This window comes from Diadema antillarum, unplaced genomic scaffold (genome assembly GCF_040938485.1).
Source record: "Diadema antillarum isolate AM-2024a unplaced genomic scaffold, OU_Dant_1.0 seq00000163_RagTag, whole genome shotgun sequence".
Lineage (NCBI taxonomy): Eukaryota > Metazoa > Echinodermata > Echinoidea > Diadematoida > Diadematidae > Diadema > Diadema antillarum.
This window is the reverse complement of record NW_027271234.1, coordinates 1,180,927-1,300,405: the sequence shown is the minus strand read 5'-3', so window position 1 is coordinate 1,300,405 and position 119,479 is coordinate 1,180,927. Positions and strand designations below refer to the sequence as shown.

The 119,479-nt window shown below is 39.5% G+C and overlaps 4 protein-coding genes across 4 annotated transcripts; 2 read left to right on the top strand and 2 right to left on the bottom strand.

Moving 5' to 3' along the window:
* Positions 1 to 3,225: 3,225 nt before the first annotated feature.
* Positions 3,226 to 27,760, bottom strand: LOC139728076 (uncharacterized). The gene is made up of 16 exons (XM_071639039.1): positions 27,740 to 27,760; positions 25,846 to 25,966; positions 23,161 to 23,354; positions 20,358 to 20,512; positions 16,991 to 17,049; positions 15,086 to 15,175; positions 14,283 to 14,345; positions 13,275 to 13,393; positions 11,470 to 11,575; positions 10,891 to 10,956; positions 9,521 to 9,619; positions 8,191 to 8,327; positions 7,089 to 7,215; positions 5,854 to 5,976; positions 4,399 to 4,947; positions 3,226 to 4,353 (listed from the first exon to the last, which is right to left on the bottom strand). The coding sequence occupies exons 2-16, from the start codon at positions 25,888 to 25,890 to the stop codon at positions 3,226 to 3,228; spliced, it is 3,060 nt and encodes a 1,019-aa protein (XP_071495140.1). The 5' UTR covers positions 25,891 to 25,966; positions 27,740 to 27,760.
* A 387-nt stretch (positions 27,761 to 28,147) lies between these two features.
* LOC139728094 (uncharacterized) lies at positions 28,148 to 75,162 on the top strand. The gene is made up of 14 exons (XM_071639058.1): positions 28,148 to 28,214; positions 33,091 to 33,167; positions 35,128 to 36,497; positions 42,178 to 42,319; positions 55,220 to 55,317; positions 62,279 to 62,347; positions 62,988 to 63,116; positions 66,780 to 66,959; positions 68,197 to 68,237; positions 69,250 to 69,467; positions 71,890 to 71,951; positions 73,035 to 73,172; positions 73,833 to 74,108; positions 75,006 to 75,162. The coding sequence occupies exons 2-14, from the start codon at positions 33,161 to 33,163 to the stop codon at positions 75,114 to 75,116; spliced, it is 2,841 nt and encodes a 946-aa protein (XP_071495159.1). The 5' UTR covers positions 28,148 to 28,214; positions 33,091 to 33,160; the 3' UTR covers positions 75,117 to 75,162.
* A 9,814-nt stretch (positions 75,163 to 84,976) lies between these two features.
* LOC139728087 (phosphoglycerate kinase-like) lies at positions 84,977 to 101,662 on the bottom strand. Its single transcript, XM_071639050.1, has 12 exons — positions 101,426 to 101,662; positions 98,428 to 98,478; positions 93,636 to 93,788; positions 91,577 to 91,721; positions 91,033 to 91,136; positions 90,537 to 90,656; positions 89,573 to 89,687; positions 88,698 to 88,877; positions 87,839 to 87,915; positions 87,584 to 87,684; positions 86,588 to 86,686; positions 84,977 to 85,158 (listed from the first exon to the last, which is right to left on the bottom strand). Exons 1-12 carry the CDS (start codon positions 101,485 to 101,487, stop codon positions 85,118 to 85,120), a joined length of 1,248 nt encoding a protein of 415 aa, XP_071495151.1. The 5' UTR covers positions 101,488 to 101,662; the 3' UTR covers positions 84,977 to 85,117.
* Positions 101,663 to 105,610: 3,948 nt separating this feature from the next.
* Positions 105,611 to 110,362, top strand: LOC139728075 (uncharacterized protein SYNPCC7002_A1628-like). The gene is made up of 5 exons (XM_071639038.1): positions 105,611 to 105,619; positions 107,794 to 108,163; positions 108,589 to 108,782; positions 109,201 to 109,468; positions 110,211 to 110,362. The coding sequence occupies exons 1-5, from the start codon at positions 105,611 to 105,613 to the stop codon at positions 110,360 to 110,362; spliced, it is 993 nt and encodes a 330-aa protein (XP_071495139.1).
* The last annotated feature ends 9,117 nt before the right edge of the window (positions 110,363 to 119,479 follow it).

Genomic DNA, 119,479 nt, shown 5'->3' with positions numbered 1-119,479 from the left:
CTCCCATCTTGTAATGAGCGTAACACACCTCCATTCCCTATGTATCATTTAGAATGCTGAAATGGATTTTGAATGATACTCAACGATATAGAGATACTACATCCAATATGTACGTCTTCCGGGGAGAGACGAAAAACAAGCGAAGAAAGGAAATGACAAAAAATTCCTTGATGCAAGAACTCACAGTATTCCTAAATTCTTACCATCTTCATAATGCATTTTGTAATCGAAGGAGTCAGCGCACAAAGCAATGCGTGCCAAAATGTTGGAATTGTGGTTGCTTGAGCGATTATTCCCAACTTAATCTTTTTTTTTGCTTGCTTTTTTGTTGTTGTTGAAAAGCCTGCAGCGCTGCTCCAAATGACGTGGCTGACAACATTCATACATTCAAGGCAGGTTCCAAAGGGCAATCAAACAGATTTTTGTGTATTAATGCTTTTCAGGGCAACTGCCGCAGAGTTAGGGAGGCTTTGAAACTCTGCAATGAGCAACATACCTGTGATGAGGAAAAACAACATACTGACTGATCAAGAATTGGGTAAGCCAAAGGGTGTCTAGGTGAATGCGAGGCATTCCAGTACTGGTAAAAATGGCCAGGGGAAAGCCACTTAACAGCTTTATTTATGCATGGGACTAAAAGCAAAGATGACAAATATGGCTCAGTTCTCTGTATTACATTAGACTGACTTTCAATTTTGAATTTCATTATGTAAGATATGGTCAATTCTTTCCCTCATTCCACCTCCCCCCCCCCCCCCCAAAAAAAAAGAGAGAAGAAACTGTTAAAAGAGGGCATACAACTACAGTCACTCTTAATAGTCATACATGTAATCTGTTGCCGCAAATTCTATGAAACAGCACCAATCCGGTACTGTGTTTAAGTCGTCCATCACCATGGAATACCATTTCAGGAAGGTAAACACCATCTTTTCCCCTTGATCTATTCATTTCAGTTTTGGTGTATATGAGAGAGAGAGATGGAAAGAAGAAAAACTAGGACAGCATTACTTTGAGTCATACCATTCACATTCGAAGCAGCATATAGCACTTTGCGACATCAGGATATGTGACATGTCACTGAGGTATGTTGGTTTTTGCTGTCACATTTTTTTCGCTTGACAGCAAACAGTACACGCAGAAATGTCCAAATTCAAGGGAAAACAATGTACAAGAGGCTCTGAGTGCCAATCCAGATCACTTGTCTACAAAGAAGCAACTTATTAATTACCACTACAGAATTAACAAAGCATTGACTGAATGGCTGCTGCATACAAAATACAGCATGAACTATCTAGTAAATGTCATACAGTTATCTCCAACCTGTAGATACTGTTCTTCCGCTACTAAAACACTGTATTTATTCGTCAACTTTTGATTCCAAGCCTTTAACTCGGGTTGTCTAATGGAACCAGTCAAACTGTTGTTGCCCCCCGGTGTGGCAAGAATTATGATGTTAACATCTTTAGTACAACACCACCTTCAAGGTTGAGTTTTACATAGTGGTAGCTTCTACATTCAATTCCTTCTTAGGACTGACCATACGACAAAGCAATGGAAAGCTGGCCTGACTTGGGATTTATTCAGCGACCCCTGTAACATATTGTGTACAGCTTTAACACGGACCTTTGTGTACGTATACAAACAGCAGAGTAATCAGTTGACTGGAATAAAACGTTACCGACAAGGGTATGCTTCGATGCATGTATTTGCTGGCAGGCAATTACATTCTAGCAGGGCTGCGCTAGTCGTGGTTTTTAATGTACTCTGGTGGGCAGCGAATGAAGATAAATGCAGTCAGGCCAACTTTCTCCCTTCATACTACCGGGTCTTTAAAGGTGCATGGTCCCGGTGTTTTAGTCAAATGTGTACGCGGGCGCACGGCGCAAGTTTCCTATAGAGACCTATGCTATCAACTCCTCTTTAGCGCTTACGCTTTGGCCCACTTCCCCCGAGTCCGAAAAAGTCCGATTCACTGTAGTCAGTGGTCTGATCACAGTTCGGCTCATGATTCGGCTGAGGGGGATGACAGCTTTAGCAAACCTCTTTTGTGATGTCATAATAACAGGCACGTATGCACGCACCCTGGCATTACTACAGACTGCGCGATGCGCAGAGAAGACAACGAAAGCAGCGTTACTTAGCAACACCTACGCACTTTACTCTTAATGACAGCTCAACTTCGGTAATCTTCGTATCAATGCTGACAGTGATCGGCAGTATCATCAACAGCGCCCTCTACCCTACCGGGACAATGCACCTTTAACCCATTGAGGATGGGCTGATTTTGCTACAACACGCATTTCCCATAGACATCTGCCCGACTATACTCCGGACTCGCCCTCAACGGGTTAATAAACATGCAACAGGTGTTCAACCAGTCCTGAGGCTACACAGCCAATACATAAACTGTTCTCAAATAGATTTACAGTCTGACCCCTCCCTCTATACATCCAGTACCTGAATACTTTGTACATTCACAGATCCCTGCAGGACAGTGAAAGGGAAGCAAATTCTACACAAAATGCACATACGGACATGGGATCTTAAACCTAAGTGCGCTTTGTTCGACAACTGACACATCCGCTGGTGTGATCTCCTCACGGACGAGAGAAGATGCCTGGCAATTAATTGCACCTGTATACAGATAATCTAATCCTCTTTTAATCCCTATTGTGTTACCATGGCCTCCCTGTTGGACTGAGACACATTGTCATGCCTGGCTAACAACTGAGTACCACAAACAACAATATAGGGCTAAGACAGGGATCAACGGGCACAGTCACAGAGAGATGGAGAACATTACCAAAATTTTTCTCTGCCATGGATTGCATTTCTTGTTTTAGCACACTCAACTTGGTTCTCATGACGTTCCTTTTCTGCTGAAATCGGCATGTTCAGCCAGAATTGTGATTCAAAAGCAATATCAAAATAAACACAAGTTACCCAGAATGAATACTGTGGGGTCTCTGCCATTAATCCTCATAATTTGACTTTCTTCATTTCGAATATGTGCAATTCAAATTTGTTCTGACACATGGTATCAATAAACCTGACCACTGCTTATCAACATGCTTGCTATCAGAAACACCCTGTTTAAATAGTTCTGATAATGATTATGACAGAAACTAGCAGCTGCAAGTGCAAGAATTCTTGTGTTTGGTCTTGTCTACAGAAGCCTGAGCTGTTGAGGTGATCCCTGGACAAGGGCCCATCTGCTGCCTCCTGTTAAAGGTTGATGGTGGAGTTCAGGAACCGCACGGCTGCATCTCGTATCCTCGACCCCAAATTGCGCTTCTTGCCCAAACGCTCCTCCTTGGCATTGTTGGTCCTGGCCTTGAAGCTGGCCGGCGTCACATTTTCCTCTCCACCCCCTTTGAATGGGGACTCGCGGCCAGGCACGCACATGCTGACTTCCCCATCAATGTTTTCAAACTGGCGCTCGCTGCAGCTGCTTTCGCTGTCCAGCTCATCTTCGATGAGCTTCCGCCGGCTTCTTGTCTCTGGCTTATGCACGGGCTCTTCCAGCTCATCGATGAATTCGAATGGGTCCACTTTGGGTGCCTCTGGGTCCTCCTTTTTCGGAGGGCCATTGGACAAGGCGCCGGAAATGACTGGCTTCTTCTTGGGGATGCGGTAGCTTTTCAAGCTGCCACGAGGCGACGCGCTCATGGACAAGACCCGCTCGCGAATTTTTGTCTCCTGCTGATCCATTTGCAGCTTTCGCGGAGTGATCTTGGTGGGGCTGTGAATCTTAATCGAGATCTTACTTGGAGAGTCTCGGGTGGGAGTCCTTACAATACTGTACACTGGTTGGTCACTCAGTTCATCGCTGTCGCTCCTATTCCTATACTTTGACTTTCTGTGATGCGAGTCACGCTTTCGCTTCTTGGGCGAGTACTTCCCATTCTTTTGCATTTCAGCCTCCCGTATGGCCTTCAGTGAAATCTTGCGCTTGAGCGAGGGTCTATCCGGCGGCCGCGACTCTTGGTCTTCGCTAAGGACGGGCTTTGTTTCAAGAACCTCCATGATGGGAGATGCAACGGGAATCTCCACAGGTGTGTCAACACGAGTCACTGTGGTCGATTCAGCAGCAGCAGTCGCTGCTTCATGTTTAAGAGCGCTTCTCGTTGATGGTGTCCTTGGTAATTCACCCTCACTCACATCCTCGGGCTGCAATGCCTCCTGTGGAGGCGTGCGGGTGGCTTTCGCTTTAAGCGCATCCTCGTGCTCCGAGTCATCTGCCACCTCAGACTCGTCAGCGTCAGCACTCACTGGTGAGATGCACCTGTCACGACTCACAGAGGATTCACGACTCCGAGGGGGGCTGACGTGGCGGATGTTCTCCTCCTCTTCCTCCTCCACTTCCTCCTCCTCCTCCTCCATCTGCTCTAGCTTTACGCTAGACTTGTTAGTTTCACTCTGGTTGTCTTTTGACAGTTGCACAATTTCATCCGCCTCCTCCGACTCTTCCATTTTTTCTACCTCCTCAACCTTCACCTCGGTATCAGCCTGTTTTGACGGTTTCTCCTTCACTGGCTCTTCCTCGCTCCCTCGCTCAGTTTCCTTATCACTTTCCTTTGCACTCTCCCTTCGTTCCACCTCTTCCTCCTCCTCCTCGGCCTTCTGCCTCTCATGGGAGTTCGATATTGCAGTCGCCTCCTCAGTGGGCGTTTCAATCGTCCTCTTTTCATCAACTGCCACACTCTCCTTGTCACTCTTGGTGTTCTCACATTCCTTTGGGCTGGCATCGCTGGACCCCCCCTCACACGCGGGCAGGAAGGGGGCAAACTTCCCGATGCGTATCGCCCAGGCCAAGTCCTTTTCGGAGAACTTCTCCTTGCCGGCGGAGTACATGTCACACTGTCTGCGGAATACACTCTGGCTGAGAATGCCGAGCTGCCGGCTTAGCTTTTCCCTCCTCTGCACCATGTAACACAGATTCCGTACCTGCGGACCAAGAATATCCATGAGAGAGGAGTAAACACTAAGAATGTACAAATTTTACACACAAATGGCATATCTGTCACAGATTTCCATGACAAATCACAGTGTTGATTGTTATTCCAGCATTCCTGACAAAAGAAGAAGATAAAAACACCATAATTACTATATTTCACTCAGTTTTTATTTTTGTAAATTTAGTGAGTCAGGTGAATTTGCAAATTTTATAACACATGAAAATCATTAATTCTGATACCAACATGAATGCAAAGTGCATGTGTACATTTCTCTATCCATTGCTGTACTCCATGATCAAGAATTTATCCACTCACAAAATTTTGGGAAGTCTTGATTCGTGAAATCACTAAATATATGGTGTATATAGTAAACTCGACAGTTATCTGCAAGAAATATACTTGTCATTCCTTACTGAAATATCTTGCTACTGAAAATTGCTATCGATCTTTTTGCAACTCCGATAACTCTGAACATGAGAATGCAGCCATACTACACTTTGGTTAATAATCAAACACTCATCCATCCGGCAGAACCATCAATGTTGGTCTCCGCAGAGCATTGCAGAATCGTAGCGAACAATCAGTAATTCTACTTGGGAGGACTGAGCACCCAGAAACAAAATACAGTCAACCTTGCTTAAGTCGACCTCCCATTAAAGTCAAATAATCACTTAAGTGAAGATCTTTTCAAGTCCTCTTCTCTTTATATTCTATTGATTTAAATCCCCATAAGTTAAATTTTTTTCGAAGTCGATGCTATTGTTTCCATCCAAATAGATTTGACTTAGGCAAGGTTGACTGTATAAACAAGCAACACTCGAGTCTTCAAACATGAATAAGACCAAAGTATCTCGCTCATCTGACGATCCCATTTCCGACGAGTACTTGTACTCACCCTCTCCAGGTCCTGCCTGAGGTGTACAAACATCTTCATCCTGGCAGTGAGGTTGTACTCCTCGTTGGAACCCAGACTCCCTACTTCCTTGGTAGGGGTCACCAGAGGTCGATTGTGACCAGACTGCGGTGACAAGGTACATGTATGGGACCAAAGAGATGGGAGCAGGTTAATAACCAAGAATTCACACGGGCTACATGTGCCACCAATAAATAAGGCAAATTTCAAATTGCATCAAAACTACTGTAAAAGTGTTTTTTTTCGCGGTGGTTTTATTTTCGCGCTTTTTGCGCTTTGAGGTTGAACCGCGAATTTAACATCACACGAAGATGTTCTGAACTCGTCGCTTGTTACAACGCTATCATTACCGACCGCGAATTTAAACACATGCGAAAAAGTCGGCACCGATGGAAACCGCAAAAGTTTCTGTACGCGAAAGAAACCACTTTTACAGTATTGCGGAACGGCTCTTTGCTCTCTGATAGTTAGTGTTCCATCAAACCTGTGACACAAATGAGGTTGTTTTCAAGCATCATTAAATTTGCTCTCGTATTGTAAGACAAACGATCTGTACTGTAAAAGTGGATATTTTTGCGCGTCTAATTTTCTGCACTTGGCCGGGCACGGAAGAGTTTCGCGGGTTTCTAATTCCGCGGAATCAAGACATCAACAACAGGAACATATGGCAGCAAAAATATTCATGCGCTTTTTATTTTCGCGCGAGTTTCTCGTAGTGCGAAATGCGTGAAAATTTCCACAACACAAATTTTCACTTTTACAGTGAATGCACCTTTACTGGTATAGGATCACAGTGCATAAACTTGCTATGTACAATACTTTTGCCAGAATTTCCAGGATACAGTACAGAGGACATGTCAAGGGAGCATTCCCCAATCACTTGGGTATTCTATAATAATGATAATAATAATAATAAATACAGCATTTGTAATACGCCATCGATCTAGTAGCCTAATCTGAGGCGCAGAGGGACATGATAATACAGAGAATAACATACATTATATAGTTGAACAGAATAATTACAAACTAAATTCTCAAAGGTCACCTTTCTTGCTTGGCCTTTGCTATTGTAGCTCGTGTGTTCTATGTATTAGTATTAAATGGGGCCATGATGCTGCAACATGGAATTGTATACGTCGGACTACAAGTCAATACTTGACACTCGCAGTTAGCAAGCTGGTGAGTTGACTGACTGAAAACATCAGATCACACATTACCTTCCTCTTGAGTTTCCAGTATTCATAGACCATGTCGACAGTGTCGATGTCGTCCTTCATGTTGAGTGCAGCTGCAACCTCCTTCATCTTGGCGTACCGGTAGAACTCCTCTGTGACCACCTGAATCCTGTTTGCAATGAATGGGAGGGATGCCATAAGTCAACAAGACCTTGGGGAATTTGGCGGCAGAAATCATCATTTTGACATCACTAAAGTGGCACCTCTCAATATCACTGCACAACTTATATTAGAGAGAGATTAGATCAAATGGTCCAATTCATTTAATCTGCATAAAATAAGAAAGTCATTTAGGAGATATTGCCAATTTAAGAAACAGAAACTTTCTATCTTCTAAAATATGTTGCCAATTTGAGAATCAGATACAAATTAATCATGTAGGGGAATGCAAAAATTTTGCAAACAAAACAGCAGCATTTGAACAAAACAGGACTCGAATGAAAGAGAATTTTGAACTCTACTTTAGGAAACACTCACAATGAGCACTAAAATCAGACCAAAATGATACAGCACCTAACCATAAAGATGTAGTTCCGGGAACTTGATGGGTTTAGACAAAGACAAGCTGGCAACTTTATAACATTTTCCTACACCGGTCCATGGAGACACCCAAACTGATGTTGCAGTCTGGCAGCAGCACTGTTGTTTAGAAACAACTATATATTCACTTGGTTTGCACATGAAATTTCATGAAGTTGCACATTTTCACGAAATCCCCATCTGTGTTATGATTCTGCTAAAAATGAAGAAAATATATTCCTCCACAATGTGCCACATCGCAGCCTTTTCATCCACACATATTCAAGAGGAATGGTTCCCTAGATCCTTTTATGAATACCATAGGCACTGATCAGTATATTGTAAATGTAACATCACAGTCATAAGGTTATAATATCTTTTTGATTCTAACAATCAGAAAGTACACCTATCAATTTACTGTCTTACGATTTGAGCATTGTTCAATTTTGTTCAAGTATGCCCTGACTCTTTTCCAGGAGTATGGATACAATCTCATCCCCACCCCCTCCCCTTCCCCTCTCACCCCCCCCCCCCCCCAAAAAAAAAAAGAAGAAGAAAAAGTTACCTTAACGCTCTTTCATTGGCCTTCTCCTCTTGCGTCATCTCCTTCTTGGGTGTACCATGGGCCTTCTCTGGAGTGCCAAGCTTGGGATCGAACCCGTCCATTTCTCGCTTTGCCTTCGTGTGCTTCAGGCAGTAGGACTGCAGGGGGGAAAAAGTGAAAAATGATTTTCACACTTTCTGTATACTATGTTTATATTGTACACTATTCAGGCTTTTAAACTTGGATAACATAATGCAATGGAATGACATCTTGGCATGCTCAGGCAGCTATTAGTATAGAAATGATGCATGGGTCTGAGTGCATGAGTAGCAATTGTGTGCATAAGGTAACTATGGAAAGCTTCACGCATAAGGCGAAGCCGAGTGAGTTTAGGCTAAATTCCGTTGTTACCGCACGCACACAATTCCTTCTGATGCACAAAAAGACACGTTCATCATTTGTTTTATAGAACAGTGACAAATTTTGCACAAAATCCATTGTTTTTTATCGCATTTCGGACAATTTGCAAGTCTTTCTTTTTGGCTTGCCTTAGATGAAATCATGCATCAATAATTACTGATACATGAAAAGTTTATACTGATGCATGGTACTGATGCACGGCTAACCATTTCTTGCCAAATGTGCGAATGTTTGCCAAGTGCATGAACCCAGTCTACATGAATACGGCAGCTATCTCTTGCTAAGTGCGTGCACTCTTCGTTACAAGTATGTGTAATAACATATTGGCAGTGATACATGGCAATGAAATTGCAGCATTCTCTCTACTTGTTCTACAAAATTCAGTATCAAACTGTGGATTGTGGGAATGCCCTCCCTAAGCATGGGTACGGTAAAACCATTAACATCTGTGAATTGGAGCCGATGGCTTTTTTTCGCTGCATGAAACTTTCACAAATTGCTGATCACGAAAAAATTACACGCATACTTCATGTACAATACAGGGATCTGTTGAACACACACTACTGGTCGATACTAAACACACAACAAAACTCAATGCGCACTTGGTGCACAAGTACGCATACTAATAGTTGACTCTAAAAATGCTCAGCCTGGCCCAAGTTATACTGTACACAAGTGCACTGTGTTGAAAAAAATTTGCGTGTGCATTTATCTTCGCAAATCTTGGCTCCTCACAAAATTTGTGAAAGTTTCATGCTCACAAAAGCTCTGAAGCAAGGGACAAACTTGAAAAATGGTAGGATATAACTCTGCTCATGGTGAAATTTGATGCTCCTACAGGTGACTGGCAAATGATTGCCTGTGCTCTTTTCAAAGACTATGGATACAATCTCAAAAGCCTTTGTGCCAACAATCAAAGAGCAAAACTCACCCTAAACCTGACATCAGCCTCATCGTCCAGGAATGTCTTCATCTCAAGTCCATTCTCAAAGCCACAGGTCACATGGTACGCAATCTTACAGGTTTTCACCTTCAAACAAACACACAAGTATCGTTTTCATGGTTGTGTACATGGCTGTTGGGCATATCATATTTGATATAAAGGTATCAGAGTTGCTCATTTTTCACAAAAGACAAACAACTACTTACAAATGAGACCAATCAATGCTTTTTCATGGATAGCGTGTAACATGCTATCGTGCTATCGGTAACAGCTCCATGGACCAATGTGACGACTGCATCCACCGCTGTACACTAATCACCTGCACTGCAATATATTGGCAATGCACACAATTTTACAACAATTTTACTATCCTTTCAAGATTCATAAGATGAATATAAAACAAATATATAATGAACTGTTTCAAACAACTAGTGAAATTTTATATTCCTCAGTGACAGAATTATACCCCGTTTAGAGTCCTACCAAACACGGCACAACCTCTAGAGGTTGTGCCGTGTTCATGCCAGACGATGGGGACTCTAAACGGTCTCGGCACGAAGCATCTAGCACGAGTCTGGAGTGAGTCTGGCGTGAGTCTGGGGTGAATGTCGTGCTAGACAGCCTAGCACAAGTCTAGCACAACCTCTAGAGGTTGTGCTGTGTTCGCTCCAGACGAGGGGATTCTAAACGGTCTCGGCACAAACACGGCGTGAACATAGTCTGGTTTTAGACCCTTTGCCAACTATACTCCTTTTACAAAATGCGCCCTCCGCGGATTTCGTCGCCGCCCTTAATGCAGTTGCCGCTTTTGCCAAAGGCTAAGGCCCATCAGCTAAACCTGCTACTGCTTTTGTTGTTACAAGGCGTTAATAATTCTGAAAAGGAAATTAGTGCGAGAAGACGGTCTGAAAACCAGACTAGCGTGAACACAGCACACACTTCCAGTGACCAGCACTGTTTGTGGTGGAAAAAATGCCCTTCCACTGGTTTCCATAGAAATGTATACTGGACCTCACTCTAGACAACAGGGGGACTCTAAACGGGGGTCTCTCTTACCACCCATCGAGTTTGTATAAAAAAGGGCTAGTTTTCATCTAGCATGTCCTCCAGAGGTCCTCCTAGACAGGGGGACTCTAAACGGGGTATTAGTGATGTCTTCTTTAGGACTGTGCCCTTCAGAAAATAGTACTATTCCTGCCACATTGGCATCTATAATTTCAACTGGAGCTTCTCAGTGCATGCTATATACATTGTTTAATACATATTATCTCTGTGTATCAGGATTGTTATAACATTTTCTTTAACTACTGTTTCATCTTGAACCCTCATCTGGACTGAAAATGTAGCTTTATACTTACCGAACACTGTATGCATGCTCCTGTTCTAACTCTGCATATGTTGCATATAAGAGCCCATCGACTTGCCTGAGACAGAAAGGTATAAAATAGTGTCATTTTTTCCATTAGCAGAACAATGTATCGAAACTGTGCATGGATGAAACAAATAGTTACCAGTTCTGAAGATGAGCAGTGCTAACATTGTAACATACATATCTGTAACAAATTCTGCATTGAGTACCTGGATTTCCGTTGGATTTGTTTGAATGTTTTCAACAATGAACATGTTCAAGATCAGCAGATACTGAATTGAATTAGTTTAAGAACGGCTGACATTCAAAAAGCCACATGTATGAAATGAATGTGATTTTTCTATTGTGAAGAAAGGTAAATCTTGCACTTAATGTTGAACATTAAGTGATGCTGGTCAAACAAAAAGAAAAATCACATTTCTGAATATGTGTCATTGTTACTCAGCGTGTGCTGTTTACATGGAATATATGACCATTTTCATGATTTGAGAAAAGTATTTCACTCATCAAGTTCAGAACTTACAGAATCACCACTTCTTATAACAGTTAATGCGAAAGGCAGACTTACAGGTATTTGTGATATCTTCGTAATAGGTTCCATCCGCTCTACACATCCTATGCTGACTTCCGGGACCCACAGGGCACAGCTGACATGGGCCCACTTCGTGCCACTCCTGTTATAATCAATGGAACAAAAGGCTGACAATTGTCAACTTGTACACCCAATGAAGCAAGCAAGCAAACACAAAAACAAACACAACAAAACTGGCAAACAACTATGGAATGCATCTTCTTAACCCTAACTAGGCCGGAGGGGGGGAGGGGGCCCTCGACGTTCCGTGCGATGTATCGCAATCGCAAAAAGCTATCGCCGCGACGTTTCATGACTTTTTTCTTTCGAGTCTCCTGCATCTTTTGATACCAAATTTGCGACGCCTGGGTGCGTGGTTCCGAAGTTACGCATAAATATGTATATGCATGTCAGACCAAAAATTGCTCAAAAACGTGAATGCGTGTACACGCAATATCAATGCAAACTGTGCTTACAGGCAAATTTCATAAAAGCATGATTATTTTGGTGTTTTATTGATTAAAATCAAATGAATAACATATTTTCTTGTTTGGAGCGATGTCGCGGACAAACTTCATCGAAAAAACAATGAAAAACATAAAGTCGAAAAAACAAAGAAATACATAAGAAATTAAAAAAAACAATAAAATACTTAAGAATTTTTTCTGATGTCACAATTTTGTTTAAATTACATTTGCTAAGGACAATAAAAAGAATATTTACACAAAAAATGTGCCTGTTTTGAGCTATATTTTGTGATTTATACCAAATAGTCTGATTTCATGCATCATTATGCATAAATTAGCATAATATAGCATAAATGTTAATTTTTTGAAAAATTAACTTCAAGGTATTTTAGATTACATCATAGGCAATGTGTGTGCCAATTTTCGTCGCGATCGCGCAGTCAACGGCCGAGATCTGGGGGGGGGGGGCCTCCCAGTCCATGAAAAATTGTGAAGACGTCAAAGGGCAATAGCCAATCAAGATTGTCTGTAAGTCCCAAATGTAGAGGATATCTCCAAAAATGCGCCTACAAAAATACAACGTAACATATACTCAACACATCCTGACAGGTTTGACAAAGGAAATGACAAATCACAGGTCTATCAAATCTTGTGGCAATTCATTGTACCAATTGAGTAATGGCTAATTCACTACACAGGACACAACATTATGTCAGTGAAATGCCACATCTCTGGCTAGTGAAGGGGCTTGACCATGGACTGTGTACACATTTGATTTCAGGAAGTTCCAACCTAAAGAAACTGAGACACTCTTTGCCTAATGCATTTACAACACCACACTGGTGAATCATGTAAAGTTGATGTTATTGTTGTATATTCATGGGATGCAGTTCTCAAAAGCCATCTAATCTGTAACGCTGGTTTGAATCACAATCACAGAGTTCATTTGGTTCTTACATTCATGGACTGCCAAGCATCAGTCTTGTGTTATCTATTTATTAATTCATTTTTTTTTTTTTGGGGGGGGGGGGGGAGAGGGTAGAACAAATTTTACTACTTTGCATTGAATGAATTTAATATATTTTAATTGAATGAATTTAATATATTTTAATTCAACGAACTTAATATATAGTTCAGAGAGATCCTTACAATTTGCATTCTTTATGCCAATTGTACTACAGCAATTTGTGCATTAAAGATGTCTGAAAGTCTTTATCTTACAATTGGGACTAGCACAGCAAGATTTAACTGGGCGTTCCATTGGTGATACAAGCAAAATCATATCCCCCCCCCCCCCCCCCCACAAAAGTCCAGGAGTGGGACTAGCAGCCTTACCGTGTGCTCTTCATGGCGCCCCCCTTGATGCCGCAGAGAATACATGGAGGCTGAATGCCGAGCGCACAGGTTCGACACATCCAGCTGCCTTCCGGCACCTTCACAATGCCATAGCATGCCTGCATAGAGAGGGTCACATCAATACTCATTACATTGACTCTTTCAATGAGATACAGGAGATAGTTTCATTTCAATAACCCTTCCCTACAATATTCTCAAATTCCCATAGACTTTTGTACAGGACCCATCAGGATGATGAGAGCAATAGGTTAATACACTCTCCCAACAACAAGTTTTCTATACATCAACAACAGTCTACAAAAGAATGTACACTAAATGGCTTATAATGATACCAGCAAGTTTGAATGAGAGCACTACCCATATATGTGTGCTTACATATACAAAACACACGCAAACAGAAATGTGTGTACATTGTATTTGTGGTTTTGTAGTGTAATGTATCCACATGATCAGATTTTGACTATGGGCTATATAAGAATTAATACAAGGGAAATTTGATCTGATGTCAGATATCAGCAATATGAGACTTCTTTACATGCAAGAACAATGGCGAATCCAGAGGGGGGCAGAACCGGCGCACGCCCCCCCCCCCCTTTATTTTTCGTTCAAAACAAAAGAAATAAAAAGAAAAAAATGAAATGAAACCCGGAAGTGGCACCAGAAATATTAGTTACGCCCCCCCCCCCCTTTACAGAATTTCTGGATCCGCCCCTGAAGAAGGTCCTGTGATTTACACACTTGCTCCATCTTAAACAACAAGTACCTCAAATATAAAATCCCTGATATACACATACTTTTATGTTGTAGAAAAGAAGAAAATTTCCACAAGTCTATATTTTTTCCATTGAGCAAACAACAAAAAGTTATTCATACTATAGTATATTATGTCTCAAAAAGGCATCTTTCAGATGTAAGAGCTTGTCTAAAAATACATATCTTAAGAAACAAACTCCCATCAAACCATTCCAAAAATCAAGCTGTAAATACCTGATGCACGCAGATATCACACTTGTCGCAGAACACCATTTCATTGCCTTCTTCACTATCCGGCTGGAATGCAAAGATGGTAACAAAAACGGGCAATTAATTGCAAGTTGCATCAATTATGTGGAGGTCATATGTAGAACCAAACATAGTTATATGTTAAAGGCTACAGTCATCATTTGTGGAACTGTAGTGTCTTCACATGAGCAAGCCCAATGTGCCGACAAGTGTATTAAATATCTAAGCACGCACAACATTCACATTCCTTAAAGGTACTTCTAGGCTACGGAAGATTTTTGTTTATCAGTTTTGCTTTAAAAAAATAAAAAAATGCCGATGTAATATCTATAGCATGACTATGATTTGTGTGAAGAATAAACCAAGAAATAATGAATGTTACAAGTATTTCGTCTGTTGAGAATGAGAAGGGCTTTAAGTCTTCTCGAACACTGGGCTTTGTGGTCACTTAACGCCCTTATCATTCTCAACCGACAATTTACTGAATAAATCAAGTATACGGCATCTGCCTAGCAAATATTGCACCTACGATGTCCTTTGGTGGAGTCGGTAAGAATTTTGAAGATAAAAATTTGTTATGCTTTCTTTACAAGTGGTTCGCATGTCATAGAGCACGAGTCATTTATCTGTCATATAGCTGAACAAATTCTTTGTCTGGTGATACCCTTGAAGTACGATCTAAATGAAGTTGTACTATAAACCTCACTGAAGACTTATAAGCTATATAATGACCACTTACAAACTCTACAGACATTGGAAAACTTATAAACCATATAGCGACCACTCACAGCTCTGCAGACATCGCAGATGACGTCTTCGTCGTATTCGATGCCCAGCCCTTCTTCTGTCAACATGGCATGCTCCACATTGTTGTTGCACTGCATTAGACGGGCAGAGACAAACATGATTAGCACAGGGAAGCCACAAAAAGTCTTGTCATATCACTGAATATGGGTTGGTTAGCAATTTCCACCCAGGAAACTTTGCAGCGAGAGTAAAACATAATGTGACATGTACTTTTCAATAAAATAGTAAGGGTAAATGTCTATTAGATTCACATAACAATTGTCCGAAAGAAAACAAAGCAAGAAGAAATCTAAATAGTGACATTGCATCAATTAAAGGGGAAGTTCCCCCAAATATACATGGGGATTGAGTGAAAGCAGCAATATTAGTGGAACACATGAGTAATAAGTTTGAGGATATCAGTTCAAAAGTTAAGATTTTTCTTTAATGAAGTTTTTGTGCCACTACCACTGGATGAGAAGGCTACAACAGCTTGTGACATCACTGCATAACAACCATACAAAGAAGATATAAAGAGAATTTCACAAAGTTTGATTCGTTTTAGCTATGTTCAGACGAGGGCAGTTTTGGTCGGAGTAACTTCGGAGGAAAGGCCTCCGAGGCCCCCCCTCGACGTTTCACGCGATGTATCACAATCGCAAAAAGCTATCGCCGCGACGTTTCATGACTTTTTCTTTCGAGTCTCCCGCATCTTTTGACACCAAATTTGCGATGCCCGGGTGCGTGGTTCCGAAGTTACGCATAAATATGTGCATGCATGTCAGACCAAAAATTGCTCAAAAACATGAATTCGTGTACAATTATTTTGGTGTTTTATTGATTAAAATCAATGAATAGCATATTTTCTTGTCGGAGCAATGTCGCGGACAAATTTCATCCAAAAAACAATGAAAAACATAAAGTCGAAAAAACAAAGAAATACATAAGAAATTCAGAAAACAATAAAATACTTCAGAATTTTTTCTGATATCACAATTTTTTTTTTACATTTGCTAAGGACACTAAAAAGAATATTTACACAAAAAACGTGCCTGTTTTGAGCTTTATTTTGTGATTTATACCAAATAGTCTGATTTCATGCATCATTATGCAAAAATTAGCATAATTTAGCATAAATGATGATTTTTTGAAAAATTAACTTCAAGGTATTTTAGATTACATCATAGGCAATGTGTGTGCCAATTTTCGATTGCGTGGTCGACGGCCGAGATCTGGAGGGGGTGCCTGGGAGGCCCCCGGCTCTATCAACTACCTAAATAGCCCGGCCTAGTTAGGGTTAAGGGTAATATTATTTCTCCTGCATAATGAGGTAAGTCATTTACTCTTGGTCATTGTGGTAGTAAAATGAAAATTAGAGGAATTCCCTTCATATTTTCTTTTGTTAAGCAGTGACGTCACCAACTGTTGTAATCTTCTCATCCAGCAACAGTGGCACCAAAACTTTAAAAATTCGTAACTTTTAAACGGATTATCCGATTTACTCAAACCTTCACTGATGTGTTCTACTAATATTGCTGCATTCACTCAATCCACATGCATATTTGAAGAAACTTCCCCTAAGAGCTATCTTCTGATCTAATACTGCTGTATAGCTATCAGATTTTCTAACAATAACGACAAAAGAGCTGATAGCCAATTAACATTTTAATTTTATATGAAATATAAAATAATTACATAAATCTACACAAATGAATTTCTATCAACCGTCATCTTGAAAACATGCACTTTTATTTTAATTTTTTCCCACCACTAATTTTTTTCTATCCTATAATTTCTATGTATTCAGAAAAAACTTCATTAAAAGTGGGCTGACAATCCAAACTCTTCCCTTCCAAGATTAACTGAATGGTCACCAGGACTATATCAGTTGTTTTTACTTTGATTACCTGAATATCACACTCCTCGATGATCCTTTCCATTGTGAATTCATCGATAGTTCCATCACCTACACATCGAAAGACAATGGTTACACAATACACACAAGATCCACAAAATGAAGTACAGAGTATAGAAAGCTGCACCACACACAGGAGTACATTAATATACATGTACATTGTATATCGAAATGACCTAAAATCTAATTTGCCACAAGAATAGTTAACTGCTACAGTTACTGTATAAGACAAACTTGCAGAGTAATCTAAGTTCAGTGCAAGAATTTGGTTATGTGAAATCAGCTACAAGTACCTATAAGTAGCAAGTTCATATCGAAGAGCACTGCAAGTAGCTAAGAGCAAGGACTCACTTGCATATTTCTTCCAGCTCTGATATTTACCAGTATACCTGTTGCTAATGTCATGATTTTTATTTTTTTTTTTAATTTTGAATGACATTTTCAAAGGGCAATGGCAATCTATCTGAGATAAATGTTTGACATAAAGAAAAGAAAAAAAAAGTGGAAGAAGTTGGAGAAGAATCCCATCAAATTAAAATTTCCCGATATGCTTTCACTGCAACTTACTCATAAAGAAAAAAAAAACTGGAGTTCCTGAAATTTGACAAGTTCATGTGTAAACCTTGAACTAATGAAGATATTGACGAACTGAACACAGGAAGTTTAAAGGGATTGTATAGTTTTGGTTGAGACCTAATTTCATGTTTCTAACATTTTTTGGTGAGATAATGAGAAACCTCTTATCAAATATGAAAGAGCATAGAATTCTATGAGGAATTAAACGTTTATTTGATGAAAATTGGTTTTGAAATGGCTGAGATACCCCAAAAAGAGCGATTCTACTAAAGTGTGGGACCCACGCTTTATTACGATTGCTTTGTTTTACTTTGTTTTTGGGTGTTTCAGTCATTCCAAACCCGATTTTCATCAAATAAACTTTGAATTCGTCTTAAAATGGTATGCTCTGTACTATATCATAAGTGTTTTCTTGGTATCTCGCAAAAAGTTAAAAGCCCAATTCTCATCTCCACCAATACTGTACCATCCCTTTAACTTTGCTTACAAGTCCAAAATAACTTTGGTTGAGTAATTCACAGAACAGAAAGTAAACTACTCAAAGTACGGCTGTAAACAATGAACATGATTCAAATGAAGTCCACACAATGTATGGCATCTTTACATGATCTAACAACTGAAACCAGTACTGAAGTGTTGATAGGCACAAGTGCTGATGAGTCACCACTAACTTCTTAATCAAATTTTGTCTGGTACTAAACATCACATATACAACACAAACAGGGAGTTCTTGTTCAGTTTAAAATATTTGACCGGAATTGAATGGATAAGATAGCATCATTCATAAAGTCAAACACTCATCAGTCACGCCTCGTGGCGTGACAGAAAAAGCACTGTAGCTTTTGCACACAGCCACACAAAGTGTGCAAGGTTACAAACAAGACAGTTAATGAACTGCCAACCTTTGGGCATTATAAAAACAAAACAAAACAAAACAAAACAAAAACACACTCATGCACAGTGAAAAACATGTTTTGGAGACAGAAACTGTACTCTTGTTTCAAAATGGGAAGACTGTACACGCTATTAAATCATTGTAAGTTTAGTTGCAGGAAAAAAAAAATCCATTTCATAAACAAATTCCTAATTCTTGAAGAGAAACAAAATATCATTAAACTAGATATATCGCTACGGCGACTGATATGCCTCCGCCATAATGCATGGTTCTCCTAATAGGTCTATAGTACAATGTCTTAACAATGTGTGATGACAGTTTCACACAATTGGCAAAATATTAAAATGACAGGTTTGACACAAATGTGCTGAATGTTCACTTTCCTAGAACTAGGTTCAATTGGATGAATGATTAAAATGTCAGAGTGCAGGTATTTGGGGAACTGATGATTTTTACTTGACTTTTGACCCTTTTATAAGTTTATGCATTGAGTAATTTTCAAGGTATTGAGAAAAAGTATAATTTCAGTATCAAATGGGAAAATAGCATTATCTAAACCTGGCCTTTGACCTTTGACCTCACAGTTGTCCTAAAGATAATCACTGTTAGGTTGAACATGCATAAATATGTAAGTTTCAGGATGATACCTTGAGTTACTTTTGAGATATGGAGGAAAAAGTGCAATTCAGCACTTTCACTTGACCTTTGACCTTTTGACCTTTGACCTTTTGGCAAGAAACTTCCCACAGAATATATATTGGGTAATACATGTATACATCAAGCAAAAAAAAAAAAAAAAACAACCTTCAGGCATTGCATAAATATAAGGAAAGTAGTGATATTTTGAGGAGTTGACCTTGACCTTTGACCCCTTGACCTTTGAACCATGACCCCCAACTTCCCTAGATAATCACTGCCCATTGGAACAAGCATATATACTAAGTTCCATGAAGATACCTTGAACCATTTGCGAGATATGGAGAAAAACATGAATTTTCAACCTTTTTTTTTCACAAAATAACCTGTGACCTTTGACCTTTGACCCCGTGACCCTAAAATCCAAACAAAGTATTATCCCCCCAGGATATACCCTCATACCAAGTTTGATGTAAAACCACCACACGGTTCTTGAGATATCAACAAAAACAAAACGGGACGGACGGACGACCCGAAAACATAATGCCTCCGGCCACTTCATTGGCGGAGGCATAAAAAAATACTTGTCATCAGCTCTGCACTTACACAAACATTTTATGCAGGTAGTTCCATATAGCATACTTAAACAGAAACAAGATACATGAAACAGCTCATTAATAGAGTCTTACATTTGTAGCAGGCGGCTCAATATGACAGACATATCAAAGCCAGGGACATAATTCTCACTACTGCATATAAATGTAAAAACACAACCGGCGGCGGCGCTATTTAATTTCTGTAATAATGTCTGGACAACGCTGTGCAGCTGCACAGCATGAGCTCTGCGTGGTCGTACAAGAGAAGCATCAGGCACTATCTCTATCTCACATAGTTTTGTAGATTTTCTCAGCAGTTGTTTCATACTGGGAAAAGAAATATCAACTGTAAGCTCTAAAAATGTATCTCTATTGTGAAGCGACAATGTTTTAGTCACAATAAGAACAGAAAAATTTGATGCAATTACTGCATACACATTCTGCGCATGCCCACTGTGCCATAATGCCGCATTGACAGAAGTGCTAAAGTAAACACTGAAAATGTGACCCCGTGTAAATCCGCACTGGGCATGGGTGCTTTAGAGCACCTCATTCCTTTGCGCATAGTGTACAAACAGTGTCCAGACCTGACCGGTAGCAAAGAAACATTTACATTTATACACAATAGGGAGAATTGATAGGGCAACCTCACTGACCAATTTCCTCACGCATTTCATTGGCAAGCTGCAGCCAGTGGACATCCACTTCATCGAGGTCATACTGGCACGTAGCGTCCTTCTTCTGTGGGCTGTCCGTAGACTCCTCCTTCTCCTCTTCGTGGTTGTCATAGCCCTTGATCAGCTTCTTGGGTCTGAGACACAGAATGCAGCATAAATCAATGAGAATGTCAGTCTAGTCCCAATACTCTCATGTCTTGATCAAGCTGGAGCACTGATCTCTCTAAGAAATATCTGGATATCTTATGGGCCAGTCGCTTTGAAGCCATCTTACCATGCACATAGCCATACACTTACAAGGGGACTGCATTCTACAAGCTCTGCTTTTTAGCAGTCCCCTCCATTTCCAGCAATATTGTTTATGCATTTACCACAGTGACGTAACTGTTATTTGTATCTCTGTTGATAATTTACCTGTATCTCTTTTACAATGTTATTCTGTTCATCGCATTGTGATACTGATTTCATGACGTCTGTGTTTATGAGCGTTTCTTTGTATGAGCGTTTCTTTGTATTTCTTATTATTTGTTTGTTGGAAGTGAAATAAATCAACTTGAACTTAAACTTGAACTTGAACACTTATGTACAGAGCTCACAACATCACATGTTCTTCGTGACAACTTCTGCTGGAAAATGTGTGAATGTGGGCATAAGAGTGTGTATGGTCGCATGGTGGCACAGAGGTTTCAGTTTGATCTGCAGCACGAATGGGCCAATGCGATATGATGACATACATGGTATCCCGGGGTACAAAAATAACAATCAGCCATCTTGTTGAATTATTTATCTTTTTAAAAAGGTTGTACCCTGGGTTGCAAAAAGTGGAAATTATTTTTGTGCTGGAGCTAGCGCGCGCTAGCCACTGCACTGCACTGCACTACATTGCACTGCACTGAAGCACACACTATTGCTAGCACAGCGCGCCATGGATGCACAGTACAGTGCACTCCTGTTATAACGAACACGATATAACGAAATTTCGTTATAACGAAGTAAATCTTCTGGTCCCAAAATTTTCACCATTAAAGTCGATGGTACAAAATTTGCTTATAACGAACACGGTTACAGCGAAATTTCCGTTATAACGAAGTCTTTTCCGAGCGCCACAGACAAAGAAAAACAAAAGAAATGTGCTTCGTTACAACGAAGTGCGAATTGCTTTCGAAAATACCTGGCGGAACAACCATTTATAGCGTCTCTGCATGGGTGAACGCTTCACACCACTGTGTGTTCGCTTTTTGTGTCACGCACAGTTTCTGAGGGGAACTTGCGTTTATTATTGTGATACAGTTATCCCATTTCACATAGCTTTCCAGTGTATGATGAGTATTCAGTGAATGGAATATGATATATACGTGGTTTCCTAGTTTTCGTTATATATTGTATTTGTTCGGTTATAACGAAATTTCGTTATAACAGAAGAAAACTGCCAGTCCTGAGCATTTCGTTATAACAGGAGTGCACTGTATCACATGCAGTGGCATGGGAATAACTATGTACACGCACACACAGTGCATGCATTTCTCTGTGGCTGTCCTGGAGTGGACGTGAGGTGGCGCTATACAACGTGGTACCCCGGGGTAACACTTGATGCATCATATCCAGATATTTTACTTTAGAGATCTGTGAGCTGGAGTCATTACCCCCACATAAAAAAGTTCCTAAAATATTGGAGACTCTGATATCAACAGCTCCCCTTCTAAAGTATTGTCTCATGTACATGTAAGCATGTACACAGACTCCAACCTTAAGCACCTTCTGATCTGGAGATTCTCCCGCCTGAAACCCCTAGCAAACGGGAGACTCCAACTTGATGTGCGTGAAGCGCATATCACGAGCGCAAAGTTCCTTGTGGCCGGGGTTTAGGGCCTGCTTGGGCCCTGGAAGCTCTAATAATTAGGGTTCTTGATGCTCTCTCGTGCTATCTAAGGCTTATTTTTCAACATACGAAGACAAAAAGTAAGAAATCATTTCAAACGGGAGACACAGAGCCAGGACGGGAGAAATTAAATCTCAAGCAGGAGAATGGGAGATTTTGCAAAAGTGGGCTTTCGGCGGGAAATCTCCCGTCGAAAGCGGGAGAGTTGGAGTCTCTTCATGTAGAAGTACATTGCCTGGGCAACTGCTCATCATATTACACTCTGGTTCAGATTTTGCTACATGTTCGGAAAATATCTCTTGTGCCTGATGCTCACATCAACTCTCAGGACTTCTATGAATGACTGTGTTTTGTAACACTTTTGGTTGCATGCAAATAAAGACAACATGCACTACAGAAAGTGTCCATGCGAGAGCAAAATCAGTGCTCATACTTGGACTGATGCATATTCAACAAAGTTATCTTTTCCAAAAATAAGACAACCACCTTTCATTCTAATTCTTTACAGATCCCTTCATGAACGAGACACATGAACTTCACATGCCTACACACCTGTAGTTGTATCATACTTTTTTCTTTATATTTTCAGACAAAAGTCCTTTACAATTATCACAATGTACCAACTGTATAATCTTTCCACAAATCCTTTTCCTTTTTAGTTAAGAGAAAGAATATTCATAGCATATCTGCACACACATGATCTGAACAATTTTTTTTTCTTAGTCTAGAAGGTAACATGACAAGGGAAAAAACTGAAACATATACAGGAAAAGTGTGAAAGCCCCCCTAAATCAGATTGTGAGATAACATTTTTGAATAATGTCAATCCTGTGCAGTGATGTGAGAAGAAAAGGGGGAAAACCCCCTTAATAACGTGTAAAAGTTATGAAAGGTCAAACTTACAGTTTGAAGCCGGTGTCCTCTGGCTTGCGGATCTCAACCAGCTGGGCGTGGGGAATGCAGTCTGGGCTGACCGGCACCTGGACACCCTTCTCCCACTCGGGCTTCCAGTTGTCGGTCATGATCATGTACTCATCCGGCTGGAGCTGGTACGAGTCCGGCAACTTCATGGCGCTAATCAGATCCTTGCGGAAAACCTGCCAGGAATCATTCAGGATTATCATTTAAGTGTCAGACAGGCTGGATAGGAGCACACATGGAAGGTACTGCAAGGCACAAATAAACCTTGTTTTCTCTATGAATTCCAAGTAAGATTTTTTAGTATCAAAATGCATTGCACAATTCTGTCAAAAACTATTACACTACACTTCTCATTTTTCAGAAAGCACATATGTATACATGTATGCATGTTTGTTATTACAGAGTTTGAGTGCTATAGTTTAACACATTGTTGCTACTTTTGTGGATGCAACATATACACTGTACAGTACGACCTTGATTATCTGGCCATTTAAAAGAAAAATGTTTTTATGTCTTTTCAGCGCTAAATATCACTCAAAACAAACACATGTTCAACCATTATCATGTGAATTCACAACGGGACGTATTCCAATCATCGCTGGGGACTGCAACTTTTAAGTCAGTTCGTGAGACGATGTCAAAGACTGATGCTGCACTTGTCACTGGCACTGAGTGCACAGCAGTGGTTACAAGACAATGTAGCAGCAGTATTCAACGAGTCACAATTCTGATCTCACTGTCGGGTCAATATCGATCAAACAAACAATACATGAAGGGATATTTTACTGCATTTCGTTCCCCCCCCCCCCCCCCCCCCCGATCAATTTCTGAAATACGAAACATAATGATGCCATGCAGATAATCATAAATAGCAAATTGGTAACATGTGTATACCCCTACAACATAAGTTGTAGCATGATATATGCTAGAAAGTGCTGTATTTGAGCATATCTCTCTTTTTATCCTGCCAAATCGATTATCCAGATGCCTGCCGGTTTCGACGTGGCCAGATAATTGAGGTCTACTGTACATGTACATGAAACTGATATTTTTCATTGAACTGAACAGTATCAGACAAGGACAACTTGTCCTTTGAGGACAGCAAATCACTGTCTTGCATGACTAACACGTGAATAAAGGAAACGTGGAGCTGAAATGTTAACCTTACATACTTTACAGTGGGGTTTTCTTTATGCATGTGGATTTTATGAGTCAACTGGTATTTGTAAGACACATATTATTGATGTAAATTGTGTCATTCCAAATGGGGGAAATTCACTAACCTCACTTGTAAACTGGTAATACTCACTTCTCACCCAATTGCTCCAGTTCTCAATCGCAAATCTAATCTATGCAACATTCTTATAAAAACTAATTCAGAGTGATTGACATACATTCATGGCATCTACAGTAATTCTAATGGAAAGCTTGACGGAAAGGAAAGGGAAATGGCATTTGCGATGCACATGCACATGTCTCTTCTTTCCTTGAAGAAAGAAGAAGTTTACTAATCATGGTGCTGCAAACATGTAGGCATATCTGCCTACATGTACTGAGTACATGTACTACATTGTACTGAGCACTGTTTAGTTAAATGAATGATTACATGTGTACTTGCCTGTTAAATGTATTTAACCACTGCTAAAATACTTATCTGGGTAAGTGTACAAAAAATATAGTTCTTTGTTGTTTTCGTTTGCTTTTTTATTTTTGGTAATGCCCTGATTTGATTTACGAATTGGGGTCTGTAAGCATGATCAGTTTAAAGCGAACTCTAAATGCACGTTGAAAACACAGAAGACAATGTGAAGAGTACAAGGGAAACTTTCTGTTACTTTGGGAATGATTCTCCTTTGTCTTATATTTATACATGACTGACGAACACTGCTTGGATGTCTTTCACTTGCTAATACTGCTCTTGTGCACAGCCACAACAAAACCCACCTACAATGTATCACACAGACACATCCGCAGAACAAAAGCAGAATCAGAGTACAAGAGCACTTTTCTCTTCACACATTTTGCTATGAACTTCAGTTCTGTCTCAACACAACTGACATCAGTGTTCATGTACTACAAGACATATTTTAATGAAAGCATGTGGTGAGGAAGCGTAAGGACGCTGAATCAGTTGAATATTATCATTTCTGTGCTCTCTTTATACAATGACATTAGTGTAGAAAGATTATTTATTGAAAGGAAAAGGAAACCAAAACCCAAAGAGAAATGTGGACCACAATATAAAGAAAATATAAAGGGAATTCCACAAAAAAATTAATTTTTCATGAAAATTACACATTCAATCAACTTGATACTGATATGTGTATGTATATGTTAAGGGTAGTTAGTATTCCCTCTGCTTTCTGAAAGTGATTAGTCAAGTGCTCTTTCATTATGCTAGAAAAGTGAAATCATATTTAATTTTCTTTATATTTTCTTCACATTGTTGTCCACACATGATGCCATATTAAAACCCAAATAGTCTCCTCATCCAGCGGTTCCAAAACCAAAACTTTAAAAATTCATAACTTTTGCATCGATTGTCCGATTTTCCTCAATACTTTCACTGATGTGTTCTACTGATGTTGCTGCTTTCACTCAATCCACATTTCTTCTTGGGTTTTGGTTTCCTTTATCTGGTAACAGGACCTATTCACAAGTGCTCACCTCCGCAGGCTGATTAGAGCTCCCATGACTGCTTGAGCCGAACATGATGAGGCTGTTACAACTCTTCCTCAGCTCTCTTGGTTGCAAATCCTCCTACTAGCACACACAGACATACAGATTCCTATAAAGACAGAAGAAATCAGATGAAATACAATAAATGTAAATGCTTTCTGTATAATGTTGCAATTCAAAATAAATTCTGTTAATACAGAGGTTGGCAGAAATAAACAGTGTGAATGGAGTATTTTTTTTTTCCATTACACTAAAAAAAAAAAAAAATCAGAGCTGATGCTGTATGAAATAACACTCACAATAACATGTTTAAATTGGAATGAGGATTTCTCCCTTTTGCAACATGTAGTAGTACAGCATGCTGGGAATTCATAAGACTTGGCATAAACTTTATTTTCTTTGTCTTATTTTGTTTTGTTTTTTAAAAGATGTCGAGCTTGGAGTCTTTTGGTAATATGTACCAGTACACATCCAGACTTTTCGCTGCATGCTACACTGTAAGCACATCAACACACAACACGAAAACACTAACCAGGCATATCACGACTACTGAAGAGCTCCGTGCATATTCTCTGAATAAGCGCCGCATGCTTGTGCTCACTGGCTTGTACTGTATGATAATCAATCGGAAATCCCAAAATCAATTGTAATTTTGAGATTGATTTTAAATCCATCTTATAAACAAAGATGAGAATGGAGTGAAAAAAGATTGTAGGAAAATGAAGCAGTCTAAAAGGTATGATAAATGAGGTTATTTTCATCGCTTCGTGAAGTGGTGGTATGTGATGATGTACTCGTACATCATGGCGTCATGGCCCATGGGCGAGATCCCGTACATATACGGTGCGCACAATATTCAGCTTCTCCGTGCGTGCGTTTGCACAACATAGTGAGTATTCAGCAACTCAGAATATGGCTACACTCATGTGAGTGTAAAGATACATGTGTGTGATTGTATCCATTGCCTTTCATTTAACAAGATTCATTCAACACATTAGCCTCTGAGTAGGGTCCACCATATATAATCCCTCTGGGCCTGGGCTGTACTAAAAAAAATAAAAAAATCAGGAAAAAAAAAAATGTCTGCACTGACTCAGTGACTGTGAGTGTGACATGTGAGACTCACAGACAGTGACAATTGCCATTAAAAGTCGGCCTATCTAAAATGTGCCTCCACAAGTTACCAACATCATTGCCTCAATCATTGAGATGCCAGACCTGGTTATTCAGTTTAGGCCTAAACGTTAGTCCACTGAAGTGTGACATTCATTAGCATGAATGATTAGCAATGCACTCACACAAGTCTCCACTGCAAATTGTTGGCAGACGTTTGACTGATTGTCAGATACGGAGCCGAGGACGAGCAGGCAGCCACAGCCACACGGGCACGGCCCACACAACCCCACATCACACATAGAAGAAATGATATATAATCTGAGAACAAACTACCAAACATAAAATCAGGATGTGGGAAGTCTTACACAGTCAGTAAAACAAAAAAGATAACATCCCGATGCATACGATGCAGAACTAACGTTAGAGGCTTAGAGTTTCTACACACAAGTTCAATCAACTTCGAATGTGCACGTCTTTGCATCGACACACACACACACACACACACACACAACACACAAACACAAGTTTGCCCACTGTCTGTGTCAATGTCGTGACCTCTGATATTTTTACGTTCGCTTGTTCGCGAATAGCGAAGCTTCGACTTTCGTTCGCCATTTACAAGAAAACACATAAACTATACAGCACCTTGATATTCAAATATGAAGCTTTTAATCCTAAGTCGACATTTAACTTTATCAAATTGTGTTTAACACCTCAAAATGAACCCAAACAATGAATTCAACTCGCGTAATGATAACATACTCACAGCGTTTGAGCCATACTGTTGGTAATTTGCAATGAAACATATTGGCGCCAGCACGTAGCATGCGTATTGACCTTTTGGACATAGAGCTTGTTCAAATCACTATATTTAAAAAAAAACAATATAACATCATTACTTTTATTAATCGACCAATAAAAATATGCATTTATAGTATGAATAATTTAAATTCAGCTGTGTGAACTTTTTTTATTTTTAGAAATGACAAAACTTTAAAAAGTGCACCAACTTGTAGATGGAAAAAGGGGCAGCAGAAACCGGAAGTACATGCTTATTATCAGTTACGCATAATGTTGTGACTGTGTGTGTAGCTAGCTAGCTAGCTGGCCAGGTTGTAGGCGCTAGGCTTCTATAGTAATTCTAACGTCGGCTCGGCTGTGTGATCGAGCCAGAGTTCCTTAGTTGAACATTGCGAAAAGACTACTAGTATAACTTCCTGCCAGGCAACACATTTGTATCAGTAAGTAACCCGAAATTATTACATAGTATTCATTCAAGTTATTCTCGTATGAATTGAGCAAATTGAGAATCTTACATTCGACGAAGCAACATCTAGCTAGAAAGTTAGCGTCTTGTCGTCTCCCGTGGCCGTGTCAACCGATGGTCAAGACCAAGTCACCAAACTTCACGACTCAGTTCTCGTTGCGCGTCGCCGCTTCCTCCTCCCGCATCCCGAGGCCCCGCGCTGAGGAGCTGCGCTGCAGTGCGGGGTTATTAACCGGTTCTCACTTGACGACGCCTTGAATTGATCTTCGTCTCGACTCTGCCGGAAATACCAACCTGTCTACATACATACCAATAAATAAAGTCCATGTCTACGTTACAGCTCCAAATGTAGATCTTCTCCTCCCGAGTGCATCCATGATTTCATCTTGTAACGTTTACATGGCTAATTTATCAAATAATTACAAGAACGAAGTAACAACAGTTGAGGTCTAGCCAGGACGACCCCCGTCTAGGACTCTAACATTAACAAGTTAGTTATTCGATCTAACATTAGAAATATCATAGTGATAGAGTAGGTGTAGTTTCTATACAGCTAATTTACACGAGGGTCACAATGTCAGTCTAGACTCTTACACGTTACAGTAACGCGCGGTTAGATCTAGATGACTATTAAACGTTAGACTTGTATGTGTAGTTGAGCGAAGTGTTGAGCCGCGAGTCTAAAGTAAGTATACTAAAATGTAGAATCTAACAGTTACACAAACAAGTTAAACCTTGTCTACACGGGTTAGTTTACAAGTGGTAGAGTAAATGTCCCAGTTCGCGGCCACTACGTACAGCAGCATATTTGGTATTAACTGCGAACAGCACCCCAAACGCGTAGCGTAATGGGGCTGCGGACTGTAGCATTCAGGATCATGACAGGGGTAGTATCGCACATAAATATCAACTTGAAATCGAAAAATTTCTTCAATTTGAAGACTTACAGGTGAAGTTGAAGTGTTGACAACAGGTAACGTGCAACGTTTGGTTCTACCAATAGTCCCTTTCTGTTCAAATTGATGACTTAATAATGTGACTCGGTCGAGAGGAACCTGGGAGAGCTACACTGAATTGACGGCCAGCGCATGCGCACACAAACATCTTATCCGGTCAGTGGATTTGAAATTTGTGTGCATTTGATGTGTGCGCATGCGCTGGCCGTCAATTCAGTATTAGGGGGTATGCCTAATAATGTATGGTGTTTCCACCTTCCCCTCAGCTTGTTGTACCGAGTCTTGCAGTAGCGATTGATTGAGGTTTGGGTTGTTGGTCATGTTGTGTGTGTTTATGTGTGTGTGTGTGTGTGTATGTGTGTGGGTGTGTGTGTGTTTGAATGAAACAAGATTGTGAAAAATGTGATTGCAAGGCAAGGGTGAAAGAATAAAAAGAGAAAGGATGGGAAAGTGGGAAGGAAATGAATGGAAAGACTTTAACAAAAAAGCAAACCTGGAAAAAAAGATCAAAAGATTTACAAAATAGGAAATAGACTTTAAAAGATAATAGAGGGAAAGAAAGAAGAGAAACTCACATTATAAAGGGAAGAAAAGGAGAGATTGGTATTCTTGAAAAGAAACAGGAAAGCAAAAAAAAAAAAATTATTATAAAGGAAACCAAAACCGAAAGAGAAATGTGGATTGAGTGAAAACAGCAACATTAGTAGAACACATCAGTGAAAGTTTGAGGAAAATCGAACAATCGATGCAAAAATTATGAATTTTTAAAAGTATTGGTGTTGGAACCACAAGATTAGGAGACTATTAGAGGTTATGACGCCATGTGCGGACAACAATTTAAAGGAAAAATATAAAGGGAATTCCACAAAAATTCATTTTTCATGAAAATTACACATTCCGTCAACTTGATGCTAACATATGTTAAGGGTAGCAATTATTCCCCCTGCTTTCTGAAAGCAGTTAGTTAAGTGCTCTTTCATTGTGCTAGAAAAGTGATCTTTTTGTGGAATTCCCTTTGTATTTTCTTTATATTGTTGTCCACGCATGGCATCATAATGTCTAGTAGTCTCGTCATCCAGCGGTTCCAACACCAAAACTTTAACGATTGATTGTCCGATTTTCCTCGAACTGTCACTGATGTGTTCTACTTTAGCTGCTTTCACTCATCCAGCGGTTCCAACACCAAAACTTTAAAAATTGATTGTCCGATTTTCCTCGAACTTTCACTGATGTATTCTACTTTAGCTGCTTTCACTCAATCCACATTTCTCTTTGGGTTTTGGTTTCCTTTAAAGGGGATGGCTAGTAACTGATCAGTAGGAATCAGTGGGAATGCTGGGGGATGATTGTTCCAATTCTTGTGGGATTCATTTAAGAGTACATGTGTACATTATATATCTGTTGTGTGAAAATTATTTCCTTCAGAACGGTCTCATATTCAAGTACTGTGCAGTTTAATGCCCCATCACTGTACAGGCATGTTAACCTGGAAACATTAAACTGCACATTACTTGAATATGAGACCATTCTGAAGCAATTAATTTTCACACAACAATAGATATGTAATCCGTACTCTTAGTAAAATGAATCCCACAAGGATTGGAACAATCATCCCCCAGCATTCCCACTGATTCCCACTGATCAGTTACTAGCCATCCCCTTTAAAGGAATGATTAACAAAAGAAGAAAAGATAGAATACCCATAATGGAATGAGAGATGAATTCAAATTGGATGAAGGGAAAGATGAATAGGAAGATAAGAAAGAGGATTATACAGGTTGAAAAGGAAATCAGAAGGAAACATAAAAGATATTGGAGAGGACAAAAAGAAAAGGTAGATGGAGGGAAAGAAAACCAGCTTGCAAGAAACAATAGGGAAAAAAAAAAGATTGAAATGGAAATTGAGAGAAGTTGGACAAAAGGAAACCCACAAAGAAATGATTAATTGGAAGGAAAGGGAATGGTAGGAATACCCGAAAATGAAAGAAGGAAAGATGGAAAAGAAACAGAAAGATATTAAGGGGATGCACACACGTACATGCTCAACCGCTTTGTATACTACCGCTACTGCAAGACCTGGCTGAGGATAAGAGAGAGAGAGAAAAAAAAAGAGAATTTAACTTTTCAAAGACACCTTAGAAAAAGCTGGTGTGATTGCTACTTTCAGGTCAAACAATCCACCCTTTGGGTTTGCATTTGCTGAACATATTCATACTTTATGGATTGGTTGTGTTCAGAGCAGCATTTCAAGTGATCAAGTTTTTCCGACACTTGTAATTTTGTCATAACAAAAGGTTTGTTTGTTTTTTGTTCTTTGGTGGGTACATGATAAACATGTACATGTATCTATGTATCCCTACAACAATCAACAATAACACAGTTCCATCGCCACCACATGCAAGACTTGTGTAGATCACTCCCTTTACTTTTTTTTACTCTCGAGCTGATGTAATCATTGTGGTGAAAGACTGGACTTGCAAGCGGATGTTTCACAGACTATAATGGTCACTGATAATGTTATATCTTCTACATAATCATTGATCCATCATGCTTTACAGCCACAATCTGCGATCAGCATACTTTTGAGTCAGAATTATGTATTTTTCTTCCTTATTTGGCTTTGAAATTTGATAAAATCATTAGATGCGGTCCATCTTAACATTTTTGATAACCACTAGAAATTCTTGTTGACAGTCACAGCACGAAATGGAAAGTGTGTATGATGGGCATTTCTACATGATTACCCAGCCAGTTTGTTACTCAGAGTGAACAATTCCATCGTGGGTGTTTGGCCTTGTCCTTGGCTTATGATAGCACGAGTGGGTATCCAATGACTTGATGCTATGCTACTAGACCTAGACTTTACCATGCTATTGCCGTATCAATTAACATTATGAAAGTCTGCAATGATCTTCTTTGAATTGTAGTACAGTAATTTCTGTTTGAATTATGGGAAAAAACTTCCTCATGTTCCCCCCTAATTTTTGCCATGTACCACTCTACACCGCTTGACCCTTGTTGGCTTACGGATGAATGCACATTTTATAGCAAGTTTTGCTGAACGGGAATTATGTTTGAATGAAGCAGTTATACAAGTGTGCTTCTCTACCTTCTCCCATGAGCATGAGGCCTTTGTCTTGACAAGAGATCAGACATTCCATATACCAGTACATGTGTCCCATAATTTGGTCAGACGAAGAATTGTCTAAAGTGGACCATCCAAAATTCAACTCCTGACGTTTGGCTACTCATTGATTTTAAAAGTACCGGTATCCTTTTTGCATGCGGTTGAATTTTGGTACGGGAACCTTAGATGATAAAGAGAGATCTATACAGATCTACAATGTTATACAAACAAATTATGAACAATGTGAGTGCACACCTTAAGATTATTCTTCTTTTGATGAAGCACGGGCCACCGTTGTATCAGCTTGTACTAGTACTGAACTCTTGTATCAAGCTGTAGGCACATTACCCCCTAATATGCCATGTCCATGTTTACTTACCAAGTGCACAATCAGTTTGATAACATGACTTTGCGTGAGGATAATGTTTGTGGATTGTATCAAACTCAAGACTGACTTCAGCACCCTAGTATTGTTTACATATTTGCTTAATAAGAATATTCTTGTCGAAATCTACCATGTTCTCAGTTATCTTCAATATCTGCAAAAATGATTCCTTTCAGGGCCATCATAATCTCTTTGATATTATGCATCATCTATTTTAAAGTTTGCATTTATTTAGCATTTTGTTGTATAAAATTTTGAAGTACATACAAACATTTTACCAACACCATGACTTCACAACTAACATGTACCAAAAGGGACAGTTCTTCGCATCAATTCATGAATTTGTTTTGTTCTTGTCTTATTTTTTTTCTTTGCATGTCAGGGATAACTCTGTGTGTGAGATTGGTCTTACTTCGTCTGTCAGAGCTTGTTTGCTTCTTTAGCGGGGCAGAATGGCAGGTGAGATCCTCTTGATTGATTATTTACACTGTTCTGCACTCCAAGCCAGTTTCGGTTCTCATTAGCCAACTGGTATTCCTACTTAAATTTGCACTTTTTAACCCATAGCGTAACAGAGATTAAAACATTCGTATTCATGTTTGCCTGCAGATGCTTACACGGCTGAGGAATCATTTAAAGGACAAGTTCACCTTCATAAACATAAGGATTGAGAGAATGTAGCAATATTAGTAGAACACATCATAGAAAGTTTGAGGAAAATCAGACAATCCGTTCAAAAGTTATGAATTTTTGAAGTTTTTGGGCAGTACCCGCTGGATGAGAAGACTACTGCAGTGTATGAATAACTTAGATTTCACATGCGTACAACAATATAATGAAAATATAAAGAGAATTTCACAAAATTCCATCTTTTGAAAAAAGTACACATTCCCCTGACTCGTTACCGACAAATGTTATGGATAATATTATTCCCCCTGCCTTTAGAAAGAGGCAAGTCAAGTGCTCTATTATTATGCGAAAAAAGTGAAAATATGTTGAATTTTCTTTTACATTTTCTTTATACTGTTGTACGCATATGACTCACAAGCTGTAGTAGTCTCCTCATCCAGCGGTTCCAACACAAAAATTTAAAAAATTCATAACTTTTGCATCGATTGTCCAATTTTCCTCAAACTTTCACTGATGTGTTCTACTAATGTTGTTGCATTTTCTCAATCCTTATGTTTATGAAGGTGAACTTGTCCTTTAAAGGAAACCGAAACCCCAAGAGAAATGTGGATTGAGTGAAAGCAGCATTATTATTAGAACACATCAGTGAAAGTTTGAGGAAATCAGACAATCGATGCAAAAGCTATGAATTTTTAAAGTTTTTGTGTTGGAACCACTGGATGAGGAGACTACTTGAGTTTATGACATCATGTGTGAACAACAATTATAAAGAAAATATAAAGAAAATTCAACATGCTTTCACTTTTCTAGCCTAATGAAAGAGCACTTGACTATTAAACCACTTTCAGAAAGCATATATTTTCTTTATATTGTTGTCCACACATGACATCATGAACACTAGTAGTCTCCTCATCAAGTGGTTCCAACACCAAAACTTTAAAAACTCATAACTTTTGCATCGATTGTCCGATTTTCCTCAAACTTTCACTGATATGTTCTACTAGTGTTGCTACTTTCACTCAATCCACATTTCTCTTTGGGTTTTGGTTTCCTTTAAGGGCACATCACATATTCAAGGGTGAATGATAAAACTTGCAATGGGAATTGGCATTTCGTGGAATCATGAAATCTACCAACTCTTCACATTATGTTTTTAATTGAAAAGAACTCAGTTTTCAAGTGACAAAAAAAAAAAAAATGAGTCATTTGTGAAACACTGAGTGAAGTGCAATATTCAGAGCTTACTTTATGTACAGGGAAAGCAAAGTGGATTCTAAGCACTGAAGTAATTATGTATGTCTTCATATGTTGAGACATTTTATTTATTCCAGGTTTACACATTTGTGAATTTATAAGAGGTGAAAAAAAATGCATTTCAGATGTGATGTGTAAGAAGCATAAGAGTTTAAAATATAATTCAGCTTATTTAGATTCAGATTGCGTATTAAAATTAGAAGCGTGCTGGCATTTCCAAGAATTTTTTGGAGTTAATCAATTTTTAATTCTTATGAGTTTATTAGGAAAGTGTAATTGCTGTACTCTCTGCTTTATTGTGGATTGTCGGTTCAAAGAGCAGGTTTCCTCTGTTGTACCCAGAGTACCCAATAAAAATGTGAATATTTCTGTTACTTTCATAGAAAGAGTTCATAATCAAATTCAATTTCTACCCAATCAACAGGAGTACTATGATTTACCATTATGAAATATGTATTAATAACAGTTGTATATTGATTATATTGCATCCCACTGTTAAATATCTACAACATTGCATGTTATCACCATCATACAGGTGCACCACCACCACTGCCTTCATCAAGGCCCAAAGGGGCATATGTGCCCCCACCCATCCCTTCTAATCGGCCCAAGGTGGCCTATGTCCACCCACTTCCACCCAGCACCCCTGAACCTGCACAGGAGGACTTGCACATGAAGACCAAGCAGCAGCCGGCCACAATTGATGGGTACAACGGTGGCCCCGGCAGTCTCGGTAGGCAGCTCCAGGCTGCTCTCCAAGATAGAATGATGAACAATCTGAACCAAATGTCCGACAAACCACAGCCCATGTCCAAGCCTGGCACTTTGGATGGTAGGACTAGTGGGGAAGCTTTCAGACAGCCTCCATCTAGTAAACCACAGCTTGCTAGCAAACCGGCTATACACCCTGCACCAGTGTCAGCACCACAGTCACAATCTCACAGTGGTAGTGGGCAAGGTAGACCACCCGTCCACATTTCATTTGGGGATTTATTTGGAGGGAGCACTAAACCCCAACAGCAGCCGCAATCTCAAACACACCCATTCTCGACATCAAGCAAACCAGCAGGCACCTCATCATCATCATCTGCTTTCAGCCAGTTAGCGGGTTTGTTTGGTTCATCCTCCTCACAATCCACAGGAACAAGCGTGACCTGGACTGCTACTCCAGAGCAGAAGGCGGCTGCTACCAATTACTCTTGGAATGTAGCAAAGGATGTCTCCAAGAATGTTAGTGCGAAGGATGTCTTTCAGGCTGGGAGCCTTCTTGTGTCAACTCATAACAACAGCGGCACTGTTTCAGCAACTAAAGATCAGCAAGCTGCTATTGGGCGTATTTCTGCCCAGGTTGGTAGCAGTGCTGCTAAAAACGTTACTGCCGAGGAAGTTGGGCATGCAAGAAACTTTGCCACTACTAATGCTGTCAATAATTTGTCATCTAACAAGGACCAAGGAAAGCAACCGTCTTCATTTGAACTTCTAGCCCAGGTGATGGGCAGCAAAGGAGGAGGGGTACATTCCAACCCCACGGCGAGGGCTAGACCCAAGCCATCTCAATCGCCAAATGGTTCAGCGAACATCATTTCTGGTATTCCCCCTCCTCCATCTCCCACCCTCCGCCAGAAGCAGGCCCCTCAAACACAGCTGGTGCCCCCAAGGGCTGCTCCGAGAGCCCCAATCGGAAAGAGTGCACCATACAAGGCCGGTGGATCCTCCCTCATAGACTTCTCAGATTTGTCGGAGCCAAGCAAGTCTGGTCCACCAGGGCTGCCCAAGACCAAGGCCCAAGGTCCAGCCGGGGCACGAACAAAGCCCACTATCATCAGGCCTAGTGCGGGAAAGGATAGCAGGTCATCGTCTCCTGCAGTGGATCAGCAGCAGAAAAAGAGCAAGCCTCCTCCTAGGGTAAGTACATTTCATTTTGTTCCTGTCCCCCTTGCACTTTAAAAACTGGGTAGTGTGGGGATTCATGGGTCACCCAATTCAGTCGCTGTCCATGGGGTACATTAAAAAAAAAAATGAATGGCACCGGTTAGCGAATATGTGCATCAAAACATACGCTCACTGGTAATGGTGGACTCCTGTTGAGATTCTTCGGCTGCGTGTGTACCTACATAGAGATCAGTGATACAGCTGTGCACAAGTCATTGCAGGAATTCTTGAATATATTTGACCTGAGCCAGCCTTCCCGCTCCATGAATACCCACATTGCTATTTTGTCTTATAACTGTGCTGTTGGGGTACTAAAGTCTCTAAGTCTATCAGAAATTTGATTACAGCAACAAAATCAGGGAAATTTGGTGACATTAGCCAAATGCAATGTCAATCAAAGCTGCACCTCTAACGTCATTTAGTGGTCGAACTGTTCACTAAACCAACAGACTCGGGTAACGTAATTGAAAAACACCACCAATGATGAGCTAAATTGGAGTATCAGGGGTCGCACTTAACTTTTTTTTTAACTAGCCAGGCGGACTACTTAGAATCAATTTTGACACTGAAGCAATATTTCGGCTAGTCAGACGGACTAGTAACTTCAGAATTTTATGATTTTTAGCTAGTCCGATGTGATTTTGGGTGGCCAATGGCCAGCGGACCATCGCTAATTTCGAACCCTGAGTATGGAAACTTGATTGGAGAAACAGGATACAAATTAGACTTAAAAAAAATAACAACTACTTGATTGGCATAGAACATGATAAGAGACTATACATACAAACAAGATCTTTGTAGGTGTAGGAGGAGATATAATGAATATAAAAAATGTGATATTCACAGGGAGAAGAGAGCTTTCACCTTCATTATAGACTTTATATTTGACTGATGTGGGAGTTAAATATTGACTTAGATCCTGTGCTAAGCTTTTATGAATGTCTCTAACTATCCTGTTTGGCTAATTTTTGAGTTGACTGCAGCACTGAATTAAGCACTGTATTTACAATCTGTTCCATCTGTGGCAAGGGTTTCAATATTCTGTCCATCTTGTAGAGTCGGCAAATAAAGACATCTCAATGACCGCTATGAGAATAGTAAACAATGTACATCTATACTCAAATGTTTTATCAGTAAATGTCACTTTAGGCACGGTCAGACTGGCAAAAGATCGCGAAGTTTAAGATTGCGATCTTTAAGATCTCGAAGTTTTGCCTGTGTGACCGCAAACTTCCTGCGAAACTTCTCGATTTGTTTGCAGGCGGCGTTTTCGAAGCGCAAGGCCATTGTCATTTGTACAGATGTGCATTGTTAGGTCACAATCACTAGCCATCGGACGGCGCACTCTTTCTTGCGCACGTACCAATGGCCCAAACTTCGCGATCTTAAACTTCTCGATCTTTTGCCAGTCTGACCGCGCCTTTTGTTGTGATATTTATGTATTCGTCCTTCTTGATTGCGACTTTGGCATCAGACACTTGGCAAAGCAAACAAATCACTTTCTTAAATCAATGTAAAATTTATACATATTGCCAGCCTGAGATAAATCCAGTGGGGCAGTAAATCATGACAAAGCCGACATACTTTGTTTATCAAAGGTGATAACATTTTGTTTATCAAAGGTGATAACATACATTTGTATTTTAGTTATGATATGATACATGGAGAACACCAGTCACAAGTCGAATCAACTTTGTAGCAGAGCAAGTTGTAGAGCTTGAAATGTAAGAAGATATTCTACCGAAAGGCAGTTAAAGAACATTTATCAAACTAACAGTGTATGATGTACTGTAGAGAATAAGAAAAGCAGTGACAATTTATGGACATTATTGTGAACAGATTTTAGGCTGACTTTCCCTGAGGTCAGTGATATTATAGAGTTTGGAGTGTGTAAGAGCATTGATAGACCTTTACTGGATATAAATAATGGAAAATGGAACACAGACTGGTGGGGTCAGCAACAAAACATGGCTTTACTTAGCAATTGTTTTTCGCTTTGGGCCCAAATGTGTTCAGGTTTTCTTTTTTTTTTTTTGTCTTTATTTGAATTGTTACATTCATCATCTGATTATCAGTCCAGAGTCAAGCATTTTGACAAACTGATCTTTCCTGGTGTATTGACTCTTAAGATTCCTTTTGTTCAGAAAGTTTATTAGAGGTGCTATTTTAAAGAAAGCTAATTCCATTTTTTAATAGTAATTTTCCAAGTGTGGAAAGATTGCCCATTATACAGACTTGTTTGTTTTATTTTTTATTCTTGTATAAGGCTTTATCTAATAGTCTCTTTGATTTTGTTTTTTGTTTTATTTTTGTTTTGATGTTCTCCCTGGCAGTGAGAAGTCAGTTATGGGCAACATAAATTTAGAAGGCGATTTGATAATTGAACAGTATTTCTGAGCGGGCAACGACAACAGAAAGAAATTGTACATTTAGGCATTGCTCCATGTGAAGTATGATTAGTATTACTTTTTTCACATCACATGTCTGTTATGGAGTATTTTGAGATTTAAACATTACTGGAAGCAATTTCAAGCATTTTTCATGCCTTAAGGCCGTGTCACACCTTTCCGGGCAAGCTTCGCGGGCTTGTGGCGAGGAGGTAGTTTCCAGCACGTAGAAGATTTTCCGTGGACGAACAAGAATGTTTGCAATTTTCGCACTTGTTTCTTACCTATTAGACATGTGCTACTTAGCTTCTACTTGCGTGCATTCTGTGTGACCTGCGTGAGAGCTTTGAAATCGATCCGTTTTCTGTTAGAGCGACTTATGGGTACTGAGAAGTACCTGTGTTTGAGTTGCCTGCGAGGTGCTGCCGGTAAGGGTCTCCTACTGGTGTTCTGCGTGTACATCTGTGAGCGAACCCCCACGTCTCACGCGGAACAAGTTTTGAGCATGCTCAAGGCCTTGTCATAACGTATCTGGGGAAGTTTTGCGGCTTGACTTGTGGGGAAACAAATTTGCTACCCGGAGCTCTCAGCAGTTGGTCCGCACCTGACAGTACCTAGCACGTATCTCGCCTGTAGTTGACCGGAGGTGCTTACGCAAGTCCGATTTAACCGCAGCCAAGTTTTGAGCATGACCAAAACTTTTTCTGGGTGAGTCACGGGGATGCCCGGAGAGGTCCACGCAGAATGCCCGTAGGAGGCCCTTAGCGGCAGCACTTCGCAGGCAACTCCCTCGCAGGTGCACTACTTCGCAGTCCCCTTATGCAGCCAAGATAATGACATTCCGTGGGACTTCTGCCATTCATTCGGAGGAATTCCTTCACTGAGTTGTCAGCCCCCATGCGACTGGTATGAAGGTCACACAGTATACCCGCAAGTAGAATTTAAGTAGAACGCGTCCAGCAAGTAAGACACATGCACTGACTCGCCCAAATCCTTGTGCGCCCTCAGAAATTTCCGGTCTGCTGGAAAATCCCTACACGCAACAAGCCTGCCTAGCTTGCCCAGAAAGGTGTGACAGGGCCTAAACATGGTTGTGGGTAAAAAGATTTGCGTGCACACCTCCGGGTGACTACGGGTGAGATACGTGCTAGGTACTGTCATGTGCAGCTCATTCCGGGGACCTCCGGGTTGTAGAAATTGTTCTTCATAAGTCGCACGCAAGGCTTGCCCGGAAAGGTGTGACACAGCCTTTAAAGAGGAAATCCACTATAAAAATGATAAACTCTAAAAGAAAGAGAAAAAATCCCTACAAAATGTTCCAAAAATTACCAAAATGGCATAAGAAATAAGGAAGACATGGCATATTGATATTTGAGATTCTTTCGAAGAATATTTCTTGACTAGTCCTTATGAATATTCAGATGAGCAAATTGATGTTGTCATACCCTCACAATTTTTCATGTATAAAGTTCATATGAAGTTTGGAAAAAATGTTATTTTTAGCTATTAAATACATAAGTAAAAGCATATATTAAACAGAATATATCAAAGTTAATATTTTTTTTGATGGTTTTAAGGCAGGTTTTATCATACAGCTGAAATATGTGATTTTGTCATTTCCGTACATATGAAATGAATAAGAAGTTGTGAGAGCATGACATCATCAACCTTCTGAATTTGAATAAGGACTATTTAAAATTTCAGAATAATATGTATGTCATAACTTCCTAATATTTCTTGTCCAATTTTGATTATTTTTGCACTGTACTGCAGGGATTTTTTTTTTCTCTTTCTTATGAAATTGATATAATTCTGGAGTGGATTTCTTCTTTAAAGTACAGGATGTATATTGTCATACCCTGGATTACATACAACTGTACATGTGTACATCCCAAGACTGTGATTTTCATACACTTGTTTTGAATTGTCAGATATAAATATTCAGATATGCAGTGGTTTGTCATTTCTGGTAAATTGTTATTGTTTTTCGGGGGGGGGGGGAACAGGGTGAATTGTTGTTGCTTCAAGTGTCAAGTTCCTTCTTGGTATAAAAGGTAGTGATACATGTATGATGATCATTGCTACATTGGATCACAATTTTCATCATTATAATTGTCACTTGTAATTGTTGCAATAGTTCTTACAAGTCAAATTGTTTCTTGTAAATTTGAAATACATGTTGTAGCTTTAAATTCATAAAATCCCCTCCCCCTTGAAGTGGAAGTGTTTTCCTCTTTCTTACTCTGCAAAAATTTCTTGGCATATTTCCAGACTAATGCTGTATAAGGGGTTCTCAGCAACATTTTCATCGGCATCAAAAATCTTTGCCTGATTTCCGATAATTGAATCATCCTGATGACCCCTCTGCTAGAGGGGCCCATCATCTCTCTGTTGCCTGACAGAGGTGAAGCATTTATTGTTCCTATTTCTTTCTTCTTCTTCTTCTTCTTCTTCTTTTTTGTTGTTGAGATATTGCAATGTAGGGCATCAGGCTGATAGTGGGTGGGGGTGGGGGTGGGGGGGGGGATGGGAGATTATGTGAAGAATCTTTGACAGTCCCATACCATAGTATGTCATGTCATGATTCAAGCTGTTTAATATCTTTATCAAGTTCAGAAGTCCATGTATCTGATTTAATTTCATTGCACTGTGTGTAAGGGTGCTCATACCTTGTGGATATGATTACATCATGATCAAGATTAACTGAATAGAAAGAGTATCCATGGCTAGAAAGTGATTGAAGATAATGAAAAGTAAAGCATCAAATTTTCAAGAGCTGCATGTTGGTACATTGTATTTCCACAAAGTTGGGATCCAGGATACTCCATTTGTACAAAATGTATGTGTGCATATTTCAACCTACATGTACACAATTTTTTTGTCTAGGTCTTTTGTTCGTAATACTGAACATATTTGTGTTACATATACACATGTACTATACATTTAACACATATTTTCAACTCTTCATTGGATATCATCAAAGCGTAATCCACACTTACGTTGTGTATCTACAGGGTGTGCCTGTGTAGATGTATAGTATAGTGTATACTTCAGTGTTTCAATTTCAGTATTAAAAGTTAAAGATGTGTGTGTATGCGTACAGTGTACTTGTGTGTGTGTGCGTGTGTACGCACAGAGATGACATTGAAAGTGCTATTACGCGTAATAGATAACAAGAAAGCTTTAATATGCAATGCTATGTACATTTGACATCATGCCATATAAAAGTGGTTTTTAAAACCATTCACATTTTTTTTTTACCCCAGCCCTCTGGACCCCCTACTAAAAAAATAGCACCAGCCAGGCCTAGTGCTGTTCATGGGACTCGGACAGCTGGAAGCACCCCACCCAGGCCAAGCGGACTCAAGCCAAAGAGGAAAGCGCCCCCTCGACCAGGCAGTCAAAAAGGTAATGCCATTGACTTTTAAAGAATTTTTTAGATTGATTGATTTTTTTTAATTTTTTTTTTTATGGTGGCATTTAAGACCAGCCCATCTGATGTTGTAGTTTACAGTATTACACTTTGACATGTATAAGGCATGAACACTTTCTTTTTGACCTGCTTAATTCCATGCAAATTTCTGCTTCCCCCTTTTTTAAATTTAATTGCTCTTATTTTGAATGATTTGTATCTTTTTTTGATAGGGGATGTTCTTTGTTAAGAACAGAGATGAAGAGGTTGCTTTGATTTATTAACTAGTAAAATGAATGCAATACAATAGCATTCTGTTCTTATTACAAATGTAATAATTGATACAATGTTACTATGGTTAAGCCTTAGTTTGAGTTTTACAGCATGTAGACATTCATGAAGGGTTTTTTTTTTTCATTTCATTTCATTTCATTTCAATTTATTTTCATATTTCTCACATATATCACAATAAAGTATATAAATACGAAAATTATACAAAACATAATTCAGATGAGACTTCATCAGAATGTACAGAAGTTTGATTTGGTATAAACACGAGGTCTGTATGCATGCGAATTACACTGTGGTCATAATGCGAAAAAAAAATATGATGGGGCCTGCGTAAAAGCATTAGCTTGTACAGCCGCAGGTCCCGTGAGTAATCAGATTAGGGGAAGTTTAAAGTACGGATGTTTTTTAAGACCAACTATATCTGGGGAAACCGATTAAAACAAACAAAACAAAAAATCCAATTAAATATATATCACTAAATAAAAATACAGAAAAACAGAAAGCTGAAAGGTCACATGTTGCAGCAGTGAACAACAACTGCAGAGATTCAAGGGGTGTGTTGCAGAGTATAGAAAATGGCGTAACTGTATGTCATAAATACATAAGTAGAAGGTGGGATAATGAGATTTGTCGTGAATGTAAACAATACCGAAAGCTCAGGAGTAACATTCCAGCATGGGTCCTAAAACCAAGCATTCCGTGTGACCATAGTAACCGACAGCTGTCACGCGCGAGAGTTTCGATAACCGAGTGGAACAATAGGTGCATGAACAGCGCAATAGGCAGACTGTTCAAAAATAGTGTTCATGGTTAGGATCCCGCCGGACTAAGGTGGGATAGACAAGGGGTAACAGTAAAGAGCAACAAGAACTATACACTATGCATGCCGTACAATGTAGCTGCTAAGAAGATATTGCTTCAGTTTTCGTTTGAATGAGGTTACAGTGGTACAACTTACAAGTTCCACAGGGAGTTCGTTCCAATATTTGGGCCCAGCGAACATAATGGTTTTTTTCGCGAAAATTGTTCGGGTACGTGGAAGGTGATATGCGTAACGTTGACGAGTTGGATAATCATGAACTGTATAATTTCTTGTAAACATTTGGGAAAATACGTCTGGTAATTGGCCAGTTGAAAATTGAAACATAAACAGGCCGACGTTGTAATAAAATAACTCGGGAATTTTCAAAATTTTATTACTTACAAAAAGTTCGTTCGTGTGGGATAAATATCCAGTGTGGTTAACAATTCTAACAGCTCGTTTTTGTACAAGAAATAACGAATCGATAAGGTTTTTAGAAGCATTTCCCCACGCCAGAATCCCATAGTTGAGATAGGGAGATATCAAAGTTGAATATATGCTCTGTAGAATATTACTTGGAAAATAATAGCTAAGTTTGTTAAGAACCCCGGTATTTCTAGCAATAATTCTGCTTACATAATTAACATGGGTTCTCCAAGATAAATCACTATCGATATGAAGACCCAAAAATTTTGTATTGTTGACCTGTGACAGATCAATGTTGTTTATCTTGACAGAGAGAGGTAACACAGGTAGCGAATTACTGAATAACATATACTGAGTTTTATCAATGTTTAAGGATAATTTGTTCGCAAAAATCCAAGATTGGACAGAAACAAGTTCTTTATTTATTATGTTTATAAGCGCATCAGGATTTTGATGAGAGAAGAACAAATTTGTATCATCTGCAAAGCAAACGAAGGAGAGAATCTTAGAGGAGTTCTGGATATCATTAATATATAAAATAAAAAGAAGTGGGCCTAACAAGGAACCCTGTGGAACACCACAAGAAATCAGTTTTGGTTGGGAATCGTGACCGTGAATACTTACAAATTGTTTTCTATTCGTTAAATAATCAGTGAACCATTCTAGCGCCCTTCCCCGAATTCCGTAATGATTTAACTTATAAAGTAAAATGTCATGGTCTATTGTATCAAATGCCTTGGAGAAGTCAAGGAAAACACCGACAGTGTGAGAAACATCATCTATAGCATGAGCTATCTTATCAATAAACTTGAGTAATGCGTGAGTTGTACTATGTTTTTTCCGAAATCCAAATTGAGATTCAGTAAATATTTTTGCCTGAAGAAAAAAATTAAGGGTGCGTTTATACACAAGTCTTTCGAGTATCTTTGAAAAAGAAGTTAAAAGAGAAATGGGGCGATAATTATTGACACGGTCTTTTCGCCCTTTTTTAAAAATGGGAACAACTCTGGCTACTTTCATTTTTTGAGGAACTTTACCAGTAGACAAAGATTGATTGAAAATATAAGTAAGAGGCGAGATTATTTCATGAATCACATTTTTTACCAAGAAGTTTGTGATTCCATCATATCCCGAACTTTTTTTATTATTTAACTTATCAACAATCTTTATTATTTCATCTTCGACAATTGGGACAAAAAATAAAGATTCCATATTCCTACTACCCAGGAAAGAGTGAAATTCTCGCTGTGCTTCAGGAATTCTATCAGCCAGATTTGGCCCAATGTTTACAAAAAAATCATTAAAAACTTCAGCTATATCTATGGGGTCATCAATACGAACATCATCCTCTTGAATATAACTAGGCACGTTATTATCAGTATTACGTTTCAACGCTCGGTTTATCACCCTCCACGTACCCTTCACATCAAATTTACATTTGTCGAATTGATTCATAAAATACATCCGTTTGGCTGACCGTAATGCAGAAGTGAGGATATTACGATACTGAGTATATCTGGACTTGTTTGTAACTGTGGGTATTTTGCGATATTTATGATAAAGTTTATTTTTCTTATTGATTGATTTTAAAAGTGATTTTGTAACCCATGGCTGCCGGGGTACTTTTTTATGATTTGAGTTAGAGAATTTACGACAAGGGATAGCAATATTAAGCTGAGTTATCAAAATATCTATAAAAATATCAAAAGATAGATTTACGTCATTTTGATTATATACAATCGACCAATCAACGAGTTTCAACCTTTCTCTAAAACTATTCAGGTTCGAGTCTGACATAACACGAAAACCGGATTTTTTTTGCACACTGTTAGCAAGAGGGTGGATACTACCAATAAGTGCATACACAGGAAAATGATCAGAGATATCCGTAACAACAATACCAGATGAAATATCAGAAAATGACTTGTTAACAAATATATTATCTATTAAAGTAGAAGAGAGGTCGGTGATTCTTGTAGGTCTTCTTATGAGAGGAATAAAAGACTTAGACAACAGTTGATTAAGAAACTCTTGGCAATTATGATTATCATAATTTAAAAGATTTAAATTAAAATCACCCATAAGAAAACATAATTTATTCTTGAAATAGTTATTCGACAAAATACCGTGGATTAATTCACCGAATTCAGTAAAATTAGAGTTTGGTGGCCTATAAATTTCTCCAACAATTACATTTCCTTTATTTGGTACTTTTATCTCAATGAAAATACTTTCAAAAAATTCTGTCATAAAACTGAACTCTTCTAATAACCGATGGTTTAAATTTTCTGTTACATAAAAACCAACTCCACCTCCTTTCTTGCACGGTCTATTATTTGTAATCAGTTTGAATCTATCAATATGAAACAATGAAGAAGGAGACACCTCCTGTAACCATGTTTCACTGAGGCCGATGACACCAAATGTGAATCGTAATTCATCAATGAATAAGCGAAGTTGATCAAAATGTTGGTTTAAACTCCTAATATTAAAATGAGAAAAAAAGATTTGATTTGGGTCCGAATTGGATAATGTAATGACATCTTTTTCTAAGCAGTAACTTGTAGAAAACATGTGAGGTGGAATATCATTAGGATCAAAATCAAGTTTTAATTCATCGGTTTCTGTGGTTGAAAAAAATTTTAAGTCAGAATTATCACCGTTCTCATTATTTGTAATGGTTACAGAACTTTCACCTTCCAATGACCGAACATCTACAAAAGCATTACTCATATTCATTGTGATAAAACTCAAAGCAATTCATCCTATTTTCGTTGGGAAATGTAACAGAATGTACAGCAATGTTGGGCAAGCCATATTGCCGTTGACCTGGACACAAAATGGTAGAAGACACGTAAACATGTTTGTCTTTGAGACATACATGCACCTGGACAGTTGATGCCGACATTGGAAAAACATGTTTATGCAAGAAGGAGGAAAAATACACCAGCGTGAATGCATGGAATTCGGAAATGCGAATAACAAGTGAACAATTAAGAAGTACTGGGGCACTGCAAATGCGAATGGAATGTGACACCAGGTGGGATAATGTATGAAACAATTTTCCATAGGTAAATATGAGAACATAGGGATGCATAGGTTCAACCTGTGCGGGTGACACTTCGGTACGTTCAATTAAAAATTGTAAACATGTGACCTTCCTTAAGGGCAAATGTGCACATTTGGCGTTGCCAATGAATACAAGGATGAAACATTTAAACATCAATGCAGAGACAAACGAAAAAATAAGCATGTACATCACTAGCTCTACCTTAGAGCACTTCACTAATGATAGTAGAGTGACAAAAAATATCAAACTACACATTTCTTTCGAAGATATCGACAGCCAACCCACCCTCCTCTCTTAATCCATTATATAAAATAAATTTTTAAAATCTAATTATCCAGGTTTATGGTAAGATTCATTATGTAGTACATAGCGGTATCAAAAGAAATATCACAACCCCCTCCAAAAGAGGGACTCATGTGAATACATGATAACAGTACTTTAATAAAGGAAACCAAAACCCAAAGAGAAATGTGGATTGAGTGAAAGCAGCAGCATAATAGTAGAACATGATCAGTGAAAGTTTGAGGAAAATCGGACAATCGATGCAAAAGTTATGAATTTTTACAGTTTTGGTGTTGGAACTGCTGGATGAGGAGACTACTAGAGGTTATGGTGTCATGTGTGGACAACAATACATGTATAAGGAAAATAGAAAGGGAATTCCACAAAAATTCATTCTTCATGAAAATCATACATTCCATCAACTTGATACTGACATATGTTAAGGGTAGCAATTATTCCCCCTGCTTTCTGAAAGCGGGTAGTCCAGTGCTCTTTCATAATGCTAGAAAAGTGAATGCCAACAGACGTCCAGTAGCAAACGCGCATTGATATGCGCATGTCAAAGGTACACCTATTTTACGCTGATTTTAGACCAATTTTGTGCCATAGTCTAAAGTTTAAACCGCCTTTGTGAATTCAGGCCTACAAACCTACCATGGTTTCTTGCAGGTGGCATACTTTATTGTGTGTGCATATCACATGCATGTTGAATGCTGTGTGGAAAATTTAATGCTTGAGAATTCTTGTGGCATCAGCCAACCTCATTTGTTAGTGTTTACAACCTATGAAGGTTACAGGTGGGATCTTTTTTAATCGCTTCCAGTTTTGTGCCTTTTTGAACTTTTTTGTTTTATTCCATTGAAATCTATTAAAATGAATGTTCTCAGCTTGTGGGATATCGAGCCAACCCCATGCACTGCCTGAATCAAACAATGTGCGTTATAGTTTTGTTGCTACATTTACATGTAGCACACCATTACAGTGGGGCTGAGAGAGTCAGACTCGGCCGCAACCCGATTTCTCTGTAACATGAATGCACAAAATTATTGTGGGGGTCAAGCCCAGCACTTGAGGGCCTGGCCAGCCTCGACTCGGCGCAGGCCTTTGGTGTAAACAGGGTCTTGGCCTTTTCTTTACCTAGGCCCCGTTTACAGTGCGGGGCTGGGCCGAGCCGCGCTGAAGCCCAGCCTCAATTGCGAGGCTGGGCCCCGCAATTTTGTCCGTTTACACTGCCGGGCTCAGCCGCGCTTTTGATTCAAACCTTTCAATATTTTGTCGTAGTGACGCTCTGCTTGTAAAACAAACGCAATTTGATATTGTCTGGTTTTCAGACCCTTTTCCCAAATGAATTCCGTGGTGACGAAGTCGTCGTTCGGGCAAAGGCCTTTGCCGAAGGAAAAAATCCTTCGCAGGACAAAGCCACCTTAAACTGTACTAGTTTTCGACGTTGAGGGGGTTAATATCCTGAAAAGCGAAATAGTACAGGCAGAGGGTTTGGAAGCCAGACTAATATTGGCCGCGCATTTGGCCCAGTTTGCGTTTACACTGAGAAAAGGCCGAGACCACCTCCAGAGCGTGACCAAATGCGAGGCCAATTTTGGCCTCGCATTTGGCCTTTTGCGCGTTTACACTGAAATTAAGGTGGGCGTGGCCGCGGCCAAGCCTCGCACTGTAAACGGGGTCCTAGTGTCTGTCACATCCCTTTGCATAGGACATGATCATGACTTAATGCCATTTCTGCTATGTGGTGGGGGCATGTCATGTCAGTTTTGTAAGTGATTGTGTTTCATGAGTGGAAAAATATGCAAAGAAAATGGGAAAATTGGGATGCAAACCGGAGACCTCCGGATTGCTAGCCCGGTGCTCTGCAGACTGAGCTATGTATCAAAGCCCTAAAGTACATTAATGTTCGTTCCCAGAAACCCTTAGTTCTCAATGCTAGTGTGGTCCAAAGCTATAGCAGTGTGTGTGTTTCACACACACACACACACACACACACACACACACACACATACACACACACACACACACTTAAACGTGACATAAACCTGAAGGATAATTCAACTTGGGGATAAATGCTAGGGATCACCAAAGTGATGTACAGCTTTTTGTGTATGTAACAAATGCTAACAGAAAGAAACTAACCAGAAATGAATATGATTTATCAGTGGAAAAATGAGCAAAGAAAATGGGATTCCATCTCGATTGTGTTTTTGTTGAAATAGATCCTTCCTACCCTCCTACTGCCCCCCCCCTCCATATGTCTCAGACACATAACTTGCACACATTAAACTCTCCATGCGCCAGACAGATACTGTCAAACCTTTCTCTAGCAGCCACTGAAAGAAAACAACAACAACAACAACAGAGACTGCTGTAGACAGGTGGCTGCTGTAGACAGGGTCTTTAACATGATTTTTCTCTGGGAGGGGGGATTTTATTAGTGGCTGTGTACAGTACATGTAGGTCATGTACAGTATAACAGCAGGTTCGACTATATTTTGTAAATGGGCATTACTTTCTTTTGTCTGCTCACATCTAGAAAGGAAAAAAGTTGAAAGTTCCAGAAATGACTAAAATTCATTTCAGAAAGGGAGGCTAGAGGCATAGTTTAGTTTGAAGAATCTGAGCTGCATGGTCGTACGTATGCTACCAGCCTACCAGCATCTCTGATAATATGAAGCTTTGGCAAAAAAAAAAATGCTCTTAATGACTCTTTTATTAGTGCTTGATAGGGAAAGTGATGTACACTTGGTACATGTGTGGGTTACGGGAATTGCTCTGTCTTTCTTCCCCTGGATAGTGGTATTTGAATAAACTACTTAGGAATGGGTTTACTAGAATGGTGATATTTGTTTGGTCATTTTACAAGTGACAGAGTAATAGTAAAAAATGATACTGCTTATCATCCTTGAGTACCTTTTTTTATCTGTTTGATCATGGTTATAATATATGCAGTCCAGTCAGCAACATTCTATCATTTTTTAAATTGAGCCACTACAATGTTAAATATGGGTTTTTATCTTTAAGCGACCTACATTGAACATGATTTCTCGAAAGGTCTGCTCCGCTAATACCGTGTACTTCACTTGCCATGCTATTAAGGTTCCATTAAATGGTGCATCTGTTTTTCAACTTAACCGAAGGTCAAAACTTTGACCCCATGGTACTTCGAGAGAAAGGATGCAATTCCTGCATGGATCTCTACACAGTGATTTCCCATGGTGAACATAGATTGTATAATGTACACTGTATACCACAAAGATACTGGTATACCACAGGGACATGTTCATCCTGCATTAATTCATAATACCTGCCAGATCCTTTGAGAAACAAGGTGTGTAGATTCAAGGCCATTTGTGCAAATCCGTTTGTCATGCGCACAAATCCATTGAATTGACCAGATATGTAAAACTAAAATAGATCTGGAGTTGTGTGACTGACTCACAGCATTTTATGTGCGTTGCTGCGCAAAGCACAAGGAGAGGTATTTTGTGGTTTCATGTTCGACTGACTGTGACTCTGCCAATTGTGTTTTGCGGAAGGTCGCCGCAGGAAAATGCAGAGATCAAGTGAAAATTGAAATGATAGCTGGAGAGGACGCCCACACGTGCAGGTAGAAGCGTGGAATAGATTAACCAGCTGAAAGCTTGGCGAACAACAGGAAGTCACAGGAACAAGGCTGGTGTCAGTCTTGCAAAGAGCTTTGCGCAGTCAGACACTGTGGCTCTAGCTGGAAGCACTGTGGAGTTTGTTTTGGTCTTGTATCAAAGTTTGTCACTCCCATTCTGGCCAGGGAATTAATACATGAACACATACACACCTGCAGGCAGGCATACAACTTCAGGTTTGCACCGGTGGATTGAATGGTAGTATGTGCGATGGTAGGACCACCCTTGCGAGTGCAACATGCCCACAATGCCTACGCCTGGGGAGACCAAGGAAAAGAGAAGAGCGCCTCCTGCCCCAGGTAGGGAAAAGAGGCGTGCCCCTTCGCCCCCTGGATATTCTGGAGGATATCAGAGGAGTTCCCCGTCCTTGCCAGATGAAGATACGTGTGCAAGCAGACAGTTTACACCACTTTGTCTTCGTGGTGAAGAGTATGGACGTGCAGCCTCGCCATCATGGGAAGTGACCAGCGGACAGTATGTCCAGTCTACAGAGGGCAAGGAGAAAAGAAAAGCGCCACCACCTCCGGGTATCGGGAGTGCCTTGTTACCCCCAGGAGATGATAGGAGGTCTCCATCAATTCCAGATGAGGAGACCAGGAGTGTTTCGTCTTCTATTGGTGAAAGCAGACTGGAGAGTTCACCCTCCTTCAGAGCAAAAAGTGTGTCACGCACACAATCAAGCAGAGGGAAGAGAGCTGCACCTTTACCACCAGAAGGAGAGGGCAACGCCTCACCACTGCGTTCTCGCAGAGACAAGAGGGGTGCCACTCTGCCACGGTGCAAAGAGAAGAGGTGTGCCCCTCCACCACCTGTTGAAAGTCAGAGGAGTGTACCAGCAATCAAAGATGACAGAAATGTAGGATCTCTTCTTCGCAGGGAGTATAGCCGGACACCGTCCCCTTCACTTGAACAAAATGGCGATCCATTCGTGCGCTCTAGCTATAAAAAAAGGGCAGCTCCCTCCCCACCAATATGCAGACCAGAGTTGTCTGGTGAGGACAAGGACGACGCATCGTCATCTCCACGCACAACTCCCCTGTATGTGTCGCTGCCATCAAATGAGGATGAGAGGGGCTCGCCAATACCCAAAGATGATGTTGATGCAGAAGTGGTGTTACCAGTTGCCATGGAAACAGACATGTGCTTATATACAGATGAAACAGAAGTTGAAACATCAGTTGCTTTGGAGGGATGTAACAGTGAGCCGACACCTCCATTAGAGGAAGATATGTGTAACAGAGCAACTACCCCTCCAGCAGAACCAGAGATGACATTAATCGATGCGGAGGAAAGTGGTAATCCATTCTCTAGCAGTGAAGAAATTGCATCTCCCACTCCACCAGCATCCGGAGCAACCACCCCACCAGCAGAACCAGGGATGACATTAATTGATGCGGAGGAAAGTGGTAATCCATTCTCTAGCAGTGAAGAAAGGGCATCTCCCTCTCCACCAGCATCCAGAGCAACCACCCCACCAGCAGATCCAGGGATGACATTAATTGATACGGAGGAAAGTGGTAATCCATTCTCTAGCAGTGAAGAAAGAGCATCTCCCTCTCCACCAGCATCCAGAACAACCACCCCACCAGCAGAACCAGGGATGACATTAATTGATGCGGAGGAAAGTGGTGATTCATTCTCTCGCAGTGAAGAAAGAGCATCCCCCACTCCACCGGCATCCAGTCCAGACCTGTCTGGTGAGGACAAGCACACATCCCCATCTCCATGCACAACTCCCCTAAATGTGGCGCTGCCACCAAATGAGGATGAGAGGGGCGCGGCAATACCCGAAGATGATGTTGACGCTGATGTGGTGTTACCAGTTGCCCTAGAAACAAACATGTGTGTATTAACAGATGAAACGAAAGTTGAAGAAACATCAGTTGCTTTGGAGGAAAATAAGAGTGTGCCAACACCATCAGTGGAGGACGATTTGTGTAACAGAGCATCCACGCCTCCGGCAGAATGGCAGATGTCACCAATTACTCCTGAGGAAAGCGATACGAGTTTGCAGATGCATGTAGTTCCCACAGAAGAAAGGCATCATCCCAGAGATCCCCCACTGGCAGCTAAGGTGTACGTACCGTGTCGCCCTGCACCATCACCGCCGAGTCCACCAAGCACATCGTCGTCGTCATCAGACAAAAAGAAGACGACAAGATGTCTGCCCTCGTTGGGAATAAAAAACAGCGCATTTCGCCTGTCAAAGAGGAAGAAACGAGGTAGGATACATTGTATAATGTTTATAAGTTACCCTGCAGGAAATGCAGGGACACATGTATTATGGTAACAGTTCAAGCATCCGTCATGTTCACGAGAAAGTATGTTTTAATAGATCCAAACAGATCTTTACATGAACAATTTTAACATAAAGCACACTGTATGAGGTAAACGTTATACTGTATTTTTCAAAGACTGATATTTTGCTTCAAATTTTTCTAATATGTATGCACCCAGCCTAGGCAGGTTTAGCTCTTGAGTGTACGATGCAATCTGTTCATTTAACCCATACTGAAACCTATTCTTGAAAAGTTCTGCATGGATTGTAGATTAATTATTATACGCAGTAGGCCAACAACATAAAAACAGTAGCTGCTGAAGGGTTGGCGCTAGTTTTGCATGTTGTCGGGTACTGAGAGTGAGAGTGGGCCAGCTGTACACATGGGATTACAATGTAGATGCAAAACTGTTTGAAAGCATTGATCTCCATGTTGATGTAACGTGGCTTCACTCCCATTCTGAGTACAAATGTAGGCATTCAGTGTAAGACCACTCCATGTGACATTTCACGGACAATGAACTACTTGTATCGAAAGTCATTGTTCAAAGATGTACCTGTGGGACATTACACTGTGTACAATGATATCTCACGGGGATCTGTAAGCAGCATTGATTGATTGATATACTGTACTTACACTTGTGCAAAATGGATGTACCTGAAAGGCAGATTTAATGCTAGCCAAGAGATGATTTGTTTTCCCCTTTCTTTCCAGTGTCTTTACTTTGCTTTCTAAAGGATGCAAGGCCATAGTGTTTATCTCTAATTGAAAAGAGTGGAAAAAATATTGATACTATATAGAATGTTTGCAAGTGCTGGTACTTCTATAAACTGTAAAGTATTAATGTTTTATGACACATTGGCATTAATGTATGATTCGTGCATACTAAAATCTGACTTTGTCAAAGAATTGAGTATTTCCCATGCCTCTGAAGATTGCACCACGTACAGTATATTGTGATGTGCATTTACACGTACAACTGTATGTACACGTAAGCACAACTGTAGATAATTTTAAACAAAATTGTTTCAAATGTTTGTCAATTTCTGTAGATGGTGATTACTCCTAATATAGAAAAGACTATTCCTCGTGTTAATTTATGAATAATCCTTTCATTTCTTCTTTTGATTCTGAGAAGAAAAACCAAACTAAAATTTTCAAAATGTACATTTTACACTAAGAACTTAAACAACTTGCTGCCTATAAACTGTTCATGTTACCCAAACAAATCTTGTTCTTTTTTCAGTTGCACACAAAGCCCTTATATTGTTCTCCTTTCTCTGTGTTTCTTTAGACCTCGGATTGCTGCAATTTGGTTTTTTGAATGACAGGATGTAATTTCTGTGCAGTGCTGTGATGTTTCATGTAGTATTCTCTTTTTTTTTTCTGAGGCCATCCTACCATGTAGGTAGATTGGCCTGTGAAATTTCCACTGTGGGAAGACCACAATGTTTCATACCAAGTCAGGTTTATGTCGATCTGTGGCAAATGGAGTATTAAGCAGGATGCGCTGTAGTCAAAAGAATTTACAACAAAAATTTCCTTGATTAAACTACTTTTATGTAGCTTACTGTAGATGTATTCATTACTGTATCTTTATTTTTTGTGCTTTTGTTGGCCAAGTGTGTTTTTTTTTTTAATGCAAGGTGCAACATACAGTATGAGTGCACTGTTTCTCAGCATCATTACTGAATGATGATCAAAGGTAGAGTTATTGGGGTTTATGCTTTGTCTTTGCACATCATCCATTCCCATATCAACAACACTCATCAGCAATCATGTTGAAGGCTGTAACACCATAGTCCCATGTGTTCAATAAAGTGTTTAGTTAGGGAAACTGATATGCCCCAAGTGAGTACCATTTCATGTGAAATCATTGGGATTTTAAAGGCTCTGATCACGGAAGAATATTGTACATTCATGTCCACCACACATTTAAAGTGGTCATAAAGTGACTGAGCCTTTTACATTGTTGCTGTCCATCCCCAAGACTTGCTTGAGTGGTAAGAGTCCACACTTAACTGGAAGAAAGCATTTTTGTATGATTGTTTTTGCACTGTTATCATGATCCATAGGGAAGAAGCAAGCACCAGGAGCCCCCGCATCATCTTCCAACAAGAGCTCTCTTCCGCCAAGGCCTGGACCTGGTCATCCTTTATACAACAAGTACATGGTAAGCCCAATGCAAAAAGAAGCTGAATATTGCCACTTCCTTTTTTTTGTGGCATTTGTGTGGCATTTGTGTCCATCTTCAACAAGTTTTCCTTCTCAGAACAGAGTGTGTTAACATCCACCACTTCGCATTTGCTCTTCACTCTTTAGGTTTTACTTGAAACAAGCAATCACTTTTAAAGGATCAGTTTCCTGCCATGATATCATCATTATTTCTATACCTGAATAGTTTGAAAACTTTAGAATGTTTGAGTTATGCTGAAAAAAATTGCAAGATTTAAATGTCTCTAAGTTGACCATCCCTTCCCACCACAGTTATGGCTGTTGATTTGACTTTGGTTCTAGCTATGTATTAAAAGTAGGAAGTGTTTTCTGCAAATTACTGGTTCCCGATTACAAGGATTTGCAATTATCTATAGGTGCAAGTTCATTTTTTTTTTGTTACAGGATGTTGGCAGGCTCAGTGTTCAGGAAGAGGATGATTATATGTCTAGAGGACAGTGTACAGCAGAAAAGATATTAAGTGATGGTCATGAACGAAAATTAATTCTCGCAGTTAAAATGTATAAACATTGTACATGTATCATGTATACCGTAGTGCGTACATGTGTTGAATGAAGATTTGCAATTATCTATAGGTGCAAGTTCATTTTTTTTTTTGTTACAGGATGTTGGCAGGCTCAGTGTTCAGGAAGAGGATGATTATATGTCTAGAGGACAGTGTACAGCAGAAAAGATATTAAGTGATGGTCATGAACGAAAATTAATTCTCGCAGTTAAAATGTATAAACATTGTACATGTATCATGTATACCGTAGTGCGTACATGTGTTGAATGAAGAACCCGTACCTCTACCTGTACTTGCATTATTGGAATGCTGAAAAGTAGCAAGTTGCTTGATTTCTTATCAATCTTCCAGCAGCCTAAAAAGCAGACAAGAGAACCGTTCCCATGCCACATGGTGTAAACAAACTTTGTGGAATTTGGAAAATTGTGGAGAGGTGTGGAGAAGGGCATTAATTTTCTGCTGTGTACATTTTGTACTTTGAATTACTGTATACACCATGATATTTTGCGAGTCTAAATTTTCACGAATCGGGAATTCCTGATGATTTCGCGAGTGGTTATTAAAATTCACGAATGTAGTCTAGTCATGTACTGAGCGGAGAAATATACACGTGTACATCACATTCACATCGGGATCAAAGTAAATATTTTCGCGTGTCTTTAATTTCGCAAATAGCACTTGACTCGCGAAATTCGCGAAAATAAAAACCTCGCTAAATATTTGGCGTATATAGTAATATATCTCATTTGCCTGCTTGAAGCCTTAGATGATTGAATGTAACAATACATCAACAAATTATATGATAGCACCTTTTCATCACCAGTTACAAAGCACTGTGAAGTAACACAGAATGTGCCAATTTTTTTAATGAATTTTCATTAGCGCTGCTGAATGTTGTACAAGTGTTTTACAAGTATACCTCTTCACAGTGATAAGAGGTATACTGTAATACATTGTACATGTCAAAGCGGTTGAAGTGGACCTAATCATCCCTGTAGTAGGTTGTATGTTGAGGCAACAGGCGGCATGACACGACATATGTTTGTCTTCCTAACAACCTTTTCTGTTTATCACTGAGTTGAGTAAACTGTAGGCTGAGTATGAGGGTGGTGTGGTGTTGCGCACCACTACAGATGAACAGAAGTAGGGTACTATGAATGATTAAAAGATTTTCTTTTTTTCCTTTCCATCTAATGCAGAATGCCAAGTAGGTAACCTTGAACATGTTTTGATGCCACAGAAATTGCTTGACACTAAAAATGTTCCTACGTCACTTGAATCAAGCAAGGGGAAGAATGAACAACAACAAAAATCATTAATACTGAAACGTAAAATTCGCTTGCCAAACAAACAAACAAACAAACAAACAAAAGAAATGAGGAGCAATGTGTTTGAAAATCTCAATAAGGATGTTCTGTCAGGAGCCTTTGCAGCATAATTCATGATACTTCTATAATACATGTACTCTAATTTTTGTCATGAAAGCCAATTTGCTTTACTGAATGTTTCTCCAGGTGAATACAGTCTGTTCTGATGTGAGTGAGGGATTTTAAGGGGGACAAGCCTGATCTTGTTTTACATACAAATATTTACATCTAGGTAGTAATATCTGGATTCTTGTATTAGGTCACAGTATTTGGTTTATTGGGCTGTACGTATACATGTAGCGCATCTTCAGTAACTTACCTTTCTAATCATAGGAATTACACGCATGGTTGCCTGGTACTTATTTGTGTCGCAAGTCAGTGGGGTGAATTTCGTGGCCTGCCATTGACAAACACAATGTAGGTTGTACACATAGCTTGCATACATGTACATACTGATGTAATTCCTGACCTTGATGTCTAAAACGCCTGTCAATAACATTGTACATGACAGTATGATTAGTTACAATCATCATCAAAACTGCCCATTAATTTTGTTTATTCGTGGTCGCTATGATACAGGTAGTGCCTGCAGCTGTATTGGTAGTTTCAGTTTCTGTTTTTACTGTGGGTTTGGTACTTGACCAGTCTGAACAGAGAGTTTAAATCTTGTCCGTGCAGCATTGGGGGAGCTTGTGACTTTATGTGTGTTTGTAGTAACTGCAATGTTATTATGACACACCTTGCAAAGCTAGTGCATATTTTGTTTTTCTTAAGATCTTAAGAATTTAAGATTCTTAAGTGTCAACAGATTTTCAACACTCATTCTTGATCATCATTTATGATCTAAATTTTAACAATTTTACTATTATATTTCAACCATTTTCACTATCTTGTTTTTTATGTGTACATTAATTGGTATGCATGCACATATAGTTTAGTGCCTGGAGACTTTTACACCAAATATTAAAATACACAGCAATAAAATCATCATTCTAGACTTTCCAGCTCACAAATTAAATCTTGTGTTTTAGTGCAGACAGCAGTGTACATTTATAGTCTCATGTGTCATGGGTAACTATATGTATACCCCTTGCTGCCCCAAATAATCAACCAAATTGGCAGAAGTCCTGACATGCACATGTGTTACTCAATTCGCCATGTGCGTACATGTAGTCTGCTTGGGGAGGTGCCAGTCACTCCTGTAGCCTAGGTGAGATTACTGTCTAGATACATCTAGATTTGTAGCGGGCAAGACACGACCAATCCCTGTGTAAGATTTGCAGGACTGCACAAACTTTGAAATAAAATCTACAAACACTCGTATCAGAATCAGATCTCCCCAGTCAAAATCCAGGCACTCCTTCCAATGTTTTGTTGCACAGGCTTAGTTTATCATTGGCCCTTTGACCACCCCAGTGTTTGTACTGATGTGCAAAGTACACCGAATAAATGTCAAATTCCTGTTTATTAAACATTGCAGCTCCTCGTAGTCTGTTGCCTACCCTCCTCCTCTGTAGCACCCGCTGCTGAGGTGACTTACTCAGAGGAAATGGTGTCAAGAATAGTACCGGGCAGACTCGATTCTAATCTTGAAGTTTTGAAACCACACGCCACAGATTACTCACCCTCGGGAATATTGCTTGTGCGATAGTCTCGCCGTCCAGACACTCCTGCGTTCACGGAGGCCATTAAATTGTACAATAGTTCCTCTAAACGTGCCAATCAAACTTTTATGAGGTTTGCCTATTTGGCAACTTCGCAATATTGTTGACAATATTCATTTATGTAATGGCAGTTGTTTAAATACTGCAGTGTGAAAATGAACAAGCAATACAATTTTACATTAACTTAAGGTGTGCAGGGAAGTTCAGCTACACTGTACAAACGTGCAGATTTCCAGTAGGTGCCATGCATGATATTTCTAGTACCGGTACATGTGGTGGCTGTGCAGTAGATAGGGAAATGAACACAGGAAATTTGGTTTGCACAAGAAGGGAAAGAAAAAAAGATTACAAAATATAACATGATTACACATGTATAATGAGGAGCAGTCAATGAGACAAAACATTTACCATATCCTGGAGCTTAAATCAGTAAGCCTAGTACACAAGTAGGTTATGGGCTTGTTAGGGATTCTTGTTGTCATCAGAACTTTCTTTTTTTACAATCATCATTCACAAAGAAATACTTTATCTTTTGAAAAATGTCACTTTGTTTTGTGTTTGTTTTGTTTGTTTGCTTTTTTTATGAGAACAGCCCTTTGACTTTTCTGTTTTGGATTCTTTTTTTTTGTGATTTGCATTTGAACACTTCCAATTTCTGTACTGATGTTTGTATCATTGATATTTGATTTGAGCATTGTTCACCGATTTCTGATTTCTTATCGCAAATTTATGAATTTTGAAACAATGGACATTTTCTTTCTTTATAGCTTTATCGGTGAAAAGGAATACAATATATACAAAGCATCAGTATACATTATACATGTAGCTCAATCAACCTAGAGTACAACATTATGAATTAGTAGCCATATATGTATCTTCAGTCATGTTTACTACTGGCATTTTTTTTTTTCAACAACCTGCCATAGCATGTCTGTATGTGCTGGGTTTGAACAGTGTATTAGGCAGAACCTCACCACACTAGAAATGTTTCAGATTGCCACAAAATATGGCAAATATTGAATCAAATCTAGAAATAACCTCTTGACACTGATTAAAATTGACATTAAATGTGATGTGCTGGAAATTAATGGTGGTATTGTGTGTGTCATTTTCCCACACCAGGCTGCCACAAGTATTTTTGTTATTAGTGTCCATGACCTTGTTCAGCCACACCGGAGGTAAAATGTAAATCACGGTACATTTTGTTCATTCAGCATTTCACAGCATGAACATGTACCGGTAGGCAGTTCAGCAGTTGTGTTTACATCCTGTTTTAAGACCACCGTTGGCTCGCCTTCTCCCAATTAGTTATCGCACATCTCAGCCCGACGATCTCACGACGCATACAACACCTGTTTATCACATTCGATCCTGAAGACATTTTCCTTCCAGTTGTGAGTCATTCTCAAAGGACAATTCCACCGTTTTGAGCTGAAATCAAAAGTGAAATTGAAAATACAAACAAAATGACTTTGAAAAACAAAATCGGACATAAGATGAGAAATATGGGGGATTTTGAAGTCTCACATAACAAAAGAGGGATATTAATCTATTCGCAAGCTTTCCAACCATTCTGAGTTTGGAGGAAAGAATCTGAATTTTGACCCATTCCCAGCTCTTGTTTCAACAGGAGTTTCTTATTTTTCTTGATAATTTTACCCTGAGTCACGCTGTTATTGGAACTGCTCTTTCTTCCCTACTTTTGAGCCAAATCATTTTTTTTTTTCAGTCAGAAAGGTTGGGAGGTCTGTCAACGCAGGCAAAATGTAATAGATGAAGCAATGATTTCACTGCCTCACAAGTTTCCACTTGAAGTTTCGCACAAAAACTTCTTGAGACGAAATGATGTTCTCTCTCCCAATGGTTGCAATGTAGTGTTCAACTTGGTGTAATATCCTAGCACATTTCTAGAAAGAGAAAATAACCTGGCATCCCTGAAATGTACCTTTTTATCATGGAAATACCCATATCCGCTTGCAACCAGCATCACTATTTTGTGAAAACACATGAAACTTTGAAATTCCATAACACATGTGTATTTCATGGCCGATCTTAGTGAAACTTGTGTCATTCATGTTCTGTTTGTTTGGTATTACATTATTTTTGAAAGTTAGTTAAAAGTTTGAGTGGCAATCTAAATCATACCAGTTTGTGAAGTCACAGTCTACAATGATATAAGTTTTAGGTACATGGCCCGACTGTATTGTTAGAAGTACAATGTACAGTAGATAATCTTTTGTACGTTTTAGAGACATCAGTCTTCATTTGTATGTTCGTGTAAATGTACTTTTATACTTGCAATAAGTATAGTACAAGCTGTACATTTATGTTCACTTTCACAATGCATCCATATTTACGTACTAGTGATTTCATTTTCATGGTGACTTGCAAAAGGTTGATGACCCACCCTTGAAACCAGGATAAACCCACATGATGCAATCTTGTAAAACCCCTAAGTATTAGAATGGAAAGTTAGTTTTTTAGGGTTCACGTGCAAATGCTTCATACATGTAGTGGGTCCAGTAACCACTTCTGACCAGAGATGACAAAACTGATTACTCATGTGAATGACAATGTCATGTTTTCAGACAATTTTGAAAAATGACTTAATCTTTCCCAGTGTTTCATGTCGTGTATGATGATAGATAATGTGGTCATTGTTTGTTGTTTTTTTTTTGTATACCAAAGTAAAGCAAAAAGAAAAAAATGGTCTAGCTTTACCATTCAAACTGAATTATGTGATTTGAATATTAGAAATTGCTGACATTGCAGTGCTCTATTCCCAGCTTTATCCACAAATAGCCCAGGAAAATTCACAGAAAGATGAATCAGATTTGATTGTATGTCGGTACAAATGTAGTGTCACAGTGTGTTTATGATATGAGCCTTAGCAGTTAAACAGCAATGTTGTTCATATCATCAATAATATGTGTGTCTCGAAATTCAATTTGTCAATCATAAGGAAGAATAGCAGGTTGACTAGTAGCCTGAGTGTCTGTAGTGATTTGTCTTATTTTATGACCTGTCAAATTTCAAATCACTCATGGACATATCTAGGACATGGCAGATTAATGTCATTACGTTTTCCCATCACAGGTTGACATGTGGTCTCGATTAGAAACAGTCTGTCATTTTTCCACAGCATGCCAACAAGTGCATATACATTTTCTTGTATGCTGCTGCTTGAATTTCTGTACAAAGCTGCCTGAATTTTACTAGTATTCCACTACTAGCCAGAACCTTGTGCAGTAGGGAGGTTGGCATGTGCCACTGTAGGGAACTGTACCCCAAGTTGCATTATTTCTTTGTGTTCGAGAGACGTGAGCATAACACTGCAGTATTCTCTGTGCTCTTGATTTGCAGGGATCGGAGCCCCATGGCATTGCGCTGTTTGATTACCAGGGACAAGAAGCCGATGAGCTCAGTTTCAAGGTAGAGAGCAGACTACATCATGTATCACTTTATTTCCTCCTCCCCCCCCCCCCCCCCCCCCCCCCCCCCCCCCGTCTGCTGTACATGATAATTTAAGAGTGAATCATCCATGTGCTACGTCAGCTGTTGCTTTTGTGACACGTTTAGTGTGTCATGCTAGCATAAGTCTGCACTGATTGTAGTGTGCTTTGTCAGGAAATATGTTCTCCACTATGTTCTTATTTTAAAGCAGAAGAGCATTTAAGGACAAGGAAAAATCATGGCAAATATGTTTTAAGTGTTGAATGACAGTTATATATTTTTTTTTCACAGTTTTGTATTAGTACGTGGTTGTCAGTCCTTATAGCTTCCTGCATGCAGAGGAGAAGAATGTGAAGAAATACACCCAGACCTAAATGTCATGATATAGAGATTTAATACTGTCTTTGACAATGTAATACAGAGAAACATATTGACATACATGTCTTGTAATGAATAGATGTTGTATAGATGACTGAATTGAGGTCTTTTGTAATCGCTGCCTACACTGTGTGGTTGTGACCCTATATGACCTTCAGTACAGTTCTTTGTGTGTTTCACCACTCCTTCAGTGAAATGACCTTACACGCAGTCTGCCCTGTCTAATTTCTTTTTTTTCCAGACGGATGATGTGATCATTCTAGTGAAGCGGATCGACTCCGATTGGTTGGTTGGCAAGTGCAACGGCAGGGAAGGAATGTTCCCCAATCAGTTCATCAGAATCGTCAAAGATCTCAATGAAGCTTCTGAGGTGAGTTGCGTGAATCCAAAATCCAGTAAGATTGGAGGGAGATGACATTCACATGGGCAAAGGGGTTAGGGAAAAGAGGGTGTGTCAGTCATTGTAGGTAGGTGGGGAAGGGGAAGTGTTATGTTGGCAAAGGGATGGGGAGAAGGGGGTGTGTCATTTGGGCAAAGGGGTGGGGACTGTGGGGTGTTTTATTGAGAAAAGGGGTGGGGAGAAGGGGGTGTGTCAGGTGGACAGATAGGTGGGGAGAAGGGGGTGTGTTGTGTGGGCAGATGAGTGGGGAGAAGCGGGTGAGTTATGTGGGCAGGGGAGTGGAGAGCAGGGGGCGTGTCATAGGGGTGGGGGAAAGAGGGTGTGTCGGTTGTATGGGTGGGAGAAGGGGGCATATCTTGTGGGCAAAGAGGTGTGGCGAAAATGGGGCACGTCAAGCCCAAGTAGAATGATGATAAACTCCACTTGTAACCAAAGGAGTAGTAGTGAAGGGACTTTCAAGAGACCTTAATTCACCAACAAAAAAAGTTCTACCAGTTTTATTACTCTCTCACAATCTATTCAAAATATTGTGACATCACATTGCATGAGTGCAGCAAGTAAGATATAAATATGGATATCGTGTTATGATAAACAGTTTGGCTTTTGTACTTAAAGAAACTCATAAAAAAGAGTGATTAGATATTGCAAGTTAGATTATGGTTACAGTGGAGTCCCGTTATAATGAAGTCTTTGGGATCGGCAGTTTCCTTTCATTATATTGACATTTTGTTATAATAACTGAACAAATAAAAAACAAAAAACATAGAGTGGATGATGTTGCAGCCCAAATGTTTCCTTTGTTGTAACTGGAATTTCGTTATAACCGTGTTCATTATAACAGGAGTGCACTGTATATGTACATAAAGTATATCATTTGTGTTGTCATTGTCATCATTTTCAGTATTTAACAATCAAATGCCATTATTTACACACACAAAAAAAAAATGTTGTAACATTGCTGGGCAGTATAATACTTCCCCTTATGCAGTCAGGATTCTATTATGTAGGGCTGCGCCTTGATGGATGAAAGCAGATGTAATGACCTGGGCTGTCAAACCATATCCCTCCAAAACCAGAACTAATGGCATGCCAGTGCAACTCTATACAAAATACTTTGCCCAAAAAAAGGAAGGTAGGAAGGACAAGAGGAAGGAAAGAAAGCAAAAATAAAGGACGGCGTCTTCGCTTTTTAGAGAGTTATTCTTCAAGGTTCAAAGCTCACGGTTCATGGCAGGAAGTCTGTATTGTAGCATCAACAACAATAACTCAGTGAAAGACATTTTGCAAGCATGTTGAATTGCAGAAAATCCCACCTTCTGCTCCCCCTCTCCCCCCCCCCCCCCCGAAATATATTGAACCTCCATTTTGTACACTAAAAACAAACCTTACTTGATCTTTAGGTCATAAAGAAATTGATGCTCACACCTGTTAGTGATGCTGTAGATACATGTATGGTCAGTTTGTAGTGAAGTGGCAGTTGGTGTGTTCAGGAGACGGGATGCATTTAGTGTGTACAATGGGACTAAGAAGTGCTCTTTGAGCTAATCCCTACCGAACTGTCAATGCGTTACCCTACAAGGAAATAGGTGCTCAGAGTTTGCCAGATACTTGGCATGCTATTGATGGGAAGTGATTGTAGGATATTGCGAGGAAAGAGTGTATCCTTGTAATTAAAAAAAATGGACTGTTGTCACGTAAAGTGTACATCTACCCTGGAAATCAAATCGGTGTACAGCTAGAATACACAAAAACAGCCATATTCACCTGTGATAGCCCCTGAAAGTAACATATTTTTAAAATCAGTTGTATCTCACAGAGCATATAAATGAATCTTACTCAGCTTGAACACTATGCTTGTAGTCTCACACTTGCATGTCAGATGACACATATCTGCTACATGTATGTCCTCATGTGGTTTACAGCCTGATTTCATAGACCGTGGGAGACCTCAACAGTATTAGGAAACAGTGTGGCTGCTGGTGTAATCTTCGATCCTTACGTATGGAAGCATTTTTTTTTTTGAAACTCGTCACAAGGATTTCCTGCTAATTGATGCTGTATTTGGGCAGAGCTACTGTATGCTTGAGTATAGTTCTACTAAGCAAAGTGGTTTTCTAAAGATTGACCACTACATGTTTATGTTATCTTGAATTTTGTTGTGTAAGTGCTGTTAACAATAGACATTCATGAGGGTGCAATTCGATGTATGTGAAATCACATCAGTTGGATTTATTTTGTAGATCTCCACACAGGGGTCTTCTAAACTCTGAAATACACTATCCAGTGATGGTATGATAATAGGTACGCAATGAGTATGTGGTGTTTGCCTTGATGGCACTATCTTGCTGTTATACAACACCTAAAAAGATATGTCGATTGGTCCTCACATGACGTGTAGTTAATAAGTTCCATTGCATGCCGCTTTGGTTGCCATTTCTGAGCTTAATTCAAGAATCTGTGTGGATCACATAGAATATGTTGAAGTCCAAGGTGTTGTATAAAACAAATAGTGTATGGTCTTTACTCGTGTAATAAAACAAGACTTGGCACTCGATGAAAGATGAGGTGCACTATTCAATAAGGGGAAGCCTCATTGACTAAAGCACCTTTATCTTTCACCTTGTGCAAAATCTTGTACCATCGCACTCATGACCATTCACTATTTGTATACTACTCCCAGACAGTGGTAATGTGTGTGGTTTCTGCATCGAAAGTTTCTAGTATGCACCGTATCGTGGCTGTGACTTAATTTTAGATGAAGTCTAAAACTGTCTCTTCCTGCTCTCCTGTGGTTAGCAGCCACAAAACCAAAGATAAGGGGAGACAAATGTGTGGTTCGGATAGGATATGGTGCTAGAGAGACATCTCACTCTAATAATGTGTCGGCTAAGGCAGGAGGGTGCTCAGTGCTTTTATAATGAGAATCTTTTCTAAATGCTGTGCCACACTGTAGTGTAATGCTTGTATTATCAATCGAGTATTGTAGGGCTACAATGTATGTTTCAGGGTTTTTTGTGGTTTTTGTTTGTTTGTTTTTGTATTGCCTAGAATACACTTTATTTCATTCCTGTATGGTCTTCCTGACAACTTTTAAAGTGCTGGCAAGATAAATGAGATGTTGATTTTCAGCACTAACTGTAAATTTCAAACTACATAGCCATGCTGATTGGTATAAACAGATGTAGAATCACAGATGAATTACCGGTAGCTGTTTTAGCAAGGAAATTGTAAGGCAAATTGACAGATTGCAGCCAACTCTGTGTGTATGTCAAATCTATTTGGCCCTAGTCAATATTTGACTCGCATGATGTAATTGAAACCCATGTCATTGTTTGGATCTTAGACTCTACTTCAACTCATTCAGAAATTTGACATTATGTGATTTCCAGTCATGCAAAGTTTACTCTACTTGAAACGTGTAGCCCTACAGTTGTATTCATATTTTGCATCTGAGGTTATTGAGAGAGAGAAACAAGGTAAAAAGTTTTATTGCCAGCTTAATCTTCACTCGTGTTTCTAAATGTTTCAAAGAGTGTCTTCTTCTGCTCCCCTTCAGCTTACCACAGAGGAGATGGTTCCATCTTTAGTCCCATGTATAAGTTTTTATGTGCTTCTTTTTTGTTTCCGCCACAGAGCGAGTATGACGGTCCCCTTGCAGTAGCCCTGTACAGCTTCCAGGCATCGGCTCCAGACGAAGTGTCTTTTGAAGGAGGCGACAACATCAAGCTTTTAGGAACGGTGGGCACGGTCTGGTTACGGGGTGAAGTGAAAGGAAAGACAGGAATCTTCCCATCCAACCACGTCGAAGTCATAGTAAGTGGAAGCATGGTTTCGTACTACATCAGCACTTTTACCACTGCAGTTGTAGTGACAATATTTAACTCTTAAAGTGGACTTTAACATGATAATCGTTAAGAAAATGTTTTGAAGGAGTCAGCCCATAGGGGTTTCTTCCTGTCCATCATAATTACATAGCTAGACCTGCTGTTTGACTTGCCTTCAGAGAAATTCTGTGTGGCATTTACTGGTTATACACATTCTCAAATAGACCCAGTCATGCTCTTTGCAAGGCTATGCCATTAGACACTGTATGATTTTGTCACACACATACAGATTAACTTTTGACTTGCAGCATCTTTATTTGACACATACACAATGTGTACTTGTAAAGGAAAAGTGATGATGTGATTTTTAGCACTTTACGCAAATTACAGTCGGTCCATGGTTGTTACACGTGAATTAGGCAGTGCCCAACCTCATGCATTACTGACATGACTTGAGCATTGTCACATGGTGTGCCTGCATAAGATTCCATTCCAAATTACGAGCATGCAAGAAGCAGGCTACGTGTATTTAAAGGGACTGTTTTTGAATGTTTCTAGTTTGAAAAAAACAAAAACAAAAACAAAAACAAAAACAAAAACACACACACACACACACAACAAAACCTCTCACGCTCTATTGTCTTTAACATGCTAACAGACTCTGAGATATTGTATAAAATGAATCTGAAAAAAAAGAAGAAAAGTGTGATAGTCTGACAGGATTAATGATTACTGTGATTATAAGGATTAATAATGATAATAATAATGATAAAGTACATTTATAATGCGCCATACCTATCATTACTGATACTCTCGGCGCTTGAGATCCTGTAAGATTCAACACATGCTGTGTTAATCTTGCTCATTATTTGAATACACCCATTCAGCAAATGATTCCTGATAGCCATGGTTTCATAGATCTCCTGAGGGTAGCTGCGTAGTCTTCCCAAACTTTCTGTTTGCCAGAGTATTTATTGTGATTGTTTGTTTTTCATACATTTGAGCAACACCATACAGCTCAGGTAGCAAAATTAGGTAATGTCTGTATGTCGGACAGTATCTTTAACATCATGGAGTATATGCCTTTTGGCACACATCGATCTGCATGTTCTTCTAACTAAGTTTGTACAGTATAGCAAACTCATGTGAATTTAATGAGCCAGATTCGTTGCATGTTGATACATTCGATCATGAAATTTAATTGCGTTAATCAATGTTTATTGCAGATACCGCTGCCGACGAGTTCTCCGTCGAGAGAAGGTGGCAGGTGAGTACGTGGATTTCTTGCCTGGAGAAACATTCAGAGCATGCATGCATGTTTGGCTTGCTTGTCCATGGACAAAAATCTTTGCCTTTGCCTTAGATCGTAAATACTTGCTGGGTCACCTGTTTATAAATTCCTTTGGCAGGTTTTCCTTGAAAGTAATTCCTTTTCCTGTGATCGTAAATCCTTGCTGGTTTAACACTTTTTTGTGTGTGTTTGTCATGGAAGAAAATATGCAAGGTTCATAGAGTAGAGTTATATAGACGCACATGAACACAGATATTTATAATGTGTATGAGGGATAGCAAATGCAGACAGTATGTTATACACTGATTCATGTATATTTACGGAATGTGCAATGTTTCCCAGATTCATAAACATACACAGGAAGTAGTAAAACTCCAGACAACATGTATGAAAGAACAAAAGTAAAAGCTTGGCAGTTTATAATCAGTGTCACACATGGTACTGATCAGCTTGCCTCTCGTGGGAGACCAGAATATAGTGAAGAGAGAATGCACCAGAGCAACTCTTTGTGTCAAGAGTGAAAGATCCTTCACATTTCTTTCATTTTCACTATAACAATGACATGCACTGAGAGATTCAGTCGAGGATGTGTTCATGGAAGTGAGAAATTTGATTTATAGGAACTATTGCAATATGTCGTGCCCATTGTGTCCCGCGTTACTAATGAGGAAATGTGCTTTTGTGTGACACTTCCCATGAAACTCTTTGCTTTGAGAGAGGTCTCATGGCCAGACTGGTATTAAAGTGTATCTTCGAGCATTTTAGTTGTGGTTTTGTTTTCATTTGAAAGGGACGTGCATGTTTAATAGCCATTATGGTATGACTACACAGTGGTACTTGTGCCATTGTGAGCAAATGAGAGAAGTGTTAAAGTTACATGTAAGTCACGTCAGTGAGACTTTAACTATAATGTAAATCCTTTTTGTCGGCAGTGAAAGCAACAACAAATAAATACAGAGTTTTGTTCTTGTCATATGTTTCATTACAGTGGACCACGATGCATAGCCAAGTACGAGTATTCCAGCAGTAATGCCGATGATCTGCAGTTCAGCGAGGGCGCCGTGATCAAGCTCACGCAGCGCGTCGCCAATGAGTGGTACAGGGGCGAGCTGGACGGGAAGTCTGGCATCTTCCCGGCGGCGTTTGTGGATGTGGTGGAAGACTTGCCCCCTGGCGCTGGCTCTAGCCCCCCTTCACCCACCACAGGTGTGTACCATCATCAGTTGGTCGACACTCCTGGAACCCATTTCACTAGATGCCTTCACTGATGAGTGTTAAACCCACCTTGCATATGACAAAGGGGGGAGGGGGCATGTATGCTACTCAGTTTTGTAATCTGAAAGAAGAGAAAGTAAGAGTACATCCAGACGCGTTGATGTGGGATAAGCATGTGCTGCTAGAACCCCCACCTAGCTGGATGATTTCACTTTCTAAACAGTTGTCAAGAGAAGCTTGTTCTACTTTGCTTGTTATACCCCCGCCAAACGAAGTTTGAAGGGGGTATCTAGGAATCAGCGGACGGTCGGGCGGGCGGTCGGTCGGTCGGTCGGGCGGTCGGTCGGTCGGGCGGTCGGTCGGTCGGGCGGTCGGTCGGGCGGTCGGTCCGTTGCAAATCTTGCGTCGCGAACTACTTCCTCAGTTTTCAACCGATTCCCATAAAACTTGGCACAGATGTGTGCCTTGGGTTGTAGATGTGCAAGACATATTTTTGACAGTACCCAAAAGTACGTTGCCATGGTAACGGCATATTATGGGCAAAAATGGGTACAAATCTTGCGTCGCGAACTCCTCCCACAGTTTTTGATCAATTTTTATGAAATTAGGTACAGATGTTCGTCTGAATATGTTAATGTGCAAGACACATATTTCCGCAGTGGCAAAATGTGCGTTGCCATGGTAACGGCATGTTATTGGTAAAATATAGGGCAAAATGCTTCATGGCAAAACTGCTTCATCAGTGTTCTTCCAATTCTCATGGAATTCATATTGAATGTTTGTCTTCGGATATAGGTCAGCATGACACATTTCTTGACAGTGACAAAAAGTATGTTGCCATGGTAACAGCTCACATATTATGAGCCAAAATGATGGAAAATTTTGTGTTGCAAACTACTTCCTCAGTTTTTGCCCAATTTCCATGAAACTTGGTACAGATGTGTGCCTTTGGTTGTAGATGTGCAAGACGCATTTTTTGACAGTACCCGAAAGTACGTTGCCATGGTAACGGCATATTAATGGCAGAAGATCAAGGAAAGATCTTGCGGATTTAACTACTTCCTCAGTTTTTTGACCAAAGCTTATGAAATGTGGCACACACCTTGATCTTGGTGGGAAGATGTGGAAGACATATTTTTCGGACGTGTCGGAAGCTGCGTTGCCATGGTAATGGCATATAAATGGCAGAAGATCAAGGAAAGATCTTGCGGATTGAACTACTTCCTCTGTATTCGACTGAAGCTCATGAAATGTGGCACACACATTGGTCTTGATGGGAAGATGTGCAAGACATATTTTTTGGACGTGTCGGAAGCTGCGTTGCCATGGTAACGGCATATTAATGGTGGAAGATCAAGGAAAGATCTTGTGGATTGAACTACTTCCTCAGTTTTTGACAAAAGCTTATGAAATGTGGCACACACAATAGTCTTGGTGGGAAGATGTGCAAGACATATTTTTCGGACGTGTCGGAAGCTGCGTTGCCATGGTAACGGCATTAACTGTAAGTGGCAGAAGATCAAGGAAAGATCATTCCTTGGGTAAGACTGTCGTCACGGGGCGGGGGTATTAATCACCTTAAGTGATATTTCTAGTTTGTTTTGTTTTTGCTTTTTTTTTTTGGGGGGGGGGGGTGGGTTGAGTTTTTCAAAAGTAGGGAACTCATCATCCAATGTTGGAATTGTTATTCTCCAATCACTGAATAGATGGTATCCTCATTTTTACCATTAGAGACAGATATTATTTTTTCAGGGTCTTTTCTCCAAGACTCACCTTTTGAATGCAAAGTGAAATAGTCATTTTTTTTTTGCATTGTTTTGTTTCTCAGCAAGAAATAGCAACTGAGCACAATTAATGGAAATTGCCTTGTACTTTCCTAATACTGACCATTTCCGATATGTTAAATCTATGGAATATGCAATCTCTAAGACATGTAATATACCCGGTACATTTTTTTTTTCACCACAGCCTCCATTCAATGACATTGATCAGAGTAAAACCATTCTATCTTGCGTGTGGTCGCAATATGCTTGACACTTTGTTGGGCAGATATTACACGTTCCGACACTGCCTGTCTAACAAGGGCTTTTGTGCATTGCCAACTGCTGTATAAGCTTGTAAACACATATTTAAACTTGCTTTCCATGTGTAGCACCATCATATGTTGGAGTGAATCAGCAATACCATCTCAAAGAGATTTGAAATGATATTAGGATATTGAACAAGATCTGCAACCAGGTATTTCTTGTCCATCTTGTGTGAAACAAAATACGTCTGTTTCTACTTCTGGTTTCTGTTCTGTACATTGAAGGTTGTTGAATGTTGATGTTTGAACCACTGATTCTTGATTACCTTTCCAATTGCCTGAGAGTATTAGAGTGTAAAATCCTCTTTGTGTTTTCTCATTGTGCAGGAAATGAAGTTCGTGCACTGTTTGACTTTGATGGAGCAGATTCTACGGAACTGAGTTTGAAGGTAAATGATGTTCATTGTTGATAATAATATCAGTATAAAAATGACTTTTTGATGCAGTTGTCAGGAACAAGTGAACATCAAAGTTTTATCTGACTCAATATTATTATCATCTATCCTATTTACTTCAGGGGGAAAAAAAAGATGAGAAAGTCATTTCCTCATTGCAGTCTTGAAAACCTCATTTCTAATTGTTGCATTGTAGCTCAACCTGTTGAGGACGTGCTGATTTTGCTACAACACACATTTCCCATAGACGCTTGCCCGAATATACTTGGGACTCGTCCTCAATGGGTTAACTGCAATGAGGACCTTGCGATATTTTTTATTTTCCAATTCGGCTTTGAACCTCAATGCCACTCTGTATCCATACCACTCCTTGCCAAGTTGCTCTGCAAGAAGGTCTAGCTGCTCAGATACAGTAGCTTTCAAATTATCCCAATCATTTCTGCTCATGTTTATTCTCACCACTAGTATTTATGAAATATGTTGAAATCATCATCTTCATGACCATCATCGTCATAGACACAAATTCCTTGGTTGTTATCATAATTTTCATATCATTGTCATCAGCCTGAATATCTTCATTGGGATGTCACTGCCCTCTTTTGATGTTTTGTCAGATTTGAATACTGTATTTGCGTGTTTGTTTACCACACCCATGTAAAAACTTCACCCCCCCCCCCCAAGTCTAGCGAGTGTATTTTAAAATGAGAAGTATATGTTTGTACTTGTGACATTTGCAATTACATCAGAATGTATTGATTTTATGATTTGCCGTTTTGAGGATCTGAAATGTAGAGATACAGGTGTACCATCTACCTTGGTCCAGAATGTAACCTGTTGCACATCTGCTGTTAGGATGATCTCTTGCCAATATGTACTGTTTTTATCATAGAAAGATATTGCTGTTAGCATGTAAAAACTGCACCCCCCCCCCCCCCCCCCCCCCCGCCCCCCGCCGCCAAAAATTGTGGGTGTTCCCCGTGCGGAAGAAAAGGTGCTGTCAGTGCACTGGTACGTAGCATACCCACAAGGTTACACAGTTTACAGATGCTCTTCAACAATGTATTTCTCCCACTCCAGGAAGGGGACAAGGTGCGGGTGACGGCCCAGGTTGGTAGCGAATGGTTGGAGGGAGAGGTGAACGGCAAGAAGGGCAGGTTCCCGGCCAGCTTTGTGGACAGGGTTCCCACCGGTCTTCCACAGGCTGCCGACCCACGGGTAAGCTGAGCAGGGAACACTGGTCTGCCTAGAGTTCATATCACAGTGTCCAGCAGCAGGTTTTTGTGTTCATGCCATGTAATAGTGCAAGAGATTGTGATTACCAAGTGCTCAGATGTCTTAAATCAATGTGTCATATTCTAGTTGCATTACAGCAGGACTTCATTCTAATCCTGCAATGTCCCAAATGTGATACAATCTTTTCAGAATCATTTGAACAAATTCAAAGAAAGACTTTCCATTTTACTGTTAGAATATGGCCAAACGTAGTAGCATAAGCACTTGTGAGTCCTCCAAAAGTGTGAGTCAGATTATGCCTGTCAACTTGGAAGCCATGTATTTGTGTAAGTCTATGTCAATTACTTGCAAAAATTACAAGCAACAAGTACTGTTTTTCGTAGAGGCCCTCAGTAATGCTACTTTTCAAATGAGAGCAACAGATGGTAAAAGCAGTGGCGGATTCAGGTATGGGCGCACCGGGCATGCCCCCCCCTTTATTTTTTTGTTTAAATAACAAAAATATAAAGACAAAAATGAAAGGGGATGCATTATTTTGCCCCCCCCCCCTTTCAGAATTCCTGGATCTGCCCCTGAAACAGGCATGGATTTCAGGTAGTTGGAAATTGGAGGTAACAAAATTTCATCTCGTCCAATGTCCAGCTGCAGAATTCTGGAGTAGAGCCCCACTGTGTGGTGTCCTTCGACTTCGACGCCCAGAACGATGACGAGATCAACCTGAAGGCCGGCGAGAAGATCACGCTGCTGGAGAGGATCGGGGACGACTGGGTCCGCGGCAAGATCGACTCCAGGGAGGGCATCTTCCCCCTCTCCTTCGTCGACGTCATCATCGATCTTCCTTCCGCAGGGGCCACCGCCTCCGAGGGCAAGGCTCTCTACGACTTCATGGCCGAAGCGGACGACGAGCTGTCCTTCAAGGTGAGATTCAGCGAGGTAGTGTTAGTGCCGGTATGCTGTAGTCGTGAGATGCTATCTCGACTCGCTGTGAGATCTTATGGCTGAGAGGATTATAGCAATTAATGGCCGTGTTCTAGTGCTAAAAAATGAACCAAAGCAAACCAATCCAAAGCATACTGTACCATACTGTGCCAGATTTGGAGCGTTCGAGCGCACTGTGGAGAAAGTGTACCTCATGAGTTATTTCTAGAGGGGGTCATACATTTTGTAGCAATATGGTCATTCACCTTGTGCACTTACAGATGTCCCGAACAAAGGAATGAAGTCTTGTCATTATGACGTATGTGCATATTATGCGCATTCTTCTCTTGCCAGCTTTGTTACGGTTTTAGTACGCTTTTGGAACACATCGGGAAGTGGTCCACTTTTAGCTCACTATAGTACGGTACGATTCACTTGAGGAGAGTTTGAATGCACCCTGTGTTTATGTCATCCAGATTTGATGTCAAAGCCAGAGAGTGCATCCGTGGAGTATGTAAGGTTTCGTGGGAATATTAAAAACAGAAGAAAGTCATTTTTGTATGCATTGCTGGCATTTAAAAAATACTCCCCATTCAAAGATGAATTTGAACTGAAGTGCAGGTCTTTTATACTTGTACAGTAATTGTTCCCTGATGCTAATGGCTTCGCAGCTTTGTGAGGTCGAAGATCTGCTTAAAGCTCTTCAGTTGCACCATTCGCTTGAAGCAGTTTTTCAAATATACATCATACTTTGTGTATCTATATTGTCATTTAGGTTAGTGGAATAGAATACTTGAATTTCTTAGTTTTTTTCATTGCATTATCGTTGGTTTTAGGAGTTTAACAAACAAAGACAAGCTAACATTTTTATACATTTGCTTTTTTTCTCTCTCTCAGACTGGTGATGTAATCAAGATTACTGAACGGGTGAACGACGAGTGGTTGCAGGGCACACTCAACGGCAAGTCAGGCCGATTCCCCGCTGCGTTTGTAGCCCTGTCATCGTGAGACCGGCCCTTGTCGTGCCCAGCCAGTCATTCGCACCCAACCCACCCCACCCACCAGACACAGTATTGAAATGGAACATTAAAAATCCACTTGTAACTCGCATTGCACCGTGTTTAGCTTTCATACATCGGATGTATTATAGACCATGCATGAGCAAATTCAAAGAATCATTTCGCGTGGTACGTTGCACAGCTTGGAAGTTTATGAACACTACCTACACATGGGATTGCAAACTCGCTATACAGTCTTTGTACATGTGCCATTCTCTAAAAATTAACCGTAATTGGCATTAAAGTACTGTTCATCGTTTCAAGCTCCATATTGCTTGTGGTTGCATGTTATTTCAACCTTCGGCAAGTGGACCCTGTGCAAATCAAAAATAATTAGCATTACAATGTTTTGGTGATGTTTACGCATGGAGTTCATGTTCTTGATTGAGCTGGATATGACTTACTCAAGCCTGTTACCATGTATTGACCAATCATTATTTTCCTTTTCTTTTTTGAGGTTGGGAAAAGGCAAAAAATGCTGTGTGATCTTGTTCCTGCAGATTGTGCACAACTTGCAGACTGTAGACCAAAGACTTGCTGATGTTGACAGATTAGCCTTGAATGTATTTCTTGTGAAGCAAAGCGAATTGTCACTTGCACCTCTGTCAAACACATATTCATGCATGATAATTTGTTTTGAAGTGTCAGCATTGCATTGGTCTTTCAGTAGAAGTCATAGATAACAATGTGGAGCCTTGGCGATGATTTGAGATCCTACCAGAGAAGAATGGGGGTGAATCTACACCCTTACATATTGAAACATTGTGAGAGAAGGATTACCTGGGTAACATGTTTGTAGCTAAATTCCAGACCAGAAACCTGGAAGGAAACATGAATCCATTACCACACAGAATTCATTTCACATCCAAAATGTATCACTTGTAATGTTGAAATCTGCAACATTATGCTATGGCTGTTTTGATGGTTTGTAGTATGCATTCAGCATTCATGCATATACTCAGGATGGATGCGCAAAATATCACTTGTGTAGCACTTCACTGGACTTTTGAAGGAAAGAGAAAGAGGGGATGTCCCAAGACCACCTGGAGAAGAACAGTGGAGGGAGAATTAAAAGCCCTAGATTATTCATGGGGATCTATCCAGATGCTCGCCCAGGACCGCCAGAAGTGGACGGTGTTTGTTGCTGCCCTACATGCCAATAGAGGCATACCGGGCAATTCCTTTACTTGTTCTCATGGTCTAAATAATATGGAAATCCACATGATAAATACTAAAAACAAAATAACTTTAAGACAGTGCATCATACAATTCTGTTTCATTATTCAAACCAGTCTTTGGCTTTATACACACATTGTACATGTCAATGCATGCAAGTTGTAGGAGGTTTCCCCTGAGTATTCATAGAAGTGAGTTCGTTTCTTTATCTTCCTTATAGAGAACAGTCTGTGATGTGGGTACATAGAATGCATGGTTTTTGTTAAGGTGTACCAGAATATATGACAGTTTGTAAAGTTTTGACACTTTACTTTCCTTCTTGCCTTAGATTTTTATATGTAGTTGTAAAGACCAGGTTATCAGAGGCCTATTGTGATCAGAATGTTAAATCTTTCTTTGTGACAAAATATCCAAATGGTTTTGAATGGTTTTCATATGAGAGTCATACATTTATTGAATGCTGAAGGACTTTATATTGTGCATTCGCTATTTTGAACGAAAGTGTATTTTTCTACGTTAGCCTGTGAGTGGATCAGGAATGATGTATAGATGTAGGTGATCTGTGCAATGAAAGGAGGAATGTTGTGTGCCTGGGCATTTGTTAGACCAAATCAAATAAACCTTCACATTCACTTTCTGAAAAAATAGTTTACATACTGCAAAACTGTTTCAATCTTCATCAATAACATTTAGACCTTTTTTTTCCCTATTCGACCAGGGGATGAATGTCTCTTGTTGACAGAATTAATTTGTCTTCAAGCCACTGTGCTTATTTTGTTTTGTAATGGCATTTGTTAAAGAAACTGTGTGCTTACTCTATATTTTATGTCAATAGGAGAAATACAGGTAAAAGTATCACATTCAGGAGTTTGTGCCTAGCATAAGAAGAGAAATTTGTCAAGTGCTTCTGTGGTCTGACGTGCAAGTCATTGAACTTGTGCAACTAAACTGTGATGACAATATTCATGGTATTTCGATGATATGGAAAGATGTATGGATTGTTTGTGGGGTATGTCTATCTAACATACCACTGGAAGAGATTCACATTTTAGCTTTTTCTCATCAACATGGTTATGCCAACAGGCTGTGGTCAGGAAAGACACTTAGAATGCTGTCATGTGGTGGCATCAGTTTATTGTGGTTGTTTAGGGGTGATTGTCATTGCAGAGTTTGAGTGCACTTTTGGGACACAGTTTAATGAATCAGAAATTTGTGTCTGTATATTTTGGTGGACATGGTGGGATAAGCATGGCATTACATATGTAAAAGGAATTATCTGTAAAATGCACTGGAATTGTGGTCTGTTCCCCCCCCCCCCCCCCCCGGTAGTTTTCAAAGACAAATTTCCTACAGGAGGTAGGAAACCTCTGCACATTTGTAGTGTTCTGATTTAACACTTTGCTAATGCCCATGCCATAGTGTCTTCCACTGTACACTTCAATACACAGAATTACGTTACTTTTTTCCAAGTACAATAACATGGGAGGACAAAAACAAATATAACTCCTGTGCTTCACAAAGAATATAGTACATATGTCACTGACCTCCATAAAAGTTCTCTTTCGAAAATATTGATAACTAGAGAAGCACTCTGAGAGCACAGACCTCCGCCAAGCATGCAGCTCATTTCCATCACTGATCTTGTTCTTCCATATATATATCAGTGATTTCCACCCATACGTCCTATAGCATGCTGAAAGTGTTTATAATACTAGTAGTGTGCTAAAAGTCTCCCGATTTCCCAATATAGAAGCCTTTGTTACGTCATAAACCCTCAGCTGCACAGCGCGCCTCACCCCAGCAGAAACTAGAGCACGCACTTTAGTGCGCGCATGCAAACCTCAAATACGCGCAGCCTGAACTCCCAACTTCACTGACCCTCCCTGCCAAAATATCAAAAATCCTTCATAAATTCCCCCAAAATTATCAGATCACTACCAAAAGTTAATCGTTTGTTTAATACTCGTGTCATTCTCAACCTTCCCTGCAAGTTTCATCCCAATCCGTTGTCTACTTTTTGAGTTATTTTGCTCACAGACAAACGAACGAACGAACGAACAAACAAACAAACGAACGAACAAACAAACCAACGATAACGAAAACATAACCTCCTCCCTTGGCGGAGGTAACTAGGACTAATGCTTGTCATAGAAATGATATTATATTGTGTGAACATGCACTTGATATCACTGAGCAAAATAGAGAATTAGATATTGTCACACTACTATACTTGGTAGGTGGATACTTGGGTTACTTTGAATCCGATGGCCTATCTCATGCATGGTCTATTTTTTCCTTGTTAGTAGCCTCAGATTTCCCAGTTGAAGTCAACCTCTTCTTTGTAGGCGGCCTTGTTCAATTACAAACATTGCAACAGTTGACTCTCCAGGAAAGACCCATGCATGTTTGGTTTTCTTTGTGTGTTTGTTGTTGTTTTTCACCCACAGTACAACCTTTAAAAATCTGCTGCTGTCGAATTAAGAGGAAGTTGATATACAGTGCGCTTCCTGCATTTCAAAGAATTCAACTGACTGTGAGATTAGCTCTATTGATAGGCCCCGTCCCTTTTCTGTATATCATTGTCTTCAAGCGACCAGCTTTGACATCACAACGTGTATATTCCTATCTTCCTACCCATCTACCAATCTCTTAGCCTGTCAATTCATCCTGATCTACATAGCCCTCTGCTTACCTGTTTGTCTGTCTGTCTGTCTGTCTGCATTTCTATAAAAATATCTATTTTCTCACTTCTCCTCTTTTCACAGGTTCATTCAAAAGAAAAGAAAGAAAAAAAAATCTGTCTGTTCATCCATCTTTTCCCCAATCTATCTTTTTTGTCCGTCTGTAATCTATCTAGCTACCTTCACTTTGTTTGTTTTTCTGTCTACATGTCTCTGTATCATTTGTCGCTCTATCATCATCCTGTTGTGGTTGCTGCTTTATCAATGTTTTTGCTTCTTCTGATATCCTCACTTCTAACTGTGCTGCTCTATTTCTCTGGATGTATGTATGTGGTATCACATAGCAATAGTAAAGAATTGTTCTGCTGCTCGAGAAGCTGAATGAAAGTTTTTTTTTGTCCTATTTTTTTCTCTTTTTTTTTGTTTTGCATATATGCGTGTGTTTTTCCCCCACGCAACTGGTATTGTTGCCCATGCCCATTGGAGGATATTATTGTTCATGGAGAGAGGGGAATGATGTCACACAAGATTTTACAAAAGGAGATAGTATGCACGATTCGTCTTTGTATTGATACACCAAATGCCAATTTGTATAAATTATCGATGGACTAAATTGTATCTGACAGAACAGCGATGTGTCAGGTGCTGTACCTTGTTGATATATATTAAGTTCATGCTCCAAAGGTTTTGGGTGATGTTATGGCATATCTGTTTCGAAAAGATGATCTCAGTAAATTTGTACATATAATGTATACACTGTACACTATACATGATACATATTTCTATACATACATATATATATCTATTATACATGTACATTAAAAGTGTGCAAACACTTAGCACAAACGTTGCACGTATATATATGTCTCTTGCGATCAAAGCATTGTAAAAAGTGATTTCTGCGTCGGCACTTCAGCCGAGGGAAGCAGAACTGTTATTGTTAAGATGCTTATTTCTTTGCATGTCTTCATAATTTCAGAAAAAGGGCAGATCTGGCAGCTATCACTATCACATGAATATTTTTGTACCTGTATGATTGTGTCTCTGATGAGATACACTGTACATTGATTGGAAGCAAGGCTGTTTTCTGTTTCATCCTGTAATTTGAGAATTGGTATAATGCATTGAATTTGTCCAGAGTTTGGGTTGAAATAGATGGATATTGAGTTATTCCACACTTTCCTTTGGTTCCTGTTCACACATCATAGCTCAAGATGCAGATGGTCTGTGTGACAAAACCAACGTCTCAGTAAACCTGCGAGACAGTGCAGAATTACTGAACAGAATAAGAGTGAGCCTGGGATAAGAAAAGGGAGTAGTAGATAAGGATGTGCAAACTCTTCTCCCTATTTCAGTGGTATCCTGTTGCTAGGACACCCAATGGACTTATGCTCGCAGTGGATAACACCGTTCTTGCATAACCTGCCCATCGAAAGTAGGGGTCATCTCAGGCAGTGACTTCATATTTCCCTCAGTACGGTATTTGTGATCCAGAAAGTGTGTTTTAAACCCCAACTTAACACCATGCATTTGGTTCCTAATTCTATTCAATAGAATGTACCCCTCCCCCCCCCCCCCCCATGTGATTGCCTCGAAATGAAGAGGTCCTTTAAACATCAACTGAAGTTACACATTCACATCATACCCCATTCACGAAATGTGTGATAATCTCACAATAGAAATTGTCCTTGAGAGCCATTGATGCTGATTTTTTTTTTTTTTTTTTTTTTTTGGACCAGGCTAAGGTGATGGATATTCTAATATCTGGCCATTGGGTATCAATGATGTGCCCATTGGCAGAATAAGTGTTAATGCTATCAAAAAGTGCTCTGGTACTGTGCACTGTGCTTGTTGTTGGTTGTTGAGAGCTTTGAGGAATAACCAAAATAGAATGCATGCCTTTTGTTGTCTTTTAGTTATGCAAACCTTAGGCTATGATCTGTGAATTGTTTGTCTTCATTTTCTCAGGAATATTGACTCAATAGCATCCAGCATTTGTATTTTATCTGTGTTAATTTTCCTTGCGTCATCAAAGGCTTATCTTTCTTTCCCCAATGTTTACAAGAAGAGTAGAAATCAGAAACAAGGTGCCAAAGTGGATATCTATGAAAGTGCATGAAATATGTCCAACAATTGAATTGTATTTGAGTTAAAGATGTGAATGAATTGTTAGATTTGTATGGTTCAGTTTTAATTTTTATGCTACATTTGTACCAGACATATCAAGACAATTCCCAAGGTGAACAAAACTTACAATAACACGTTCCCTCAAGAAGAGAAAAAACTTCATTCAGTATAATTGTGGAACCTTGCCAGCTAAATCAACCTTGTTCTATATGATTTTGACATGCAAGAACCCAATATGAATTAATATTGCAACCTGTACATTTAAGGTGACAAAATTCAGGTTTGTTTGTTTGTTTGTTTTTTAGAATAATTTGGTACCTGCAGTAAACTAAAGGCCTTCTTTCTTCCCATGATCACATGTGCAGTCACTTTATGTAGGACTTCAGTACAATATGTTGTCTTGTTACCAAATCAGTGAAGATTTCATATGAATGCTTATATCTGACATTTCATTCAGAGTCAAACTGTGTACAGCTAAGGCGAATGGCACTTTAAAACAATTCCCATTGATGGTATTGATTGTCTGCTAGTTGTCAAAATATCATGGGTTTTTTTTTTTTGCCACATGTATAAATTACTGTATAAGGTCAGCTGAGCTGACCAATATGAATAGCTTCTATCACTCGGTGATAAGTATGCACCATTCTCCACATATATGTGTCATGTATGTGTGTTATTATGTTTTCATTAATAGGCACAGTGAACAATTTTGGCATGTCTTGTAAACAGAAACTCTACACTTCCGATGAAACTACCCCCATATAAACTAGACTGAATAGGGAAAGTAGTCTGCTTGCTCCATTTCTTACGGTTCACAATTTTCCAGTGAAACACAGTAGACATTTCTAAAACGGATATGATTTCAGTATTGTGGATGTTAATGCCTCAAAATTGCTTTCCATTTGGTGTTTGTGTTACTTGATGTAAATGAGAGCATGCAAAACACACATGTTTATGTAAGCATAGATAATGAGCAATCTTGAACTGAAGAGAAGTCCACAAGGTATTTCCATATGAAACTGTTCCTCTGCTTTTAATAGTCACTACATGTGCTTGACATAATAATGTTTGCTGGTATTTGAATACCTTGACAGTGAACTATCAGTACGGAATATTACATTTGTGGGATCATGTCCTCTCATACAGCATGACTCTTCGGTGTTTTCACAATTTAACACATAAGGAATTCACTGTAAAACCGTTCACATTCACATGTGACAAACAGCGAAGTTTGGATTACAATGCTCAGATTGTTGTGAACTTGTGTTCAAACAGGGCAACCCCCCCCCCCCCCCTCAAACAAAAAGATGTCTGAAACATCTGTCTTCCTCATGTTCTTAGATGAACTGTTTCGTCTCAACTGTGAATTCTCTCAGTTATTGACAAGAATCTTATATTTTATGACATTTTAATGGAGATCCAAATCCCACTTGATATCATGATTTTCTTTTTATCCGTCCATACATGTCGGATGTTTGGATTGCTAGCTAACACATGTTGAGCATTTAGATCGCAATCCAAATTCCACTCTTTGCTGCGTGTGTGAACAGGTCTATTGACACAGGCTTTGTTACATGCTTTTCTTCCATACGCATCAACCTACCTATCCATATTGCATATAACCCTCGTAACTAAACAGACTGCTTTTCGCTTGCACATAACACATGTAAATTTTATTCTGTTATATGAACTCTCCTATCCTGCTAATGTGAGTGATACAATTTTTAAATCTTCCCAAAATCACATTTATAGTTGATACCAATATTCCCGCTTTTATCTTTCTTTTTCTTTATTATACAGGTCTCACATGTAGCAAAGATGTTTGTGTAGACACAGTGTTACCATGCCCCGATGTAATGCTACACAAGCAAAACACACTATATATTACTGTCAGCAATTAAATGGTAGTAGCAACTACTATATTATAAATTACTGGAAGTACTTTTGGATGATCTGTCTGAAAACATGCAATAAGGAATCTTGGAAGGATGGCAACAGTATATGCACACTGTATAGGTGTACCCACAGATCCTTTCTATGACAGGTACAAAAAAAAAAAAGAAGAACAAACTTGGGGATTTTATGCTTCAGAGTATTGTTCAGTATAATGTTTGCTGCACAGAATCACTTTTGTCATATTCTGACTGCTATTAAACACAAAGACACTCGTACGTCTGCTAGATGCCTCCCGTGTGTTTGCTCTTCACTGTTGATCATTATTATCTTATACATTGTATATTGGTTTGTCTCACAAAGCGTGTGCAGTGAGCGAATGATGCAAAGAGAGAAATCGAAAGAACATGTAAAAGCAATTAAACATGCACTTTGTCGTATGTTTCCATCAGAAACGACAGGACAAAACAACAACAAAGTAATGTTCTGTCTGTGTGTGTGTGTGTGTCCAAGGATGTCATCTGGCAGAGCAGTTGGTCCAGACTTCTAGGAAAGCATGGCAAGGAAAAAGCTTTGGAGACACAGGCTTGACTGTCATATTGGGCTAGGCCTCTTCCTGTACAAAGGCGTTTGGCAAATGATGAATTCTCAATTCAACACAAAATAATGATGTTATTTCCTTCCGTCCAAGGGAACAGAAAACATAGTATCACTACACACTTTACACAGAAACAAATACATTACGGTTACCGTTCTTACAAAAATGGCAGAGGATCTGGTTTCAGCTGAATTTAACTGTATATTAAATAATAAATTAAAGTGAGGAAGTATATAAGGGATATTGTACACGTAAAAGTGATTTGTATTAGTCTAGTTTGTTTTTGTTTTTCTGTCTGCTTGTTTGGAATACATTATTGGGTAAAAGAGTTATCTTTCACAAACACACCAGTCGGCTCTACTACAACCTCCACAACCCTCTCATAAAAATTAGCATACTAGAGTACCGTAAAATATTGTGCATAAGCCACACTCTTTCCTTTGTAAGAAAACAAGAACAGCAAGATCTGCATTTAGCCTTGATGGAACAGAGTGCTAGTTGGCCTAGTCTCAGCACCAGGCTCCTGTGATAATATGAGACTGCAGTGAGTATGAGCAAGGAGTCTAGTACAGCTTTGACCCTTTCCCAAGAAGCAAACTACAAATATTAAGTGAAATTTGCAAGCCAACAGAAGCAGGCAGACTTAGAAATCTGCAAGCTGCTAAAGTCAAGCTGGCAAAAACAAAATCTGAGAGTGAAATGTAGAAATCAACAAGGTGCTGCCTACAGACTGTAAAGACTGCTGAGACTTCAAACACTCCTCTTGCTCTTCAACAAAGTGAAAATTGATACAGTTAGCCCATTCATATATACACACACACACACACACACACACACAAGTGATCAGTTGGTGGATCACAGTGCAAAAATCGATCCCATTCAGCAACGTTCACACATGGCTACAAATTGATTTGGATTCACGCGAAGCACTGTACATGCCTCAGCAATGACCACAGTGTGTGTGACCCTGGGCACTGAAGTGTACGCACCTAATGTGGCGAGTTGCATCACTCGATCGAAAAAAAAAAAATAGCTTCATTTTTTGGGAAGGTCATTCCCACACACTGCACAAAGCAAATTATCTTGAGGGTTTCCAAAAAATAAAGATGGACTGATTTTTGCCTCACAATGCAGATCACAATAGTCAAGTGATTTTTTTGTATGTGTTTATGCATCATGTTGCAAAAGTTGATAACTGAAACTTCGTAATTTAAGGTATGTGTAAACAGGCCTACTGAAACTCAGATTCTCATGAGCAGCACATGTTTGCCATTCATAATATTTTTAGGGGGTTTTCCTTTCAAGATAAGAAGGTGGATCTGCCTTATAAAGAAACAGGTGCGCTTATACATGATATTTTACGGTATAAATCTATATCATACATTATACTTAAATATATTTTATAAAAAGAAACACATTCCTCTAGTCTCTAGATCAGAGCATGCTGCTGGTTGAAGGTTTGGAAGGTTCTAGTAGTCACACATCAGTGAGCGCTGCTACACCAGGAAGCACCTTGCCTGCAAGACAATGTAACCCAGAAGCATACAATTATAGTCGTGGTAAACCACTTCCTCATTTTTCCTATTATCAACAACAACAACAAACAAATGAACAAAAATCGTCCCACATCACCCTCATAACAGCCAATGAAAAATGAAAGGGCAAGAATGTAAAACGTGAGTCCTTAGCATAAATGAGAAAAATTGAAATTATGATTGTAAATTCTCCACTAGTAGCATACATGTAGGGGGGGATCCAGGAATTCCGTAAAGAGGGGGTGCGTTTACAAAATTAAGGGGGGGGGGGCGCATGCACCCCTCCCCCATTTTTTCTTTTTATTTCTTTTGTTTCAACAAAAAAATAAAGGGGGGCGTGCGCCCGGCGCGGTCCTCCCCGGATCTGCCACTGTACATGTAGGCTCTGGTCAACAAGTTGTTGCTTTATTTTTTGCTGCGCTGCACAGTGCATGCAACACACTAGCTTCAGTTGGTACAATTGTTTTAAAAATCTTTCTGCCACCTGAAGACATTCAAGGTTGAAACTTAACCATAAGATCAAGGACATCGGTTATTCTGCATTAACAAGACTGATCATAATTCACTCTGATACATGTATCTCTACATCAGATTCAAACGTGATTTCCCTTTAAATACCTAACCATTAGTGAAAAATGTTTCAAACTTGATTTCCCTTTAAAGGGACTGTACAGTACTGGTTGAGGTAGGGATTCATGTTTTGGACATTCCTAAGTGAGATAATGAAAAGCCTCTTATGATATATGAAAGAGCATGTAATTTTAAGAAGGATTCAACGTTTATTTGATGAAAATTGGTTTTCAAATGGCTGAGATATCCAAAAAAGTGCTAATAATAAAAGGCGACATGCCCCAACTTTATTAGGATATCTTTGTTTCACGTTGTTTTTGGATATCTCAGCCATTTCAAAACCGATTTTCATGGAATAAAGTTTTGATACCCCTTAGAACTGCATGCTCTTTGACATCTCATAGAGTAGTTTCTGAATATCTCGCAAAATGTTAAAAGCTAAATTTTCACCTCGACCAGAACTGTACACACCCTTTAAATACCTAACCATAAGTGAAATATGTTCATCAGTCCTACATGTGTATATCACACAGCACCAGAGTCTGTGACAAAATCTGAAATCTCATGATTCTATGTAGCTACTGAGATCTGTGGGCAGCGGCAGTAAGAGAAAGTTGAATCTGTATTCAAAGACCTTTATCCAGAAAAAATGACAATTGAATACAGGCATATGTGGAGTCTGTCTAGCAGTGAGACGACCACATACAATGTAGAAGACTTGTGAGCTCACTAAAACAAGACGTGCCATGAAAATACCGTAGGATGGCCAAGAACAGAGTGGATCACCATACATGACTACTTCCTTTGATCTAAAGAGTTGTTAAGAAAAGGGATCGCTCACCTTCTAGCAACTCAAGACTGGCTCCTCCCCCGGTACTAACATGGCTGACAAGAGCCTCAGTGCCGTACTTGGCAGCGCACGTGGCAGTATCTCCTCCTCCTGTTGCAGGAATAGGACAAATGTTACATATCAGTGAAATCTGACTTTGATTTACAGATAACAGATACAAACTCAGTCATACATATGCAATCTTATATTGACGCAAGTCAGCTGTTGATTTTTCTTTCACGCTGCAAAGGCAGATCCTGTAATCTTTTAAACGTACGTTCCTAAATTTAGTTAATTGCTTATTAAATAACACGTCCTAGATTGTTTTTCAGAAGTGCCCATTCCCATGTCAAAAGATATCAACACTGGTCATGTTGTTGAATTGGTAACAAAAGACCCAGAAAAAGCCTTTGATATGGTCTCTCACAGTGTGCCACTTTGGAAATTAAAATACAAATTTAGTGACACCTTAAGGAAAGTTTTCATTGGCGATTTTCACACTCAACAGCAAATCACAATGATCAATGGACATGAATCAAGGGGGTCTACTGTCAAACAGTGTTCTGCAGGGCAGCATTCTGGACCCACTTTTTTTTTGTATCATGCATTTGAATGACACTCCTTAATGCGATGAAACACTGTAAGATATAGCTGTATGCCGACGATAGGTGCATATATGTCATGTCCAAAGACCCACTTCATCAGCTCAAGACGATTTTGGAATGACGACCTATGATGTATGACCAATTGGCTCTGTCACACTGAACTTTTGTCGAGCATAAACAAGTGTAAGTTGATATTGTGTGGAACAAAGAGAAGGATAACACGTTTGATGAAGGTGTCTGAGTTCACATAGAAGAAAGATACCTGGAGACTACAGTCTTTATCAAGTATAGTACTTGTGAGTGATTTTGGGACAATCATTTTTCTTGGACATTTCAATTGGAATATGTACAAAAAAAAAAATTGGTTTGTATAAAATAGGCTTACATAACATTCAATACTCACCAATGATTGTTACTCGTCCAGCTTTCGTTGCCGCAACAACGTAGTCCATGACCTTCTTTGTTCCTACTTCAAACTTGGCAAACTCGAAGACTCCAACAGGCCTGGGTTAATAATGAAAGAAGAATGAAGGAGATTGACAGGGAGCATATGGTAAGAGAACCAAAAATCAAATTCAGCAGGATTTAATCTTTGTGGTCAAATACTTGATACAATGGTCCAGGGTAATTCACTGCTATAAGGTATTCGCTTACTCACCCATTCCAAACGATGACCTTTGCCCTTTCGATTGCACCTTTGAATAACTCGACACTCTTTGGACCACAGTCTAGGCCCTTGACAGAAAAACAATAATTGACAACAAATAAATAACCAATTAGAAATATATTTGAGTGATTAATTATGCAAGGTATATGCAAATGAGGAATCAAACATAATTCCTTAGTCCAAATTGGATATTCAATGTCAACTTTCTAACTTAAAGTGGACAGTGGCAGGCAGCTAAACTTGTGAATAACTTCAAAGTCCTCCAAGTGACCTAGACTGGGGACAGCAACATTTTTAGTTCAATGATATAAGTTCAGGACTAAAAATACACAACTATTTGCAAGTGATTTCAAGTTGCAAAATTTCAAGATGGGTTGTAGGCAGGTACTCTTCTGGTTCTTTGAAAAAACAGAACAAAAGCATAATTAACAGTCATGTCACCATATACTTGAGGTTCATTCAATATGACTTGTGGTCAGAAACAGTAGGTGCTACATGTAGTTACTTTGCATCTTTTCTCGAGCCAATATGTACTGTAAAAAGACACACACAATACAGGAATTGACTGCATTATTCACTCCTTTTTTTGATTGAATGTAAATCTCCACCATTCACAAGATAATGTAGATGTTGCCATTTTATTGCAGACGTTTGGTCAAACAGGATAAAGTATTTGCAATGAGACTTTCCACTTCAATGAAGTCAAAAGACAACGCTACTCTGAAGAAAGAGGAATGACATTCACTACAGTTACAATCCATCAGGAGTGCAATGTTTTAAAACAGGCAAGATTAATCATTCATCAATATATATCATTTAAATCCTCTGATTTGAAACTGGGACCACTCACCATCCACCCATCTGGGATACCAGAGGACACTGTTGCTTCTCCCACCTGGGCATTCTCGTCAAACTTGTCTGCTGTCACGAAGTCGACCGGGAGATGAACTTTGACACCATTCTTTTCAGCCTTCTCCATCAATTTGCCAACAATCTGGGATCCCTCCTCGTCAAACAGGGAGTTGCCAATCTGAGGATCAGATTAAAAAGCAGGGAGAGCAGACACAGTTATTACAGACTCAATTATGTTTCTGGGTAGAGGGTACATAAAATAGAAGACGATTTGTGTCTTACACGCTTAAAGACTTAAAACATGAAAGCACAGCTAATGAAATTCGTACATCACGAAAAAAAAAAGTAAGGTGCAAACAGTATTGACCACACATACATTTCTGATATCATGCTAGTTGGTGGTACCTACAATGCTGGTAAGTCTTTTGCTAGCTAATAGGTCAATATGAGTATTAAGATTAATTGTGACAATGCTGTTAACATCGCTGAAGCATGTTCTAAAAACATTGTATAATCCTGCACATGATCAAATCTGTTTTGGTTCCTCTTCAATATCATCCCACATTAATATACACAAGGCCCTACCCACATGTCAGGGGTTGTGTAGAAACAGATCGTAACCTGTGGGCAAAGATAGCGAATTGTCATGGCCGAGCACAGCTTAAAGATCTTACTCAATAGAGGAAATAGATTTTTGATGAAATTTGAAACTTGTTTAATGTGTGTCAAGAAAACAAAAATCTATGTGACATGCTGTGAACATCTTTTTAAAGAGGATTCCAACCTGTCGCAGAGGAATACATTGCCTTGAATACAGCCAAGTAACCAATCTCTGCAACAGTTGACCTTACTAGTCGATGACAGATATTTTACCTTCATTCCCTGCAGGACTTTGAGGAAGGTGTAAGCCATCCCTCCTCCAATCACCATCTCATCCACCTTGTCCAACATGTTCTCAATCAGCTGGATTTTATCCTTCACTTTGGCTCTACAGGGAGCAATGCACACAAGAAAACATATATTTCCATCTATGTCCCCAAGTTGAAGTTGCTTCTCACAGATTTTGTTTAGTTTTTCTTGGCTGTTTCACAAAGAGTAACAAGAAACCATGAATATATTTTAATGGGTACCGTAATTGCTCTGACTGAAGCATATCGTCGCTGGGGCGACAAGACCTCGTATACACATGTCAAATGTTCAGGAAAGCAAAAAAAACAACAACATGGCAGCCAAAGCACTGCATCAAATTGGAGGGCCTTTCTTTTGACATGCCATGGTGGCTTTATTTTTGGCATAAGACAGCTAGGAGGATTTGGACAGGACATCGTTTTCACTTAACTGATTATCTGACCATTAATCCAAAAAAGTCATTTTCACCAAAATTTCAGATACGAGGTCTGGAGCGACGATATGCTGTTAACCAAGTATCATACTACCACTACTACTTGTACTACAATTATTATTGCTATAACCATTACAATTACTTTTAATACTACTACTACTGCTGCTGCTGCTGCTACTGCTACTACTGCTACTACTACTGCTACTAATACTGCTACTACTACTGCTACTACTACTACTGCTACTACTACTACTACTACTACTACTACTACTACTACTACTACTACTACTACTACTGCTACTACTACTACTACTACTACTACTACTACAACATGTACTACTAATGCTGCTACTGCCACTACCACATATAATGAAGGATTCCCTGCTAAAAAGATTCTAGAACATATCCACTTAGATCTGGCGGCTCCAAATTAAATATTGGGCACAACTGAAAATCTGATGTTTTTTGACCACCTCCACACTCTACTTTTCTTACCCTCCAAGGATGGCTAGGAAGGGTCTGTCGGGGTTGTCCAGAGCCTTAGCAAAGTAATCCAGCTCCTTCTTGAGCAGAAATCCAGCGGCTCGTTGCGGGAGCTCCACGCCAACCATAGAGCTGTCAGCCAGTGCCAAACACAGACATTATTCTTATTATTTTCATGTGAAAAAGAAAAAAGATATAAAAATAAGAGGAATCTCAGAAATTACAGTTGAATATCTATGGGGTAACTTAATCATTGCAGGAAAATGTAAAGCAATGAAATATGGATCTGTGTTCATTGGAAATTGGACGGCACATCGCAAAATTTTGAACTGTGGATACATGCAATCATGTCTGATAAACTTTATACTAAACTCAAAGCCTTTACATCAATACGTTCAAGATCAAAATGAGGCTGGAAGAGTGTAGATTGTGGGCTGTCCACGTACAGTGAGTCACAGTAAAGATGGCAGAGAGAGTGATGTACGTTATGGACTCTCCCTGTCCTTACCTGTGAGCTCTATGAGCAGTCCCAAATGCATCGTTGACATACATATCTCCCAGCTTGGTCAGGGAGGCACGGAAGGCTGCCACAGCCTCTGGACTTGCTTTCACCTGAGGTTCAAACATACAACATTAAGAAAAGTTGGTGCACTGGATGTGATTACAATTTTCATATAGGTACTGTACCCACCACACACATTGTCTTTCACAAATTGGGACTTGTACAACAATTTTATGAGACTTTCAATTCACGATTAAGAACTGTTGCGGCAGAATGCTAAATAAACACAGTACATCTCTTTTTCAAGAGAGAATTTCACAGGTTTTACAGGTGCAATTATTTCCGCAATCTGTTATTTTGCCATATATCCTGTAACAACAAAAAAATTTTGCATTGTTCTATGTATACAGTAGATAAATCTGCATACATATCAAATGCTACACGATTAATCGCCATAAAATGTAATTGTTAATTTATTGTGACCTTTTATATCAAACATATGTACATAAGTACACATACAACATAATTCCTACAAAATGTAATGTTTTACCTTCTTGCCTGATTCATCCTTGCTGCTGCCCTCTTCCTCTGGGTGGAAGCGAAGATTCTCTAGTAGGATGAGACTCCCCGGGGCGGGGTCTGCACACACAGCCTCCACCTCAGGTCCCACACAGTCTGACAAGAAATTCACATCCCTGAGGGGTGGAAGGAATTGGCAGGTTTGGCCCAGTCACTGAATTCCTTTCAGGAAAATCACTGTCAGTTTCTTTCAAGTCTGTATCCTCATTACATTGTGTAAGATTTTCAGTTGAGATTTAACTCTTAACGTGCCATGGTCGCCGAACGGCGACCTTAGTCCTGACGTGCCATGGTCGCCGATCGGCGACTAAGAACAGCGAGAAAAGCATTGATCATTTAAGTTCTTGCGGTACCGTAATGTGCTACACCAAGCAACTGCCAATGATATGTACTGGTAGCTGATTAGCATAGCCATCGTTTCCACTAAAAATATGAGCATGCTTACATTGGAAAATTTGGAGTAAATACACAATTTTTCAGCTAGATGTATTTTTTTCACATCGGGAAAATCCGCAGCGGGCGCACCCTCTGCGAGATGTGTATGGATCAAAAGTCTCATAGGTAAACCACGCGTGTGTATGCTATTGACTCTGCGTGTATTGTCTATGCGCTTCCGCTTGGACGCTGTCCTGCGGGAAGCTGCTTTGATTTTGTCCCTCAAAGAGGGTCAGCTTTCGTTCGTCGGTCAAGTCTTTCATCCTTTTGTTTTGGTGAACGTCACTAATCGTCCCCAAGCTAGCATAGGAATTGCGCGTGGACAAATGCCTGCCGATTTCAATAGAGCACCCCCGCCCGCGGTCAGAGTAGACAAAAGGAGGATTAGCAGGTTCTTCCTTCTCAGGTGGACAAAAGACACTATTCCAGGGCCCGGGACAATTACTTTAGTTTCAAATACAGGACCTGGGACTAAAGGACTTAGATTTGGGTTTGAATTACTGAGGCAGAAAGAGAAATTGCTATTAAAGACAAAATAAACTGCTAGTATCTTTGGAATCATACAATTCTAGAAGGCAATTTTGTTATCATTTGAAAGAGGAAATGTTGCTCTAAAACTTTCTCACAGAGTCAAGGGAGCGTTCCATTGAAGAAAAAACAAGACTGACTCTTTTTTTCCATACTACACAAAATTTCTGCAATATTTCAGATTCAGACAGATATTGTGGCAAACTGACTGCATGACACGAAAGAGCAAACATTTCTTGATATATGTTGTGTAGAACTCAATTCAAAACAGTCAATAGTTTCAGAGATATGGCGGTTTTAAATTTCATTGTCAGTCCAGTTTCGAAACGTTCTGGCGTTAGGTAATAACCTCTGGCACGTTAGGGGTTTTGGGCCTGGCACATTAAGAGTTAATGAATGTTATTTGCTTGAGTATTAATCTGTTTCTCTCTATTTCATTTTGATTATTTTGTCATGCATAATTGAGCTTAAATCATTCCTACGAAATCTGCACCATACAAATTTATGGTAATTATAAATTATCATCATCGAATCTGAAACTTGCCCATGACAGCTTCTCTACTAATCAAACAGAACAGGCCATCGCATTTGTGAGTGAATAATACGTGACATATGACAAAAAATACAATAATAAAAGAGGCTGAGAAATTTTCAGGCTGCTATTTGTGCATGGTGCATTTTTAAAGGCTTTGGTATACCAAGCCAAGGATGTGGTTCATTCACTGATTTACGAGTTTGTTTTGCGTGTCATTCCTGATATAATCAAAGGCCTCTGCATTCCTTCTGACTGGCACACCAACATTTTCATCATCCTGGGAAAGCTTCAAGGAGTTGACGAAAGGGATTAGTTGCTTCAAGCATCTGGCAAGGAGCAAGCATTCCTTTCCATTGTGGCAACATATAAACTTTGTATAGCACAAGCAAAACCTGCAGGGCCCTTGTCAAATTTGCAATGATGGTGCAGCTATAACGAGCTCGAGATTCATCACTTTTCTTAAAATTTTCTAGTGAGAAAGAGAAAGCAAGACAATGAGTAAACTATAAATTTAATTAGTGTCTCAACTCACCTGTTGAGCAGTTTTTTCAGCTCTTCAGCCACAGGTTTGAGGGAGAACTTGCTCTGCTGTCTGCCGTCGGGTCGGCCCAGGTGGCTCATGAGAACGAGGGACTTTGCGCCTTTATTCAAGATGTGCTGAATGCTCGGAAGGGCAGCTGTGATTCTAAATAAGTTTGAAAGTACATGGCACAACAATTTATGTCACCATATGTTAACAGAGAACTGTGATTGCTGTATGCAACATGATAAAGCACAATGTAAGAAAATAAGAATAAATTTTCACTCCCATGCATGTGCATTCAATCTCAAAACAAAGACATTATGCTCAATTCAAACTTCATCCAATTGTTTAGAGAATGTGTATGACAGCTATTTTCTTTGAAACAAGATCTGATCATCACTGAAATACCAAGAGTGAATAAGTTGTCAGTATTGGGTAATTTGACAACAAAAGTACATTGTATGTAGTATGTGCATGTGAAGTCATTCAAACAGGCTACCATCTAATTCCACACTAATGGCCCAAAACCACTATTTCGGCGCAATTGGTCAAAAATCGTGTCGCTTATGTTCCTACTCACCTAGGAGAGATAAAAAGCTCTTTCAAAATGCCCCTGTGATTTTATGTGATGCCAAGGGACATATAAACAAAAACTGAAATCATTTCGAAGGCGAAATTATACCACTAAGCCATTGGTGGAGGGTTAAGTTCGGCCAACAGGCTTAAAAGTGCATGTCGCCAACGATGATTTTTAATGTTTTCTCAACTTTGTGGGAAAATATGAGCATAAAGAGGAAGCTTACTCACGGTTTCAGAAAAGTTGCTTAAGGTTCTATGAAAGCCTAACACAACTTTTTAAACTAACTATTCTTTATCAACAAAATAACTGATGGAAATGTGTCGCCAGATCCGCTGAAACATACGTTACCATCTTTGTACTGCCAACTTGGTTATGCTATTACAGTGAGTACTACACAACTGTATTGTTTTTCTGACCAAAAGGGGTGTAAGTTTATGTTAAAAGATATTTCATCACTCAGCTTCAAAAGACATGCGACTGCTAATCTCGCAAATATAGATTTTAAAAAGGTAGATTTAAGAGAAGTAACATACGTTACCATCTTTGTAAAAAGTATGAAGGTGCATGGCTCTGAATGATTGTTCCAGAGTTGAGACTAATGGAGTAGATTGTCGTCATACCTATGGGTGGCAAAAGATTCATTATTATGTTGCTAACTTATACGATTTAATCCACAAGTGTAACATACGTGATGTAACTTACGTTACCACCAAATGACAGAAAGCTTAATTACACCATTAATTACCACCTAAATGTACATTTCTCGAACCTGTACCGTCGATTTGAGGTCATGGGATAGCTCAGCAACTTCTTTCAATGGCATCTTGAGCATTGGCAGCGCGCAAAATACCTTTACATGATGTGTTGAAAAAATGAGTGTAAGTATTTGATTGTTGGAAATGTGTTGTTGTTTTTCATAGAATCATGCTTTACTTCTGTTTATTGCGTCTTTATTAAGTCAGTAGATTCCACCGTAAAAATCCAGTTATTGCTTTACTGTACAGGTTTATTCTTTTGAAATAAATCACTCAATTTATTACGTAACGTATGTTTCAAATTTTGGTAACGTAAGTTTCAAGATGTTGTCATGTTGATAATAGACAATCCAGAGAAAAGCCCATTTAATTTGAGACAATTTAATTGTTGCAGTTATGATGTTGATGAGTTTCTCCGTCAAAACATATCAAATTTATTTACAGCTGTATGTTCTTGTTTGTTAGGAGGATGCAGTAAAAGGGGACATAATCATAGTATCTTTGAAAAAAAATCGTTTGGTGGGCGTTGATGTTCAACTTGGCTTTAATGATGTCATATTCCAGGTATAAACAATGAATTTAACATTGTTTTAAGAAAATTCAATGAATAGCTCATAAACTTAGGGATTACGCAGATCTCTACTTCAAAACTATTGGATCAGGTCCCTGCATTAATATAGTAACGTAAGTTTCTAGTTTTGGTAACGTAAGTTTCATCAATTCATGTCATTGAAAAAGGATATTTTAGAGAATGTGCGTGGATAAAAATAACATTTAATTGTTCTAGAACTATAGTTGAAGGAATTCCATAGGGAAATGAGTCTTTTCAATTATATTTATCTTCGGTTATCATAAATCAATATGGTGACTTACTACTACCTGACTATTTTTAACGGAAAAAATTAACTTAAATTTGTGTCGTTATATCGTTGATGATCTCAAAGTGAAGAAAAACACACTTTGAATGAAGAAAAGGTAACAAAAATACATGTGCATTAAAGAAATGTAATTTTAACTATTACTGAGTATACCATCATAGATCAGGCCTACATGATAATAATAATGCTAATAATAATTATAGTGATGTATGTTTCAGTAAGATATATGTTTAAGACATCAACATTTTTTTGTTCTTCCTTCTCGTTGAAGTTAATGCAGTTGCAATGGGGAAGAGCAGTGCTAAGATTAAAACCCCATATATAGGGAACGTATAAGCTGCAATCAGATTGGCGAAAAATCATATCTCTAAGCAAAGATTCAAGAAAAAAAAAAAACATGTACCCGTCGCGTAGTTGACAAAAAAAAGAAGCAAAGTCACGCATCTTTTTTTTTATTTACCCTACCCGGGTAACTATAGGGGAGGGGTTCGAGGTCCCCCGCCCCTTTGCCAGCAGTCAAAATATAAACAAAAGGAAATAAAAAGAAAAAGATGAATCGCAGAATCCTCCTCCCGAGTTTGAAATAAACAAATAAAAAACATGAAATTTGGCTTGTACTGGCAGCATAGAATTAAGCTAAAGCCTTTCTTTATATTTCTTCAATTTTCTTTTCTTTCTTTTTTTTTTTTCTTGCTTGTCAGTCGATGAAACCCGGTAAAAGAAATTAAACAAAAGAAAAAATGGCACGGGAGCTTTTATTTTTCTCCCTGTCAGGTGATTAAAACTGGAAGTAGTCGACTTTTTCTAGCTCTGACTCCATCCCCCACCCCATGAAAATCCTACTTACGGGCCTGCCTGTAATCATTATCAGTACCTTTGTTGTGCATGTATAGCAACTTGTCCTTTCACTTTTCTTTTGAAAGATTCAAAAACATTTTTCCATGTAGGAGACAATTTCCAGATACGGCAAGAATTATTAATGCAAGACTTGTTATTCTTGTTATCGTTGTGGATTATACTGTCTTATGCATACATAACAAGGACAATCGAGTACTTCACTAATGACAATTTCATTCATCCTACCCAATATTGTGCTAATGCAACTATGTAATTTGACGTTATTTCGTCGACCTCATTTGCCATAGTCAACTTAGTAAAGTGGTCATTTATTTAATTAACAAAGAACATTTCTTGGTTCCTTCTGTCCATATCTCTTGTTTACCGAGTTCAGAAATTTCAAATACAAGCAATACGGCGTTATTGTTCATTATGAAGCACTTTAATAGAGTAACCATTTCGTTTCTGCCGTTTCTTGTTTCATACAAGTGTTAAAATTTTGTGAATACTATTGTATTGAAACTGCTATTTTCAAACTGTTCCTGCATAGAATAACTGTTGCGACAGCAAAGTTATGGAGTCTGTAAAGTTATCGATTCGAAACATATCTTTCAACAGCATGAAGTGACAGCTGAAGATAACAAGTTACAAGACATCAATATGAAGATAACACGTTACAAGACGTCAAGCATACGAAAACTTCCATTGTGATAAAATTGAAGTGAAACCTACGTTACCCACCACTCGTTTTATATTACACGCACATCGTGACAATATTTTCGTCCGTGAAAGGACGTGAAAGCATGTTCCCAACTCTTATCATTTTAATGCCATAAATTCATAAGTATGAAGCCAATTGTCTTCAAAATATCAACAGTAACGGATTAATGTTCTACTCCAGAGTTTATACGCGGACATGTTAAAAAGTCTTGCAGTTTTACAACTATTTCAATTGTAATTTTTGAGAATTGTATCACCATGATATTGCGACATCTTGTTATAATATACGTTCACTTAGAGTTGACGAGAAATTAATGTAAGAATATATACCAAAACCAAAAAGAAAAAGTACCAAAATCAGTTGCACATGTAGTAGTATTATCTTTGTAACTTACGTTACATTAACGTGAAACATACGTTACGTTGAATCTGACGAATATATTTTTGCGCACATAGATTCACACGTTTCATCGATGAATTTGGGACTGATAAATGTTGAAAATATTTTCTGAAGAAAGTCTGACATCAAATTATCGAGAAAACAAATGAACATTACATGAAATAAGATTTAACACAATAGGACATGCTGTGTTCAGTATAGCATACTAGTCATTTGCCATCCTTCCCATCTGCAGGCAGCATTTACAAACATGGCAGCCGATGGTATACTTCACATCTGACGCATAATTATCTCAATCATAGACTGTAGTCACCAATCTTAAAGCATTTGAAATAGAATGACATTGGTAACGTATGTTACATGATGAAATCTACGCCCTCTGAAAGAAATTATCACACCACAAAAATAAAGCAAGATTGTGTGTTCATATTTTTCAACTACAAACTTGAATATTTGTGTCATGGATTGGTATAAAAATGAAACCTATTCTAAAAACTTTAATTTTCGCGTTTTGCGATTGTCCAATTGTGCCGAAATAGTGGTTTTGGGCCTAATGCACGATGAGCTGTGGCATATATCATGGAAGATCCTGAATAATAGCAAACAGTCGATAAGTACTATATATACCCACCTCTGATTGTTTGTGATACTGCCATCTTTCAAAGGAACATTGAAGTCCACCCTGATACAGAAAAAAAAGAACATATATTATATCAATTTACATGGCTTCAAATTATATCATTGTCACTAAATCATCAATGTAGTCTAAATCTCTGTAAAATAGAAACTTGAGCTATATTCAAATTATAGACCCATATATAGAGTGTGAATATAGCTACATTGCATTGTCCGGCATTTTTACAAACATTAAGGTTGAATAAGTCAAAGCAGTTTGGACTTGATATTATTACTGGTCATCAAAATCTCACCTGAAAAAAAAAAAAAATTATGGCAAGAAAAACAGTTGAATTCCTCAAGCACTCCCCACTAATTTTGCCATGTCATTCTACACTACCTTAATACAAATACCCTTGCTAGTTTACACACAGATGCACACACATTCGGCAAAGTGGACGTTGGGAACAGCTGCATCCATACCATGGATTCGCTTAGCGTAGCTAGGGCAGGGGAATGTGGAGTGGTACGGAGGGGGGGGGGGGACTTTGGGGGATACATAAAATCCATTAAGGAAGAGATAATTTTGCTATAAGTATCTATATAATAACATGCATTTCCAATAGACACTTGCTCGAGTATACTCCAGTCCAGAATAGACCTCCTATTTCTAAATTCTAGTCTGCAGTTCAATGTGAGTAGCCCTAGGAGTAGGACTAGGAGCTCTTGCTGGAATTAGCACAAGAATTTTTTAACATCACATTTAATTGCAATTCGAACGATGTTCGGCATACTCGTGAAATAAGCCCCACCACTGCGTGTCCGTACTAAATACTACGGCAGCTCCCCTGTTTATACTCGTGAATTCAGCCCCACCGTGTGGCGTTCATCGGTAGATAAGTACGGCGGTGGGGCTTTCTTTCACAGTATAATACTCGTGAATGCAGCCCCACCAAACGGCGTTTACGCGAGATTGATACAGCGGTGGGGCCAATTTCCACAGCATAGCATCTTTCGTCCTCCCTTTCTCCCGTTTTTTTATTTAGTCTTCAAATTTTTATTCTCGAAGGACTCCCTAATGTCCTTCGACTATCTAATCATAAATACAACCCTATCTAACCCTAAACCGTAACCTAACCTTGCTCGCTAACGCACAGGTGCACGCGCACAGCGGTGGGGCCGATTTCATGATTTTGCCTGATGTTCATGATATCAGTCCGGGAAACCCGCTCATGAGGACCGCCCCCGCGTACGAGGATGGTCCCTCCTCATGAGGACCTCCCCCCGCCTCATGAGGCCCCCCGGGGAACGCCTCATGAGGCCCCCCATTCACTTCTTATTCATCTCACATCTGACGTATAAATTGTCGCAACTTTGCACGGTGATTTTTTGTTACACACACATGTCCACTATCCATGATGAAAAGAAGAAAAAATCCTGTCTGTTTTTTTTTTCAAAAATCGAGTTTTAATCAACCGATGCAGAGCGCCCATCAAAACACGGGCGCCAGCGCGTTCGCACAATGCAAGACTGCCGCACCTAGCGGCCTGATCCGACTAAATATTTTCGATGCTTTTTTCTGCGGCTCTCACCTCTCCGCGCACAAATCAGCCTCGTGAAGCTGAAGTCTGACATCTTTTTACACAAATTCGTAACGAGAAAAATTAAATCAGTACTAACCTGATCTTGTCCATATATTCCAAATTACTATTCCACACTGATAGAGTAGGTGGGTAGATGACATACTCCAGTTTGTTAGCAAAATAATCACTTTGTAGGTATGACGAGTTCATTTTCTTCGTCAATTCCGCCCACGATTCAGCCGCCCGCTTACCGTTTGGGCGCTTTCTCTGGAATCATCCCGCGACGCGACGTACGTCGCATCACATCACGCATCCAGCACATACCAGTCTGGTATGTGCTGGATGCGTGATGTGATGCGACGTACGTCGCGTCGCGGGATGATTCCAGAAAAAGCGCCCAAACGGCGGAATCGTGGGCGGAATTGACGAAGAAAATGAACTCGTCATACCTACAAAGTGATTATTTTGCTAACAAACTGGAGTATGTCATCTACCCACCTACTCTATCAGTGTGGAATAGTAATTTGGAATATATGGACAAGATCAGGTTAGTACTGATTTAATTTTTCTCGTTACGAATTTGTGTAAAAAGATGTCAGACTTCAGCTTCACGAGGCTGATTCGTGCGCGGAGAGGTGAGAGCCGCAGAAAAAAGCATCGAAAATATTTAGTCGGATCAGGCTGCTAGGTGCGACAGTCTTGCATTGTGCGAACGCGCTGGCGCCCGTGTTTTGATGGGCGCTCTGCATCGGTTGATTAAAACTCGATTTTTGAAAAAAAAAACAGACAGGATTTTTTCTTCTTTTCATCATGGATAGTGGACATGTGTGTGTAACAAAAAATCACCGTGCAAAGTTGCGACAATTTATACGTCAGATGTGAGATGAATAAGAAGTGAATGGGGGGCCTCATGAGGCGTTCCCCGGGGGGCCTCATGAGGCGGGGGGAGGTCCTCATGAGGAGGGACCATCCTCGTACGCGGGGGCGGTCCTCATGAGCGGGTTTCCCGGACTGATATAGACCTAGACCTATGTTGTATTCTGCCTTTAGGATTGTTGTAAAAAAAAAGATTTACTGATCTATGTATTCACTGCTTTATTATAGTTTCTAATCTAACGTTAGAATGTAACGTTACCACTTTTTTTACAAATTCTTTTTTCACTCAATAATTTTTTTTTAATGTTCTTGGCTTCACTTTAGTTGATTCATTTGTTCAGCAAGGTGTGGTTGTGGGTGCACTAGCCTTTTTCAGACAACACAAACAGTTTGCAAACTCTTTTCAAGGGTTACAAATGAATTCATGTAATTTTCAGATTTGTTTCCTGCAATCCCACTAACGTTACCCGGAAAACTGCGCCTGTGGATCGCCGTGACGGCTGTGTATGTCTTTTACGTACCGAGCCAATGGCATCCACGCATCATATCACCTACCTCATTAGCACTCTCTTTCCACTAAGGTCAGTCTCAGCGATGCCAAGTTTATTCAGTGCCATATTTCCAAAATTCAGGTATCAGTGTCTTTCCGTTCGAAGGGCCCTTTAATGGAAGATATACATATACTGTAGAGACGTAGAATTACTCGCACTTGTAGTTACACAAGACATATAAAATCACCTGCTACTAAGTGCTAGTCCACGGTGAACCCTAGAAATTTCTCGTGCACACATGTGTGATGTACCAAGCAAGTCTAGGCGCCGCCGGGATCGCGAGAAACCTGCTGCTGCCCTGCGCGTGCCAGTACAGTACAGTGCCTCTCATACCTCGATCGGGCTGCGTGTTTATGGATGGTGTACGTGCAACATCCGGATATCCAGGGCCTTGCTGGCGTGTGTCGATTTGGGGGTGGGGTATCACGACACATGTGCATGCATTTCATTCTCCTGCGCAGTAGGACTCGTGAACTCGGTTGGGGCTTCTAGGGTAAGACAGTAAGAACAAGAAAAAAGGGGGCGGAGGTGGGGAAGGGGGCGGGGTTGAGGAGGGGGAGGGGTGAAGAAATTAATTGGTTGGGCCCAATGTCAAGTGAAACAAATGAAAACATAACACAGACAAGTACATAAAAACAAAAAGACTGAAAGACCAATACGTAGGCCTTCATTTTCTATTTCGCGAATTGCTGCTTGGAGGACATTTTCGCGTGTTGTTAATTTCGCGGTTGTGAGGGTCGCGCGTTGCTATTTTCGCGTGTTGTTATTTTTGCGGTTCAAAGACGATTCGCGAAATTTGCGAAAATAAAACCACCGCGAAAATTTCAGCTCGTACAGTAAGCTACTAGTACATAGTGCGATAATGCAAACATTATAAATGTTTTTTTTCTTTTCTTTTCAAAGTAAACGTTCACAGCAGTATAGGTCAGACATTCCATGTCTATCGTTACACAGAAATTTTCAACACAAGGCAAAATAGTGAATGAAATCTATTACTAAAAGCAAGCAAGAATAAACAAACAAAAACACCTGTCACCATATCAACTTCCTCTAATAAATCTTCCCTCCCACAACCCCAGGCTCTCTTACAAACTATCAGGCTATTCCATATGTATCCCCGGAGACTTAAAAAAAAAAGCCTTATACGTGTATAGATTACAGAATTTTTTTTACTTTGAAAATTCCAATTTCAATGCTGTAAAACATGATATATACGCGACGTGAAAATTCCGCGAATTGGAGCCGACGACCTTTCTCGCAGCATGAGATATCGTGAATTGCCGGCGAATTGCCACTGGCGTCCAATGCATATTGTGTCAGCAAGAACTTTCGCATGCATTTTAATTTGGCGGATGTTGGCACTCGCGAAATTCGCGAAATTATAATTGCATGTGAACATATTCCTCGATCGTTTTACAGTATACGTTTCCCTATTTTCTCCCTTGCCTTTAACTAATTTCCTTTCTCAGTGGCGGATCCGTGCAGAAGGGGGCACACCGGGCGGCATTTTTTTTTAAGACGGCACAGATTGGGGCATGGCGCGTGTTAAACCTATGGGAAAAACGTTGGGTTAGGGTTTTTGGTTATGGTTATGGTTAGGGTTAGGGTTAGGGTTGGGGTTAGGGTTAGGGTTAGGGTTAGGGTTTGATGGTTAGGGTTAGGATTAGGATTAGGGTTAGGTTTAGGGATAGGGTCCCCGATAGATTTTTAGTTTCCCCAATCTGTGCCGTCTAAAAAAAACACGCCACCGGGCGTGCGCCCCCAGCACTGGCGCCCCCCTTTTATTTATTGTTAAAACTAAAGAAATAAAAAAGAAAAAATGAGATATATCCCGGAAGTAGCACCAGAAATATTGTTTGCGCCCTCCCCCTTTATGGAATTCCTACCTGGATCCGCCTATGTTTCTTGAGGTTTTACCATACAATTATTACTTTAATCATATTCCTTCTATCAAACGATGGCAAAATGCTTTTATTTCTAAACTAACATCTACACAATCATCATCATCAAAGAATGAGCAATATTGATTCGAAATTAATTTCCAGACGGTCCTATAAAGATGATAACTAGTCTAACCCCCACACCCCTTAAACTGTCTTAAGGGGCGACCAATGTTGTAGAGGCGGATAAATGTTGGTCTGATCTGTCAGCTACTGGTCGGGGTTTAGGTAATCACATAGACACAAATCATCATCAAATTTCCAAAAGTTAGAAAGGAATGAATATTGCTTCACAAGAGTAAATATAAAATGCGGGAGAATGATAAAATTTACATGGATTCGATAATGTCAATGCTGCTAACAGCATATTTATTCACCGACCTGCCTTCTCGTAGGTCTGAAACAGAGACAAGATTACACAAGCTTCTTCCTTCTGAATGCAACTGAATATCTCACTCATCACTTAACTCTTCTACACCTTTGGAGACCATTACTTCATAGTAGTATGTACCAATGCTATAATGGGAAGGGAAGGGATTTTGGTTAGTTGGGAAAATGATGTTAGTGGGTGTGGCCACTTATCTCGACATTGGTACGGTCGATGAATGAGGTCCTCGTCTGCATGTCTTTGTCGATCTCGTCAGCGGGGCTGGGCCTCCATCGAGCGGTCTGCTTTCACTGGCTCATTTAACAGTTCATCACCATCATTGTCCACTTCGTGCCAGTCTGACAGGGCGCTTCAACATCTCCGATGACACCAATTGACTATTTGGAGTTTGTTGCATTGGTGCAAACCAAAGTTCTGTCTTGTGATGTACAGTTTCTCGACTTGTCGTTGCTCATCGGTTAACTCATTAACTCTTGGGCAGTCCAACCAAGATCCTCGTCACATTCACAGCGTCGATAGAGTTTAGTTGATTAATATGGAGGGGAGCATGATGTACAAGGAAGGGGATCTCCTGACTCTATTTTTGTGGTCTCCAACTATTCTTGCCCTTTCTCTCCGGTCTCTCTAATCACGTAGCTCCTCTGTTCTGTTTCCCCTCTAATCTTTGCTCAAACATGGTCTTTTTAAACAAATTTACTCTTGGTATCCTTTCCCTGTTCAAAGTATTTCATTAGCTCAATCTTATTTTGGGGTGTGATCTTCACTGGAAATTAATTTCTTATTGGTCAGATGTTCCATTAGCTCCTCCCATTCTTTTCTGTGGAACTCCATTTTCTATGATTCATCTCAATTTCTGATTAACTCGCCCACTGTCTTTTAATTTCTTTATCTCCTTCTTCTCTGTAACCACTGGTCAAGACTTTATTGTTTCTTGGATAACAAAATGATAAACCAAAATGAATGCTAGTGTCCTTATGACGTCCAACGTCATCGTGGTTCTGGGTCGTTGTCCCTGAATTTGTCTTTGGAAATTTCTGTCTGGCCCACTCCCCTAAACAGCATTCAAGAGGCAGGAAAACGACCTTCCAGCCCAGAGGGTCATTTATGTTTATGGATCAGAGGGCAAAACACGTCATTCCCGTAACTTGGATTGGGGCTTTAGGGATGGAGAATGCAGGGAACTGACCACTTGCTGGGGAAAGTAGCCATTGTCAAACTCATAAATTCCTAAGACCAATAACTTTTCTTGGGAGAGGAGAATTGACACACAAAAAAGGAAGTCTAGATGGAAGCAAAATAGAGGGTTTCATAAACTCCAAGAAGGGTAAAAGACTGATTCATATTGACGTCACAGGATGACTTGGAAAACAACACGTACTGTAATGCTTCTGTTTTCTTTAACTTTATATCCTATTCTATTCTATTCTTTATTATATGTGCTAGTAGCCATCTGGGTTACATCAATTATCTGTCCAATCCATATCTCTAATTTCTTTTGCATCACACTATGGACTCCGCAGCGACGAAGTCGCCGCCTTTGCCGAAATCCACCAAACCTGCTCCAGTTTTCGACGTTGTTGTCTTTTTTTATTGTTCACATGTCATTGGAATATTATTCATGTGCGTGTATTGTATCGTATCTATATCTATATCTATATATGATATATAAAGTATTTAGGTATATGATGACTTATTGAATTGATTGATTTGATTGATCATGTTTAAATGGGAATGATGTTATAATGAGGTTGGTGAGAAGGTATGGATTTTGTATAGTATGTAGTTAATTATTGTGATAATGATAATGTTTTATTAAATTGATTAATTTGATTGATAAGGTTTAATTAGGAATGATGTAATGATGAGGCTGGTGAGAAAGATAAAAAATGATAATGATATTGATTGGATTTTTGAATTGATTGATTGGATTGATTGATAATGTGGTAAGGTTTAGGAAAGTTTTGAGGGATGTATAGATTGAGCTGGAGGTTGTACGGAAAGTTTTGGTTTAGCGTAGCTGATGATGTTTATTTATTTTATGATAAATGAAATTTGTTGAGAAGGGAGAGGAGATGGAATTAGATTAGAATAAGAATTTTTTGTTTGCGTATTTCATTTCATCTGGTGATTACGGATGAATGATTTGCAGGATTTTGTATATTGTGCCAGAAAGATACGGAAACAAATCACCCATATCAGTTTTTGTTGTATGCATAGTTAAAGATGAAGATATATTAACAGGTTGAATGTTTGAAAATTGATGATGATATATAATGTTTCTCTGTTTTATAATGTTGGCAAAAGATGCTTTGTGATATTTAATATGTTTTTTGAATGTTGTCAATGTAATTGTGTATTGTATATTTTTCTGTTTTGTAAAAAGCATGTGAACAAAACAAATATCCATGATATGGACAATAAAGACTGAAATGAAATGAAATGAATGAAATGAAATAATATCCTGTATAGCAAAAGAGTACGAGAGGGTCTGGAAACCAGACTACGTGTGCGCTATGGGGCGCCAAGTGTCGCATGTATGGCCTATTTTGTTACGAAATCATCATTATGATAGTGCACGTGCATGTGGCTTGGACTGTGTTGTGCGTGGATTTGTGTCTGTCAAGGATCATTACTTAGCACAAAACAACACATAATTAAGTAACGAACTCCTTCAGGCATGAAACCCCACATAACTTACAGTTCCTTAACCTCCTTGTATCGTCGATGGAGGAACAGTTCAGCCGGACATGACCGAATTCACTTGGTTTACCAGGTATAGTATGTTACTATGTTACTACTATGTTAGGTAGCTAATGTTTACAGTATATTTATTACAGCTGTGCCTACTCCAGTGGCAGTAACGACTGACCATGTAGTCTATAGAATCTAGTGCTAGTGTGAGTATGAGTGTGATGTGACTAGACGCGTGAGAGTGCAAGTGATATTTATTGCTCCCAACTGCCAACTGCAATTAAATGGTGAAGAGTGGAAGCTAAAGTGGCTTCACAAGCTCTTATAATAATATCAGTGATATTGTAGACTATTGTCGCGATGGAGCTGAAGGGAAGTACAGTATCATAATGTCACTGGGAAGACTTCTACCATTTGTCCCTCAGCAGAGCTTGTGGCACTTGCGTGCATTCTACGAATGAGTGTCGGCTTTTCATTATTCCATAAATTTGCACACAGCTTTGGCAGTATTTTGCAAGATCTATTTGACAAAATCGCTTCTTATTTCTGAATGCTGTTTTTTCCCTTCAAAAAAGTTTTTAGCTGACCACTGAGTAGATGATATCAATCTAGATCTAATGCTTTCTTTAGTGGATTATAATAAAAGCTGGTCATGGTATTTTAATTATACAATATTGTTTCCATTGCTTGAATAAACAATTGTTTTTCAACATTCTTATCATGACCACTGGACTCGTATCACTAGAATTAGTAGAAGAGAAATTATTAATTGGTAACAGTTTGTGTAAATGTTAGGTATGATACCGGTACAGCAGATCTATACACATTGTACTATTGGTGGAGATGAGGATTGGGCTTTTAACTTTTTTGTGAGATACCACGAAGCCACTTATGAAATAGTACAGAGCATACCATTTTAAGAGGAATTCAAAGTTTATTTGATGAAAATTGGTTTTGGAATTGCTGAGACATCCAAAAAAAAAGTAAAATAAAGTACCATCTCCCAGGTACTCAAAGGTGGGTCCCACCTTTTATTATGATAACCCTGTTTTGGACATCCCTGCCATTTCAAAACTAATTTTCATCAAATAAATATTGAATTCCTCTTTGAATTACATGCTCTTTCACATATCATAAGAGGTTTCTCATTATCTCACCAAAAATGTTAAAAACCTGACATTTTACTAGGTCTCAACCAAAACTATAGTCTATACTATCCCTTTAAGTTATGCTGAGACAAAAAGAGAATCAGAAAAAAAGAATAGCATGGTTGGGGATGAAAAAATGTGAACTGGGAAAGTTGGGTATTCTGTTATTCAAGTGTGATTTTCCTTCCATATTTTTTGTTGGTAGCTACTGAAGAAGAGATGTCTGTATACAGCAGCATCGGTGGTGTTTGGGCAAAGGTTAGAGAATCCTACTATCAGCTCTGCCCCGGGGCTGCCGATAGTCCACCATGACGGATACGAATGCTACCTCCCTCCGAACCACCGCTTCCAGATGAGGAAGTTCAACAAGCTGAGGGACGTCCTCCTGCGGGACGGAGTCGTTTCTCGCAAGCAGATCAGCTACCCGCTCCAGACCACGAAGGAAGAATTGAAGTGCGTCCACGCAGATGACTATATCGATCGTTTCTTTGAAGGGACGACGAGCGAGAAGGAGCAGCGTGTCACTGGATTTAAGTGGAGCAAAGGACTGGTTTCACGATGCAGATACGAAACGGGTACAATTTTAAATTCTTCAAGGACCTCTTCTGCATAAACGAGGATCATTCGATGAAAATATGTGATTGAAAAGATTGTCTTTTTTTAGTTGCCAGTGATACTGACCTTTGATTTGTGAACTGCATTTTTTTCAGCGTATTCATTGTAAAGGGAATTTTGCATGAAGTGTACGATGATTCTCTTATGGAGAGCAGTACAATATATTCATGTAAATGACCATCCTTACCTGGAATTTAGGGATAGGGTTCTTTGTTAGTCTCCTTTACTCCAACAATAACAAGTTGTCTGGTTAGTTATACTCTTTGGTATTGTAGTGGGAGCACCCCCATGTAGCAGGCATAATATGGCTTACCCCCTCCCAATCATACAGTAGTGTAATGGAATTTGTGACTATCGGGTAAATGTGTGTTTTTCCCACTTGTAGGGGGCACAATACTTGCCGCTGAACTTGCCTTAGATCGTGGTCTGGCGAGTAGTACAGGAGGGGGCACCCATCACGCCTTCCCTGACCACGGAGCTGGCTTCTGTCTCATCAATGACATGGCAACAGCTGCTCGACTGATGATTCAGAGGTCAAAGGTGGACAATGTGCTTATTGTGGATCTGGATGTTCATCAGGTGAGTTTAAGTCGTGATCATTGTATCCTGTTTGTACAGAAGTCTAGTAGTGGAAGTACTTCCCTTGTCTGTTTTGTTTGTTTTTGCTTTGTTTTGCTTTGCTTTGCTTTGTTGAAACAGACATATGAATGGTAAGTACTTTTGTCTACTGTAATAACCAGAAAATGCCTTTGGATGAGATGCAGAACATATACCACCTCCCTGACTGTGTATCTTCAAACTTGTGTTCTGTTCAATCAAGTATAGCTGGTGATCTTGCTGTTTGTGATTAGGGGCACCTGCCACTTCTGTCATTTCAAATAAAAGGAAAAGGTTTGGCTTATGTGATTTTGCAAAATAAGGTACAAAATATGTCTGCATTTCAATGAATGCATTTCATAATTGCAATATTTTTATGATGCCCTATATCTACTGCTAGGGTGATGGGACGGCCGTGATATTCAAAGATGACCCCTCTGTCTTCACGCTCTCCGTACATTGTGGCAAGAACTACCCCGTGAGGAAGCAGGAAAGTGACTGCGATGTTGCCGTGGACGTTGGCCTAGGAGACAAGGAGTATATGAAGGTAGTCCAGGACCATCTTCCAAGCATTCTGGACAGGTTCAGACCGGGTCTAGTCTTCTTCGATGCGGGTGTGGATCCACACAGGGACGATGCTCTTGGACATCTGGAGCTCACTGATGATGGTAAAGGATTTCTTTCTGTCTGCCATGTCTGTCATATTGCAATACTTTCCAGATATTTCTGCTGGTTGGCTTGCAGATATTGAGAAACAATGATTCTAGATCCACTTGCTACTTCTCTCCACTAAGAGCAGGCTGTGCCCCATTTGGGCTTTTCCTTTCTGAGAGGGCCCAGTTTGTTACGGATGGAAGAGTACAGTGGACTCCTGTTATAACGTAGGCCTCGAGACTGGCAGTTTTCTTTCGCTATATCAAAATTTTGTTATAACTGAATGAATAAACAATAAAATACATAGAGTGGATAATGTTGCAGCCTGAAATTTTATCTTGTTGTAAACAGAATTTCGTTATAACCGTGTTCGTTATAACAGGAGTGCATCATACCAGGTATTTTTGTCAATTCGAGAAGAACACAGGCTTTATTTCTTTGATACTTAACTTTCAAACTGAAGATTAGAGACATGACTTCAGGTCAGGTGCACAATCAGCATATAGGTCAATGATTGTGTCTTTTCTTATAAGATAGAAAGTGAGGGATGCATCTTGTATCTCAGATGTACAGCACCCATTTACACACTTGTCTCAGCAGGAGCAACGTGGATAAAGTGTTTTCTGCGCACATGGTTTCAGCTGTAGGCCATAACTCCTTCGCACAGTATAGATTTGATTGGAATTCTTTAAATGTCTTATGAAAGATATTCACTTCAGCTCAACGTTGCCTTTTTATTTGCTCTCTGTTCTTCAGGACTGTTCAAGCGAGACCACTGGGTCATCACCGAGGTCGTATCAAGAGGGATCCCATGTGTGACCGTTATAGGAGGTGGTTACGATGATGTCGACCGCCTGGCTGCAAGACATTCTATCGTTCACCGAGCAGCCTCCAAGGTAGGCCAGTGAGGTCAGGATTCCCAGCCCATCAGGGAAAATTACTGTACTTTTTCCAGTCAGGGAAAAGTCAGGAAATTTGATGAAAATGCCTCAAATGAGGGAAAAGTCAGAGAATTTTGATTGGCCCAAAAATCCAAAGTAGTCAGTCAGACTCTGTTATACTTTGGTGCATATCAGGACAACATCCATGGGATGACTGTTTTACATTACGATGTTTTAACTGCAAATAGTTCACTGCAACAACGTAGAAAACATGTGAAACTGAAAATGAGTTTAAATAATTATCATGGAATTTTGAGACTTCATCTGGGAAAAATCAGGGAATATATTTTCTTGAAATGCAGGGAACCGTGGAGGTATAGCCAGTGAGTTTTTTGAGTGCACTTGTGCATTGGAGCTCACACATATTGTCTGTTACAAACTGCAACATGGTTAAGTTGATGCCAACATCCTCTGTGCATGTTGCTAGCCAGAGGACGTTTAGTAGTGTAGGGGCTTCACTTGCGTAGTTTTATATCTTGGAATTTGGTGTTATGTCTTCAAATTGTTTGAATCTGCAAGGTTCCATTCTACCAGTCCCTGGATATGTCCCTGGTTGTGACTCATATTTAACCAGGGGCAGATCCAGGAATTCCATAAAGGAGAGGGACCTTTGCAAAATTAAGGGGTGGGGGTGCACCCCCATTTTTTCTTTTATTTCTTTTGTTTTAACCAAAAATAAAGAGGGGGCGTGCCCCCGGCCCTCCCCCCCCCCCCCTTGGATCCGCCACTGCTTAACCCAGCACCACGTATGAGATGCTGATGTTTGTCTATCAACTTGTCCCATGAATGGACAGTATTTTGAAGGAAACTTGGGTAAGAGTTTTATCCCTTCGGTATAATCAGCTGAATATGATATACATTTCAAATTATATTTTAAAGTATATTTCTCACCTTTTGATTTAGATAATGAGCAATAAGGCTGTTAAAGATGCGTGTGTGTGTGTGTGTACAAATTGCCAAGTACCCCACCAATTGGTGTTTGTTGTTTTCTAATGCACTTGACTTATTGGTATGTTTGTCATAATGTACATGTGTATGTGTATATGAGTAGTACAGGGTTTGTGTTGTGGTCCATTATATATTCAGTGGTGGGGTATACTGTAAAAGTGGAAATTTTCGCGGTGTTGAAATTTTCGTGCATTTTGCGCAACCAGAATCTAGCACGAACATAAAAGCACACGAACATTTTTGCTTGCCGTATGTGCCAGTAGTTGACGTCTTGATTCAGCGGAATTAAAAACACGCGAAACTCTTCTTACTCTGCCGAGTGCGAAAAATTAGTCGCGCAAAAATATCAATTTTTACACAAGGTGAGAAGTTCTGTGCATCACAAATTTTAAGAAAAAAATAGTGTAAAAAAACAACTTTTCATTGAAAGTGATAGATCATAGATTTAAGTATTGCAAAGGATTTTATGTGAATACACTTTGAAAGTAATTGATCAGTCACACATACATATAGGCCAACAGAAAGAAATAAAATTGCTCAGACAGAGCAGAGAATGACCGTAATGCCACAGTGTAGGCTACAATATTGCAGAATGCAGAAATAGATTTTGAAGAAAATGCTTGGACTGCCATGTAATTTCACTGCTTTCCTCACAGTTGTCATTTATAGTCTATTGTGGGTTAATCTGTGTTTGATATGAATGTTTTCTCTCAAAAGTCTCCAAATTCTTTGCAGCTTGTAGTATATTGCTAGTAGTAAGAAAGGACCAGACTGCTGATAATGCTCTCGCATGATGTACACCTGTTGTATTTATTTTAGGTTTGGCAGGAGAGGCGGCTTTGATGTGTGTCATAGGAGGACTTGATGCTGATACTACCTGGCTTGCAGCATTCCACTGCAGGGCGATCATTTGGAGCAGACTGAAGTGCAAGGTGCAACAAACCAGACACGTTCCCTTTCTTTGGGCGACAACAACAACAACAACAACAACAACAGCCATTTCAGGCAAGGTTGGGCTACTTGCATGGCTAGCCAATAGTGGTCTCTTTCTTCATGCTATAGGAAACTTGCCTCAATGCCATGATTTCTAGACCAAAAGATGTTATAACCCTTGAAGCATGTAAATGGCATGATAATTTTGTGCTTTCTATGCAAGTTTTTGCTGTTATATCTTGCCACCAGTTTGTTGACCATCTTGCTCAGTCAGTGATGAGGAAAAAATATTTGCGACATTCTGCAATATCTAGTAACAGCATGACACAGGGTATATTTGCTCCAGTATTCAAACTTTTTCACATGATAGTACTCATACTTATTTCAAGATAATATATTTATTTTGTTTTGGTCAACAAAAGGACTGTGAACTTGGCACTGTAACATGCTCAAAATAAGATATAATGAAGCATTTAGAAAATGTGTAAGAACTTTAGAAATATGCTCATGTGAAAATTTGTGCACAAAGCATGTGACTGAGCATCGGGCATAAGCGACATAATGGGAAATAAGTCGCAAAGTATCATGCCCTTGTCCCCACCCAGATGTTACCAACATTTTAGTGCAGTAACAAGCTTTCGTCTAGTCTTTTGACAAGGCCTCGTGGGTGAGGCCTGGAAAAGAGACTAATTGCAAGGCAATGAGCGAGCGCAAGGGACTGGGAGACACAGCTCGTTCTTGTGTTCCCCTGATTCTCGCAATGCTTGGTGTGGCAAGTTTGTGTCACTTTTCAGCAACAATGCCTTGTTAAAAGGCTCTCATTCATCTTGTTCCACACACAAAATGTGCTCTACATAGGTAAGATGACTGAAGATGATAAATAGGTTCTACACAATTTCAGTGCAAAACATAGAATCTAGTTGTTTTGTCTTCTACTGTAAGAACTAAATATGTAAGCCACCCTAAATATTTTGCTATCTTATATTAGCATACCGGCATAATGTATCCCATCTGTTTTCAAATATCCCATATTGTATATTCTATCTTCTTATTTAAGTATTCTATCACTAAGTCATCAGGCTTTTTTAATTGAGGAGACGTCTTTCCAACAAAATTATGCAAAACACTAACAGGATTAGAAGGTTTGAAAGCACAAAACCAGACCTGCAATAAATCACATCTGCCTACCCGTGGATGCTACTGTCACTCCCAGAATGGACTCTTTACAATGGGAGACCCTACATTTAGCATTATTTCCTCCCCTACTTATGTTTCACATCAGCAATGTAACCATTAGAAACGCAAAAATTTTACGAGAGCGTAAACTTTTGACTTCAGCTTCACACACAAGTTGGGTCTAAAAATGAGCTGTCTGTTAGGGTCTGAAAAAAGAGCCGTAACTTGTTGGGTGACTAGTACCTTGTCTGCTGTCTCTTGTTGGCCATCACTGCTGGCACCACTTTGTTTAGATGATGAGTGAACTTACAATAGGAGATTTAGGCTTCTACCAACCTTTACTGACTTGCTGGCAAGCTTTCGTCCACTCCTGTGGACTTCTTCAGGCCAAGTGAATTCACCGTTTCTCTGACACTGCCTGCTTGTTTCTTGATCACTGGACTGAAGATTGGCAATAAGCTGATCCAGGTGAACGAGTTTCAGCCCACATTTCATCCAGTAAAGTTGACGCTGGTATCTTTTCATAATAGATTCTGAAGTGGAGATACTTGCTCCGTAGAGCTTGATTAAGATTTTTACACTCATTGATGTTTTCATAGGCTGTGTTGATCAACTCGATGAATGGGTCAAGTTTCCAGGTTGACGTGGTTTTGGCTTGGTAGTGATGCTTTGTTTTTCACCACTTACTGACAATGATGATAATAAGATTAATATTAATGAGGATAATAATAATGATAATAATGCGATGGCACTTATTTAGCACATATTGAAACTGCTCCATACATTTTACATATACAATTTGTTGTAGCTCTTTTCTCAACAAGCAAACAGTGCAGTAGGTTCAGCAAAGGATTAGCTCTGTCTTCCATCTGTACTTAGAATATACTCCTTTCAGAGCACACAGTCTTGTTCCATGGAATTTGATCTCCTCAATATCCAAGAAGATCACAAGATACAGTGTAATCTAACCTTTATCTACCAATCAGCAAAATACACTGAACGTAGACATTCTCTTTTCCTCAAGCATGGGAAAACTGAATATCGACATATTGTCCCCTCTGTGCTCATAAATGATAAACTCTTACTGACTTCTTCACCATCTTCTTTCTTCTTCTGCTCATCTCCCTTGTCCTTCAACGCAAGCTCCATGTCGTCTTCTTCCTGCATCATCTCCTCGACTGCTTCTCTTATTGTCTTCTCTTCAGCAGTTTCTTCCACACTTATCCCACTAGCAGCCCTCTCTTTGTTGTTCTCTGCTCTCACTTGCCCCTTCAAGTGATTGAGTCTATCTCTCACAGCTCTGGCGTCAACTTTATGTCCCCTTTTCTGCATGGCAGACGCCACTTGCTGCCATTCTTTCGTCCGTTGGGACGTTTGTATTTGAATTGATAAGGCCTCACGAGGATGACTTCACCAATCAGGTGACTTATGCTGGTGCTGTACCAGCACATGCTGCAGACAAGCTAGAAAAAAAAGAAGAAGCTTTTTTTAGAGAGAAAAAAAATTGAAAAGCTTTGTTTCTCAAATTCAGATTCTCATATTCATATATAGGGCATTTGCCTTCCTTACCTTGCCCTTGGATGCAGAGTTACTTTCCCCTGTTTCAATGGCATAGGGGAATGTCACAGGCACCAGCTCCATGAGCTTACCTTTCGACAAAACAAAAAGAGAAAAATCCTGTGTGAGCAGTTGATCCTTTTTGAAAGCGCACTCAATGTGCACTTTCCCAATTATGCATTTAGCCACAACTGACTGAATGTCATGTTTGGACATCTTTCTTCCCTTCATTGAGAAAATGGACGGTTGCACATTTCTTCTCGTGGTCTATGTCAACGACTAGCCCCACTGGGGGCACTGAAGCTGTGGTGTAGTATACACTGATCCAGTCCTCTGGAATGCAGCTGTCACTACTGGGTATTTGAAGCTGCAGCAGAAAAATGCAAATATATGCGAGAAATGCATCAAAGATATAACAAATCTTCCTCTTTTAGTACAATATGATTCTAACATGGTGTCATACCTGTACATGCACGTTCCTAATCTTTTTAATTGTAATATCTGTTATATTTTGTATCATAATTACATCCTCCTTGACCCAAATTTTTGTATTAAAGGTGTATACTGTATAATGGAATCACTCTTTATAATAGGTTTGTGAGTCTGTTGATCCATTGCAAAAACCTCCCTCAGTTTTAGGGCAGTTATCCTGAAATTCGCTACATGTAAAATGTAACTGCTACTTTAGGTTTATGTGCATGAAACTGTATTTATCAGCAGTGTTGACTATTATAAACTACATTAAAATGGCAACAGAATTTTGCTATTAAACAAGGCGAAACCTAGGCAATGTATAAGTGGCCACTGAAGTTAGAAGGGTTGTAGAGGTCACACATAGTCATTATCAGATCAATTGAGCAAGTTTGGCTGTAAACAGGCATGCATTTACATAGTAACTGCTCGATTTTGCTCATTATTGTCTTAAGACAGTTTCTGCAAGTTGTCCAAACATCTCTGGAACTTCCCACATGGACTTGGACATGAGCCATACTATATCAATCAAAAGAAACCTGTTTGATGTTGTTTCACTTACACATGACTTCTGGGCCCTGTCCTCAATTGCATGGAGAAGGGCTGCATTGTTAGTCTTTGCTAAAGACCCATTTGCACTTGCAAGAGGAAATGACTATAAAACGGTGCCAAGGAAATAAAGAGAACATCTCGCTTGTTGATGTTGCGCTTCTGACTGACAATGAGAAAGCTGATAAAGAAGGTTCTGTTCTGCTTGACAGCATCTTTGACATCCCTCTTCTCACTTTCTTTGCGTAATTGGTGAAAACAAAATCTGCTTTGCTGTTGATCAAGCAGCTCCCTCCATATACTGGACTGCATCTGATTCACATCTCGGAAGTGCATTCAGCAAGTCAGATTTGACTTCATTGCTATGCTACCACGCCAGAACGTAAACAGATCAGTTCCCACGAAGATGAGTCAAATGGATTGACAATGCTGGTTACTGTGGTTACGTCATGATGCAGATTCAGTCCTTTTGTCATCTGTTTCAATTCATATTCTGTTCAGTGCACACCAAGACCTGACATTTCACACTGTCTGGTTATAGCTGATCATTTAGGTTGTGACAGCAAACATAGAAATTCTCTTTTCCTCAAGCATGGTAAAAACTGAACATCGATAAAGTATTCTCTCTGTGCTCACAAATGATTAACTAGCTACATAATTGTATTTATGCATCTCCAATTTATTCCTTACTTTGTCTTTCCTTAGATAAGTGCTTGTAAAAAATTATTGTTGAGAAATTGATGGAAGAGTTTGCAGCAGACTTTCTAAAGCCTTGGTCACCACCGACTTTGTGCGTGTCTGCAAGAGTTGCAGGGCCAATGGCGTACCCAGGATTTTTTAGAGGGGGTTGTTTAAGATTAGAAGCATAAATATAGATCTCTTCCGTGATCACCCTAGATCAGATCCTGGGCGATCTGGCATACACTGGAGCATTAGATACTTATATTGTAACCTAAACAGAACCTATAAATGTACATGTACAATGCCAAATGATATCCAAATATGATTCATTTATGTGTGTGTGTGTGTGTGTGTGTTTGTTTGTTTGACTCGTGACCTTGAAATGCCTGCTAATAGAAAGTGTCATTGCAATTTTTGTAAAATGAACCTTTACCTCGATCTTGCTAGACCGCGTACTTGAAACGCGTCCTTCCTCCTTTATGACTGCAGTTACTGTGACCCTTTTTCCGCCCGTGAGGTCCTTCCCTGCCACAGCCGCTTCCCCCCACAGGACCACATCCAATTTGGCACCATCGCTCTCTATTTTCAAGGATTTCCTTTTGTACCCAGCGGTCTCTACGAAATCTCCCGCCTACAATGTATAAAGAAAGCAAATGAAATGTCAAAACCAATTATTACATCATTACTCTAACGAAACGATAAGTACATGTACTCTCAGTTCAAAAGTTCTATTTAAATAACTTGACAAGTTTTTGTGTGTTTTTCACACAAGAATACAAAACCAAAAAACCAAATTAACGCTATTTGCATGTTAACCATTATCACCTCAATCATTGGCAGATGTAAAAATGCAGCAAATGTCCAAAGCAAGAAACATAAAAGAAAAATACACAATGTAGTTATATAGCTAAACGGTGGCAGCTATCTACGTCATGTCATACATGGTCAACCCACATGTTTACGATTTCAAAACTAGACACCGTTGTTTCAAACTCGGCAAAACTGTTACTAAAAAAAAAAAAAAAAAAAAAATAGAAATTTATCTGTGAACTGTCACATTTCTCTAATTGCTATCATGGGTCATTTTATGTAACACAATTGTTTACTGCAGTTCGTTAGAAATACTAGTAATCGGAAGTGAACTCCCGTTCACCTAGCAAGATACATTGTGCATTAGTTTCCCACATCACGTATGCGTACCTAACATATGCGTTACTGTAATGGACGACTGATCTAAACGGTACAGATTCAATGACAATTGAATATTTAGATATGCTTTTTACAAACTCGCATGAAACGTAAAAGTTTACCTGGACGAGTTTTCATGATTGTTACATGTAAATACCGCACAAGTAACTTGTCCAAAGTGATGTGAGCACATAGCCCTTTGGCGCTGTAAATTGGATTTATGTTTACAATGTCCGCTTTTTTTTCCCGACAGTCATGTTGTACCCATATTGAAGGAATCGTATACAGTAGTTGTGGCTGACACTTAATTTCAGGGTTTTAACATCTTTGTTGCTCAGATAAATAGAAACTTCGTATGAAATATGAAAGAGCAAAAAAAAAAAAAAAAAAAAGCGCCATTTTTAACGATATTTTGCCGGTAGAAGACTGCACAAAATAATGGTTTGATATTGTATTGACAAAACTGACGATACTCACTTCCGTGATGTCCCCAGAGACGCTTAAACGCCTCTTGAGGGGAGCTCCCTTCGCCTCCGCCACAGACACGACTTGTGGATTCACAAATTCGTCAATCACCTGGGTATCAACTTCGAAATCGCTCACTTTCGTGAAGATCTACAAAATGAAGTAAAAATTAGTATTTGGTAATGCTGCGTTCACATAAAAGTATTCGTTATTCGGTATTCGCTATTCGGGCACCGAGTACACCATCTCCCGCACCGTCAACTCACCATCCCATGCAGTGAGGATTTCTTCCTCCTACATCCCAGCAAATCTTATTAACAATTTCTAAACTGCATCAGAATGTCAGTCTACATGCTTATTTTTGCTAGAGGGCAAATCCAGACCAAAAGTGTCATTATTTCATGAACGAGAGACGGTATACGCTGCAAGAAAATCGAACAAGCTCGATTCCAACTTTGCTATACTTTTCGCAGCTATTCGGTACTTTCAAATAGTGCCCTCTTTAAGTGAACCAGTGTGAGGAAATCCTATCGTTCGATTGAAGCTATTCGCGTGCCCTCGAAAAACGAGCTCGAATACCCGAATAGTATACTTCTATGTGAACGCAGCCTAATGCAACTGACCCACACATAATTATATGCATCACATGTAATACAGTAATTGGAACTTTTTTTTTTTTTCAATCATTGCTCCATTTGAATGTTATGCCTTTAAATTATGCATCTGCATCTTGGACAGTCTATACTTACTAGTAGGCATATCGTGACATGAAACATTAATTGCTAACTTACCTTACTTTTCCCTGTTACTCTTAGAGTGTCGGGGCTCTCCTGCACATCAGTAAGAATCAGTCTCTGTCCGTATTGTGTGTCCAGGAGACTCTTTGCCTGATGTGATGAGTAGTTGTTCGCGTAGCAAGGTACAATTCTTCCCTTGCAATCCCCCCCAACTACGTACAGTGTTCCTATAAGAAATTTGCTCCCCTGTCCTCTCCTCGTTCTCTCCTCAAATTTCTCGACGATAAACACTTTTTTGGACTGGCCATTGTGAAACTCTCATATTACATGCACTGTTTCCACTATTTATAGACATTGAACTTGAGAGGAATTCGCATTC

Coding starts and splice junctions, on each gene's coding strand:
- LOC139728076 (XM_071639039.1), bottom strand. CDS start 25,890: ATGTTCGGCTCAAGCAGTCATGGGAGCTCTAATCAGCCTGCGGAG. Junction 13,394..14,282: donor GTGATATCTGCGTGCATCAG/GTATTTACAGCT, acceptor CTCTCTATGCAG/GCATGCTATGGCATTGTGAA. Junction 10,957..11,469: donor CGAAGATATCACAAATACCT/GTAAGTCTGCCT, acceptor TTTCTGTCTCAG/GCAAGTCGATGGGCTCTTAT.
- LOC139728094 (XM_071639058.1), top strand. Junction 62,348..62,987: donor CCGATGAGCTCAGTTTCAAG/GTAGAGAGCAGA, acceptor TTTTTTTTCCAG/ACGGATGATGTGATCATTCT. Junction 63,117..66,779: donor ATCTCAATGAAGCTTCTGAG/GTGAGTTGCGTG, acceptor TTTCCGCCACAG/AGCGAGTATGACGGTCCCCT.
- LOC139728087 (XM_071639050.1), bottom strand. CDS start 101,487: ATGGCACTGAATAAACTTGGCATCGCTGAGACTGACCTTAGTGGAAAG. Junction 90,657..91,032: donor ACTGCTCATAGAGCTCACAG/GTAAGGACAGGG, acceptor ACTGGCTGACAG/CTCTATGGTTGGCGTGGAGC. Junction 85,159..86,587: donor CAGTCTTGAGTTGCTAGAAG/GTGAGCGATCCC, acceptor ATTGTCTTGCAG/GCAAGGTGCTTCCTGGTGTA.
- LOC139728075 (XM_071639038.1), top strand. Junction 108,164..108,588: donor ACGATGCAGATACGAAACGG/GTACAATTTTAA, acceptor TCCCACTTGTAG/GGGGCACAATACTTGCCGCT. Junction 108,783..109,200: donor TGGATCTGGATGTTCATCAG/GTGAGTTTAAGT, acceptor ATCTACTGCTAG/GGTGATGGGACGGCCGTGAT.